Here is a 130,762-nt window from a genome sequence, read left to right as displayed (position 1 = left end):
TTTTGTGAGTGAGTCACTATATGCAAATGCAATAAAATCCATGAACATTGTAGAGACAAGTTGGATTTGTTTGGGAAGCAGCACATTGGTGATGTTCTCTGTGTTGTACAATGGACAAGCTTCACTCCTCACTCGGATTAAACAAAGAGACCTTTTGTGACCCTAGAGTCAGAGTATTCATTTATTTACTAAGCAACAGAAGTAGACACAACTGTAGGGAGTCAAAAAGTACAGAGTTTGAATATCAGATCCTTTATTCATCAGATGAATACAAAGAAGTGTTTACTCTATGGAAATTCAAAGACAAAGGTGTTTCGACAGACCTTTACATTATTTCCATATTGGAACATAGCGCGACCACATAAACTGAAACCCTCTGCCCCTGTAGTTTCTTCCTGCTCTTCCCTGGCCTGTGTTGTTGTTCAGTTTAGCGTTAGGTGTCCACTTGACAAAGTGCACTGGTCCACCACAGTCACGTCTGTAGTATGTGACCTCAGCAGACGTAGGTTAACCCCAAATGGCTGAGGGATTATTCCCTCACTGGTAATTCAGCATACCTCAGTGACTATACTTAACTGTATGTTTGCTACTGGAGAAGCTGGAGGATTGGTCGATGCAGAGTCAGAAAATTACAAAGCAGTTTACAGTTTAACTCAAATACTGATGTTTCCATTCGATAAGCAAAGAAATTGTAAAAAGTTAGCTGCAAACCCTAGTTTTAAACAATATATTGATGTATCCGTTCACTGACTGCCTGGTTACTTTGTGTATGATGTGTATTTGTAATTGTAAGAATACAAGCCATGCTGAACTAAGATAGTAAACATGCATTATATGGATGGAGGACTTTTTGTTTATTTTCTCTCCTCCCTATGCAGTAATGAACCTCCAAGAGGGACCTGTTATCTAGATGTCATTTTTTTCTGATTTTTTTGTGTTCCTTCGCCTGTGGTACTGTACCACAACAGACGCCAGCTGTAGCGGCTCCCTGTGTACTGAAGGCCTGTGTGCTGTGGATGGAGAAAGTAAAAAAACAACAACGTGTCCCAAGTTGACACTCCCGGGGCTGGTGCTTGCTGGCGAGGTTTGGAGTCTCTGTGGCTTGGCGCTAGCTCTCGTCCTCTCCATTCACTCACATCTGAGGTCAAGGAGTTGTGCTTGTTTGTGGGAAGCTTTTATACTGTCTTGTAATGAGTGCTCTCAGCAGGAAAACAAGGCCTTGTTTTTCCACAGTTCAGGGTCGGACGTGTCCACCGCTCTGATCCAACCACTATAAAATCCCTCCTATCCTGACAAATGAGTGATGACAGCTGCAACTCTGGACAGCATCCTAATCCCAAATTTAATATTCTCATAAAGCATACCTGACAACTCAGCTGTAGTAACTGACCACATACATGCCTTAGACTATTCACAACTACTTCAAGAAAAGCTTGTTGAAAAAAATCCCCACATTCCTATAAATGTGCAGGAAATATTCAGTATATATGCATTGAATTTGGATTTCACACCCAATGTATTTCACATATTTTAGTGTGTTATAACACTATGTTTGTTCTACTGCCAGTATCTCCCTCCCCTTCCGTTTTTAAGCTTTTTGGGGTTTGATGTTATGTGAAACTAAAGCGGTTGGGAGTGTAGGAATGGGATGAATTCTTATGAAGCAATTCAGGCTTGAACATCCTCGGGACATGGGAAACTAAGTCGCATCTATTGTCTGACAGTGGTTTATATCTCTGCCCCTCATCACAATTGCCCTAGCGAAAATCATAAAAAATTCAATGCCTAAAATCTAAAGTATGCTGTGAATGCTTTTTGTTCCTCGAGAGGAAAGCGAGTTGTGTCAACAGCTTTTCATCTCAGTTTACATCTTCTTCTTGCTCTTTCAGCTCAGTTTGAGAGCTAGATGCATGTTAAATGCTTTTCTCAACTTGTACTGATAGTAGAAAACTTTGGCAGAAATGAAAGTATTATTCAGGGAGTCAAACAAATAAAGCTATGTCTTGAACAGAGATGGAAGAACTCAGATCCTGTACATAAGTAAAAGTAGAAGTACCAGAGTATGGGAATACTCTGTTACAAGTAAAAGTCCTGCATTCAATATATCAATCAAGTAAAAGTACAAAAGTATTAGCATCAAAATATACTTATAGCACCAAAAGTAAAAGTCTTATTTAGTCTATATTTCAAAACATTCGTCCAAGTCCGCTAAACAGCTAAAGGTATACAATAAATGTGGTGGAGTAAAACTACACGATTGAACTTTGAATTGTAGTGGGGTAGAACTACAAAGTATCAGAAATGTGAATACTCAGGTAAAGTACAAGTACTTACTCAAGAACAGTACTCGAGTTAATCTACAAAGTACATTTTCACCACTGGCCTTTGATCTTGTTTTTTATTTTTCCTTTTGACACGACTTCGAGGTCAATCGTGCAGGTGTATTCAACTTGTCAGTGGGTGAAAGAAGGTAATGGGCTGGTTTGAGTCAAAACACTAAGTGAGCGTAGATCGCAGTTCAGTGATTCTCTGGTGATTGTCAGGAAAGAGTACAGCAGTCACAATCAGGCCAACAGTGCGTGCAGTGAGGACGGTGAAAAACAAATGGAATGAGCCAAAGCTCCTGTTGGGGAATGAAAAACCTCTTGATGACTTTGCTGCTTTAACGAGGTTGAAGGTTGTTAATGAAAGTGATTATACTGCAGGGTGTGTTTTTCTATCTGCTTGTGTTTATGAAATGAAGGTGATTTGAGGCTGAAAGGCAGTTTTATGTGACTTCATGCTTTGAAAAAACCCTCTCACATTAGTATTTCTGCACTTGTCTTGCAGGAGCAGCCCAGTATAGCTACAGTCCTCTGCTGTTGGCAGCTGGGCAGCTCCATTGGAACAGTTGTTTGGAGATGAGATGTTTGGTATGCAAAGATTTTGAGGAGTGTATCGACCATGATTGACTGTAATTCAAAACGTCAAGAAGATTTAGCATTGAAACACAGCAGTTCTTCAACTCTTTGTGAAGCATTGATCTGATCCGTTTTCTAGAAAAATAAGTTGGAGTGAAAGAGAAAAAGCAAGTACATAGAGCCTTGATGTTTTTCATTTTATTTCATTTGTTCGGACAGACAAATAATGGAGATGATGTATTAGAGGTCGAGAGAAGAGTTTATAGAAATATCTTGACATATAAATGGCATCATTTTCCAAATGTTCACCGATTCCTTGACTGACTGCGGAACAAGGTATTTTTCACACAAACTCATATTTTTCTCAAATAATGACAACCACAAAACCAATGTTCAATTTTTCCATGACCTTTGACACCAGTCCTCAATTTTACATGATCATATATTCGACCCTAAATGCTGGTTTGTGGGCCATTTCTGAGTGTTAACCTTTTTTATAGCTCCCTCTTGTGGTCATTTCTAACATTACAACTGTGTACCAACAGGAGAGCACCATTTTACCACAATCTAAAAGATGTTATTGTGAAAATTAAACTAATAGCATAACATGAAGTGTTGTCTTGCACCTGCCATCAATATCTCTACCTTCACAATGTAAACAAAGAAAATGCCACACCATTGTTGATCCACACCCTTCCTCCACCCTTACCCAAACTCGTAATGTCATGCATGTTTATTAAAGTCATGATATTTGGGCTTGAATAGAACAGTTAGGAACAATAATGCGTTTATTGCAGTGTTTTATACGTTCTGTTAATGTTCATTAATAATGTTGCTGCTGTTATTAACATCTATGATTCTCAACTAAAATGTAGTTTGTCCTCAAAACAAATAACTTAAATGTTTAAAAAGACAATTAAAATGAAAATGTACACCCAATACATATACATGAATTATATTTCAGTTTGATACATCGTACAGATAGATTCTGTATAAATAAACTGTGCTAAAATCAGTATTATATTTTATAAACTCTTTTTTGATAATCATCTGGAAATAGGGAAAGTTTACTAATGGTTTCAATATTTGAATGATAAGAAATGTTAGTTTAAGTATCACCCTATGTTTGATTCAGTGTATACACATGCAGTACTGACAACTTCCCAAAAGGGGGCAGAACATATCAAGTATCATATCTTCGATGTTTGTAATATCTTTCAAGCTTTTCCTCAGGTTTAAGGATTCTCTGACCTTTTCCTGCGCCTCAGATACATTTTGGTTAAAGCTTTGTAAATAGCAGCTAGTCCTTGTTAAGTATGCTTCTAGTCTCAAGTAAACCCAGGATTTTCCACTTGCTTATTACAAAAGCTTATGGATTGAAACATCATAGCTTTTCCATGGGAAATCCTGCTTTTCCTTTCTTCCTTCTGCAGTAAACGTCAAACATAGTCAGTTACAGATCCTACAGAAGACACAGCCAAATAAATCATCAACTCTCTCAATTACATTTAAACATGTGACATTGAACAGTAAACCCTTGTTTACCAAATTAGTTTGCACTACACCACTCTTAATGTCTTAGTCACATGTCCATTTGAAATGAATTATGTCTTCTAACTATGATCAGATGTAGACCCATCTCTCTCACAAAGAGTCTTGGCTGCGCAGAAACATGAAATATTTTGATTTTGATTTACCAGCTCTGATTTTATAGATATCTGTTGCTGATCAAACATGCCAGGCTTCTAGTGTTGATGTACAAATCTTTTGAATATTTATTGTAATACAATTGAAAAGGACATTTTCTCTTTGTAGATTTCCAGATTCCACCTCTCAGATCTCAAGCCATAGGGAGAGGACGGTTGTGGAGCATCAGAGATGGAAATTATCACGGATCAGTGGGATTGCTGACAGGACATCTCCAAAGGCTAGTCTTGAAAGAGCTGGAAGCCATTACACACAGAGGGAAGAGTCCAGTAGATCCTGCTGGCACTCACTGGCGACTCAGTTGGAGACTCCAGTGACCTCATGGACCCGAGACCTCCTCTTCACCCGGCTGATGACAGAACATCATAGGGAGGTTCCTGCAAGAATTATGTCATTGAAGTAGTGCGTTATAATGGAACTGGAAACACAACAAAGATTTAGATGTTTATCAATCAAACAATGTTTTCACATCCATTTTGAATAATAAATTCAGAGTTTAAAGGGTCATATCAGCCGAAGAAACTGTGAACTTTTGAAGGGGTTATTGCGTTGGATTTTGAGATCCCATTACAGGTCATTCGAGGTAAATGGAATTATAATTGAATCATGACAATTATTTATGGTCCTTGCAGTATTGAACAATTATATTTGAATAAACAGCAACGTTCCCAAAACATGCCCTTGTCATTTTTGATAATTCACAGCCCTTTCTTTTGGACATAATTTGATACATTTGAAAGGAAATACTTCCTTGTGAAAACTTTAGAGTGAGGTCTGGGGATTACCCTGAGGAAGCAATACATATTTCCGAAAAATTATGTTGCGGCTAAAATATTCAAGTTTACTTTGCTTGGCAAATCTGCATTTGGTGTGTTTTTTGAATCATCATAATTGAAATGATTGAGTTTTTATTCCACATTCCCTGTTTAAATACCTACTGATACATTCAAACACCACATAGAACTGTATCCTTAACTTTTATCACAATATATGTGACACATATTGCTGGTGACATGGAAAAAGTGTTTCATATGTTTTCAAATCTTTTTGTGTGTGTCTTTCTCAACTCACAGGTCCATAAACTCTTTGTGGAGCTTCAATGGCATCTTGTAGGTGATTATCTGCACTGATGCCACTTGGGCCAGGTCTATTATTTGATAAAGAGTGTGAGATATTAAAAAGGCAAGTATATTTGATCCTTACGATTATTTTCTCTGACAAACCATAAAGTGGTTGAAAGATCATTAATTAATTACATTTGGTGATAAACTTTATATGTCCTTCACTGATTATGGGTTTTGGTGCAGCGGTGGCACCATTATGTGTACATTTGGATCAGAGATTGAATGATTAAGTCAAGCAAACATGGACTTAGTGTTCCCTATTGACGTGATGCACTCCCTGGGGTCTGGCTAAACGGCCAAACTAAAGTAATGAAATCATTCAGTGTTAAGGATCTTGGCAAATCAAAGGGTACTCATATACTCCAAAGATTTACCATTCATTTCTCTTGGAAAACATGGGAGTGGGGAACAACAGAGTGAAAAAGAGAGAGTGGGAGGTGAGGGAGAGCTCCGTCCAATGGAGCCAGGGTAAGAATTTATGGTCAGGAAGAGCGATGAATGTGTAATTTACGGTGCATACTCTACCATTCCCCCTGCCCTCCCTTTTGGTAATGAGAAACGGCTGTTTTGTTGTAGGGCCGAGTCATGGTACCCCCTCCCTTCTGGCTATGACACACCATTAGTTTTTATTTCTGTCTCTGCTTTTACGACCCCTGCCCAGGCGCCAACATTTGGCCGGTGATCGGGACCATCACACCATCTAAGCTCTTCCACCTCCCAAGATGGACTCCTGTAGCCTAAGGAAGACCAAACTCAAACTACTGTGGACTCTCAACTGAAGACAGAAAGCATCGCAAAGCAGATATTTTATCAATTGTTTGGCGTTTTGATTGAGTTCAGGTCAGACAATAAGAGATGGATACTTCACAGTTTAAACTTTCCCCCATAAAAGGATAATGACAGAGGTAGTGTCAGAAATAGGTCACTAATTTGTCGAATTAGCCCTAAATGATTGACTTACCTTTATTGATTGTGTGCAACTCTTTAATATGAATAAATGCGTGCTGTTATAGTTTCATAAAGGATAATTCGTCTTTAATGCCATTTGGATTTTATCTTTATAGTTTGAGCCAATAGTCTATTAAATCACTCTGAGAACATTGTAAACAGTGGAATTGCTCCAGACAGGCTGTAAACAAGTTTACCCAAATTCTAGATCAATTTATTTGGAAGTAAACCCGCAGCAGGGCGCAAATAAAACTTTGACAATAATTCGTCATTGCACAAGAAAGTAGTTTGAACACTAACAGTTTTATTTTAATGCAACTTCTTGTCTGACCTGGGGTTTAAAACTGTTTGATTGTGTCCTTATGTTTCTTACACCATTAGACTTGTAGTCTTTCCAGACCTCTGCTCTTAACAATTTCAAAGTTATGATATACTATAAAATATATTGGCTGAGATGTAAAAATATAACCCAAATTGTTAAAGAAAATGATAAACACATAAAGAGTCTTTACACTAATTTCTTCTTACATGTGTGTAATCTGTTATTCATGAAAACAGTATGTGCGGCACATGTGAAGACTGTGAATACCAGAAAGCATATTGGATGAATAAATGGTTGGTCTGTTGCGTATGGAATCATGAAGGTCATTCAAAGCGTAAATCACACAAACAAATCAGCAAAATCAGTGTATGACTGAAGTTTCATCAGCTTCCTCTGAACTTTATTGAGGCTTTCACAGAATAAGCTATACATAATGACTCTAATACTTCTTATGTTTGATGATAAACACAATTGGACATATTCAGTATCACAATCCATAGTATGAATGAATAATGTAGCGTGTAACTTCTCCTGAAACTAATATTTTGTGTCAAGCAAACAGACTCTTGGAAAACAATGTAAGGGAAAGAATCCCTTTTTTCTGTATCTGACATTTTCTGAAGCTTTATGAGTATAAATGTGTAAAATGCTTTGATTGTATTGAGACTTGAGCAGTAGGAAACATTATAGTTGTGCAAAATCGTCAGACCCTGTTGCAAACAGAAATGATAACTGAGCAGCTGATGATTTGATGGCTTATATGATAATCAGTGGCTTGTAGTTACTGCATATTCGATATATCACTGTGCATTTACATTTCCTTCCTTTTGATTTCCAGAACCTGTTCCTTCAATCTATGAGACCAATATTAACACACATGTGCAAACGTAAACACACATGTACAAACGACAAAGTTCCATTGACAAACAACTTGATGACCGTGCAGAAATGCATACAAAGTACTCACACACACACACACACACACACACACACACACACACACACACACACACACACACACACACACACACACACACACACACACACACACACACACACACACACACACACACACACACACACACACACACACACACACACACACACACACACACACACGCACACGCAACCTTGTACACATGCAAATACTCAGGTTGTTATTCCTTGTTTTCTGTGCAGAGTTATTTTTTAGATACAAACACCAACATTTAATTATAAACAAACAACTAAGCTATCAAATGGAAAGAAGGTTGAGTCCAAAGAAGGATATGAGCCAGTAATCCTCCTTCATCTTAGGCTTGCTTTGTAATAAATTCCTCATTTAAAATAATATACTGTCTAGCATCTACCCTCAACAACCACAAATGATATCCAGTGCCTTTCTTTTTTGTTTCATCTCACAATGGGAAATAAAGGTACAAAGACTTAATACTATTCACTGTCTTTACATCATGTACAACGGCTTTTGAGAAAATCCATCTGCCACCTCTCAAAAAGATGAAAACAGATGAAAAACAGATTGTGATTAAAACCGGACTGGAACAAAATACATCATGGACCAGATGAGAGGGAAGAGAACCTTCATTCATTATCAGACTTCCAGCTTGAGTTCTGCATTTGAAACACAGGAATCTGTAGAGTGACATCGGTTTGGTTGATGACATGAATCGCAATCCTCAACATGGTTTAGCAGTCCAGCAGTGATCCCTCACAGTAGAAAGAAAATCAACAAGTCTTTCTGAACACCCCTTAGACACCAGTATCTTCCAGAAATGTTCATCTATTCACAAAGCTCAGAATACTCTTGTGTTGAAGCAATCCTCCAGTTCTCTTTGCATCTTACAATGCATAGCAGCATTAATTCATCACTTTGAACGTTGTCTATGGAGGGTGCTCTGTTTGTCTCTGTTTTTTCTCTCAGCCCCATCCAGTAGGTGATGGAGCTTAGCTGACGGAGCTGGTTGTGATGCTGGGAGCCGTAGTGGTCCTGCTCTGGCCTTTTCTCCGCTTCCCTCCACCACCTCCGCCTCCTCCTCCTCTGCTGCCGTCTTTGCCTTCCCGTACTCGTCCATTCTCCCTCCTGTTTGTATCATCTTGTCTGTCTCCCTTATTTTTCCTCTCTGAAATGAGAATGCATAGAACATATGATTATTATTTTATATGACTTCTCAAATAAACTCCTGTCAGATATCTGTCATCATCGGATGTTTTTGTATGCAGAAGGGCCTCCGCTTGCCCAAACAAAATTAAAAGCACACATTCCTGAGGGATGAGAGAGTGGATGATAAGGTATGTGCTGGATTAGGACTTGATGTTGTGGCTGTGTGGTTTTCAACACAGGCCAAACAAGTGTAAACCACAAACATACAGTCCATAATTATTCAGAAATGCCAACATAAGGCTATGTTTAGCCACACTGACAGGATAAGTAAAGAGGTGTCCCTTAGGAAATCCCCAAACATTTTTGAAACTTAATACGACAAAATATAAAACATTTGGGAGTTGTTGTTTTTTTCTCAGTGGGAAAATCTCTCTATTGATCTGGACTGAAAAATCTCACACACTGTTGGATCTATTACCATTCATTATTGCACATTCATTTCCTCATAGGTTGAATCCTAATCAGTATGTCGATCCACTGACTGCAGCACCAATATGATTTCCAAATGTTTAAATAAAGTAAAATACCTTGGAAACTATTTGATGGAACGCCTGGAAATTGTATACAGACATTCCTGTTCCCCACAGGATGAATTGTAATACCTTTAGTGATCCCATTCCCCTTTCTCTGAAGCCTTCATATTTAGGTCTCTATGTTAGATTTGACCATACTTTGTTTCAGAATAACTACCTGAAAGCCTAATGACATACCCATCTGCCCAAACTGCAGCCCGGAGATTTATATAAAGTGGACCCAAACGCAGAGACCAATGTTTTAAAGGTTCAAGTTTTGCTTAGCGGTCAGAGGGTCGAGCAAAGTCCAACCAAATGTTGAAGATTTTATTTTTAGGCTACCAAAATGTTCCAATAACTTTCATGGACTGAAAATAAACTGTGAAACGGCAAAGCTGTAAAACGAGAACACTGAAAGCACCGAGACCATGGTACTCAATAATTCTATATTTGAACTTACAACCAGAGGAGTCACAAATACTGGATACTTGAGGAAATGAAAATGCAAAGCGCATCTCCTCCCATCTCCTCTCTCATTCTGATTCACACCTGTCACATATGTAAGTGTATAATTGCTTTCTAAATACAAACATCCATCACGGTGTGGTTAATGTCCACATTCAGGGGAAAAAAGAGCTTTATTGTGCTCAAGTGACACAATTTTCTCTCACATAAATCACCTTAAAATTACTTCTGGTGTAATGAGTTAAACACTGTCAAGGGCCCAATAATGGCCCATCAGGACGTGAAGGGCTGCCACAAAGTGGAAATGGACATTGTGTCTGGTGTCAGATGTCTTTTGTTTAGGCAGCACACAAAAGTATTTGGTTTTGTATATCTGAGGGAGTGTAGTTAGGCTGGAGGTTGTTTGTTATGAACTTGTGCGTTGAGAGTCTCTGCATATCCTGGAAAATGAGTGAACACGTGCCAAGAGCTGGACAGTATTCACGACGCAGTTGACAACAGCAAGGCTTATGGCGCCATCGTGTTTGTCTACTGCTGTATAGTTATAACTGCGGGTCTGTGTTTATTTCCCTACCAGCATTTTTAAACTTGTTGTACAAACAGTTATGATTCTCTGGGTAAGGCTCAAAGAAGAAAAACAAAAAGTCCAAAGGTACAATGATTCTCAAATTTCGTTTTCCAGTGAAAATCATTACACCTTGATGGAGTAGATTTAGTGAAGCTGAATGTGGACAGACTTAACACGAAAACATTTACTCACCGCAGGCCCATGCAGAGTCACAATTATTTTTCTCAACTGAAAACAAGGCCCAGTCCCACACAGTAGGATTAACACATCATTATCAAGGCCCATTAGTGCCAAAACATGTGACATCATTTGGTTAGTTGACTCAAATCATTCAGGAAGATTTTACGTCCGGCATGATCATCAGTTATGTGCTGTCCTGAGATGATAAACATATTTTATGAGCTTTTATGACGCCGACAAGTACTTAATAGTTTCAATTTATATCACTGACGCACAATGACAGAGACTGAAGTGAACTAAATAGTCCTCACACACACTCCGCAGCATCTGAGCTGATGTGTAAGGACTTAATTACTCCTCGAACAAATCACTAATGGAGCCAAGAGTGGGGAACTCCATCAGTTTATGACAGCCCTGATTGTACTTCCTCTTCATCCAAGCTAAACAATTTTGCCTGACAAATGCAATAACACATCCAGAAAATTCTGTTTTCGCGTGAGACCCTTCTGTGGAGCTTCAGGAAAAGGGGAAAAAATGTGCAGCCAAATCAACACCAAGCGTGAGTTCTGCAGACCACTAAATCACTAATGTTATACAACGTCTGCCCCCTGTGTTTCATATAGCCAACCTGCCAGCCAACTCCCACAGATGAATCCACAGCTGTGCTCTTGTTTCGTCATAGAGTGAGTTTACCCACATGAACTGGTTCACCTGAGTCATGGTGCCATCAACCATGAATTACCTCACAGACGAAAATGAATTCATGTGCATTTTGGCAATATATTTCTATGCAGGAAAGAGGAAAAACAGGGCAAAAATTGTCTTTGGCCTCAACAATAGAGCTTTCACAACACAGAAAGCTTATCCACAAATTTCTGATTCATTATTTGGCACCTTGCCTTGTTAAAATTCACTACATTTGTACCAAACTTAGAATCTAGGCATTCTACTTAGCAGCTTTTATAGGAAGGTTTATAGTTGAGTTGATTACTTAAGTTAATATTTCAGTGTTAATTGCTCTTCTCAACCAAAAGCAAATATTCTTTCGAGGATTCGCAGGTGACAGACAGAGAAAATGTGCTTCTCGTTTCTCAACTTGTGCTGTCGCAGTCAATGAAGATCATTCTCCTAGCTGAGCAATTGCCAGCCACAACAGCCTCCGTCCCTTTAGACACTACCACAGATGCATATGGGACAACGTCAGATCATTAGCTGTTCTTTAGACTCACAGCTCTTTAGGAAATGTTCAACAGAAGAGTAGGGTGCTTGAATATGCAAGCCTCCAACATGTTTACTCACATATATGCAAGCATGTCCTCTGTTACATGTTGCAACATCAGTACCATTGCCAAGATATCATTACGCAATATGGTTGCAGTGCCTGAAATTTTGTAAGCATGGCATGCCACTGTCCCATAAAGGCTTTTAATGCTGCTCATTAACGTTCCTCTCTGTTTCCAACTTTGGTTAAAATTGGCACATGAGATGAATAACAGATTAGTATAAGGTTACTTTTAGAAACACATAAATGTTCTAATGACTCAACATTTGCAAAAATCCCTTTCTTGTTTAAGAGAACAAACCGAAAAACAACTCCCTTTTATTTCTGTGTTGTTTAACTGTATCATCCAAACACAACTGCAAGTGAATATTTTATCATTACTAAGGACATATTTCTAAAAAGAAGAAAGAAAAAAGAAATGGAGAGTGTAATTGTTGTTCTATTTTTCATCTAATAAGGTCCGGACTGTTTGGCCAGAACTCTCATTTATTAGCTGCGATTGAGGCCAAGAACGACTAATAAGCTGTTATGAAAGTAAATCACGACTGTTAACCTGATGGGGAGCAAGTTGCTGGGTGGATGATAAGCGCCCAAGCAAACATGTCATGGCCGTGTAAACCTCACGCTTCGATGGTCTTCAGAACAAATAGCTCTTTTTAGCTGTGATCCTTTTCCAGCTTTGCGATGCGTAATGCCCGCCCTTCATCTGCTTGGCTCATATACGGTGTTTATTGTTTACATGCTGAGAAGGCAAGATATTTTGTATCCTTCTCTGAGCTCGGCCAAACCAAACCCAATCAACATGTTGCAGGTCACAGACACGCTGGCGGGAATGCAGCCTTTGGATGTTGAGTAATGTTTAAATCAGTCATCATACTAACTGGTTGAGGCATTTCATAATGCACATGAACTTAATCGATGGTAAAATGACTACCCTCTCCTTGTTTTACCTAGTATACTTTCTAATTAGAAGTCCTTACAAAACATCCTTTCCTCCTGATGTATCTGGTTTCTGCACAAAATGTGTATTTACCTCTCACACAGGGCGTCTTGGTCACAATGCACTTCATTCTCTCCGTCTGTGAAGCACAGGTCTGTGAGGGTACAGAGGCCGGGGAGGTGTCTGGGCTGTGGATCTGCACAAGGGGCAAACGAACCCGGGACTGCGAGCCTTTCTTAAATCCACATGTTTTGTTCTTCTTCATACAGGAACTCCATGGGCTCCACTCGCCAAGTTCGCATTCTGGTGGACGCTGACCTGGTAAAAAAAAATTAGACTAAAGCAGTTAGGGGTTGTTCCACAGCTCCAACATCTCACATTTATTCGCAGACACGTCTGGGTGTTACAGCTCAGCAGTTTAAACTCAGAATAATGACTTGAAGTTATTTCCAAATCTGAAAGCAATCGGTGGGTCGAATTGGAGGGTTGCTGTGAACCTGAAAATGTACCAATAATGCGCTCTCAACAAAGGACAGTTTGTACGGTAACATTTCTAGTCTCGGTTGACCAGCAGGTTTAAGCTACAACAACAGCAACAGCTGGTAGTGTTAATGAGCCTCTTGACAGAATATGTCAACAAAAACAACAACAAAAAGGAAAGAAAATAGAACAGAAAGGAAAAATAAAGAGATGTTGTGTTATCGTTTTCAAAGGTTCACTTCCACTTTTCCAGGCAGGCGATTTGAAAATGCTGGCTGATGAAGTGATAATGAAGATGGAGTCAACATGTGGCTCACACCTGTGAACTGTTTCACTAGGTGAGAGAAAATTAGAAATGCTTTCTGGTTCACTAAAGGGGCATCGAAGTTTTGAACAGTGAAGCGTTGCCTTCATAAACACAGGAAGAGGAATCAAGATGTAAAACAGCAGCAAATAAAACACTTTTAAATTACAGATTAATAAATGTTAACATGAAAAGAATTAGGGAAAACCTGAGATATGCAAAAAATGTAGGAGTATATTTTACAGATTTAGTTATGGTTAAAGGTCAAAGGTCACTCACCCACACACTCCATGGTCTCATTGACCGGCTGCAGGCCTGTAGGGCAGCTGACAGAACATCGGCCACTGTGTGAATACAAGCCCTCCTTACATTTTGTGCAAAAATGTCGATTGAAACATGCTTCACAATTGTCTATTTTACATTCTGAAAGACAAAAAGAGAAGATCAAATCAGTTAAAATCACATTGTGTCTGGAAATGGTAAGAGTTAATTTCATTAGTTTTAGAGTATTTCTGTGGAAACACCAACACCAAACTATTGTTTGAGGGGAATATTTATTGCATTTTGGCATAAAGAGAAGCAGATGGTAAGTCAAGAGGATATTTTAATTTTAATTCCTTGCAGAGATTTATTAATGATTAATAACACTATTTAGGGGGGATAACACTCTGTAAAACACATGCACAACAGGCCTTGTTTTTTCAGAAAGTCGGTGTCAATACAGTAAGTACAGCCAGGATGGTGTCGCTTCAGTTGGTTTCTCAAGAGTTACTGCACCTAAGACTCATTATGATATCTAACTCTACAGTCTTCTTTCAACTTAAATAATTACAAGTACAAATCCTAATTCGCAATAAAAACAATGAAGAAGATGAGTGATCTGTCAATCCTATTCTATGTAGGTAATGTCTGTATTCATGTGTATACTTAAGAAGGTCTGATACAGGGACAGACATGATCTAACACTGAGTCTCTTGGCCTCCTGTTCCCAATTACTATTTTTAAGCCCTTGACAGCTACACATGACGGTACTGACGTTTGTGGCCCTATGATGATTTTCTCTGAGGAAATGAATTGGGTCAGATCATTGGATAATAACCCGGGGTGGCCACTGAGGGCCTCTTTTTACATTTTGTCATTTGCATTAATTAAACAAACCTCACGAAGAAAATAAGACACATTTCGGTATTGATTTTGCATGCTGTTGCATAATATACATGTTGTTTTCCTCTGAGTACAAGGTCTGTAATACACAGTACCATCATTATAGCGGGACCACTGGTGTATAAAATGACACCTTCTGTTTCTATAATTAATCTATGAAAATAAATTCACCCCATAGGCTGAGGCTGGGTTGTATCTGTTTAAGGTTGTGTAAATCTGATAGAAAATGCGATTGATGTGATGCAGGAATGGGTACCCCAAAAAATATATTAAAGATGAATAATCTGTCATTTCTTGTTATTGTAGCAGAAGACACCAGGCTGATTGGAGTTGCCCACCAAACAGCTACACTAACTTAAAGCCATGAACATCAATACACTTTGATCATTGGAGTAATAAGTGTGTAGCAGTGCAATAAATCAGGTTTTAGCCCCACCCACAGTAAAATGCCCCCTTAGATGCGTCAGAGAATATATAGCCTTTATGATACAGTAAGAGAGGGTTTCTCAAAACAAAATATGGACAGAAATGAAAGAATAACAAACATGGATTGAGGCCTGGCATGAACTTTGCACACGAAGGCCAAACTAAAAACATACTCTCAAAAATAGACAAACAACAATGCGTTTGAGATGTTTTTGTTCGGATTTTGTTCTTAATCTGTTTTCCGCTTACACGCACGGGTAAACACAACAGACTGAGGTGCTGGCACTCCTCTGCTTAAAGTACGGGATCGGTGCCACAAGAACCATCTGAGTAAGTTTGGTAAGCGCTGTGACTGTGACCACCCTTTCAGCCGCTTTCCAAATGTGGCAAACCATAATGAATACCAGTTCAATTAAAAATTCTACTGACTTTCCTCCAGTTCAGCAAATACTTTGCTGGATTTACTGGCTATTACGGTGCTTTATTCAAAGTTAGACAAAAAAGGGAGACAGCATGAAATAACCTTCAAATTGTAGTACTGCTCCTTTCAAATAGTAAACTTTAAAATGGTGTACTAACGTGAAAAACAAAACAAAAAAGATGCTAAATATCAAGAAATTAGCAGGGTATTCCTCTACTCCCACACATACCCCCATATTGAACACAAACAGGAGATGATGAGCCAAAGATAAACAGATTTCTGGACATTTCTGCAGGCGTGATTTGACCACAGCTGTGTGGAGTGGGCTGTATTTGGACATTTCCAGATGTGAAGCTAGAGTTATGTGGATTGAGGGTGATGGTTTGCCTGTTGTTGGTCAGGAGTCTCCAACACAAAGCAAAACTTACGAGTGCATCTGTTGTTGCCTTCTGGGTTTCTCATGCCAAAATATCCCATGGGGCAGGAGGCGAGGCACACGCCTATCTGTCGGATGTCATTGCGCTCCAGGAAGATGAAGAGCTTGGGCCTGCATTTGATGCAGCCGTTATACTCAGAGCATCGTTCGCAGCCTTTGGGGCAAGATGGTGGCCCCTCAGTACTAACTGTGGGAAGATAAGCAAGATAAACAGAGAGTAAAGAACAGTCAAGTTGAGGTAGGCAAAACAATAGCATGGGGTAGTACCTCGTAAAAAAATTAATAGTTTCCAGGAAGATATTAATTTTCCACAATGAAATAGAAGCCAATTTTCCCACATTATGCCAATGAGAATAACATTGTAATGTTTGTGGCGTCTCCCAAAATCTAGTCGTAAACCTGTAAGTGTTTTATCCCTCCAACAAGCTTGGGTTAATGCTCGCAGCTTGATCTAACTTGGCCAAACATCTTTGTTTGAACAGTTTCTCACTGTTTACCTCAAACTGCTTGCAGGGGGATCCTAAATATATTTGAATTTGGATAAATCAGGGTAATTGGGGCTGACAGCTAGACCATGCTAGGGTGCACTTGGTTCAGTCAGAAATGAACGTTTTTCTATAGCGATTCCAAACATCTAGTATGCCCCCTGCTTTAAGTCTGAAAATGCTCCAAAAGTCAACCTGTTTCAAAGTGCAAATCCTTTTTGTACGAGCCATTGCGAGACAGAGCCACTGTCTTCGGAGTTAATGAACATTCCTATACTGTATCAGCTCTTAATATACCCTCACACAGCAATCCATCTTCCTTCCTGCCTCCCTCAGATAAGTCGGACGGTAAAAGTTTTCTCCCATGAACAGATAACACCACGTTTAAGACTTGTTAACCTCAAATACAGCCAGGTTTTGTTGCTCATTATCATAAATAAAATAAACTAATAATGGCCCTGGGGAGTAATCTTTAACCACAGGGAGTGTATGAATTAGAGATTGTGGTTTGGTAGATTATATAAAACAGAGTTTGTGCTGTCTGAAGGCACCGGTTTCAGTTTGATCTATGCATGAAACTGTAACCATACAGGGAGAGAAATCTGATGACCTTAAAGATGTAAAAGCTGTACATCAAAAGTGTAAATTGCAGACAACTTCCATATCTGGAAGGGAGAAGCCTCGGCTGACTGTGACGCTGCACAGGGCGCTGTATATGGCGAGTGACCCAAATCCTTCTGTCCTCATTACAATGGCACATGACAAACTGCAACAGCATTTCAGGCTATATACCATGTAGGCTACGTGAGTGTTTGTACTGTAAAATATATTCAATCTATGTAAGAAAAATAACTGTTATTCCTTCCCAGTATGTGTGATCTAATTAAAACCACATCTGTTACTGCAGCCCGTCATGGTATCATATGAAATCTAGTTCACAGAAGTTAGGGTGAGCTTGACATTGGCTGAAAGCTCCTTGTGTGTAAAGGAAGAATTATTTTAAAGCCTACACTAACAACAGCACTGAGACTCTTAAGGCTAGAGACATACTAGTCGGGCTGAGCATCATCTTTGTGGTTGCATGAGGTCAGAAAAATGCTTACAACAACAGCGGCAGCACGGTCCAATTGAGGGCTTAGACCCGTCAGGTACTCATTCCATTATGTGCCCACAGAGCCAGACACAAAAAGAGCAATAGCTTTGAGAGTGAATCCATCAAAACCCTCTTTATAAACAGTCCTATTACCAATAAAAGCTGCACATAAACTGAGAGAGGCATAATCTTAAAAAGAGGAAGAAAGACGAGCCAACCACGCAATGAAAGACGAGCCAGCCACGCACTGAACCTAACATAACCCGTCTAGGAAAAACAAATAGGAATGATGAGAAAATAAACATAACGCTATCTTTACTTTGCTTGTTAAATGTTTACAAGACATTCACCACTGTGACTCAGAGCGCAGTAATGAAAGGCAGCAGAGGAAGTAAAAAGAGATGAAAACAAACTGAGAAAGAGCAAACTCACCCCGTCTATGCCGTCTCGCCTTGGAGAGCTTGAGAGCGTCGCTGTGACCCATGGAGCTGAGGAAGATCATTGCCAGCGCCACCAGTCCCAGCTGCATAGTCTCTGTTGCCTTAACGGCTACGCAGGGTCCCCCCCTGCGACCAGATGGATCAGGTGGGGGGGCCCCCTTCCTCTCTGGGACAGGTGGATCCCTCTGCTGTTGGGACAGATTATCCCCCCCTCTCTCCTCTGGTATTCCTCTCTTTCTGTCTGTCTCTCCTTTTCCTCCCCTCTGCCTCTCTTTTTCTTTCACTCTAGTAGCTGCTGTGTCTGCAAGTCTGTGTAGTGGAGGATGATGCTGCGGTTGCAAGTCCAAACAAGCCCTGGGCACAACAAGCCATCACGCCGGTGGTAGAACTGGCAAAGGGAGCAGACAGCGCGGGGTTGGGGGTTTGTGTGGAGGATGAACAGGAGGAGAGAGAGATTGTCGAACTGGTGGTTCAACCCATGAAGCTCTGGGAGGGCTGGCAAGGAGGCAGGGAACCCGCTGTGTGAGGAGGGTTTCTGTCAATAAGTGCCTGAGCTCACAAGCATGTGTCTTATTAAGATGTTCTAAGGAGGAAATAGAATATGAGCTCGCAGATTGAAAAAAGATGAATGCAGGTTCTTGACTTTGTGTGAAAACAGATCTGTTTGAACCACAACCTGTTGAGATAAAAGGAGGCAGAAGACAGAGAGATTAGGAGAAGGGTTGTTAAAGGTTAGTTGTTTAAATTTATATCTTCCCCTTTTTGATATTATGCTTATTTTGTTTCTTGATGAGAGTTAGATGATACCTCTGTCATGCCTGAAAGATATATCATCTAGCTACCCATTAGCTGATTTGAGCATAAGGTCTGCAGATGCGGTTTTACTTGGGGTTTAATCTCGAACCATGCCTATGACTAAACCCTGGACCTATGAAGATATCTTGATATAGCGTTGGAGATGGGCCCCTGTCAATTCCTATAAAAGTAACTCAGTGGCGCTTGAAGCAAAAACCGTTACCAAAGTGATAAAATAACCCGGATATTCCACAATAGGGCTTATAGATAAGCACTCTAGCGTTTCCTTTAACCCTGCCTTGGTTTGCCCCCGTGAATAGGGGGATACAATGATTTTAATCAAGGCTATTTAAGTGTTTGTGGTGGATTTATCATATCAAAGTATCTTTAGAAATGTTAGTCAATGACAGCGGAATTTTGAGATGAGCCAGGAGGTTGTAATTGCAAAGTTTGGCCTCTATGAAAACTGGATACGAAGTCTTTTTTTTTTCTTCTAGTTGTCCAATATCCACATCCACAATCGATAAACCTGGCCGAGAAACAATCCAAGAAACTAAAATTGCCTGTAGTTGTTTTTGCCCTTCGCCTTTTTGTTTATGGACAGAGCACGGCTAGTGTTTTCCCCTTTTTTCCCCAGTCTTAGTAGCTGCTGGCTCTCGCTTAATAAGGGTATCATTATTTTCACCAACTGTCAGCAAGAAAAACAATAATCCTTTTTCCAAAAGTGGAACGATTCTTTCAATATGTTTTTCCAATATGCTATCAACAAATTTCCATTCTCGAACCAGTGACATTTGTTTTTAAACCAATGAGAAGATATTGTTTTGTCTACAGTGCTTTCACTTTGAGTTCCTGGCATTTCAAGCTGTATTTGGACTTAAATGATAAATTGAGCATGTTTATTCTTTGAAAATACAGTGAAGTCAACTATCTCTGGGAAATGCAACCCACACTCAGACTAACGGCCTTTGTCATATTTGGTACTGAGATCTTTTTTAGATAGTGTCATACGCTGCCTGTATTTACAGCTCTTGTGTGAAGAGGACACACAGAACATGTTAGGATCCAAGCAATGGGAGGTCCTCCCTCGCAGCTCAATAAGGAAAAATAGGACCATATTTGGCTGTTGAGTTGGTTGTGGCTCTGAATCACACTAAGGACAATGCCATTTGGTGCGTCTAAACATTCCAGCAGGCAACATTATATTATTTGTTAAGTATAAATAGAAAGGCTCAAATTAATTTCCTATTTTTACCATTTTCCTTTAAAATGGAGTTATTAATAGCACCATTGCGTGTGATAATGATTTGACGGAGGAAAATAGAACCCCTAATAAACAACCACCTAACAAAAAACCTCATTATTGTTAAACATTATTACGACATAACTTCTTTTAAGAGCTAAATTAGGTTTAGTAGAGCCGCTTGTAAATGGGAGCATCTGTTGAAGCCTGAATGATTCACAGAGTACCAAATTTCTTGAACCTAGTGTCATATATTGAGAAAGAAAAGGTTTATTTTCCAATCATTATAGTACCATAGCATTGCTTTCCACCTAACAAAGGACACGGGTAAGTGTATCCTTTCCTATTTGGGAAACACTTCAGTCCCTCTTCCCCGCCAGTAGGTTTATTTACTTCTTAACACTTAATGACTCACAAATGTCACTGACACCTCTCGGCTGAAGTCATATTTACGGGAATGAGCCAAAAGAGTGGTGCAGCCAGTTTCTTCAGCACCTGTTCCTTGAGAGAGTGGAGAATGGGACATGCTAAGTCTCGGAATCACTCAGAACATAACCTTTCCAATACTGAGTAACTCAAGACATGTGCCAGAGACTCTTTCATAACCCACGACTCCCACGGCTCTGTGCAACCCGCCAGAAGCGCACCTCAGCCCATCCATATCTGCTCGCTCAAACCATGGAGATAAGAGACAGGACAAGGCTGTTAAATACAACTGAGGAAACAGATTGTTGTACTCTTAGCCCAACTTCATTGCAGTGCCTTTTTTTAAACCAGTCTTGAACGTCTCATCTCACCAGGCAACTGCGGTGCTTTTGTGGCACCTGTGTGTTTTGAAAGTTCCCTGTCTCTGCTCCCTCATCCATTAAACTGTGTGCTTTCCTCACCATCAGCCACATTCAGCTGAGCCCAATGAAACTAAGCCCCTCTCATCAAATAGTCAGGAGATTAAATTGCCTCCTTTGTAAGTCCAAAGTTTTATCCATCAATTATTCAAGCATTGAAAGGGAGCTCCCACACTGGGAATTTATTGAACTCGAGAAGGTGCCACAACTCTGAGCTCAGAGTTACAAATGCAACCTGTCGATGAACTATATATGACTGTAGCTACCGGCTGTGTGACACATATTTAAGAGCTGAATACAGATCATCAACACACACAACATAGTCCAAAAGGTTCGAAGGACACTTATAACAGCTTTTGCAATATGAAACAATGGACGCAAAAGCAAAGAACGGCACAAACTTCAGAGATTTTATCGTGCATCGTAATGTGTTGTTCCTCAAATAGGAATAACCGACCGTTGGAGCCAACACTTCCCTGTTCCCTGCAACCCACACTAACCTCAAAACATTCTTGTTTCTAAAATGGATTTATTTTTAAATTGCATCTGCTACTCTCAAAGTGGAGTAAGTGCTAAATTCAGTTTTTTTAAAAGCCACATTTTTTCAACTTGAATTTGGCTGCCCGTGTGTCCCGCAAACAAAGCTTCAGGACCTGAGGCTGATTTCAACATTCTCAATTTTTTTCTTGATTTTATTAAAATCCATGATTTTTACATCCAAGCTATAAACTCCAGCAGTGCTAGCCAAATTAACCCGCAATGAAAAACATTAAGAGTGGAAGAACATCAAGAGATGATGTAATAGTAAAGGGTGAATTGGGAATGAAGTGTTGACTGGGGTTTTATCCTTATGCAGGTTCCCATGCTCTCAACACCTTCTAATCTACATCTGTAGGTGATTAGCTTGTCCACCTCTGCAGAGTGTGGATAAACACCTGGCTGCACCAGCAGCAGCACCCACAGAAGCCTCAACCATTTTGGTAATCACTTCCTGGGCTCTGCAGCTTAAACAGTTCAGGCAGTGAAAGGTCAAATGAGCAGCAGTCGAAAAACACTCAGAGCACAGAAGAGCCTGTTCCTCCAACCCCACTAAACTTTCTCTTTTTGAGTTTTCATGTTGGAAAAAGCCCTGCACGGCTCCAGCAGTCAGAGGGTTGATCCTATACAGCTCAGTTAAGCACAGTTCAGCTTTGCCTGGAGGCTCACACACCATATACAGCGGTTTGCATTGCACTGCTTCTCAGAGAAAAAAAAACAAAAACATCAAGTGCAGATTCCCACCTGTCCCAAGTCCAGCATCTCTGTCTCTAGTTACTGTCCTGTTTCTAATTCTAACTTATCACTTCAGAGCTTTGGAGGATGAGGTAAGCATAAAAGAAGTTCCAAAGGATGACAAGGACCTGCTGTTACTTTGAGATAGGTTAAGATTTATAAGTTGTTTTTTTTTAAAGGAAAATCTGCAGCACATGATTATAGTCTCAAGTGTAAATCAGAAACATGGAAAATGTCAAATATGAAATTATGGTTGTCAACAGCATACATAGAATTGTGAAAGTTAATAGCTAAATAACGATAATAATGGTCAATGAACATGTTAAAATGAGAACGTGTTTAATGGTTCTGGTAATAACGTAACCAACTAAATTATCTCAAAGAAAATGATCCCAAATGTACAATTAGTATTCATAAAAAATAATGTTAATCATAGCCCCGGTTTATCCCAAAGTAAAATATGAAATAAGAATCCACCCACCTGTACAGCCTGGGCTCCGAATAACGCTGTTCATTGAGCAGTCCGGACTCAATTTCCTTTTTTATAAGGGAAAATCCGTTACTTGTTTGGTCACAAAGAACTCCTCCTACAGGATACCCCCATGCCACTTTTCTCTGGCATCCTTTAAAAAGACATATGATTTCATTTCTTTCACTTCTTTCACAATTTCGAGGTTACTTCCTTGCAGGCTGTGCAGAAGATGCACAAGACAGAGCATGTGAAATTCATTTAAAATTCCTACAGTAAAAGATTATACGCATGAAAAATATACACATATATTAATATATTCCGACGATTTTAGTCACTCAAAAGTTTTTATTTCGTCCTCTTAAGTTAGGCTGCGTGTTTGCAATGAAGCTCCAACGAGTTGCGCTTTTAAAATCCTTTTAGGAGTGACGAACTGCATCCAACTCAGACAAGTAGTTAGCGGTGATATTTACATCCAAACCCCAGCACTGCCAACGGGCATTACAGGCCCCACCCCTCAAATTCTCACTGAGAGATGAAAAACCTGCGGTGGACTTGTGTTTAGTGTTGCTTATATTGTGTGTAAATTCACATTTATTCCCTCGTTCAATGCGATTTAATAACTGTTGTTTATCTGTACTGGGCCTTCAGCCTGCAGGGAAAAGTTATATAAACACAAATAAAACCCCAAGTAAAGCCGATGCAAGTAGATGTTTTTAAATGTCGCATATAAAATACAGAAGAGCCTATAAATGTCCAATGGGTGACTTTAATTCAACCAGTTTTTTCCTCTGCTGATGCTGCATTATGCAGTTAGGAGTGTGGACCCGTTTTTATTTCATTTATATATGTATGTATACTACCTTCATTTAACCAGGCACGTCCCATTGAGCTTGGACATGGCAAAACAAAAGCATGTCAGAAATTAAAAAGTAAAAAAAAATCAGTTTGATGCAAAGTACAGAAAAGGGGCAGTCATCTGGTCATTCAATCAGTGGTTTACAAATGACTTTGAACATAAAACACAGTATTCCTGGATATGTTGTGTCAGAGTCATATAACTTCAGGCTTTTCTATGAATAAATCTGAGATGTAAAAAAATCAATCAAAGATCAAATGGTAAATTAAATAAAACATTACAAACCAATACAAACTAAATCCTGCTGGAACGTTGATCATGTTGACATATTGCCAGTAAATATTTACGTATATTAAATATTAAATATCTATAATCAATCCAATCAAAACTACCCATATCTTTGTTATCCAACAGGGGGCCATAAACAACAATAAGTGGAGATCATGCATTCTAGCATTATTTTTTTGAGTCTGTGACATTTATCATCAGTGTTACGATGAGAAGGACTACTGGATAAACACCAGCCACACACAGCTACGTTCATTGTGCTGAGAGATGTAGCCTGAGAATGATGGTACAGTGCTGGCTGCTTTTTTGCAGCATCAACAAGAAATAAATAGAGCCGTAACTTTAAAAAAAGAAGAAGACATCACCAATTTCTTTATGATGGCCTTTTAGTCAATTTGATGACTGAACATGCAGGCAATTTCTCACATTTAGGGGGTAAACGTGTACCTACATGACTTCACCAGCTAACTGATACATTCTCTCGTAAGTGTTAATACAGCTTTGAAAACCCCTTTTACCTTTGTTAAAAATTAAGGAACCTCTTATTGCAGCTACATAAATAAGTAAAATGACAAGTGGCTAGTTGGACTTTGTTCTTTAAGTACTTTTTAGTTACTTTGACAGCCCGTTCAGTCATGAGGACATCCATTGCGTGCCAAGAGACGTCCCAGAAGAGCCCTTAAACCGAGCCAGACAGACTTTTTGTATCATTTGCAAGATGCTTAGGCACGCAAATGTTGCAAAGTCAACTTTATTAAGGTCATAATTTCTGTCATAGCCTAAAAGCCAAGGGTAGTTATAAGTAATACCTCCAGGGCAGACTGCAGAGCAGCCAGTTTCAAGAGAGACCTGGGGTTTGATGATAGGTTTATGACTTCAACATTGTGACTGTGCAGAACAGTGCGAATGTCAGAAGAAATATCTAATATTCTTAATATCTATCACTGCACTGTTTGATAAATCGTGATTATTAAAATAAGCTGATTTTATGATACATTAACATTTATCAACATTTAAAATACATTATGCAGTATATTTTAACTGGACACACAATTTTGAGGATGTTCTTGATGTGTAATTTGCTTCTGAAATAATAATAATCTTTATAAGATCATCTCAAAACAATGGGATAATCCCTACTGAAACATGATGTCTGCAAGGATTTTCATCTTGATCACTCTTGCTTTCCATCAACGTGTTTTCAGCTCCATTTAAACTTTTTCGACAAGGGACGGCTGCAAACAACTTCATTTTAATTCCTACCCATTGCATAAATCTGTTTCATGGATACTTTTGGTGCGAAGATAATACCAGTTATTGTAATTCTATTGTCATTTAGAATAATGGGTCTGTGAAAATATGCAGAAAAACCAACGAAAAACCTAAACTAACCCTCCAGATAAAAATGTTCTGTCTTGTTTTCATTCTGTTTGTGTTGTGGTAAAATTGACTTTGTTCTCAAGGAATTAATTCCTTCCAAACTATTTTCATGCATTGTAAAAATAATTCCAGACTTGACATGCAGGCTGTACCGAACATAAATGGTTGAATCAAGCAGGGCTTTGCAAATTTTGTGTTTGTGCCATTATGTGCTGTAACGTGTCACAAACTCCTCATCCAGCAGCTCTTTACCACATTTGGTTCCCCCTTAATGTCTGACAAAACCACAGCAGGGGCTCGCTCCAAAGTCAATTATCTCTCCAGTCATCTGTGCAGAAATCTTCATGACCCCGGGCTATGAGGTCCAAAGTACACACAAACTGTAGCTCAGTTACAATATGCACGCTAGGCAGTGCTTAAATGGACTGTCATCAGATGCTTTTCGATGATAAGAAACTTATGTAATAAGGTATCCATTAGGACACACTAACCAGGAAAGAAACGGATTGCAGGGGAACTCTTAAATATGAAAGAACTGTGTGTACTTTCCAATATATTCAGTATCAAAGACAGCCTTTTATCACTGTTTCATCCTTTTTAACAGTCTATATCAAATGTGTTGTTATAGATGAATACATAGAACAACCAGTACCAACTGTTACTGGCTTCCTTAAGTCATTAAAATTATGGTCTGGGTGAAATCCAAACTTCACGAGGAAAAGTGTTTATTATTTTATAGATTGTTTTACTGGACAGGCCCGAGCCACCAGGCTTCCAATATAAAGTTTAATACAATACATTTGCTACATAAAACGAAATCAAAATGATCCTCAGCAAACACTTACACTGGTGGCCATGAATTTTTAGATGGCGAATATCTAAAATGTTGGTGCTTACATCAAGTCTGGAACCACAAAATTAGCTCTCGACATCTTTTGTCCTTGACACTCTTGTTGGCAGAGCCTAAAAGCACAAAGGCCATTCAGATAGAGCTTGGAGTAATTTGATTGAAGGTTAGGTGGCTGTAAAGAGCCTGCGAAAACAATAATGGGATTTAAAACAAAAGCACACAGCTTGACACAATACAATGTGGTCTAAGGAGCTGTAAGCTGTCTCTCCGCCTGTGTCTCCAGGCGAATATAAACACTTTACTGATCTGTCAGAAGAACTAAATCAATCCCATGAATCAGAATGACAGAAGACAGAGAACATTGAGTGAGGAATGTCATGATAAGAGGGATAGAAACTGCTACGCAACCCTACTGTAACTTCATAAGTAGTATAGAAAAATATTCTGAACTGTTGCCTGTAGTTTATTGTTTCTATAGTCTATACGAGTCAAGGCAAGGCAATTTTATTTATATAGCACCTTTCAACACAAGGCAATTCAAAGTGCTTTACAATAATGAAAACATTAAAATAGTGCAGCGGAAAAATATTAAAAAGCAAAGAGAATAAATTAAACAACAAAGCAGCGGCTAAAAGAGAAGTCTTCAGGCTGGATTTAAAAGAGGTAATAGTTGCAGCGGACCTGCGAGTTTCTGGGAGTTTGTTCAAGATATTTGGAGCATCATAACTGAACGCTGCTTCTCCATGTTTCGTTCTGACTCTGGGGACAGAAGTCAGGCCCGTCCCAGAAGACTTTAGAGTTCAGGGTGGTTCATTATTTAGCAGGATATCAGAAATATGTTTAGCTACAATGCTTCAAGATGGCCATTTATGGTAAAAACATTGTTCAATGGATGTAGACAAGTACCTGAAAATAATCAAAGCAACATTTAGACAAATAGTCCTGAAGTATTCACGGCTCATTTCGTATAAGAAAAGCAAAAGCTCTCAGTTCCTGCCCTAGTATTTTCAGAATTGGTGGTTATACTGGGCATCAATGTTTAGTATTTGTGATTGGCTCAATGCATGACTGCATTGTTTGTTTGGAGACAAAATGTTTACTTACCAAATCTTTAAACTCATGAGTGACCAAATCAAAATTGTATAAATAACTGTGTGTAGTATTTGTAAAAGGTAGTAGTTTGTGTATGGTAAGGGTTTTTGTTTCAAAAATATTTCTCCAGTTGAACTGTAACTGAGCTACTTCTGAAACCCTATAACAGCTATGTTTACTAAAAGAAAGGACTTCTTCCATTATTCAACTTGCAATACATTCACGGGTATCTGAATAGTCATAAACATTACACGCAACTTATCACACCAACGTATTTAACATCAACATAACGATTGAGAACTCTTAGATATAAGCCACAATGTGAATCAGAGATGTATGTGTAGCTCAGATGTTATGGGAAACCTTTTCTTTGAAACTCTTCCCATTACTTAAAAATAAAGATTGATCACATTTGAAACAACGTGCCCAGAAACATAGCAGCTGCCAACATGTGTTTGCCATATTGATGCTCAAATGCACAACCGGAACATCACCTTATTTTTGCGCACACAGGGCATGTGGTTTCTTTCAAAGGATGTGCAGTGCCAATCACTTCTCGGTCTTTACAATAGCGTAGAAAGTGCACATACCTTAATCAATTCTGAACGATTAAATCTACATCAAATTCCATCTGTACCTAAGTGAAGAAATATCACATAGGGTGGAGTTTCTATCACATTTCTAACATGTGTTTCACTTTGTTTAAACAGAGTGGGCAAAGTCTTTATGTAAACACTGCAATGCAATTGATGTTTAAACAAATAAGAAGTCTATAAAGTAACAACCCTTTTGTAGATGAAAAACATTCATTTATTTTAAATTACCCTTTGGGACGTTCTCCTGGATAACACATAAACATGTTGTGTTATCCTCAGACAATTTGAACCAGGTGAACTGCATGCTCTAAGGTTTCAACCGAGAGAAAAAGGCCCAACCTAAAAAAATGTGATTTACTCACTACAAAGGATTCTAAATACTCACCTGCAATTCAATCTTGATCCATATGATTTGAATTAGTAAAGATTTGTTTTAAGAGTATCATTAATGTTGGCTAAGACCAAGTGAAAGAGTTTCATGTCATGAAAATTTGAGACATAACATCATTGAGCCAGAGAGTGAAAGAGGCCTGCGAACGTACGAGACAAATAACTCGACTGCAACAGATGTTTGAACCGTCCAGATGTGAACCGTAGACATTGTAGTACTCTCTCAAACTCCTCTCAGCCCACAGTTTGTGTGGGTGCAGTGTAAACAGATATTCTTCTCATGTGGCATTTCTGACAGAGTAGCTTTGTAAAGAGTAACTTAACACCGGACTGAGAAGCTGTGTTTTACTGCCCTTTCTTACATTTGTGTTTCACCTCTGATAACACAGCATGGTCGAGTGTGGTCTGAAGAAAACACAAACACACCAAACAGTAATGTCACGATGCTCTAACCACACCCTTCACACACCTTCATGTCACTGCAGAGAATCACTGCATCTTTTCTCATCTATGGAGCTTTATAGCATCTTTTGGAGTTTTACCTTAGTTTTTTTTACCTACAAGTTCGTATATAAGTATGTTAAAGTACACCAAAGGGAAGACACACACTGCCAGTGACTTAGTGGTTAACATAACAAGACCATTTCTAAGGATTTAGGTGTGAAGATAAAAAATAACCTGAAAAGAAATAAAAACTTTGGACGGAAGGTGACAGAAACATGATTCACGTTGTTTTCTAATATTGCTGATGATATACGTAAATGTTGTGCTTACAGCTGGTTCTTCTGCCACTAACTTGCTAAAAACAATTTAAATGTATTCAATATTTATTAAATCTGATCGTTCTTTGTTTTTTTTGATACCTCATTGTTCATGTAACCAAGTGACCCCAAATACATACCAGATACTGGTACTAGACACTCTATTTTCTCTGAATATTTTCATGGACATTTAGCAGAGCTCCATTAAAAAGTTTCCATTTTTGTGACCCAGTCCTTCCAAATCCAATCAAAAGAGATGTGCCTTATTTGTTCTATGAAATTCTCCATTTACTTGGAGTCATTGGGTCACATGCTATGAAAACTATTAAATAAATCCAAGTGTTTTCAAACATAAAGTGCTGATTTATTCATAATATAAGGGGGACTAAAAAGCTTATAATTAGGCAGTCCGGTACTTAAACAAAAGGACATTTCTTAAAATTATTATTATTATAAGTCACCTGCTTCTAATAACAGAGAGGTACCGGGTGAAGTAGTCTAAGCTAGAAAGATTGAGTGCTCATTTATAACTGACACAACCAAGAAAGAAATTTCAAAGGTATTTTAAGTTGAGCATGGTCATTGAAGTCAATGCCATAAACCTGCTGTTGCGCTTTGGCAGGACAACGAAAAGATGGTAGCCAGTGAAACATAAAACATGTTCTCTTGGATGTTATTCAAAATTGATGAAGGTGCAGCTAATGGCAGGTCAAAGTTAATCCAATGATTGTAAAAAACCAGAGTGCTTGTCGGAATTGATACACATTTTTAGGTCTTATCAGAGTGGTATCATTTGTGTATGATGTTACATTTGATATGGTCAAATTAAATTAGATATGCGGTCTGCATGTAAGAAAGGACTGCCAAAACCAGATGCCAACATTTGGTGTTTTTTGAAAATCCTAACCATAAAAAGAAATATGTAAGATGAGCCTTTAATGATTATATTGGATGGGGTTTTAATAAATGTGTCAACCAGTGCTGTTTCAATCCCCATATGTCGTTGTGTTGTACTTTACAGGAGGATATCCCAGGTGTTTTAGAAGAAAGACTGGTTTGATCCAATAACCTTCAGATAGATGTTCTTTCAATTTGGTTACAGCTGTCCCCAGAAATTGCTTTACCCTTATCTGTGCCATCGACAACATGTGCTACTGATCAATGCAAAAAGAGATCCAAGGTTGGAAGTACTTATTGTCTGCATTAGATCATACAATTGGATGATTTGGAGCAGTAAATGCTTGAAATGATTATCTAGGTTTTTGAAATTGTCATTCTTTCACTCTGTACATTTTGAGTGTGATTCTCTACGACACTCGGACAGTCTGTTCTTAAGTTTAATGGTAGTCCACGTCTCAGTTTTGCCATGACAAGACCTGAAAATATTCACATTAAAATATGACTGGTATAACCATAATTTGTGGCCTGCCATTGTTTTGACAAAGTGCTGTCACAGCGGTTTTAACTACCGAATGCTGTGTACATTTAAAATCTGACACTAATTCCTTGCTATGTTGACACATAATCACCCATTGTTTAAGTTAGATTTAAAACGAATATTTTCCCGAAAAATAAACTGAATTAATTAGCTGTTTGAACTGGAATTTCACAATCTGGGATTAAGACTAGTCTCAGTAATGGCTGCAGTGTGCCGTGCAGCTGAGAAGGATTTGTATTGGAAAATATATCAATGTAATCGTTTCATTTAATCACATGAAAAAATTCATTATGTCTAAATTCCCTACTAATATGTTAAGTAGTGCACTCAAAAACAAACTTCAACAATTTAAGAGCCACTTGTGGGCACATTAGTAAATAATAAGGTTTATTTCTCAGTCCTTACAAATCTTCTATTCCCTTTTTCTACGTCTGCTCCTTCACTCTCTCTGCTGTTCTCTCTCATCCCCTTTCCCTGCATGGTGCATGGATTACACAGCTCCAGTCATGCTTCTTCTCTCTGACCGATATTGTTTATGTTTCACTCGACCATGATTCGCCTCCCACAGATGTTCTGGAACTGTCCAGGGTGTTAATCACAAGTAACGTCCTCTGTGGTGTAAAGGAGCTTGGCGGCATTTCAACCTTCCCCAAACGTCTCTATAAGGCGAGTGTGTTTTTCCCATCCAGAGGCTAATGAGTTCATTAACACTTGAAACTGAAAGGGGCCCCTTAAAGTATATAAACTGACTAGACAAAATACTTTAAGTGCAGGCATTACTCACTACTGTATAGCCTAGTGTTTTATGCAAAATCCTAAGTAAAAAAAAGGAAAGACTTGCCAGTGTATGCCTGGGATTTCTTTTAAGACGATCTATTCAGATCCCTTAATAATGTTAATAGTAGATTGTTTTGTTTTTTTCGTCACTCTTTGCCATTACATATATTAGGTAACAATAATGGTAAAGTAGTAAAGTAGTGGATTTCTTTTAACAATACCACAATGTCCCAAATCAAACCATTGCTCATAAAACATTTGAATAATGCAGATCGGATTAAAGTCACTTAAACGTGAGTTGTAACCATACTGAGTATCTTATTGCAAATCAGTTATACTTTGGAGTGAAAACAACACGTTAGATACAGAAAGATGCAGCAGTTGCTCTACTGTACTCCTCTTTGGAATACATATTTAAATAAAGAAGCAACTTACAATTAGAGAATTTGTTAACACCTTCAGTGCTATTAAACCACCTAATGGCTCTTTCATTACTTACTTACTACTTATTTATGTTATGCAGACAAGCTCTTGTAAAGACAAATTCAATTCATTTTAAATTCTAGAAAACCCATCTTTTCAGAAATACTAACTGTATGTACCTTCATTCTGGGTTTACAGTTCACAAGAACACAAAGTCTATGTCCCAGAGGTGATGTGAAGAAGGAAAAATGTAACAAAGTCTTGGTCAACATGTACTGTTTCAGTGTTGTGCTACTCAGAAGAAAATATTTGGCCTGTACTTCTGAGATTGAATCAAAAACATACAAAATAATAATGTTTCAATACTGAGAGTTCAATAATTGGTTGAGAGCTTAAGTAACAGCCGTCAGATTTGTGACAAACTGCAGTCAAGAAAGCAACCGAAACCCAACAGAAAGGTTTTAATTAAAATCCTTAATGGCATGGCCTGAGGATGTCAGAAGAAAGACATTTTATTGTTTTGCGTGACTTTACAAAATAGGCTTCAGTTATGTAAACTTCACCTCTGTTAGCTTGAACGACAACCAGAAGCCGCAGGTCTAGTCTTCACCGCGGTTGAGCTATGCACGGAAAGCTTTACGGGTTGAATTTTGATTCTGGGGGCAATGAGGACAGACGTCATGGCTGTTGGATTTGTGGTCAGACCCCCAGGCACTGTGTGGTTAACAGAAAGCTAAATGGATTTTCAGAGACATGCAGTTTGACAGACACTGCTGTAAAATCGATGTCCTTTCCTACAGTCTGCTCAACAGAAAGCTACTCTATACTTTTATTAGAACCAGATTTAAAAGGAATTGGGGTACATTACAGCTGTGATTATACTGCATTCAAGAGGAAATAAAGCAAAATTGTATTTGGACAATGATCTTGAGATGATATCAAAGGAATTGAAACAGTGCACAGACAGTTTTAAATGTTCAACATTTGCTTGTTGTGAACTTAAAATACTCTGGACGTGCAGGTTTTTATAAGACACTTTTGTTGAAATGTAAAATGAATTGTGCCATTTCACATCGATTACTGCTGTTTATTGCCCACAAGATAAATCATAGAGGGTGCGCATCTGTTTCAGCTGCAGTGCATGCACATTTCCACCCGTCATCAAATTGTAAAAACTGTTGACACTCAATCACTTTTTATAGGATAGCATCCAGATGGAACAAGTGCATCTGCTGCGATTCAAACGCTTCAATTTATAACATGCTGTTAATTTATTTATTGTGGTCAAATACGTCCAATAGCAACCTGCTGAGATAAAGTGCTGCACTGACCGACTCAGTGGAATTGTGTATCAACCATTGACTCATCAGTATCCTCATGTGCCCTCCATTTCCAGAATGATAGCCATACTGGACATGTCAGTACTAGTTCAGATGAAAGCAATAATATTAAGTTGAACCAAATATTTTTTATTTAAACTTAATATAATTGCTTTGAATTTGTTGATTTCAGATTTGGTTTTTTTTCTAGGAGAAGAGAGGCTTACGTACAAGGCCTTATGTACATGGCCACAGAATGAAAACAACACAACGTGACTCACATAGATAACCATAACATTAAAAGAAAATGGATAATATCGTCTTTCCAATTGTTTATTGAAGGTGACATGAGAAGATTCATGACTGAGTAGTTTTTGCCAGAACCAAATGTGTTCCATTGTCATCTGGTATTTAACAACTCTGTGGAAAAAAACATTTGGGTAGAAAAATCATGGGGCGTGGCTCTGGGGATGTTAGTGTACCAGTTTGTTGATCAGTCGTTACGACAAAAAACGTATTATTCACTATTTAATACGTTTTCATCCTAGATTTGTCTCGGAAACAGTAATATTTCTTTATTTTCAAACTGAACTGTTAATTATAGGAAGAATTTTCGATTCAAACGCTTTGTTGCTAATGTAGTGATAAGGAATGACTGATAGTGCTGTGGAAACGGCCCTGCTAATGGTGCAAAGCGCCCTGCACTTAGGGAAAGTTGTTATTCTGACTAATTATTTTCTCAGATACGGGGTAAGAACCTCAATTCCTGGTCCTTTATAGTTGTCAATTGTACCCTTTCTGTCTATTCCTTTGTTTCCTGCACAATGATCTTAACAGATAACAATATCACATGAAATTTCACAAATTTTCAATTTTTTTCGGAGAGTTTGAAATCAGTTTATTTGGATCGATCAGTCCTGCTTTGAATCACACTTCAAACTCTCTCAAAATGACACAGTTAAAATGATTCATACTGGGTAGTACAAATACCTTAAGAAATCGAACACTCTTTATACACAATTGTAGTGCATATGTTATGCTTGACATTGTAAGGCAAGGCAGGAGGCAGCACTTTGCAATTTACCTGCCTGTTGCATATACTTGACAACTTGTTAGGATTGGAAAGGCCATTGAAAACACACTCCAAAATAAACACATTTTTGTAAGTCCTTTTTTTTCTGTTTAGTCAGGAACAGATGTCCGATCTGGCTGATGAATCGGAACCACCTGAAACAACTATTTTAGCCTTGGTTCAATAAATATACCTTTCAACACATTCACACGAATAACATGTGGAGTCACACTACAGTCTTTAGCATCGTGGCAGCCTGTACTTGTAACTGCGGAGGTATCATCTCATTTTTAACAAGAACCCAATTTGGAGAGGTGTAATGGTGTTTAGTCAATGAAAAATGTTATATTTGAACCTACTGTCCCTCTTCACAGCTGTCCCTTTTCTCTGCACGCAGAACAGGTGTCAGACTTGTCAGTCATTTTTATTCACAGTGTATGTTCTGCATCGGTGACGTCAAGACAATGTTTTGAGAGCTAAAGCCATTATTGAAGCATATGACATCTACAGCCCCAGAGAGGAGTTACGGCACGTTAAGAGCCTGATTAATGAGTTTTATTATTATTTGTTCATAAGAAAACCATCTTAATAAAGCAAATAATTGTTCCCACATCTACAGGTCCACATCAACATGACACTTCAAAAGAAATGACTATGACCAGCTTGAACATGTATGTGTGTGTGTGTGTGTGTGTGTGTGTGTGTGTGTGTGTGTGTGTGTGTGTGTGTGTGTGTGTGTGTGTGTGTGTGTGTGTGTGTGTGTGTGTGTGTGTGTGTGTGTGTGTGTGTGTGTGTGTGTGTTTTGAGAACAAATAAATAATCCAATTGCTGCCGATTCCCTCTTTGAACATGCGCGTGTCTCCCTCTCTATGTTTGGTAGCAGAAGTCAATAAAGGGGCTTGTTTCCCATCTGTACAAGTAAACCAAAAGACGAGCTGCATGTTGGAAATCTCAATGTGCTTGCGATTTAGTTAGTCCCTCACACAATAAACACAATGATTCAAACCCCATGTGACCCCCCCAGCTGCTCAGAAATCAGAAAGGATCACACATCTAATGCGAACACTTTAACCCCCAATGGCCCTTAAATACACACGCATCATTTGTCCTAACAACTCCTAATTGTCCCTTGAAGAATGACTTTGATTTTCTTTGAATTCGAATTTGTAAGTACGAGAAAAATCTCTGACAATATTTGGTTTCTTCCGAACGGCTTGAGAGTCAGTTAAACTGTCTACCAATTGCTCACAGCCCAACAATTTAGCTTAAGTGCTGCAGTAGAAGAAAGACCTATAAGGAAGATCAAAGAACAAGGGTGATGGGGCCAGTGCAGATTTGTAAGGGAACCAAACAATCTGTTTTTGTTGGCACAGATTGGCAATTCCTTTTGGGTTTGGGAGAAGTACCATCGACATTGGCAATTGCAATGCCCTTGCTGTGGTTGCACAAACAGTTGCCCAACTTCTGTAAACAGATTGCCGTTTGCTTTTTTGGCACATAACTTATTGTCAGCTTTTTGATCAGAAATTAAGCCATTGAAAACCGCCGGGAAGATTCTCATGATTACAACACTGCACGATTGTTCACAGATTGAATTGTGCAACATAATGACAATTTTAAATAAAACAAAGACTGAAAGTGACGAGCATAGATTTATTTTGGTGAGTTTAAAATGTCCAATACTTTTGCAGATATGACTGAATTGCAAACAAATAACAATCAATGTAGACACCTCATAAAACGCAGAAGGACTGGGTCATCATGAAATCCCACACACGTACTCAACAACAAATAGGACACTGATCTCCAAAATTAATTCCAGCTGTTTTAAATGGAGCCACTATTTTGTTGCTAAAGACAACATTCAATATCCTGTAATGTGGATTTGATAAAGTGCAAAAGCATTCTTACACGTCACACATGGAGACCTTATAACCCTGGCTTCCTTTAGCACATACTGTATATGGATTGATAGTATCTGAAGGGTGGTCAGCATTGTGGAATTCACTTTTTACTCTGTTCACCTAAGTATAACTCTCTCTTTCAAAAGTTGGGCATTTATTATTTCCAATGTGGGGATAAGCATAACATGGCTGTGTTTGGTTGGGGAATAAAGGAATGAGGTGGAATGGACACATCAGATCCAGATATAGCAGGTGTGTGATTTTAACACCTTCTGACTCTATCATATTATACAGGATCAGTGAAATGGAACAAATCTGTGTTCATGGTTTATTGGAGGGAATTGAGACATAAACCTGACACTTAAAAAAAAAACAAAGGGGTGAGGTTTTGAGAAAATTGCCAATATTTGGTGGAAAATAAGAATAGGAAAAAACAAAGCATTTTCTTTCATTTTACCGCAATAATATTGTGAGTGTGTATTAAAGAACAAAACTGTAAAGGAGCACAAGGGCTGGAGGAGAGAAGCGGAAACTGGCGATGCATGTTCCACAGATTCTCCAGTTCCACATTCCTGCAGTGCAAGGAGGTGTAGTTCACACATCCTATCTGCTCGCTCAATTTAAATATTTTGCTCGGTTTTAAGTGCTTCTTAATTTTTCACGGTCTCCAGCCCTTCCAGCTGATCCCTTCCAGATGTGGTTCAAGTGGGGGTGATTGGGGAAGCAGGGGCAAGTACACTTTGCCCTATACACACACACACACACACACACACACACACACACACACACACACACACACACACACACACACACACACACACACACACACACACACACACACACACACCATACAGCTCTTTTCTAAGCTCATATTAAATAGCTTCACCCCTTTTTTATCTCTCTGTTTTAGATCGGATCAGAAAGATATGTAAAATACACAAAAGGAAAATCATATGCAAAGGTCGCGGTATAGGAGTCATTCCTCAAATGATGTGGAAATTACCCAAAAAAGACCAGTTTTCTAGGTAATCACATAAATTGAAGAGAGAAAAATGATCCATGCAGCAATTGAATTACCACAAACTCTGCTCAATGGCCGATCACTGTCACAATGAATGCCCACATGCCGTGTCTTGATCGAGAACTGCATTGAAACGTTTTAACTGCCGGGTCAAAAACATTTAGTTTCAAAAACTGAATTGTAGGATGTTTTTTGCTGCTACTTTTGTTTGGATTGACAGTTTATCATAGATGTGTCAGTTCTACTACAAGACACAACTGCAAATACAGTACTCAAGTGATGTATAAACTATAATATATTCTACTGCATAACTGCCTAACCATGCAACTGTAACGAGCTGTTTATAGACAAATAAAGTGAAACATGTTCGCTAAATAAATTTATTACCACTAATAAGTGTCTGCCAGCTGTTTTTTGACATTGTTCTGACTGTAATGAATTAAACCAACAGCCATAAGGATAATAAATAATAGAACAACATTAAAAAATATCTTTTGCTCTTTTAGAGTTGAGTCCTCGTCATTTGTTGGAATCAGTTTAAATAAACTAACAATATGGCCATTCAACTCCACTTAGTTGCAAACCCACACATTTTGTGATTAAACCATAATTTATCCAGTCATCATGAAGATACGTTTAATGTTGGGAAGACTCATCTGTTATCAAATCTCTCAGGAATACTTCCTCATCGGTCAGCTTGGGTTTTTTATTTTTCAACACATCAATAATCGGTTGGTACAATTATGTCAATTACGTTTAACCCATACATGTCAGTGTAATGCGTTTTCAAGCCTGGTCGTAAAGCTTCAAGGAAAGAGACAGATATTTGGAAAGTATGATGTAATATAACGGGTAGACTATGGGATTTGTGATCTACAGCTTGTCTTCTACCTTATATAATGCCTCTCCTGAAAATGCCATCATCTTTGTCCTGGTGTTCTTCCAAGATATACTATAAACGCAGTGGATGGACAGCTATATTGACCAGACACCGTCTCAAAACGTCTTCACCAAAGTTTTTGTTGATCTTATGTTTGCATGCGGACATACTGTGAGACCACAAAGAAGAAACGCAGTCACAAACGTGTCAAAATTGCATCCAAGATTGGGAGGCTGGAAAGCGTGATCTAAGAAATCTCACATCCATCTATACCAAACTAAATGGTGCACAAATGATGGAATGTTTTTAAAAGTAGGTGAGGCATGAAAGAACCCATAAATAGGATACCAGGCCCCGGATTTGGGAGAGCTTCAATGCAACATTACACTAGAGTAGAACAACAAAGAAACAAGCTGAGTGTCTTCATTTCTCCCCATCTTCCAGACAGACAAAGTTAAAGGAGAGGCAGACCGACCTCAGTAACACCAAACCTCAGTGCAAAATGTATGAGACCCTGCACAGCGAGACAGTCATTCGGTGCCAGATCAGCCGTTTTTGTCTGCCCAGTTAGAAAATATCATTAGATTTCTTTAGTCGATTCATCAAAAAAACAGGGACTTAGCGGGAGGTTGTCTAATTTACAGGGCCTCAGGTCCACCATGGAGAGTGTTGTGGTTGGCTAGGGATGCTTGAGCGCCAAAACTGCAGCCAATGGCAAAATGTTCTTTTCACTTCTAGTCAAAATCAGACAACCAGAGAAGAACGCCAATGCAGTAAAAGAACTGTGATCAAGTGTTCATGAAAAGTATGGCTCTAACAAGCATCTGCAGGCCACTGTCATGGAAACAGGCTTTTTTTTGCATCCTACCTACACAACAAACCAACACTACAAATGCTGAGTCATGTAGTTAATGGACATGAATCTTTTAATAGCAGAACCTAATTTTCTCAGCTCAACGGACCCAGGGAGTAGAGTTAGGCACAAAGACGAGTGTGGAAAAGGAAGAAGGGGGTGAGAGGGCATAGGGACTACATGGGAACTAATAATCCCCTCACAATAGTCTGTGCGTCTGGGTTCGGATCTGCACCACAGAAACTCTCTATGGTCTGGAACATTCCTTCAGATTCAGGTTTAGTTCCTCCTGGAGACAGACACAGGTTGGCTCTTTATCCTAACTCCCCATGTCGGAGCCAATATTTCAGATCTCATATAGCTCATGGCAGGGGGCCGGCATACTAACTTCTTATAATTTGCAGATTAAATTCCCGACCGCTATTATAAGAAGATAGGGTGACTAAAGCAGTCCATTAAAATGTGGGTGTAGTTTTCTTGCCATATGTAAGGCAGGAATTAAGCTTCCCCTTAGGACGTTCTCTTAAAAGACTGTCTTGCTAATCTGTCTGGTGCCAAATATGTTTCTGGCCTTAGGTACAGTATAAAGGCCTTGGCTGTACAAATCATTGTTTTGCATTTTTGTGGACAATTTTCTTAGCTCCAACCAAGAATGCCAAAAAAGTGTTTGTGATGTTTAAGTTTGCATGTCATTCCTGATTTATTCTGTGAAATTGAAGCCTCTGAAGACTGGGCGGAAAAGTGAAATCAAGAAGCCCAACAGCTCTAGTCCTATTTGGCACTTGCTATTCAAATTCCACTGCAGCAAAGTGTTTAATTAGTTGATTATTTCAACTGCATACATTTCTGGTGCATTCAAATGGCAGTGAACTCAGTTATCTCTCTTCTTAGAGAGGAACATTAAGCATTGTTAACCAAGCATGCATTGCCAAACATTGTTGAGTGATGGAAGGGAAACTCTTTTGTCTTTTTCTTTGGACTAACTTCACTGTACGCACAGAAGGCAACGCTTATTGACAGGCTTTAAAGTCCATAATCTTTAAGAATTTTTATGAAGTACAATTCTTCTATTTGTTATCCAGCCTCTCATAAAGTGATATGTGATCAGCAGACATTTGGCAAATGGACCAGGAGGTCACAGAGTACAAAGTAATTTTAGAGGTGCTACAGGAGAAACCCAATGAATCTTGTTATTTAATCAGCTAGAAGAAAGACTCGGACATCAGAACACAAAACTGTTTCTCTTCTCTTAGGTATAGTCTATTGGCCACACGTCTGCTCACAGCCCTGTGTAATTCTTACACCTTCTGTTTAGTTCAAATAACCTCCTTTGGCAAGATGAATTGGGTCTCTGTAGTAGCCGGAGAGGCAAAAATATGAACATGAACAATGTCATTTCTACATTATTTGATCATTAGTTAGTATTTTCTAAATGCACAATTTTTAATCAACGTTAGGTTACTCACCTGAGGATACACTGTTGTCTTCAACATCAATAGTCTCCATATTGCAAGTGTAGATAAATGGACTTGTTCCCCTCTTGACACAGAACTGTTTTAAAACACTTGTTGAAGGTCCGGTGATGACTGAATGTTTTTGACTGAGAGACAGCAACACTTTAGACCATTTAGTCATTTAGCTTGAACCATTTTAACCATATTTGTTGCTACAAGCTTGGCAACTACATACCATTAGCAAATATGGTAGCTGCTGCCATCAGAACAATTGTATTTAATGCAATTAACTAGCATTGCAGTTAGGATTTTATAACCAAACACCTCCGGTATTTAAAAGACACCAACATGAAGCTGGTACCAACTCAAACATCGTGCAAATGGATGATCATGGGTTCTCTTTTTTTCTCCTTGAAATCCAGAACAACAGCATCATAGATAGCAGAACCTAAACAGCTCTATGGTAAACATGTCGGACAGCTATGTAAAAGGGTGCCAATAAAGTCCTTCTGCTTTTTCTTGTCTTGTCTGGTGGCTGCAGGTTAGATACAAGAGAGGTAGGGTGGAAACTAACCCCGATGCTCTTTGTAAGCTGCTTTGTCCTTTAAAGGTAGCATATGAACCATGGTGACACTCTATTATTTGCCAAGGAAACATGGTTGGGAAACAATCACCTCTAATAATAACATGGGACACAGATCATTAAAAACCTTAGCTGGTGGAAACACACATCACATGTCTGTTTCCGTTGGTAACTTATGAGGATATTAAGCATTTACTTCCGCTGGCGTTCAGTAACACAAACCTTGTTCGCATCCACCTTAGATTTATGGATGAATGCAACGGCTACAGAAACAAAGGAAACCATGAGGTCTGAGAAATCTCACTTTCACAGTCTGTGTAGACTGTATAGATTATTGAACTTGACACAAGTTTTTTTTTATAGTCTTTGCACATAAAATGCTGAGCCCAAACGTCCTGCCTTCAAAGCAACAGACTAAGAAAACATCCCACCAGAAAGACATGCAATCAAAAATGTTGTTTGACAGTTCAGCATGACCTAAATAAAGCACACAAAATTGATTTTTCATGGTCATGTAAGGACTGTGTAAACCTCTGACATATGTACAAAACATTGCCTGTAAGAATGTAAAATCAATTTGTGTGTTGGAATATTTTCAGACCACTAAGAACTCTTTTTGTACTGATTGTTTTTTTTTCCAGTGTAAACTTGCATTTTAAGAGTTTTTGACCGTTTACTCAACCAACATTTCAAGAAGCAAATGTATTCTGTCTTTTCTCTTGCACTGAGTACACATTTGGGAATGTTTGTCATCGAGTAAAAAGAGAGTGATGTTTCCGCCAAACCACACTACTCGCCAATAGATAGGAATTTAGGTGTTAATTATTCCAACATTTTACATATTCTGGTTCATCCCTCTTTGATTTGAAGTATGTTTCCATATTTCTTCAACTTTCTCCAAATTTAATGCAAGTGATATAGATAAGGAGATATTGAAAATGCAATCATTCGCCCAAAAACTAATTATACTGTATGTACATTTTCAATGTTGTTACAACATTAGATATTTCTGAGCCCTGGGACATGGGTTTGATATGTGGCTGCAGTTTCTTTGACTTTGTTCTGCCGTTTCTGTGCCTGGTCCCAATTTGTTTATCCAGCTTCCACATAAGCCCAGGAAGACCTACCAGGGTGTTAAGACCACAGAGACCAATTGTTTAACTATGGCGACCCACCCGATTCAGGCTGAGTCTTCTTAGTTTGTACCAAAGTAAATGCAAGGTTATATTATATTTGATGTGACATTGAATGCTTTGGAAAAATCACATTGGAAGCATAGGAGGGCCCTCTCTCAAAGAGGCTGTGTTCTCACGAAGATCAGGATGGGAACCAGAGGCACTGGGCTTCTGCCTCTTTTCCCAGACCCTCTCATCCCTCTACAGGCCAAGACTACTGCCAAGATAAGTTGAAGGTGGTCTACCGGAGGCCTTTGATCGTCACCAACCAGGGTCCCTTGGACAGATCAGTCAGTGTAATCACTTGTGTTTCAGGGTGGTGAGGGGAAACAGTACTTCTCCATTTCCCTTTCATGGCATGACCTCAGTAGTGGCAACCATAGCCTTGAGGTGACACAGACCTCTGTCAAAATAGGCTTCTCTGTTGTCCCTATCTAATTGAAAGGGCAGCAGATAAACGTTAGAGACAAGCTGCCTTGGTGAGCCACACAAAAACAAGCAGAGAGAGGAGAGAGAGGAGAGAGGGGAGGTGGTGCCCGCCTCCGGTGAACACTATTTCGATTCAACTGGAGAAGATTGTTGGCAAGAAGCACTATGGCATACAGCCCACCTGAAACTTGCCATGCAACACCTATTTTTAGATGACCCTTCAAGTTGACATCATAGCCGCACCACGGTCCAGTTCCTGACACTCAAAGTGTAGTAGAGGTCCAAACCATGTTTGCACGAACACCCTATGTTGGCAAGGTGAAGCTTGTGCTGTGTACCAGATGCAGAGGCATGGTGCAAAGAGGGGCCTGAACTCCATGGCAGCTCATCTTTGGACTTTGGAGCGAGCGGGGTGTGTTTGTCTTGGTTGAACTAAAGACAGACCTGCTGCCAGGTTCTTTGAGCAAGTGCTTAAACAGCAACCAAGCTGGTATGGTACATCAAGATTGCAGGCAGGGAAGCATTCATGCTTTTCACTAAAGATTAGTGTTAAGTTTCTGAGAAATGCTTGACACATATTTACCTTATCGGAATGTAATTTCATTGTTTTGTTAAACACAGTGGGATTACTGGCCTTTCTTGGAGCATTGTATATGACATTTCCGCCTACAAGATTGTTTTAGGCACCAAGAGAAGGGAGAGGGAGAACTCTTAGTTGATGCTCTGTTGCGATGGGAACTATAAGATACAACCTTGTCTCTGCTAGGTCAGTCGTGCACTGTGGTTTACCGTAATAGAGGCCCTTAAAGTTGTTCCTTTAAAATCCCTTCAAATCCTGGTTATTTAGAACTTCCAGGCCTATTTCCCTGTAATTGTTCCCACATGTTTCTGAAAAGATATAAATCTTATCAGCCAAAATACTAAACTTGAGTGAAACATTTTTTTTCAGGTTACCAAACAATTTCTTGTTAAACCGTAAATGATCAAAAATCACATTAAATTATTACGTTCATCTCGAGGCAGTTCTTTTTACGGACATCCGAAGTGGCTCACAGTTGCATTTCAATGATGGATAAAGTTACTGTTCATGAATTTATACCAGAAATGTCCACCTTAAAAATTGCAAATGTTTTCCTACTTTTTACAATTTGGAAGTTCTCAGTGACATTAGAAAAATAGTAAATATTTTGGTTTCAAATTGATAGCACATCTCAAACTTAAGGTCACTGATTAAACAAGTGGAAACTGACCTGTGAGTCAAGTTCAGTGAGTGTACATATTGCAATGAACACACTTTAAAATCAATTTTCACCTTATTGCGGCTTATCTCTACCTAAAATGGTCGTTTACATGCCACAGATTAGAACTCATAAACACCATTCATTAGAGGTTTTAGAGAACGCCTCCCGAAGGTCCTTGCCAACAGATTATGCTATGATTTATGTGGTGTGAAACTTGAGGCCACGACAAGCTGTGAACTAAATACGTGGAAGTGAAATTGAAAATAAACACAGAGGATATTGCGCATTTGAGATACATATTCTGTTGAAAAACATCATATTCCATCCTTTCATCTCCAGCTGGGTTTTTCCCAGGAGAGGTTTTCATTTGTTTTATGATTCATGGTTCCCACTTCTCATCCTTGCCTCTTTTGCCACAATGTAATTTTTAATCTGTCTAATCGGCTCTTGAAACTGGCAATAGTATCTCCACAAATAAATGAGGTGCGGGTGCTATCTGAAGACAGGAGCTCCTGGCAAGAGTGCTTCAGTGCTTTGTGATGGCTGAAAGTTGCCTAAGAAACAAAAGGATCCATCATTTGTAATAATAAGGTTAGAATTTCCAAATGTCGTCATGGCCGGAATTTAGAGACATGCACATTTAATGTCTTGGCATTTACACTAGGATGCTGCGACAGTAAGAGGTTACTGTTTGCCATGATTTAATACTTAGTGGGACTTACTTCTGTGATTTCCTAAGTTCTCTTCTCGTGCCAAAATTAGGTAGACATTTTGGGGCTTTTATCTAGATGACCTGATCACAATTGGATGGACTGCTAAGAAATTGAACATTATAGTTGATTAACATCTGCATGATATAACAGTGATTTAAATACATGTTAGCAGGCTTGTGTTTGCCAAACGCTCTGATGTGGCTAATGTCTGAACTGCTAGCACTGCTGTAAACTGTTTTGTTTCCATCTAAAATGGAGATCTTATATGTTCAGCATCTTCAAACACTTTTAGCAGCAGTGACTCCTGTCTAGGTACAGAAGATCTTGATGAAATGGCTCATGACACAGCAGTGACCAGCCTTCTGAACTTCAGTAGCCCATCAGTAAAGCACTCACAGCAACAAATGAAGGCTTTCTTCTCCAACCTCCTAAACACTGAGGCTAGAAGGAGGAGCGACCTTCAGACCTTGGTCAATTTTTCTCTTTTTGTTTAGTCAGGCCGGCTGCAGGCTGCTCTCCGTCATCTAGCTGGTGTTCCAATTTTGATTCAAAACAGACACAGTGAGCCAGGCTGAGAAATTACGGTCAAACACACACAAATGCACACATTCACATGAACAGTTGTGTAGAGCTTCAACACACTGCCACTGACTTGTGAAACAGCCTTTGTCACAGTGTATACATTTTATTTATTCCTGTCTCACTGTAAATTGAAGATACCACCTTTTCCTTGAACTCTTTGATCCTTACTAACTGAAATTATTTTCATCTGGTACCATCTGGTCTTCTCTCAAGTGAATGGGGTATGTAGGGGTGGGCACCTTTTTTAAAGCCAACAACTTCTGCCACAGCAAAAAATAACCTTGCCAAGCAACAGCGGGAACTAGTTTAATTGGATTGTTTATGATGAAACAGTGTTCTTTTTGAGTGATGTAGTCGTTCAATACACAGTAAATGTGTATTTGTATGCTCGTTAGATTTTCAAGATTTTTCGCTTTAGGAAACATATTTTTGCCAGTTTTGTTTTATTTCAACTGAACAGGATCAAAGTGACCTTATAAATTGTAAAAATAGCCTGTTCTAGCAGGTGTTAGGCCTTTTCCCATCTTTGAATTTGAAACATCTCCTTTTCATTTATCAATCGCAAAGAATGGGTCAGTGTTGCAAACAATGGACATCTCACAAGATATTTGTTATCTTAAATAAACCTGAATATGTCAAATATGTAAGGCACATGCTGGGACTGCAGTATCAATCTGTGCCAGCTTCTGTCATCAACTTATCAAACACAGGCGGAGTGCTAACTGTTGACGCCACACTGTCCTACAGATTGGCTGACTGAATATCTACCTGAAAGATGAATGCTGTGACTTCAAAGGCCGGCTCTCCATGCAGTTAACAAACAAGCTCAACTTGCCATTTTCCACGCCAGAAGACCAAAGAGCGGAGGCAATTGGGGAAATTTTCACATCATCTGTTAAGTATTCTCACTTCTCACTCCAGCACCATGATGGAGGCCAAAGCACATCAAGCACTCCTTTTTTAATCCTATATTGGTCTATGAAAGCTGTGTGTGTGCTAAAACATTTCTGATCAAACATGTTTGTTTTATTGTAGTGAAGTAATATTGAGCTTCTTTTTATTTATGTGTATGTCAGGCACGAAAAGATGAATGCTGATGCACAAAGATATTTTTATATTTCCATTTTGTCTAGAACTTCCTGGCAAGCAAACTGGTTATATTTTATAATTTGTTTCAAGCTGCTTATGTACCCTGTCATGAATTTTGTTGTTTTAAAATGGCTTTAAGTCCCACTCAAGTTCGGTGTTTTTCCTACAGCTCAGGGCATTCATCATAAATTGTGGTCGGTCTGTCACCAATGGTTGATGCATGGTCCATCCTTGTTCTGTTGCATTCCTGCATGCAAATTCTGATTAATGCATGTCTAACCTATTCCTTTTTCTTTGTGGTGGCAGCGGCTTGCCTAACTATATCCTTTCATGCAAATTAAGGTAACATGAAGTTCAGCCAGCCTGTTGGTTCCGCAGCTGTAAAATGCTCAACCACGGAATACAGACGTGAGGACAGACAAAATATAACTTACATTATTTCTGATGAAAGAATGGCTAAGACCATACTGTAAACTGTGTTTAGTGCTTCTTCTGATTTAAGAGGGTATAACTGGTGGTGGATTTTTATGGGGGGAAACTACATTTCCTCACGCCAACAGGAAGACATCTTAATTTCAGTATTTTGCTACAAATGATTAAACCAATGTGGAGGTTTTTATAACAAAGTCTGGATTAGAAGTCACTTTATGTAGAGATGAGTGCTGAAAGTATTCAACAGGATGCATAAAAAAAGACACAAAAAGCCTAGTATATACAGACATGGCTGTACCACTTAACACAACACTTTTCAAGAAATAGAAAGGGATCCCGCCACGTGGAAAAAAGTTGTTTTTAAGGAAATATATTAAGAATGTTACATTTTATGGTAAATTCGGAAGGGTCCTCATTCTTTCTCGCAGTTGCAACCAAGAGAGTTTGGGTTTAATTGAAGTTGGCTTGAAATGAAAATAATTGGACAACATTTTTTTCTCCCCGGTCTGCATAAATACACTTTGCTAGATGGACTTTTCTATTATAAATGTAAGGAAAAAATGTTTAGATGGAGTGTAAACATTTCGTTTTGTTTTATTTCTGCTTGACTTTTCTTCAGCATAGATTTCAGCCTAAAGAGGAAAAAATCCTTTCAGATTTTTAAAAATAATTTATTGTAGCGAAATGCTGATGAGGTCAGTTCCAATTTCATATGTATGAAAATGAACAGAGAACATTCCTTGGTCTCCTTGCTGTATAAACTGAATACTGGATGGCGCCTCTCCAGACTGGAGTCTCTATGAACTGGCCTACCTTGGCTCTGAGCCACACTTGTGTAACATATCGTACACACTGTAAAGGCAGCATCATCACAACCAGACAAAACTTGGCCTTTCATACTTTCTGGTGTCGAACAGGCCTTCTGAAGGCCTGCATCAGTTCCGCGTTAATGAATATCATATTGTACGGTTAGGTTTCCTCTTAGCCTTCTGGAGTTTGCCTCCCAGCCAGGGTGACTCTTCAAACATTTTTCAAACTTAAAATAAAGCAAAAATAAGTTTAGAGTTTCTGTCCAATCAAAATGTACAATATTTATTTATAATTGTGATTTGACTACTTTTGGATTTCTTTAGGAGGACTGTAACCACCATAGAGGACACTGGGGGTCACATCTTTAAACTTTTTGGTCAACAGAATATAAAACTTATAATATTTTTCCTGAAATAGGGTAGTAAAATAGGCTTTGAATAAACATTTTCATCCTCATTTTGGCAAGAATAACAGAAAAATACTTTCAATTTGAATGTTATCTTTAAAAAAAGATGGTTTATGATTTAAAAATGCTTACTTGGCGAACAGGAGAAACTTGGACTCATGAATTTAGCATTGCAAAATCCCCTGCCATAGCCCTGCTAATAAAGCCAACACACGTTTATTTAACCAACCATCCTTTAATCATACAAAACACATTCACCTTTCCATGACTAATTATTCACTTCAAATTGCCAAAAGGCAGCCACACAGGTAGTGAAGTCAGCATTCCAGATTAGGTTTACAGCAGGGGATGCTGGCACATGATAATACCCTAATAGGTATTGTATTGCACCCTCTTCTGGATTTAAGATAGTATGGCAATAGGAAATCATAAAAGGGCAGTAACTGAGCTTGAGTTTTTGTTTCATTATCCTATTTCCCTCTAGAAACATTGACAGCACAGATTTGGTGCATTTTTGTGCAAGTACTTTTACAATCATTAACATCTACAATTACAGAACTGTAAATTAAATTCAGAACACGTCCTCATATTACATAGTAAACGTGAAGCCATTCATGTGAATTACTTTTAAGAAATTCACAAAAGGTTTTTTTATACATTATATCTACAGTTATAACATTGGAGCTATTGATAAAACATCAGTTTCAATCAGTTCAGAATACAATAGTACATAAATACATGTATTGTAAATTCAACACACAGGTAAATATACATTTAGAGATTAAAAATGAAATAAAAACCAAACAATGAAATGAAATAATATAGATTATAACAACAAAAAAACAGTCTGATTATTTTCCTTCGTTCTTATTATACATCCATGTTTTTTCCTCTGCTTGGTTGAGCCGTCGCTCTTTTGATGACGTTCTTCCTGCTTCACCGTAACAACACGTGTGTGGTGTGCAGTGTCGAGCTGCAGGGAATAACAGCAACTAAACATCAGCTTTCACACACCGTCGTGTTGTCTTTTCACTTTTTGTTCGGGGAAGGCTCTGCCGAGTAAACCGCCAACATGGTGAAGCCACAATTCAAGGGGAAAAGTTCGATAAACAAGTCGTCGTCCAGCAGCAACCCTGGTGAGTTTGTTTACAGCTAATGCTAACTGTTGCTAGCTGGGTGATATAATGTTCTTTAAAATACATTCACAGGTAGTGTCCTTTGTGAAAACTAGTCGCTGATATTTAGAGTACAATAAGTCAAATGTAATCGCATAATTCATGGTTACTGGCTACTGCTATTATAAAAAAGAGACACCAGTTAACCTGAGGCCTTTACAATTTGACACTGAATTATTTGACAAACTGGGGTTTGTGTCAAGTGGAGGTGTTGAGACTAATTGTTCCTAAAGACTTAAAAAAGCTGCCATTATTAATTGATTCATTATTAGTTTATTCCACTGATGGCAATTATTATAAAACAAAACGTCGACACTTTACGCTGCTTTTTGTAGCCCATGATAGAAAGGAGCAGGGAGAAGAACATCCTCTTTTACCTGTCCCTTATTAAAAATAAAAATGGATAGCTGTCAGTCACAGCTGCTTACAAATACTTACATAACCATGAATCTAAAATCACAATCAAATGTCAACAAAACAATCAACCATCAGCAAAACAGGTTACCGGAAAGCTTCATTCTGCCCAATTATTATTTCTTTATACATGTTTTAAACCTAAAGATGTTCATAAATACAGCCCTTTAAACCATATGGTAAATAATTCCACAGTTAAATGCCAACTCCAGAAATGCACATCTGCTTTAAAGTAGTCCCTGAAAGCTGATGCTTAAAGTTACTTTTCCTTCTATGTTGCTCATTAAATGGTCTAGCAATAACATTGTGTTCACGACAGAGGTGGGAAAGGTACTCAGATCTTGTACTAAATTAAAAGTAGAAGTACCAGTGTGTAGGAATACTGTGTGGCAAGTAAAAGTCCTGCAATCAAAATGTTACTCAAGTAAAAGTAGGGAAGTATCAGCATCAAAATCTGCTTAAAGCACCACAATTGTACAGATTGGCCCATTTCAGAATAATATATTATACATTTTGATTACAATTATTTATGCATTAATGTGTTATCAAAGCTGGTAACGGTGCAGCTAGTTTTAATTACTTTGTATACTGCAGGTGCAGCTGCTGAATTTACTCCAGGAGGAACCAAAGTATTTTTTAAAGGGTTGTTTTATTTTTCAACTCATTAATCCACATTTGCAAATGAACTCTAAAATAAATGCAGTGGAGTAAAAGTACACGATTTACCTCCAAATTGTAGTAGAGTAGAACTACAAAGTAGCAAGTATTGAAATGCTCAAGTAAAGTACACGTCTCTCAAACATTTTACTTGTGTACAATACTTGTAAAAGCGGGAGAAGATGGATGGATGGACAATACTTGTGTAAATGTAATGTAAACTCTGGCGTATATTATTTGATCAAAGGTTTTTGTTGTTGAATAGATGAAAGTCTCTCTAACCCTACATGTATTTCACAGATCGAGTCAAGGGGGCTGGAGGCAACAACATGAGGGACCGAGCCACTATCAAACGCCTGAATATGTACAGACAGAAGAAGAGATGGTAATCCCTTATGCATTATTATGAGATGTTTATTGGCATATTTTGGACGTGCCAGAGTCGTATAACAATAATATTCCCACTGACACTGAGGTTCTGTTCCCAGTAACGACCGTGGACAAGTCGTCAGACCTCTATCGTTCCAGTCCACAGTGGCTCCAGGGACTGTAGCCAGAGTGGAACCCAACATCAAATGGTTTAGTAAGTTCACTTGTACTGTCGGTCATATGTTACAGCAGTGTCTGCTTTGCTATTTGTTCATAAATAGTGTTTGCTGTGTGTCGCTTTGTGGAGGAGAACCACATAACTAAAAGTATCTTTTCGTTGACTTTCCATATTTTGACTTTGGCACCATATCATTCAATGTTTCTAGCAGTTATTAATAATTACATAAATGTCAGGGTAGTGAAGCTTCCAACTATTAGCTATAGCACTTTAAGCATGAGATCATTTTAAAGAAAGATGGAGAATCTACAGTTGATTTTGGTAGCATCTCCTCCATTGTAGTACCAGCTACATATTTTCAATTCCTCTTGGAGTGACAGCCAAACTAAAACATAGAGGTTGCTGTGACAGAGCCTACGTTCCTCTCCACCAGTCTTTTTGAGCTGGGCTTAGGCAGGTTCTTACCAACCTGACCAACTTTTATAACCCAGACCTAATTAACATTTAAATGTGATGTTCTTGCAATGGATCACTCATTTGAAAATGTGTGTTATCTTGAATTGTAGACAAACAACTTGTGCAAGATTTTCGTGATTTGCAAAAGCCCTTCAACTGATCCCTCACAAGGGTCCTGTACATTTATTACATGGGATTGTGAGCAAAATTCAGATCATTCTTTTCAAGTTGAAGGGTCTGAAGGTGGACATAAAAGCTGTCTTTTGATATGTTATTAGCAGCAAACACCTGCCATGTAATACTGCATATATAGAACAGGTCAGTACAGATGAAGTATTTGGTCTATGCCCACATAAAAGGGGCGGTTCAAACCTTGAATAAAAATGTGCGTGCGAAGAGAAAATTCAAACCTGCTTTCTTATTTCAGCAAATACCCGTGTGATCAAGCAGTCATCCCTCCAGAAGTTCCAAGAAGAGATGGGAGCAATACAGAAGGATCCATACCGTGTTGTGATGAGACAGAGCAAACTCCCCATGTCCCTCTTGCATGATAGAGTCAAAGCCCATGTGAGTATAAAGGGCAGAATGCTGTCCTGTGCAGTCTGTGTAACGCTATCCGTGCTCTAGGAAGGCTCTTGTGTGCATTTTGTGTGTGAATTGACACCTTTTTGTACATTTTATTGTACGCATACTGGCATTTAAATCTAAGAAAATAATCACATGGCCTACATTTTTTTTGTTGAAGACTTGTTCTACAAATGCATGGTCACAAATGAGGTGTGATGTACATGAACTCTAACTTTAATCCTAATTCAATTCTGACTCTGCTCCACTCTGACCCTGTGAGTGTTCTGGCACTGTGCTTGGCTCTGGAGAGTTACAGTTTGCCAGGTTTTTACTTTTCCATCCCATAAACAAACACATAATCTTGCTTTCTTTCCAACATATTGGGTCTGTTTCAGTCTTTTTTGTTTCTATATACACTGTAGCCCCTCATGGAGTTGAGCCCTTTCTGAGATTCTGATTTCTTTCTTTAATGATTGACTGACAAGTTGCCATAATAACACATCTTGTATATTGCTATCACCATCGAATCATTTGTTAAACACAGTTGTGTGTGTTTGTGTGTGTATAACACAGGTAAGTGGAAGCAATGTTTTTCAATCTGGATGTCGGACATTTGATTGGCCGATGGACAGATTTTTATTACAAAAACGCAGAGGAGTTTGTCTGTCGTTTGGGTTTGGGGAAATGTTTTTTAAATAACCGGAGAGCTATTAAATGGATCTTGGCCGATAGTGAGGCCAACCGAAACCTTTACCCCTAGTGTTTTGGACAAAACCGTTTGTCCCCTTTAACCCCTCATGGATGTGTTGCAATCAAGCCATGACTTCTGATCAAAATCATTGGAACACACAATCCGTCCTGGCAGCAGCTTGGCTGTTTCATTGGCTTAGTTGTTGCATACTTTGGTGTTGTGTTTACTTTACTTGCTTTTTAATACTGTTTGAATCCCATGGACCGAGTGCATAACTTTGACTGTGTCAAAAATCGGTTGTTTACCTTTCCTCCTCTTGCTAATGTGTTTATTATAACTTCACTGCATTGTATCAGGTATCACTTTTTGCAAACCGTAACTCATTAGCGGCCACATTTTCTTTTCATTCTGGCTGTAGATAACACAGGTTAACCAAACCCTCAAATCACAAAAGCTCCACAGTTGTTATCCGCCAAACTGAAGGACATTATAAAATATAAGACAGTCTATATGTTGGTAATGACAGAACTTTTAGTAATTCCCTTTAAACACATCATATCTGACTATACATTTGAATGTACTAAATATGCAGTGTAGCTGTATTAGTAAAAAAAAAATGATAAGAAAAACCATGAATAAAAGATCTCTGAAAATCCCTTTTCCTAATCTTTAACAAAACTATATGAACAGGGGATCTCTCTCGGCTTACTGTTTGATTAAAAGAAACAGTCGGAGCTGTAAATCTAATCTTTGTTTTTGTTTCTACCCCTGCAGAACTCCAAGGTGCACATTCTAGACACGGAGGGTTTTGAGACCACATTTGGGCCCAAGGCTCAGAGGAAGAGGCCCAGTCTGATGGTGGGGGATATGAAGGATCTCCTAGAAAAGGCCGAGTCCTCAGGCCTGACCTACAGTGCAGACAAGGACACAGACCTGGTGACTGAGGACACAGGGATCCGGTAACAGCCTCTGAAGATGCTATGAAAAACATGGCATGCAAAATAACAATTAGGTTCATTATAAATGAATCAGCCTGATCTAGGGTGATTGTTTGTCTATCAAATGTTAGATAATAATGACACATTTTTTAAAGGCTGAGGTAAATGTTGTCTTGTTTGTCCAACACCCAAAGATAAACATTTCTGAGTTATATTAAATGAGCATAACATTTTGAGAGACTGAAAACCAAATTTACTGCAATTTTCTATTTAGAAAAAGTATTTTTTCCATCAAAATAGTTGTTGATAATTTTCAGTTCCTTGCAGCTAATCATTAATTGACTACAGACTATAAGCATAGTTGTTGAATGTTTGTAGTTGAAATGCTTAATTTCCCCTTACGTTTGCAACAGGGAGGAAGTACGTGAGGAAATCTTCAAAAAGGGTCAGTCCAAGAGGATCTGGGGAGAACTTTATAAGGTATTGTTTCCATCCTCCGCTCAGCTCTTTGAATTGCTGTTAATAATGGGTCCCTAAACTGAAGGGTCATTCTGCATTCCTCACTGTTTTAGGTAATCGACTCTTCTGATGTTGTCATCCAAGTGCTGGACGCCAGAGATCCCATGGGAACACGCTCTAAAAGCATCGAGAATTACATGAAGAAAGAGAAGTCCTGGAAACATCTGATCTTTGTTCTAAACAAGTGTGACCTCATCCCTACCTGGGTCACGGTAAGAAATGTGCAAAAATGTTGGTTCCCATTTACTGTAAGTTGGAGTGATTTGTATTTTTTTTTACGTGTGTTTTGTCTCTCCACTCAATTTCAAACAGAAACGGTGGGTGGCTCTGTTATCCCAAGAGCACCCCACTCTGGCTTTCCATGCTAGCCTCACCAACTCGTTTGGTAAGGGCTCCCTGATCCAGCTGCTCCGGCAGTTTGGCAAGGTAAGCTCATGCCTGACTTTCAAAACATCAAAAAATAACTTTGATTTGTCAAGGGCAGAGAAATATTTACTGCTTCAACAACAACGCCAGATACAATTTATTGCTTTGGCTTTTTGTCCCTGAACTATGCTTTTTAAATATAAGATCTTGGATATTCAAAGTGTTGAATTTGATATACGGGTGTTTTATTTATTTACTGATTTATTTTGCTTGCTATTTTTTGTATGATAGTATTTGCGTTCTTCTCTGTAGTCCTTATTTTATTTTATTATAAAGTATTATGTCTCATTTCAATTCATCAGATCATTCAGAGCTCCTCAGTAAGGACATGTTTAAATTAAAGATGCTTTATTCTTTCCTCATAAACAACAATTGGGTTGAGCATTACGTTCATATGCGAAACAATGAAGAGTTGCCAACCAGTAGGAATCTGATATGTGTTCATCTGGAAGCTAGAAATTCTTATCCATGGCTGTATGAGGCCATGTGTGCAATGCTGAAATTCAATTAGCTGGAAGGGAAAATGTGCATCAACATCAGGACAAAGTGCTATGATGGTCACCTATTTAAATTCTGTAGTCAAATTACATTTCTTTATGATATATTTCTCACAAACTTACAAAACCCCCATTACATTCGAGTCCTTTGCTAACCCGATAATAATAATAAACCAACCTTCAATAACAGTTTTGGTGACCTGAACATGCAATGTGACGTAGTGGCTAGAACGGAACGTGTTTGTGAAAGTGGGGCTTAAAAGATCTCAAAGGTCAAGAAATAGAAAGGGTTTTATATTCAACAGGAATGTTCTTGTTAGATTTCGTTTTGTGATTTCAAGAGGCCATTATGAGATAACATACAGTGTACTCTGTTGGACCACATTCAACCAGAATTCGTGAGACAACAAGGTAAAGAGTCCGTTCCAAAACAGCATTTAGGGTTAACTCCTGGGACATTAACAAATATCCCTTGTTTTAAAAGGTTGCGTAATTGTTGTGTTTACATAAGAAAACCTTTTTAAGATGTCTTTTGTGTTTTGAACAAACGACATTGTAATTCTGGAGTTGGGACAAGTTCACTTGGTTTATTGCAAATGGCAACAGAGCCCTGTCTACAATTACTTCCATGGAAACACTACCTTCTGACTTTTTTTTGACTCCCACAGCTCCACACTGACAAGAAACAGATTAGCGTGGGTTTCATTGGCTACCCAAATGTGGGAAAGAGCTCGGTCATCAACACTCTGCGGTCTAAGAAAGTCTGCAATGTGGCACCCCTCGCTGGAGAAACCAAGGTTAGTGTCATCTCAGCCATGCAAGCCTCTGATATGCAACCATGCAAAGTTTTACCAAAAGTAAAAAGAAATAATAAAAAAAGAAAGTCATCATCAGAAGGTTTGAGTTGATACTCAACACAATGTAAGTACCTAGAATGTAGTATATGAAAGGAATACATTCACCCTGCTGATTACTGAAAAAGCTACTGGTGCAAAGAAGGCATGAGTGGTTTTGTGAGTGAACAGGTGAGACGAGCTTTGATTCCAAGGGAAGGTTATGTGAGGTGAAAGGATGTTTCTCCTCCACCTTGGTTATTTTTTATAGCTGCAACAAAAATAACGAGGGTGTGCAAACCAGTGTCTACAAAAGGAGAGGGGAGGGTTTTTTTTTAACACCCAGCCAATGAATCTGATGGACCTGTGGCCATCACTCCTTTATCCCTCACCTTGTCTTTGACTCGCACCACACACTCAACACTATTTAACAGGGGAAACAATCTGATGATCCGCAGCCCTGCTGTGACCCTCACGCTTTCTTTTGTTAAACTGGATGTGTATTTATGTTTCAGTAGTAAGTTTCATTGCCGTCCTTCTGATGGACCAATAGTGGAAAAAGGATATAGTTTGTATAACAAAAAGAAGCACCCCTTATATGAATAGCTATCTTTATCTTTTTCTATCATTAAATACCAAAGAAGGTACAGTTTCCCAAACTATTGAACATGGCATGTGAAGCTGAAGTATTTTGATTATACAGATAACATTCATCTCCTTCCTTTTTATAGGTGTGGCAGTACATCACTTTGATGAGGCGCATCTTCCTCATTGACTGTCCTGGTGTCGTCTATCCTTCAGAAGACAGTGAATCTGATATCGTCCTGAAGGGAGTTGTAAGTCTGTCCTTCATTTCTTATTTTGTGTACCAAAATCTTGTGATACGTTTGGTATTTCTGCCACCACCCCAATACCATGGAGGTGAATTCAATTGAATTTGCTTTCCTTATAACATGGAACAATTGTAACATCTGCTCAAAGCGACTTTTTTGACAGCTTGATTTTAATAAGCTTGCTTAGATAATGCTTTGTTCTTATCCTCCAGATTGTTTTTTCAGCTATTGGGTTTAACATGGAGGCGGTTTGATCTCTGTAAATGATGCAGGTCCGTATTTTGCACATCTTTTCATCTTTTCCCTCATCACAAAGGTTCAAGTTGAGAAGATCAAGAACCCAGAGGAGCACATTGCGGCAGTATTGGAGCGGGCTAAGCCAGAATACATCCAGAAGACGTACCGCATCCCCACCTGGACCTCTGCGGAAGACTTCCTGGAGAAGCTGGCATTCCGCTGCGGGAAACTTAAGAAGGTTTGCAGGTTCCTTTTCACTTACAGCTGTTTTACCACAAGTTTGAATTATTTTCACTTATTCCATATAAATGTGACAACTAACTGCTAACAAGCAGCGAATATGGTTACCATGTATGAATCATAAATTCAGTTAAATCATTAGTGGATATTCAACCAAATGTTTCCTATACCATGTGCTATATTAAAAAGTGTAAAAATATAAGTCAGCTTTAAGTCCTATAATAAATCAATGTTTTCTTGGTATTGTACAGGGCGGTGAGCCAGATCTCTCCACAGTCTCCAAAATGGTGTTGAATGATTGGCAGAGAGGACGTATCCCCTTCTTTGTAAAACCCCCCGGTGTTGAGGCGGAACAAGAGGTAAGACTGTACTGAATTCTCCACCTGTGCTATTCCAGTGAATAACATTGTCACTGTGCCTTATGTTGTTAACCTGTGTTTTGTGTTTCTGTATTTTTATAGGGCAAGGCACCATTGCCAGTTGAAGGACCTGCAGAGGCAGTAGAGGATGTGCAGAAGGAACAGACAGACAATCCTGCTGCCGTCTCAGAGGAACAGGACGAAAAGCAGCAGAGACAGAAGGAGCAGGTCCAGAAGATCCTCTCTAATGTTCGACAGAACTTCGGGAAGATCAATGTGGCGCCCGAGTTCACTGACGAAGACATGGTCCCTGTGGAAATGCCTGACCTGGGACTGTCTGACCTCTCAGGCTCAGAAGGGGAAGAAGAAGAGGAGGATGAGGAGGAAGGGGAAGAGATAGACCAAGACCCAACCAATGTGGAACCAGCCGATGGTGAGACTGTGGACCCAGAGCCCACAACCGCTCAGACAGACGCAAAGAAGAATCCACGTGAAGTGATCCGTCAGCTGGACGAGAAGATCTCCAAGTACAAGCATTTCCTGGACAGGGCCCAATCCAAACGCTTCTCAGCAATCCGGTAAGACTACACTCACTCAAAACACACTTTAATAATTTATTCATTTTGTGTTTTTGTATTTTCTTTTATTCACTAACATGAAGTTGCCAGGCTGAGAGATGCCATGCATAATTAGATGTCCGTTTTAACCATCCTTTAAGCCCCTGAGGTCTAACAGTCTCTACTTTTAATATTTTTTGCTCAACTTTGGCACACTAATATGTTATTTTATCTGCTGTTGAATTCCCGCCCACACACTGAATAACACAGTGCATAGACACTCTGCGCAAAATTTAAACACTCTGATTTTCACCAGATACCAACAAGAGTAAACTGTTTGCTCTCTTGGCTAACGATTCACTTTTTCCTTCTTCTTTTGCGCAGGATACCCAAGGCACTTTCCGACAAAGCATTCACAGACATCAAGGCACAACAAGCTGCAGCAAAGCATGCACAGATTAAAGGTATTCTATCCACATGTATGCCTTTGTATAGTGTTGATCTCATGTTTTTTATCAGAAGTTTCAGATTTGATTTGGATCCAAAGAAACATACATGTTTCCTCTAAACAAAATCTATATACATACCATCTTATTGGTGTGATAATGTATTTTCCAAAGTTTGACACAGAATTCTTAGAAGCCATACAAATTGCGTAGGTCAGGAGACATTGTGATCCATCCAGGCACTGACAGTAGGTTTGTAAATGTTTGTTTGAATTCAGCTGTAATCCAGAGAAGCAAGAAGAGGAGAGCTGAGGAGGAAGAGGCGTCTACCCGAACCCAAACCCAAAAACTGACGTCTAAACAGGTATGCAGTGTTTGTTCTCTCTGACGTCAAACAGAGCTCTCTGGGTCAGCGCTAGGTGAAGGATTTGTCTTACTGATGAAACAGGAATGGAGTTGAAAAGCTCATTTTTTCCCCTCTGTTCTCTTTATCCCTTTCTACAGAGAAGAGCGATTGACCGTGCTCAGAAGGGGAAGAAAATTGGCGTGCGCTATTACGAAACACACAATGTGAAAAACAAGAACAAGGACAGAAAGGCTCCAGCGTCTGCCACAGAAGGCCAAAAGGGCAAAAGAAGAAAGCACTAGACTGGCGTCGTGAAAAACACATTTGTAATGAATCTTTATTTAAACTAGCCAAAAGACAAGTTTTTTTTAAAGTATGGATTTGACAGAAGGTGGAATGCTAACTTAGCATTAAATGGTCTTTATCAACTGGTCACCTTTTGAACCTTCTTTTCCCCTTCAGTCTAGAACTGTTTTTGAATGACATTTCATTCATCATTTACAGGTGTATGCTCTCTTGATGTTCAAGAGAGCTGTACAGTCATTGTTTGAACTGTACTTGTCATGTCGTGCTGTAATAAAAATGTTCTTATTACACTCACTTCTTTTTAATTCAATTGGTCGTTTAGAAACAAGACAAAAGACACATTCGGTAACATTGTGTACTGGGAAATGGTTATTTAGTCCTTGTTTGGCGGAGTTACTTCTTTGGGGTAATGATCCCTTCCAGTTGGTTCTAAAAAAAAGAAGAAAAATGTTAAATACTGAAAACAGGCAACACAGCTACTATTAGTGTTAAATCAAAAATGCTGCTGTTGTATTACTAAACCATACCTTGAGCTGCTGGTTGGTTCTCTTCAGGAACTGAATCTCATCACTGTGCTTCTTTTCCTCCACCTGTCGCTTTTCATTTTCTCTCTTTTCAATGGATTCGCATTTAGCTTTCTCCTCATTCAGTTGCTTCTTTAACTCTTGTTTCTCATCTTCCAGTTCAGAAATCTAGGTACGTGAAAAGACACAATTATTTAGTTTCAATATCAGTTGTAAAGAGGCCTACAACCACCCTTATTTCACAATAACTCTTGAAGTGAAATGGTGCCCTCTGCTGGGTACTTTACGGAGCTATTCCTGTGGTTTGAGATGAGGGAGAATTCCAACTACTAAATCTCAGATTTGGGGGTCTTTCGTGCCCCTTATTGTCTTGGCAGTTGTAAATTGTAACAGATAATTAAATGTCCTTACTCTTTTCTCCATGTCGTCCTTGCCCTGCTCAGCCTGCAGTGCTTTCCTCATTCCAAAAGCCACGCTGCTCTCGTACAGTGTCTGGTATGACGCCATAGTCATTTGAATCTCATCTCTGACCCTCAACAGGAGCAGACCCCTCTCGGCGCAATTGATGGTCACCTGTCTAATTAGCTCATCTTAAAAAAGGATAACCACAGTTAAGTTAATGTTGATGTGAGTGAAAACTTCCTTAATGTGATTATAGGAACATTGTTCCACCAGAAGTAACTCTAAAAAGGATACAAATTCAGCGTTATATCAAAACCTAGCTAAAATACCTGGCCTTAAGCTCTCTGTGTGTGTAAGACATTGTATAAATTTATTATTGTAACCTCAGTGATCCCCGGCATTTCAGCTTCCTTCTTACCAAAGCACTGCGAGAAGAGCTCCCTGCGGACGGGGCAGATTCCTGTCTGCCTGGCCTGCCTTTGCTGCATCTTGATGTCCAGCAGTTCCTCTAGGTGAATAACATCTGCTCTTGTACAAGGTGCACTGGACACTTGCTGAACCCACAATTGGTTTCCCTCCATCCATTCCCTGCAATGGTAGAAGTTGGGATTAATGAAAGCATGGTTTTAACTTGTTAAGCATTACATTGTTGAAGGGAAAAGCAATACCTTGGTGGAAGGATGGCATTGAGGATCTCATCATTTTCCTGCTCGGCAGAGGCTGATTTTGGTTTTGGGGGTGGGGGAACAGGGCTTGAGTCAGCAGGCTGCTGAGGGCTAACTCTTAAAGGCCGTCCCTGTGGTGAAACATTTTAATTTGTTACACAATGTATATTTCATGCATTAAACGATAACTTTCCCAATTGCATAAAGTTTTTAAAATAGCAGATACAATTTGCTTAGTCATGTATTGAAAGCACAGTGATAACAGTAGTATGCTTGCAGATGTGCTGATGTTGCCATACGCAGAGACAAAAGAGAGGCTCTTGTAATGTGAATGAGTGATCAACATAATATCTGTCCTTTTTCAGACTTGAATCACCTTTAAATAAACAAAAAAATAGTCAAATATGAATACACACAGCAGATAGTAGACATCGCTTTTTGAGCCTAATTTAGACTACACCAAACACCTTCATCACTTCAATCCTCAATCCAAAATGTGTTTAGCCAGTAACGTTAACTAAACTTGGATTACTGGGTAAACTTACCTTTGGTGATTTTCTGTCTGTGCTTTTGCTGACCAAAACTGCATTCCCGTATTTCAGGAGAGACTCGGCTGGTGGAATCATTTTTGTTAACTATAAAATAATGAAGTTATTCATTAAATCATAAATGTCTTGCTTTGTGCTAGAAATATCGTTGTGCTGTTGCCGACAAAAAAGCTCCCTGTTTGTGTTGTCATGACAACAGCGTATCGGCGTTCCATTTTAATTTGTCCGTTTGGGATCAGCTTTTTTCGTCCCGAAACAAACTGTTCGTTCATGTGGGACTACATTTATTAGAAAAAAACAAAGACGAAACCTGAAGCGGTTTAGCTTGGTGTGACATAAATTATACGCCAGTGTTACGACTTGTATGTTGAAGGGAGTTTGCTGTTTTGAGGGAAACATTCGTCGTGAAATGTATATATTTTGTCCCCTCTCATTTGAAACAACATCCAGCGTTATTTAAGATACAGCGTAACCGTAACGTAAATGACAGACTGAGTCAGACGGAACCAAATTCCAACACTGTCAGTGATCACGTCGACGTAATTTATTGGTACACCACCGGAAACGGAAGTTTACAAATTGAGCATAATAGTCGAAGTTTGTAATCGCTACGTTTTGAGTTTGCTTTTGTTTTTTTACTTAGTGTTGAGCGAACGGTGATGTCTGATTAGTTACACAACGGTTGGATTCGTTTATATATATGAGAATGACCAAAGAAAAGCGACACAGGAGAAGGGAATCTCCCGAGCGGGAGACCAATGTTAAGATAAAGCAGGAGCAAGTGAGCCCTGTTAGGCCACAGAGAGCACGCCGCTCCCGGTCCAGATCCAGCGGCAACTCCAGTCCACAGAGGAGAAGAAACAGCAGGTATTTTCTATTTTAAGTCATTTTATCAACTTGACAAACAAAACATAAGCGTTCACCAGTGAGCTTAAAGACGTGTTGCCTGCCGAACAAGCGCAGCTAACGCTTTAGCACATATTAGCTACATCTGAACGGCACTCATTTGTTAGTTTGTAATGTAAACGTCTGTACAAAGTTAATGTAGGGCCTATTTATGTGTGTGTTTTCGTGTAGGTCTCCCGTCAGGACAAGAGACCGTTCACCAGTTAGAAGAGAGACTTCTCCAGTCAGACGAGGAAGCAGATCCCCCAGAAACAGAAGAAGTCGCACTCCTCCACATCGTGGTGCTGATGTCAAAATAAAGCGGGTGATTGGGTCCTTAATTATTATCAAAATGCCTTAGAGCTTTTAAATTGAACATTGGATATTTCTTGATTCAGGGGTTTAAGTTACACCATTCTTCTATACATGTTGAGGCTGCCAGCATTTATTTTATATTTGCTGCTGTGTTGGAATATACTACTAAGAGTATGTCAACTATGTTCCAATGACAGATACCACTTCTTGCTGGCTCGCTCATTTAGAGTCTATTATTAGAATGGCTGTTTTTAGTTTATAAAAACATACAAATACACACAAAAACAAAAAACAAATAAGCGTCTTTTGTAGTTCAAACTTGGCTCTGCTTGCTACATTGAGCCATAATTTGGCAAAATTGGACCTATAGCATAGCTAACACATGGCTATTTGCATATCAAGAACGCGTACTTGAGGTTATTGAAGGCAAGTATAGTCAACTCATGATAACCTGCTGTAACTGTCGATTTTAAAAATAATCTCACAGGAGCAGGATGAGCCACGAGCAAGTGGGGATGAACGGAGGAGAAGAATTGAGCAGCCAGAAGAGAGGCGGAGCAGGTGGGAAACAGACAGACCCCGGGAAACAGACAGACCACGGGAGAGAGACCGTGGCAGAGACAGACAGCGAGATCAAGAAGCACTTGGCTCTCAACAGGATGAGAGAAGGCAACATGATGAGCGGCGCAGAGAAAACCGCCAGCGGCGTGAAGAAAACCAAGAACAAGATTTTGGACAGTCTGAAGGAGGGATTGAAGACCCAAATGACCCGCCTCCTGACAAAGAGAAGCCCAACTTTGGACTGTCGGGGGCTCTAACGGAAGATACCAACACATTCCGGGGGGAGGTGATCAAGTACAATGAGCCACCTGAGGCTCGCATTCCCAAGCGCAGATGGCGACTGTACCCTTTCAAGAATGATGAACCCCTTCCAGTCATGTACATTCACAGACAGAGTGCCTATTTGTTGGGGCGGCAGAGAAAAATTGCTGATATCCCCATTGACCACCCTTCCTGTTCCAAGCAGCATGCAGTGTTCCAGTATAGGTAAGAGTAACAAGAATCAGCTGTGATATAAATCTCTTATTTCAACCTGTATAATTTCGATTGAACTCCCCTACATGCTGCATGGACAATTGTGTCGTTGCCTGATCTGAACAAGTCTTCCTTTCTGTCTGTTTTTCTGTAGGCTGATGCCTTTTACACGTGCAGATGGCACCAGTGGCCGCAGGGTGAGGCCTTACATCATTGACTTGGGTTCCGGCAATGGCACCTTCCTGAACAACCAGCGCATTGAAGGTCAGCGCTATTACGAGCTCAAAGAAAAAGACGTTATCAAGTTTGGCTTCAGCAGCCGCGAGTACGTCCTCCTGCACGAGTTCTCAGACACAACCGAGGTGGACACCAAGGAGGAAGAGGAAGATGATGAGGGCCTTGATGAGTAAATTGTTCTAATTTGGCCAGTTCATTAAGGGTAGATAACCTCTCCATTAATGTTGAGCAAATTGCTGTTTCTGCAGGGAATAGAACAATTAATGGAACTGGTAAATGTTGGACTTTATTTCAATAATGGAACAGGGCTGGTTTGTATATTCTGTAATTACTGAACTATTGCTTAAACCTGCCACAACTGTCTCAGAGAAGACTTCCTATTCTCAGGTTGTTTGTGTAATATCTGTGTAAGCGTCACTGATCTGACATCTGACAGTGCTCACTATACAAAGTGCTCGGTGCCAGATAAAGATTCTTGCTAAATAAAAAAAGTTTATATTTTTGGATCATAGCACTCGTACAAAGTTTAGCAGAAGACTAATCTCTTGTCTTTTGTCCAGGCTGTATATATCAATGTACGATACGTGGAATGTGTACTCTATATTCATGTTAAATAAGCATTGCTTATTGTCAGAGTAAAAACATTACAGGCATTCTTGTAATGATATTGCCTTTTTTTGCTTTGTATCGCAGGGAACATTTAGTTGATACCTTTTGTTTCCTTGCACCATTACTGTGTGGATTTACAGACTCCCTCTTTTTATCTTTTTTTTTTTTTGAAACACACAGCATTCATAGTAAATTTCGATCAATGTACTTTGAATAAAGACAGTGAAAATGTGATTGTCTGGAGAGTTTTAATGTTAATCCCTCAGAGAGATTTCTATTTTTTATGTCAACATTTTTAATGTAAGATTACCAAACATTAAAACTAAGCATTTGTAAATTTGTGACTAACTACTTTTTGTTTCGCGTAGCTGGGGTGGTTTGGAACTGGAAATCTAAGCTTTCCTTATAGAAGTAAATATTTAAGAATGTCCCCAGGTTCAACCCTTGTTGAGCTATAACGTTAAATCCTCACTGACGGCTGAATGCTCTCTCTTAGTTTGTTATTGTTTCATTTAAAGGGAAATACATGAAGAAAAAACCGACATGTCAACCGATGAGGAAGCAAGAGAAGTACGACAAAATAACATGTCCACCCCCACCCCACCCCCCCAAACCCAGCCTACCCACATGTCTATTTGCATCTCGGACTTGATTTTTTTTTTTTTAAGGATCAAACACAGGTTTGTTTCCTCCTTTATATGCAATAAGACATAATTAGAACGAAATAAATAATGTTCTTTCAAATGTTGCATTATGGTTAGGACACCATCCCATCAGTGTTCACCTGTAACTATCGGAATTGTATAACAGCTTTTCACAGCAGAGGTCATGCGAGAGTCGAGGCAGTGTGGCGTTCAGTGACATTCTGAAAATGTCAACGGGCGGAGCTGAGGGGGAGAGGGCGGGTCCTGTGGGGAAGAGTCCGGGAATGGTAGTGGATATGTGTAGTGAGCGGGGGCAGAGACACACCTGGGGAATTACAAGAACAAGAAACCGTGTTGATAGATTTCTAATGGAAGTTGTCACTAGAAAGGAAAGGCATTGAGTTCCAGTTTTGGAATAAGTGACAACATGTACACCTCGGAGCGCAGGCGAATGAGCCTGCACGAGCTGAAGAGGAAAGATCCAGTGTGGGTGTCAGCTGGAAGTTTGTGGCAGGACTCTCTGGCAATAGAGCTGACTGCCAGCGGCTCGGTTAGACCGATCGTTTCCCCACGCAGTCGGACCAGGGCTGTCTCCGTGGCATACATTGTGAACGAGGACGCGTCCATGCCGCAGACTGAGGAGAATTTATCCCTGAAATGTCTGAAGGAAGCCTGCGCGGACGCACAGGCAGTTTTCAAAACAATCCCATTTGAGAGAATATCCCTGGGCACTACGGACATCCTGGAAAGTTTCTACAACGCAGGCAAGTGCAGGCATGCTGACTGCTGGGTGAAGTACTACGCCAACCACGCTGACTAACCCGCTCTATTTAATCCCCAACGCAGATGTAGCAGTGGTGGAGATGAGTGACACTTTCTGCCAAACCTCCCTGTTCTATCACCTGGGAGTGAGAGAAAGTTTCAGCATGAACAATAACATAATACTGTATTGTTACAAGCAAGATAGTGATCTACCGGCTGTAAAGGTACCTTAAAAGCAACACATGCTTCTCTTTTTGTTCTGAATATGTGATGATTGCACTAGGGTTTTAGCAATGTATTACACACTGCACTGTCAACCAAAATCTGTGTAAAATAGTTTTACAATTTTGATAATTGATCATTGGAATATAATTGAAAATGTGTGGCATTCTAGGCACCACTTAAAGAGGAGCTTAAGTCCTGCATTATGAGTTAATGAGAGTGAGATAATGGAGCCAACAGAGACATACAATTGATTTTTGCAACTGCTGCTGATTCTCCCTTTTTGACTAATGGATTGATGGTTTTGTCTGTAAAATGTAAAAAAAATAACACCTTACCATAACTATTTAAAATGAAGGCACCTGTTTATTTTGAGGCCAGTGGCACAAAATCACAGTTATGTAAAAAAACAGGCAATACCTCTAAATGAAATCATGTATTTTGTGAAATGTTATAGATAAAAAGTGATTTGATAGAGCAATACTGTGTTGATGATTGAGGCCAAAGACCATTTGAAAATCACTACCAAATCAATTCTATTCACGGTGTTAAATGAAACGATACATAGCATTTAAAGCAAAAACACATCAGCTAGTCAATGATACCTTAGCGCTTCCATGGTCTCCCATTGCGTATTGAACCCTGTATGATTGTGTATTTTGTTCCATTAGGAGCAGTGTGGAAGCTACACGTTCCTCCCTTACGTGGTGTCCCCTCAGGGCAAAGTGTTTGCCTGTGATGCTGCGATGATGAACGGTATCAGTGAGTTGATGCAGCCTACTTTCCAGCTGGAGCCCCTGCTGACCCCGCTGGTGGACAGACTGGTGCATCTGCTGAACAATGTACATATTCAGTCCAGGTCAGACACACACACAGCAGTGCTTTGTTTACCATCGTATGCTTTAACATCTCAGATTGCACATGCATTTGCTGATTTCTAAACAGGCATTGAAATGTTTTGACTCCTCTTGTGCTGACAGTGAGTACTTCCGGGAGTCGATCAGGCATGAGATTCATATGGCACGGGAGCGATTCAGCGGCCCAGCCCTGAGTGAGGAGCTGAGCCGCATTCAGAAACGCTTGGACAGTGTAGAGTTGCTCACCCCTGATATAGTCACCAACCTGCTGTTGTCCTACAGAGACAATCAGGTGTGTATTTATGTCATACTGTAGACTGCATGGTTTACATGGGCAGATTAGTATATCTATGACATGGTGTGTAAAAGGTCATGGTTTTAAGTTCAGAGCCCAAAATGTCATATTACAATTGTTAACATTGTTTGAGAAAAATAACAAATATCCTAATATAAAAGATTCATTTTATAGAAAAACTACAAACCTTCACGTAATCAGACCATAAAATGTTGGATTTTTAATAAGATTCACAAAACACCTATAGATCATTAGCTGGTTAATTGACTACGTTAAAGGAACATTTGCTTGGAACACAATAAAAGCCAGTGATTTCTTGTGAAAATATTAATGTATTAATGCTATGATTGAGATGAACCCTCTATACATGCACATTAACTACCCACATTGCAACATGAACAAAGTACAAATCTGGTTGAAATTTCTTTTCAGTAAACAGATATGACCGAAACCCATGGTCAGATTGCATGTCAGGTGTCAAGTGTAACATAGAAATGTAGACCATGAGGTTTAAATGATTATTGTTGATAAATCTAGTAGTCATGTAAATTATTAACTGTAATTACATCCAAGCATGTTCAATAATGCATTGTAATTCTGCACCCTTTCAGGACTACGATGCCATAATCAAACTGGTGGAGACTCTGAACGACCTGCCCATGTGTCTGGTAGCAAGACATCAGAATATCAAGTTTAACTACATCTTTGCTCTGAACAGGTACCCGTAAAGCCTCCATTGCATGTATAGTTAGTTTATAAGTCAACACAATTTAATCAAAGCTCATCAATGCCAATTTGATCAAATATTTCAGGAGGAATCGCCCCGGGGATCGCGCTAAGGCTTTAGAAGCGATTCTACCCATCGTGGATTCGGGGGTGAATGTGGCCTCAGACATCTACTGCCTGTGTGGAAGGATCTACAAAGACATGTTCATGAGCTCTGGGTTCACTGATGAGCGCAGCAGAGACCAGGCCTGCTATTGGTACAACCACTTTGTCTTTTGTCTGTCTTTTATACTTCATTACAGACTCCACAATTACATTGTTAAGGTTGTTGTCGCTCGTTATACTTTTATGTTGCATACCTTTTGTTGATGCCCTCTATCTTGCAGTGTTCTATCATTATCCATTATTGCTCTTTTTATATCATTTGTCAGGTATGGAAAAGCTTTTGAGACGGAGCCAACTCTTCACTCGGCCATCAACAACGTGGTCCTCCTGATGGCAGCTGGACATGAATTTGACACTTCTATTGAACTGCGCAAAATAGGTGCTTACTCCTCTCTTTATCAGAAAGAATCAATGACAAATACTGGCTTTGATAAAAAAATATGGCAAGGAATAAAAGTTTATGGTCTTATTGTGTCATTAAGTTTATACAACTTGTACATTACACTCTATGCTGTAGGTGTATTAACCTTATTCTTAGTTATGATGCAATCCATTATTTGAATGTGAGAGTTGAAAATTCAGGCTAGATTTGAAATAGATTTAAGATACACTGCAATATGGAGACAACCAATCATTGCAAAGCTTATTTCATGTCAATTTCACGTCATGAATTAATTCATTAAATTGTTCACGTATGCATTACATTGTCTGTGGGTTAAATCACCATCCCTTCTTGGTTTTTTTTACACCTGCTTGTCATGCCAAGGAGTGACTGAGCTTATCATTGGACAGAGGGCCATTGTCTGTCGTTAAACCAAAAAAACTAATATTAGTCTGTAAATATACATGTAATTTAATATGAATTTTTTAATGAATTGTTTTGCTCTGTGTTGGTGTTCAGGTGTGACTCTAAGCACTCTGCTCGGTAGAAAGGGCAGTTTGGAGAAGATGAAGGATTACTGGGATGTTGGCTTCTACCTTGGGGCAAACATCCTCGCTAATGAACATCGGAAAGTGATCATGGCCTCAGATAAACTTTACAAACTCAATGCTCCTGTATGGTGAGGCTTCAATACTTGAATAGTGGTAATCATGTACATTGTTTGGAGTAAAAAATCAGAAACCCCTGTGTGAGTAAGAAACCATTCAGAGGGATTTTGGTCTTATATCCATGTTCATCTTTTGTGGATTAATGAGGTTAATACTTCTTTCAGGTATGTTGCATCCATTATGGAGACTTATATCCTGTACCGTCAGTTTGCGAAGCTCCCTGAAGTGAAATCTCCAAAACAGGAAACTTTGGACTTCTGGATGGAGCTGCTTTTGCAAACCTGTAAACCCACTGACTCCACAGGCCGCTGCCCAGTAAGATCACACGGATAACGTTGACCCTTACTGTAACAATAAACATTCGCCCTCCATCCTATGTCCATTTTATTCTTAAGGTCAACACACACTACTGTAATGCATGAATACATATATTTGTTCAGGATTTTTTAAAGAAAAACCTCTAATGAGAAATAAAGGATAAGCTTGTGGTTGTTTCAAAATATCAGTAATATAATCAGAATGTTCTGCTTTTCAGGTACTCATTCTGGAGCCAAGTAAATTCCTCCAACCAGCAATTGTGTGTGTGAGCGAGGAGGATGAAAGTAGCACTGTCCAGTTGAAACACGTAACTCCCTTAAAGGTATGTCGACCCCTGCTCTGTAAGAACCACACTCTTATCTGAATACATATTTCCTGCAATACATACAGATTGCAAAATAAATTGCATTGTGAAAGTCTCACACTGATTTATGACCCAGTGAATGTTTAATAGGATGATTGTGTGGGTGGGTTCTATGAAAACGTCACTATGTGGGAAAAAATGACCTACTTTCATACCTCAGGACTGTTTACTTTCCCTCTCTTGTATTTCTCATGCATGCAAATAAAGGCTGCATGTGTAATGCAGTGTGTTTCAGCAGTCAACAATCTTTATCCTTCCTCCTTGATTCTACAGAAAGGCTTACACCAGTGGACTTTCCCAGCCTCTGAAATTCGGGGAGTGAGGTTGGTGCTTTACAGCATGTGCTAACAACTCAAAATATCTACTCTGAGTTCTGGGTGTGTTCAAGCCTGCAGCGAAGTGCAACACACAAAGGTTGTCTGGGAAACCTTGGCCAGACAGCCAGATCCTGTTCTGTTAATATAGTGTCAGGCTTTGACTCTTTATTGTCATGTAGTCTGTTGCTTTCTCTCTTGCTACTGATCACTTTTACTGTGTACTTTGGCCTTATATTGTCTGCCGATTTGCCACTTGGGCTGTTGTCAGCAAATACCCAAAACCGTCAGCTGCTCAGTCACTAAAGGAGACCAAACAAACAACTTTATCAGATTGTAAATGTTTGGGAAAAGACGTAAAAAACATATTTTCTTTTGTGAAGGGCCTTACTCATCAGCTTTTACCGAATGAATCAATTCCCCCCAACTGTTTACTCAAAACCCTCTGTATTGCAAACATTAGCTGCTTAATCCCTGAACAGAAAATGGGTTGAGTCTGTTTCAATCGGTTATGGTTAGCACAAATCTATTTACAGTTCTTGACAATGCAATGCATACCCTAAACAATTCAATTCGGGATTATAAATGTTTCAAATCCTTGTTTGCTTTTTCCCCTCCTAAGTGTTTCAACGATTGATGAGCGGAGCTGCTTCCTGTATGTCCACTACAACTCAGACGACTTCCAGCTCTGCTTCCCCTCTGAGCTTCACTGCAAAGGGTGAGTAACTAATACATTGGCAAAGAAACAGCGAATCAGAATGTGTGAAGTGACGCAATGCGATTTACTTGCTCACCAACCAATTGACTGGCTGAATAGAGAGAAGCAGCCCATCATTACAGGGTACGGGAACATAATCAGACGTCACGCAAATACGTCAACCACCTTTGCAGACTAAGGTTTAGTAGGTTTCGTAACGTAACGAGTTCAATACAATCTGATTGAACTAGTCTTCTTTCCTTTATTTTCTTGGAAATCCCCTTTTACATATTTTTCTGTCCAACTTAAAGAATCAAAAGCAATTTAAAAATACATTTTCTACTAAACTCTTCTGTCCTCTGCTGATAGATTCAGTTTTGGGCGACCCACCGCTAAAACTTTAGCTGCCACATTAATATAATGGAGTGACCTCAAAGAACTCCTTTATCCTCATACATTATCCTGAATAATTTAAGACTGTAGATAATTTCCTTTGGAAGCCCCTACCAAAAAATGCAAGTAAAACTGAAGCTTTCTGCATAGCTGAATGGTATTTCCTTTTTGGAGATTTTGGTCAACTGATCCCTTAAAAATGCCCCAAGGTATGTGGTAAACAAGACTTGTGTTTACATTCAGTGCTTCTCACTAATATGCATTGTGGGTTTACTTTTTTAGTAAATTTCCTTCCTCATTTTACATCTGCAAAGCCAACTGTAAAAAGTCTTTTACATTTTGCATTGTATAGGTTCATGCTTTGTTGCTAGCTGTTTTTTTCACTGCCATTGCAACCACCATAGACTGAATACACAAAGATTGCCACCTGCATCTGTTGATCAGGACAATCGTCAGTACAAAGCACCAGGACTGCCTATATTGTCGCCCACAGGCTCGCACACGTGCATGTATGCTTTTGTGTACTATGTAAACAAAATTGGGAGACGCTCATAAAAACGTTGCACTGTGGTCAAAGCCTCCAAAGTCAGATCTATTCAGAAAGTTGAATGTTTTCTTCCACATATCAGGTGTTAATCTCATTGGTAACTTCTTTGAAATGTTGTTGGTATTCTCTTTCCTTATAACTGGAATTTCACAACAACGTTATTTTAAGACACACATTCTCATCTACATAAATATCTCCCTACGATCTTCCTCCACTAGTTTCTGCGAGCTGGTGAACTCTCTGCTGCAGCAGGCTGACGACAACGCCCAGGACCTGAACCATGTAGCAGAGGGAGTACTAGAGGTCAGTCACAGTCCTCAATTCCTCTTAGGCAGAGTCCTCTCTATTTTAGGTCTCAGTTGCCTCAACATGTCAGGAAAATAGCAGAACTCCCTGAATGAAACGTCTGTTCTCTTCACATTTCTCTATCATACTTCCTAATTCATGCTGTTTTCACTCCTGTCCACAGTTTGTCTATGAGACCAATGAGAATGGCGACAAGGTGGTTCTGGGTAAAGGGACGTACGGTGTGGTGTATGCTGGGAGAGACCTGAGCAACCAAGTGCGCATCGCCATCAAGGAAATCCCTGAGAAGGACAGCATGTATGAGAAACCAACACTTTTTACTAATTTTCCTCTAGAGTCAGCCCATACTGGGAGACGCTAAGCTGCACGTTTTTCTCACAAGAATGTTTTGTTCCATTGTGGCCTTAAAGGGAAATGTTTTGGCAAAGAAACTCCTCAGTAGCATGCTATGGATCCCCAGTGCTTTTTAGGAATCTAAGGGGAGATTTTTGAGTTTTCAGACTATTCATTCTTTGTTTGTTCCTCTTTAAGCTTCACAAATAGCTCTGCGGTGTCTTATGGAAATAATGAGAGGAAATGTGATATTTAAATTCCTTTGTAAGCATTTGCATTTGTATCCAAGACACGGCACAATATTATGTTTGTATTTATAAAGCTGTGAAACATTGTGTTACACGAGTAGGGGCAGTAGTTGTTATCCAGATTTGGAGTGTTGGTTTATACCGATATCGACAGATCCATGACAATTAAAAGGGAAATAATGCACACTCTCCGCATCTTTACACTCCTATTTAAGTGTTATGTATTTGCCAAAAAGACAAAAACACACACACTAAAGAAAGTTAATTTTCTACAGATATTGGGATAAAATCATTATCCTGAATGTGAACGCTTTAGTTAGAGGAGTAGAAATGCTCTATACTACCTCTCTGTTCCACTTATTATGCTTTGTTTTTTCCCCAGGTACTCCCAGCCCCTCCACGAGGAGATAGCTCTGCACAAGAGGCTAAAACACAGAAATATCGTCCAGTACCTGGGCTCTGTCAGTCAGGACGGTTTCATCAAGATCTTCATGGACGAAGTACCTGGAGGTATGAATCCTGATTTGTACACTCTTGGCTTCAAAGAGCAGTAGAGGGTAACTTGTCTATTACTGTATACCATTGGCAAAATACACTGGCTATAAAAACATATAAAATAAGGTGTTTAAAACGAAAGTATTGTATCTAAAAACAGGAAGTTACTGAAACTGACTGAGGCTGTCTTAAGCTAATATTTGGCTACATTCAAGCATTGAAAACCTGAAGACCAACTTTACACATGTGATCATTTAATCAAATTCTGTGTTATTTTTATGCGTTCACTTCTACAATTACTCGTGGATTTTTACTTTTTTCACTTTCCACTTTTCTCAAAGAGCGAATCAAACATCAGTGTTGAACTGTTTTCATTTTAACACAAACTAATAGTTCTACAGAAGTACATTTGTATTTATGTAAGTCACTGGAGGATCAATGATCTTTAAAACTTCATTTGAATGAAAATAGACTTGGAAAGAAGTCATGCCGTTTTTCCTTTGAAGTCCCAACTAAAGGAAGCCCAGCCCCCTTCTCACAACTTTGAATTTTCCTAGTATCTGTCTGCCTCTGTAACAGGATGATGCCTTTATTACAATAAGTCTTAAGGAAGTTGAGTGTCTATCTTGTGTTCAGTGGAGTTGTGATTGTGTAATATAAACTGGAAGTCAGTTTTAAGAAAATGGGCGGTTTCACACATCCTACTCATTGAAGAAAAATCTGTGCAGACTCTGACGTGATTGTAAAAAAACAACATTTGAAGATGTGGGAGGAATTCCAATTCCCTAGCTTGGTTTGATATTGCCACATGATGCTGAGTAATTTCTTATTCAACAAAAACAGTATTGCATTTTCCAACGCAGCACAAACAGAATAAATCATGTTTATTCTCATCACTGCCTTCATGTAGATGCGAGAAAGTAGGAATCGGCTTAATTAATATGATATTTACTGCTTGTAGGAAGTTTGTCATCTCTTCTCCGCTCCAAATGGGGTCCCCTGAAAGACAATGAAGCCACCATCATCTTCTACACCAAACAGATCCTAGAGGGGCTCAAATACCTTCATGACAATCAGATAGTCCACAGAGACATAAAGGTGAGCAGAGCATCATTGGACTTCTGGAGACAAATGGCAGATAATTCAACAACAACTTCACTTTATTGTCTCAGATAGTAATATTTGTGGAACATCACGTGGGCTTTTTGTGTTTGCTGCAGGGTGACAATGTATTGATCAACACTTACAGTGGAGTGTTAAAGATCTCTGACTTTGGAACCTCCAAACGGTTAGCAGGGATTAACCCCTGCACTGAGACCTTTACTGGTGAGATGCTCTCTGCTTTTAACTCAATCACAAGGACATACTGTCATTTTATCTGCCTGCTGATTACAGTGGGTGCATTTTGATCACCTTTTTGATTTTTTTCAATAGGAACTCTTCAGTACATGGCCCCAGAGATTATAGACCAGGGTCCTCGGGGTTATGGGAAGCCGGCTGATATCTGGTCCCTAGGATGCACTATTATAGAAATGGCAACGGGCAAACCACCCTTTCATGAGCTGGGAAGTCCGCAAGCAGCCATGTTCAAGGTAAATAAGGGAAAGTTGTATTTTAGGTAGATGTTTATACATACATATAGCTCTACATGCTAGCAAGGGTTTCAGTAAAAAGGCAAATTCCCAATCAAAACTAAGACTTATTTGTTGAAGTGTGCTTTTTACAAGTAGGATTCATTTTATTTACTTACAGAGCACATCAACAACTGACATAATTGTATGGTCAAACTCTGTCAGTAACGTGTACATTATCCCATCAAGGTGGGCATGTTTAAGATCCACCCCAAGGTGCCCGAGTGCATGTCAGACGAGGCGAAGGCCTTCATCATGAAATGTTTCTTACCGGACCCCGACGACAGAGCCACGGCCACAGAGCTGCTGAAGGACACTTTCCTCAGGTCGTCCCCCAGGAAGAAGACCAGGACCCCGCAGGAATCGGAACCTAAAGAAGGCCTCTCTGCTGGTGAGACACTCCAAACTCACGTACTGCTTTACTTTCTCACATATATTGTCAGTTCTTCATCAGCCAGTTTATCTAGCTTTCTTTGTTCCAATTACAAAATGCTTTGTCAGTTGTTATTTCTATACCTGTTTGTTTTACAACTGATGACACTTGTGTTGTAACCTGGTTAATGTCCTATTTTTTAACCACAGTCTTGTCTGGTTTCACAGCTGACTACCAGCGCAGCCTGTCTGTACCTATCTCCATCTTTGTGGAGGACACAGATTCGTACACAGGTTCAATCGACCTGTCCTGTTCCCTTGACCTCAGAAGGCACCAGCTCCCCCTCGTAGTAAATGAAATGTCTGAAAGCACCCCCAGTACCAACAGCTACCTGTTGTAAGTTACATTATTGCTCAACAGAAGATAGAAAATGTACAATCTCTACATCAGCTATTGTTTTGCAGGATCTTAGATCAGGGGCAAACCACATCAAGGTTACAGTCATATAGTCTTGTGAGGCTACATCCTGTGTAGGCACCCAAAGAGTGTAATGCCACTGTATTAAATGCTACGGTCTACAAAAGACCATTTATTACTTGCATCATAAATCCTCAATGTCTTATCTTCCTTTCTTTTTAGTATAGCTTCTATTTGAGTAGATACATTACTATGTCGATCTGTTTATCTGGTGTGATTGATCTCTTTATTGCCCCCTTCCATCCAGAATACCAGAGGACTCTCCATTAGAAATGGGCAGTCCAGCCACCACAGAGGAAAACGTTGGTCTTTTTATGCTAAGAAAGGACAGCGAAAGGAGAGCCACACTGCACCGAGTCCTCACTGACTACATCAGCCATGTCGTCTCTCATATACAGGAATCTGTGCCTCAGGTGGGTAAAGAAAAAGTCACAACAACAAAAGACAAAATATTGTAAAATGTATTAACTGTGTGGCTCCTACATAACATAAACAATACATAGGATTTCCTTTAAATGATTGGGCATCTAACTAAAGCAAATATTCAGCCCCTGTTTCTGTTTCAGATCCTCATTATTGGTCCACGAATAATTCATGTCCTATCTAGTAGGCAATTACATTCTTGTGTAAATGAAATAAACACATGATTCCCTGAATCTCTGGATATGATCTGAAATGGATATTACACAAATTGTCCAGACTTGTTGTTGCAATATTTGCATAGCCAAAATCCCCCAAAATACGAAACCTTGGTGTGATACATCGATTCAGGTTAGTATGATGTGAGTTAATAATCTTGAGCCTAAGGGCATTTCTGCCTTTTTATTTAACATTAGGAGTGGCATTTGTTTTCCACTACTCCAAAGCTGTTATGTCCCCCACAAGAAACACAGCAAGAACATTGTAAGCTTTGGCGGTTTCTGTCATATTTATTTTATGTCAAAGAGTAACCTTAAATGCTCTGTTTTTCTTTGACTGGTGCAAGCTTTATGTCACTTAAAGAGATAATAGCTGATGTATAATATTGATTGAAATCATATCATACTGATAAAAAGGTTAACATCTGGGGTGTGTGCACTTATTTCTGATAACCTATTGAGCAACGAGTAAAATATCCATAAAAACATGAAAATAATCATAATTGTAATATTGTCATTGATTTTACATCCAAGTTTCAATTTGTCCTTACTGGAAAAAAAGACATCTTATATCCAAAAAAGATATTATTATTCCTGAGATAAATTAGTCCTTTAGTTGTTTCAGAAAGATAACTGTACGGTACAGTTCTGTCTTCAGAAAAATAAAAACATATTTGTCCCCAAGTTAAATATTTGATGCAATGTTAATGGTGTGCTCTGCTAATTCTGTTTTACTGTATTTAAGGGAAAGCACACGGGTGGTATGTTATTGTGACATGAAGAATTTGTGTTTCTTATGTTTAAAAACTTTATTTCTGTTTCAAGTATGGCGAGGGATCATCGCTGACTGCAGATCACATCACTGTGCTCATCAACTCCCTGGGAGACAACATCCGCTCCCCGGACAGGAAGCAGCTGACTAGCAGCCTGCTGCCCCTTAAAGCCACCCTGCTCGCTGCTGCGGTATCTCTGAATGGCCTGCAGGCGGTGCTGTTCAGCTTCCAAGATGCAGTAAGTTCCTTCAGACTCAACAGTGGTGATTATACTCCTGTGAGCTGTAGACTAAGTAAGTTAGTTACTAATGTTAAACTTTCTGCTCTGTATCCAGGTGAAGAAGGTGTTGAGGCAACAGCAAGTGAAGCCTCATTGGATGTTTGCTCTGGACAATTTGCTGAGACAGGCCGTGCAGGACGCCATCACTGTGCTCCTACCAGGTAATCCTTCAGCTTATACTGTGTGAGTTTAGTATTTTTATTTATTCATCATCTGTGCCTCATCCTTTCCTCCCACCTCTCCCGTCTCAGAGCTGAAACTCCAGCTGCAGTCCTCCTTTGAAACTGAAGACAGCACTCCTGACGAGCAGCCTGCTGACCCAGATACTCCTGTAGTCATTGTCCCGGACCAGGTGTGGGTACCACCAGACCTGCAGCAGACAACATCCACACATGAGATTCTGCCTACTGCAAGCCCCAGCTCCCCTACAGACCTGGTCCTCAACAGCAACTCTCCCCTCAGTGAGAAACTGAGAGACATGCGGATAGAGACCGGCAGGTAGCATTCAGGGTTTTTTAAATGTATAAAATGTTATGTTCGTGTTACATGCTGCAATCATTTTTGTTGGTTTGGGAAATGTTGGATGAATAGCAGCTTGTCTTATCGTCATGTAAAGTTGTAGTATTTAGGGCTACATAAACTGATATTTGGATTGTAAATGTATTTGTTTTGCTGTGGAAATATACAATGTGCCGCATTGTCTCAGGAGTGGTCATCTACCAATCAGAAGCTTGGTGGGTAGATCAAAAGCCCCTGCAGGCAGATTGTCAAGGTGTCCTTGGGCAAGATACTTTTTCCCACATTTTTCTTGGTGACATTGTCTACAGTACACAGTATGTGTGTGTGTGTTCATTTGTTAGTCTCCCTTGAGCACGTGGCTACCTGTATGGCAGCCTCTGCTTCTGTATGAATGCGTGTGAATGTTGACTTGTAAGAGTGCGTTGAGGGGACTGAAAAAGTGCTTTATAAATGCAGTCGATTTGCCATTTAAAAACACCACCAACACTGGCATCTCTATTAAGCGAAACACAGTGATTATTGCTGTTTTTTGGCTGGCACTGCTTTCTGCTGAGTAATGATGGATGTTTTTGTTTCAGACTGCTGAGTCAGCTGCATGAGAAGGAGAGTGAATATCAGGAGCTACTGAGGAATTCTGTCAGGAGGAAGCAGGAACAGATAGATGCACTGATGAAGGAAGCAGCCAGTGAAGGTAAAGTTTTTGTTATGCATGTTGAGACTGCTATGGCTAAAGGAGGAGATGGCACCACTACAGTACATTGAAAAAAATACACATTCTGTTAAAAAAGTATATTTGTGAAAGCTAATTTGTTGTTTGAAATGGCAAAATCAAGTCTGTATCTTTGTTCTGATGTTCACATGTCGGTTTATTGCTGGTGCTTTCTCCTGACAATGTGCCTTACAGGACCTGTAAAAAAAAACACTCTAAATGGACACACAAATGTTGACTGAAAGAGGGCAGTTTTGCAATACACACACTCGTATAAGTATCTTATATTAAAATAGGCTTGAACCTCTTATCCAATCTATGTAATGGTTGTGACATAATCTTCTGACAATAGCTTTGACTTGCGTTAGTCCAAACACACCAATCAAGTACATCACGTTCTCAAAAAACATTCACGAATAATTGTGTATTTGATCAGAGAACCATATCAAACATCTTAATCCAGCTAAAGTCAGTCTGTTTGTTATGGTTCCCCTGCTTGTAATTTTTGGTTAAATTTGAAACAACACTAATCAACACGGAGGAAATTTAAAAAAGTCGATGAGTCATTTTGCTGTTTCCTGTCTCTTAAGTTGTTGGCCAATAATGTATAAACGTGCACGCTGAAGCATGACCAGTATTGCATCAGGGGTCCAAGCCCTCTTTGGATTATCAATACAGTCAGTGATTCCCATTATTGTTTCTTAACACTTGTACCAGTTAATCCCTTCCACGCCTCAGCTTCAGGCTCTGGATTTCTGCCTGACTGGTTCTTGTCGGAGGCGTAGACCCTCAGATCGACAGCTAATGTGCTCAAACTTGACATGGCAGTTTGGATAATGATTTTAGAGTATGCATGCGTAAACACAACAAGTGCTTTTGTAGTGTGTAACATTAACACCATGAGATATTGTAATTGGCACCAGCCTGTCTGAATGGTTGTCTTCTGTGAACATTATAGGCGGTGGATTGGCTACACAGAAAGGCTCAAATCCAGAAGTAAGGGCTTTGGTGCGCTGGCTCGAGTCTGTCCCTGTAGATAAAGATACTATAAATAAGGTAAACTCAACTTAAAATAAGCACTTTTCTTTGCTCCTTAAGCTACTAGGTGTTAGTCATTTACAAATCCAAACCTGTGTGATCCTGTTTTTTCCAGCTGCTCTCTCATGAGTTCACCTTGGACTGTCTCCTTTACATGGCCTCCAGGGATGACTTGATGTACTGTGGAATAAGGTGAGCTGCCGCCACACATCACACTCACTCTTATCTTTCCATGCAGAAATGTAAGAGGGGAGTGATGGTGTCGTAGAGAAAATGCAGTCTACCTCGTTAGTTTGAGTTTCATCAAAAAGCCCCGGTGGTGTTAGAGGTGGCACGCTTGTAACACTGTATTTCATTCTGTCCAAAATTACTTTTTCAGAGGTGGCATGCTGTGTCGAATCTGGGCAGCCATCAGAGCTCGGAGGAAGACACAGCTCAGCACACACAATGAGGACAGTGAGGACACTCTTCTTTAATGGCTGCTGATGTTGATCATCAAAGGACAGATTTATTGACGGGCTGGTCCTGTGTCATCTGGAGGAAGTGAGGCAATGGTGAACATGCATGGGAGTGATGTAAAGCAGGATAGATTCTAGTTATCTTGTTGAACTGAATGTCATTTTGTCAAACAGAAACTGACCAATTCTTGCAGTTTTAGTACATTTAAGATATTTCCAGTATTTCATATTTTTGTAGGACTTTGAAAAGTGGGATTTTATTATGCCTTTTTTTAAAAGCTTCCTTGTAGAGTATTTATTTATCTGCAAAAAATATCATTAATATATCTTAACGGTTCCTTCTGATGATCCTGTTTTACTGTGTGTTACAGAAAACTCTGACTTAAGATTCTAATTGCATACTTTATATCAGATAAATGTCTGGGCAAAAAACTGATTGTTTGTACATCCTGTTAGTACTCATGCGCATAATAAACAGGAACTTAAAATGTCTTAGACTAGCTTATTATCCACATTTGTTTCAGTGTGGGCAGTTTTTTCAGAGTGTCATGAAGGTTGGGAGAAGTGACGAAGCGTCGAGCAGTCTTAAAACTCCCCACATGTTTCGTCATCTGTTTTCACAATGTTTACATCTCCTTAGAAACATCGTCAGAGGCTTTGCTTGTCTGACTGTGTCTATTACATGGTTCATGTGTGTTTTATTGTCTAGCTGTGCTACTATGTAGGGCTACTGTTCGAGCCGCAGACTTATTTTTTTACTCATAAATCCTCTTTTAGTAATCTCCACTTCCTCAGGGTAAAAGTGTTGAATTAAGGCTTGGGAGTCAGGCTTAAGTAATACAACAAATGTTAATATAAGAGGAGGGAAAGGTCAGGATCAAACTGTTGGGTGATTGAGCTGTCGGCAAACACATTTCACACCTTTTTTTTTTTAAACACACATGATTTTTCCTGTGTGTCCTTATTGCCTAATCTCAGTGGTCCTGTGTGAGATCAGTTGATGTTCATTATTTTGATAAGCTCAACCAAGGTTTGTTATGCATGTCAGCACTAGTGCTTTGTCAATAGGACAAGACATGACTTCATTGAAAAACAGGTCCTGGCTTCAAATCACAATTTAGTCACTTAAGGTATGTTTAATGTCTTATTCATCATTTTCGGGTGTAACATTTTTTTAATGGGTGTATTTACATGTGTTTTATACAACCTGTGTGCTTATATGAATGGTAATGTAAGTTATATGTATATATGTTTGATAACCTACATGCTGCCAAGGAAATTATTAAAATGCAAACTGTATACAACATCAGCTCCAACTATAATTTAAAACAGCCATTTCCATTTGCTGTGTCAACTAATTCATGACATTATTCATTCATTTAGCATCAGGTCCAAAAACATTTTGGAATAAATGCTGATCATGACTCTCACATTTAAGATGACAATCCTAAATTACCTCTGAAATAATCTAGAACACTGAACAAATCAGAAGGTAGAGCCAATAAATCATGCGAGACATCCTCCTCCTCTGTCCTTGGAAGGTGTCAGACAGGAAATTAATGCTCTGATATTATCAACTAAATTCAATTTGGCATTATCCTGTCTCTTCACTCCACTACCCTGCCTCCCAGTTATTTGTGTTATAAATTAATCTTGGGATGAATACTCCAAGAAATATTCTCTGGATGCATGACATTAGAAAGATTGTTCTAGTTTATGCTGTACATGCTAATGGTTAGCATTTTGGCAAAACAATATGGTTGGTTTCTCTAAAAACAACAACCGATATTGTAACTTCTGATACCTTGTACTCTGGTTAAAACTAAATTAGATATTCTTCGGCTAGAATTAAAACCTGTATCCACATGGCTCTCTTCTGTGGTCATGTTTAGCATGCTAACGTGCTACGTTAAGTGTGAGTCACAGTGCCTTAGAGCTACAATACAAGCAGCAGCTGACACTTCAAACTCATTTCCTAATTCAGATAATTGAATGTAATGCAACCCCCTGAGTCCCCCTTTTTCTAATGAGCTTTATAACACAATAGCATTAGAATTGTCCGGATAATAGGATGCAAACTTTTAGCTTTGATTAGCCATAATGGTGCACGGCCACCGCACCATTATGGCAGGAGTCACTTTCAACGTGGCTCATGTAGGAAAACTGATCTATTTATAATAGTGAGAGGACTGTCACTGGTTATTGTTCATACTAGCAATGGAAAAGTTATCCTAAAGCTCCCATTTATTTTATTATCATAATGCTTTTTTTTTTTAACTTCTCAGGGACATTACATTCTCTAGTTTTCTTCATATCGCTGGGGGATTTATATATCTCTATATAAGGAATGTATGTTTGTGTTATCCTTATTGTTTCTCTGTTCTTACTCTCTTGTATTCTACAGTAAATCCCTCTCTGTTCTGTCTGGGGGTGAGGCTAAGTCGCTGATAGGCAAATAACGAGGGCTGCTGTCGGGGGGATTTTGGCAGGCTCTTGGGGGGATTGAGGACGCCACACAGGGAGGCCCAGAACCCCGGGGATTACTGAGCTCATCCTCTCTTCCTTGCCAGCTCCCATTGGACTGGTCACCCCAGTGTCCTGGTCTCAACTTGCGGCAACATGAATAGCCATTTCTTGCTTGATTTTATGAATAATGCAGAGGTGAGGTTGCAGATTGAATCAGACATTCATTTCAGCTCTGAAGCAGACAGTTGTGGCTCTGGTCTTGAGTGCACCACCACTTCAAGAGCTTGTTAATTAAAAGTGTTTTGTCTGTTTCATAATGTATAATCACAACTACTTAACCAAAAAAAAAAGCATTTCTGAGTATTCCTGATTCTAACAAGCTGGTTGCTGTGTTTCTAATACTGAGGTCAGTATGTAGTGTGCACTCACATGCGTAAATGCCTGCAGGTAATGACGTAAATTACATATCAGGTCAACGCCATTCTCCTCATTATTTTCTTGCTAAATTGGTACATCCTTGTCCCTGCCGTACATTTTTTTGACACTACAGTACAAGTGTGCAACATGATCACACAGCAGATATTGAGCATATTCTTTACATTGCTGTAACTCCCCTGAGTGTTGATGACACTGATACTGTGTTGGAATTTCGACACGTACATAAATAGTATGAATTAGTGTTGGATTGACATACAGAAACTTGAGACAGGTCAGGATTTGTTTACATACGGTAGTGGTCATTCACAGATTTGTTTCAGGTAATGTTTTACCAAGTACATGGCTGCAGTATTATGTCCCTCAGGAGACAGAGGAATTCTGTTACTTTATCACCCTCAGGGGGAGGAAGGAATTATTTTTGAAAGAGATAAACTGCAAGCCAGTAATGTCATGTTATCTCTTTTGTTCCAATACACTTTTGAAAATAACAGCCTATAAATAGCAGCCAAAGGCGACACACGGCTGACACAATTGATGGACAGCTTTAATGGTCACAGCTGGACATAAATATTCCCTTACAAGTGCTGAGGCATATAGCATTAATCCTGGCTGTAATCCAGGGAGGTGAATTAAACAACTAATCTTATGTGTGTGTGCATGTGTAAAGAGCATGTGTGTGTGTGTGTGTGTGTGTGTGTGTGTGTGTGTGTGTGTGTGTGTGTGTGTGTGTGTGTGTGTGTGTGTGTGTGTGTGTGTGTGTGCGTGCGTGTGTGCGTGTGTACGTGTGTGCGTGTGTGTGTGTGTGTGACAAAGCCTCACTGTGCAGTGTGACCTCCAGACCTTTCACCCTTTGTTTATCTCTGTTGTGTTTCTGACACTCGGAAGGCAACCCATCCATTTGACACTGAATCAATGATTTCTATCACAGAAAGCTGAACTTTGACATTTTTTTTGCGTTATTGAGATTTTTAAAAAAGTAACAAACTAAAATGTATGAATTTGCACCCATTTATTGGAGGTGGAACGTATATTGCATTATATGATTTATGTATTTTATGGTTTGTCTTTGTCTCCTCTTCCAATTTGTTCCAGACCAACATACCTCAACAACTGGGTGATTGCCATAAAAAGGAGAGTAGACATTCATGAATTTGATATTCCTATCAGTTACCTCCAGTGATTTTTTATTCAAATATTAGAACAACTATTGGATGGTTGGTTGTCAAGTGAGTGACAGATATCTATGGCGCCCATGATTTCTGACTTTGGTGGTCTAATGACTGTTCCTCTAGCACCGCAAGTAGGTCCAACTCTTGATCCATCCAGAAAAATTGCTTAACATTTACTTAAAGCGTTGGATAAAAGTGATTCTCAGACAATACAATTACTTTAGCAACTCCTGATTTTTTCCTGAAGTGACATAAGCAGGTTGAAATGTATAGCGTTGAGTGACATTGGGTGGATATTCACTGACATTTTGTACAGAAACATCCCAATTGCGGTGTGTTGTGATGACTTCAACAATCTATTAGCTTCTCTTTTTATCCCATCATCTGATCAAATTGTATTTGATTAATAACTTTGGTTTATGATATAATATAAGCTGTGAGTTATGCTTAGTGCAAATGAGCCCATGTTAGTATGCTAATATGTTAAATAAGATCCTAGTTAACGTTATACATAATTTTAGAAGATTGGCATTGTCACTGTTGGCATGTAAGCATGCTAACACAAGCCTTTGGCTGGTTTAATTCAACAAGCTTAAGTTAAAAAAAAGTTATAAAGTATCTCTGAGAAAGCCTCACTTAGCTGCTAGCGTGGCTACAGACTTGAAGTTGTTTTCCTGCCTCTTTTCTTTCCTTTTTCCTGCCTGTAAAGCACTTTGATACGTTTTGAGCTCTATATATTGTTAAGTTAACTTGCTTGCTCAAGAGCATTGTGCCTCATGATGTCTGAGCAGTGCTGCTGCTGGTGCTCTCTTGTTTGGCCAGTTTAACCTCACTGAAACCTAGCCTGTTGTAGTGAAGGTTTCCCTCCTTACAAATGGCAGCAGAGGTCAAGGGAAGGCACTCCTTCCCTCTCATTCACATTTTTTTCTACCTCTGCTATTTCCCTCCCCTCTCTCTCTCTCACTCTCTCTCTCTCTCTCTCTCTCTCTCCCTCTCTCTCTCCTCTCTCTCTCTCTCTCTCTCTCTCTCTCTCGCTCGCTCTATCCTCATTGTGAGTTGTCATGGAAATGAAAGCACAGGGAGGGGGGACTTCTATTATTGAAGCAGTTGTGGGATTGGTAGTGGGCTGGGAGTTGGGTATAGTGAAATGGAGCGATTCATGCACTCATAAACAGAGAGTGCGATGGAGCAGAAGGGAGGTGGAGGGGCTGGGGGTGCGGGAGAGAGACGAGAAAAAGGAGAATAGAGAGGGGCCCTGGGGGTGAGCGGAGAGAGGAGCCAACTCCACGTGTTTTGGCCCTGCTTCTAACTGATAGCACGTTTTTAGACCATTACGTCATGGTCTGCCAGGCTCTCCGCTGTTTGAGACATACTGCTGCAGAATCACATTCCTCATACAAGACGGTGAAATAAGCCCCTGGTAATGCCACCTGTTGTTAGGGAGGCCAGGATGAAGATCAGTGCAAGAGGCGTTTATGAGCAGCGGTGGGCAGTGTTAATTACTGTCTGCATTGTATGCCTTATGGAGAGCTGTTTAAAGTAATTAACCTTAAAATAAGACCTGACATATCCACGAACAGACTCAGTTACGTAATCGCTTGACCTTGGATGCAGCAAAGGCTTTCTGCTGTTTAATCTACACTCTTTGAATCGTCAGTTCCCTTGGATAGATAATATTTAGCATGTGAGAACAATGTAATAGCTCATTTGGCTTTACTAAGAACTCTACAAAGTTTGAAAAATAACCCAAATTATTTCCTCATGGATGGATGATGTAATGGATGCATGGATATAAAAGAACATTGGGGGGCTTGATTCATAATGACCCTCTGCTGCTTCAGTTTTGACCATTATTTTCAATTTGTCCTCCATGTTTTTCAGAATATAGTACAAAGCTGACGAAGTTTTTGGTTAATTATCTTTTACTTCTGTTTTTTGATGGATGAAACATGATGGACAAGAGTAGAATGAAAGATACTTAATCAGACACATACAAATATAATACAATGAAGTCTCCACATTCAACACTTTATCTACAGTAAAACATGTTACAAGGCTCTTTGATGTTGCACTTACAATACATCAATACCTCCCTGCTCAAGACAAAATCCAGTCCACAATGAGAGGCGCTCTAAATTCATATGATTCAGACTAAACCCTGCTCTTTTTCCCAGCACCCTAGAGAGAAACACAAAGAAACAGTGAACGCTCCCACACTCTATCTTTCCCTACTTCTGTCTGTGCTTACACACACACTTTTCTAATGTGACATGTGATTTAATCACACTACAGGAAACAAAAAGGCATGACAATCGTTAATTATATGACTCTGAAGCCTCCCTACAGGTGCAGTTGACCTTTGACCTCTGCTGAGTTGAGACACTGACGTAACCAAAATAGTGTTTTGCTTTCTGAAACCAGACAAACTGAACCAGCAACTGTCCTGTAACACACTCTAGTGATGACATCACTCAAATGTTATGTGCAAAGCCGTCTTTGCTGAGTGTCTTGGCGAGAATAGATTAAGCAAGTGCAAACAATCATATTCCTGCAGTAAATCCATCAGAGTTAATTAGTCTTGTATCCACCCTTCCCTAATGCTACACCACCCCTGCTGCCTCACTGCTACCATTTGCTAAAGGCAGTGATAGTGTATTCAGAAGTCTATAACATAGGCTGGGTCTATGTTCTCTAGGGACATTCGGAACATTCCTGCTATTGTTGTTTCCTTAGCAGGCTGAGGGTTACCCTTGCCATTCACAGTGGCTGACCTCTAGACTCACTGGCAGTGCTGGTGATGGCCGTGATCCTTGGAATAGTCTCACAGGAACAGTTTCTTTTATATAGTGCAAAATGTTCTGGTAGCTGTAGAACAATGATAGAAAGTCTTATTAGTGCAAAGAAGTTGCTAGTTCTTGTTTTATGGGTCACGGTCAGAATTGTTTTTGAAACTACGCATTCCTCTTTAATAAGGCGGAGCTCCAACATTGTAGCCAATGGCTGGAGCGCACTTGCAAAGGCTTTTCCTAGTGGAAGTGGATGAAGCTGTGGCTGTGGATGGTTTGACGGCTGCATTTGTGATTGAATCTTTGATGCTATGGATATAGCTACGATAGCTGTTCTGAGACTTATCTTTACTGAACCAATTAACATTAGTCAAGAAAGCATTGTTAGGCCACATGGCCGGATTGTGGAATAACTTTAAATTAAAACAAAAAAAAGATGATTAAAATGACTTTGATCATCAGCATGTTAGCATTCTCATTGTGAGCACAATGACATGCTAGTGTTAGCATTTAGTTACAGGATATTGCAATGCTCTTTCCTCTCCCGAAACTTGGTTCCTGCTCAAACAGCTCAGTACCCATGAGATGCAAAAGAAAGAGACACATCAGGCTTGAGGATAATATCTTTACACAGATAAACCCTCAGCGGCACCTCTCTGTACTGCGGTATCCGTTGTCTGGATCCAAACTCCCTTTTCCTTTTCCTTGGGGCTTTCTTCCTCTGCTTTCTTATCTCTCCAGTCAGTTCCCCTTGTTTTGGGGATGTGTATTTACTGATGCAATCACATCCTCTTAGTAGTAATGACTTTTGTTTGCTCTTTTATTCCCAGCTTCTCTATTAACTGCTTTTTTTTTCAAAGAATGAGCTGCTTACGGCGATCAGTTGCAATTTAATAAGATGAATGTGTGTGTGTGTGTGTGTGTGTGTGTGTGTGTGTGTGTGTGTGTGTGTGTGTGTGTGTGTGTGTGTGTGTGTGTGTGTGTGTGTGTGTGTGTGTGTGTGTGTGTGTGTGTGTGTGTGTGTGTGTGTGTGTGTGTGTGTGTGTGAGTGAGTGTGAGGAGTGCAGCTGCAGCTTAAAAATCGAGTCCTTTCTTGAGCACTGAGGGATGGGTAAAAGAGGAGCCTCTACTTCCTGTGTGCAGTGAGGTCACACAGGTGGTTTACAACTGGAGATGGCGTTGGGTCACAGGTTGGGAAGCCTTAATGTGTATCTTTATCATGAACCGTTTCATTCTGCAGAACTCATGCACCATTTCATCTAATGCTGCTTATGGTGGATGACTGTGTTATTGTCTCCTATTTGAATCCACCTTACCTTGAAGGGCTCATTAGCCCAGCAAGCCTCAGTGATGTTCAATACTTTGAGGCATGCTTTTATCTAGAGCCATTTCATTTTCCTATCAGACTTCTGGCTCAAGCACCTGGTCTACTGTCTAGTGTGCTTTGTTGAATAGTAATGCCTTATGTAACACGTTCACATGTATTTGAAAAGGGCAAGGTTATTGTCTTTGTGGTAAGATATCAATTATGAAGAAACTAATGAGTCATATAGATGTTTAATTTTGTATTTGTCATAACCGTGCAATCATATTATATCCGTTCCATTTTCAAATGACAGTTTTGAAAGATCAAACTATGGTTGTTTATAGTGTAAGCTCAGTATAACTGGTCAAAGAAATAATATAAAAGTCGTTAACATTTTTCGTTATGCATGTTAATATGAATCATTAATAATGTTGCTATGAATTTCATTGTGCAAATGTGTTGCATTTCTTATATTTTGCAGAAAGTAAATGGAGTTGTTTCTGTCCCATATCATTTTGGACCTAAGTTCACAACATTAGTATGAAATATGCTGTTGATTCATAATAGTTTTTTTAATGGATGTGTACACAGGTGTTCATGTTCAAGTGTGTGCACGTGCTGGCTCAAGAGCTGGGTATAGAGATGAGTCTAAAAAGGGTGAAAGGATGGGCGGGGGGGGGGGGGGGTTTCAATGCCTTTGCTTAAGATGCAGAACACAAGATCTGAAAACATGCGTCTGCAGACCACTTGAAAGGTTAAGGAGATGTTAATGACTTCTGCATTTTGTGCATTTACATGAAATGTGTGCAACATTTTTAATGAAAAAGCTATAGAAGCATTTCTAAGACAATAAAGTTTTATCTATCTTAATTAAAGTTGTTTAGGATGTATTGCATTCAATAAGAACTGACTCCAGTGAGATGTACATCACTGTTTACCACATTTTAGACAATGGCAACCAATGTATGTATTTGTCCAACACATTCTACCTTGTGTTGTTCAATTGTTGCATTAGCTGTATTATTAAATAACATGTGCTAGGCTCAATAATCTGTCGATAATAGGTCGTATTGTTGTTGTTAACAAAACACAACAAAATAAAAATAAAATGGCTTCTTTTGTCTTTAACTAAACACTTGTATGTTCTTGAGTTTTCGATAAGATATGAAGCCATTGATCTTTTGTTTGCAGTCAAAGACACTTCCTTCTCCCCTTTTCTGGGCTTGAAAGGAATGGAAATGTACTCTTAAATGCTATTTAGACCATGCTGGACTGTGATTCAATTACAGATAGTTCTTGAATCAACAGCCCATAATTATTTTAGTGGGACAGTGATCTGTGATAAAGAATTCATTTGAGTCATGGTGTGAATTGATCAAGGACAATTAAGAAGAATGGGATAACAAGCCTAAGTAGACTTTGAGACATGCACATTAAACAATCACTCTTTCGGATTTTGCCAAAAACTTTCAACCACACACTCCAGCATACACCCAACCCCCACCTCCTTCAACACCCCCCACTTTCCAGTTGCAGTGACAGGTGGCTCTTGGGGGTTTCGGAGAACACGACTCAACAGCTGCACAAAAGAGCCCCACTGGGGTCCTTTTAAGAGTGTCCCCTCTCAAGCGTGCCGATCAGCCCCTGACCCAGCCCCCACCTTGGCAGATGCTCTAAGAAATCTACAGGTGGTAGACGAGAAGATACTCTGCAATACTTAAAACTAATATATGCCAAAGAACCTTTTTTAAGTTGGTTGAGTTGTCTCAAAAATCTAAATTGATGACTCAATGGTAACTATATCTTGGGTGGAGTAACTTATTTAACACATCCATGATACAAAAGATAAAACCTGGCTGACAGGATAATCTAGTGTTCTTGTTAGACTGAAATAAGATCCAAGTACAAATCAGTAACAGTACATAGTGAGTATCAGTTGTAGAAAGTGGAAAACTCAATCTGAAAGCTTTTCGACATACACACAGCAGACATAAATTGCATGCATGCCTGTAGGCTAAAGGGTAATACTATTGACACACTTTTACAAAATACTTTTTGAATGCTAAACGTTCAACAAATGTAGGCAGAAGGCATGAGTCTTTCAGATCCTAAGATCTCAACTTCTTCCCTTGGAAAATAAAACTGAAGAGAACAGCTTGGTGCAGGATATGCTGGACCAACGTCTACTTAATGCAAATTTAGACTATTCTACTACTATGTTAATGCATGTTTTTGGGAAAGGGAAGATTTATATTGAATGTGAACTCTGAACTGGCTGGGTGTGAGAGCATTGTAGTTTTGTGTAGGTGTGGAGGAACTCATTAAAACAGAGGGGAACGACTTTATTTATTTTCAAATAAAATATCAGTTTATGTTCATGCAAATTTCCATAATATAATAATGTAAGCAGGTTAATGTTAGGGGGCAACTTTAAAGTTCTTCAACGATGTTTAGTTTGGCTAAAATGAACAGTTAATGCTAAAGTTATGTCCCGCTCCCCCCTATTGATAATGGTACAATCCGACTCTGAGGCCAGTGAGGGACCATACGTGCGATCAGAGCATCAGCTGTGGTGTGTCGGAGAGTGAGAAACTTCCCTCACTTCTCCTCCCCTGCTTTCTTTCTCCTAAATTCCCCTCGACACCTTTTTATGTAACTCCTCTCAGCGGCAGGCAAAGCCACCAGTGCCTCCATTAACAGGCGGGTACTGGTTGTGTTTTAGTTTTTTGTGTGTCGTATCTCTGGTCTATCCGACGCTTTGGAGAGGTTTCCTGCTGGTTCGTTCAGGACTTCGGGTGCAGCTGGAGTGACTCCACCAAGTTTCCCCCCCCATTCTGCCTGAGGAATGATAGGACTGCTGGAGAGGAAGAGCCGAAACTCGCATGTTTGATTGAACAAAAGAACAGAAAGCATGGATATTGCCGCCGAAATGGAGGAACATACCCTACCAGGAGCAACATGTAAGTCTTTTTTTCACTGTAGTTCAATTTACCAATAGTTGAATCTGAGAAAAAAGGACGAGTGCATTGTTATTCATATCCTTTGTCACGTTGTAACAAAAACCTTGTCTTACTTATGTTAACTTCCACGGTTGCCTGGCTCATTGAGAGGTTGTTAACACTGTTGCGGTAAAGATAAATGAAGAGTGTGTCCCGGAATGAATTTGTCTCATGCATTATGAATAATCCATTAGGAGGTGCGGATGCAGACAATCCACACACCATAAAGCTAATGCAACCTAGTTGTTGTCCACAAGCTTAACACCAAAACCTCAAACCAGCTTTTAATCTGAGTGACAATGAAATATTAAAGATGAAGACCAGTTTGCAGACCTTTTTTGACAAGGAAATCAAACACCGGTATGATCATGAAGTGATCACTGATGGCTGTCTCTTATAGAATATGTTGCCATTTCTTTGCACTGAGCTCAGCCTTCAGGGTTATAACAACACAATTTGCGCTAGATGAGGTAATCTGACTTGTACCACCCCATCCCCCTCCGTATGTTATGTTTAGCTCACTACTAACGTGATGCAGTTATAGGCGGTCTTGCATCCCTTCCACTCTCCTCTTTGCTGCTACTTTACCAGAGGCTGTTTTTCCAAATGCAGTGACCGGTTGTAGGCACAGGTGCAGTCATCTGCAGCTGGTGCAGAGATGCATCAAAACAAAGTTGGGGGTGATGCTCAGCTCAGGACCAAAGTGCAGCATAAAACTCACTCTCCGGCCACATCTGGTTAAGTTACTGTTTTATATGTGCAATCACAATAATGTGATCCTGTGATCTTTCAATTCAAGGCCAATGCCATGTCTGCTTCACCCAGTAACAACAAATGTCTCAGTTTGAGACTAAATGAAAAACCCAACGGTGGAAACCTGCCAAGGTGTTCCTACACCCAACATTGGTTCAGAAGTTCGAATCTCCATGAAAGCATTGTGTAATGACAAGCATCTAGAAATAGAAGAGGACACACAATGTGACCTCCTCCTTTTGACAACACCAAACTTCCTTCCTGCTGACAGGGGGGCTTTGTGGAGGGAGGTCAGCTTGTTTTGGCTCTGCATCAAGCAGCAGGCGAGACCTTCTCCACCCTTTTCGTGGGAATCTTGACCAGTAGACTGCAATGTCTTTAAAAAAAAACCACATGTTCTAAATAACATAAAGTATGTATGACCATAGAGCGGGGAGGGGCTTTCAGTGTGCGACTCATGGCAGACTCACCTTGTTTCATGTCATGTGGAGTATGTCACAGTTGTCCTTCTAAAGTTTACAGAAAATTGTCCAACGGTGTTTTTTATCAGTGATCAAATCGTCATCAGAGCTCCAATTCTCCTTGTGTGTACCTCAGGGTTCCACATTTGTCTCCTGCTTGGTGTTCCCCCCAGCTGTACCATATTATAAGGACAATCTGAATACCATCTCATTATTTGGGAAGACGATTTCCTTTTCAAGATACGTGGGCATTATGCTCATTTATGAAGGGGAAGGAGGTGTGCATTCGATGGCTTCAAACCTCTGCTTAAAGACATGTTTTCTTTTCAGTTCTTCTCCTTTTGATGACATTTCAGGCATTGAAGGAAGCTTTCTTGATCTGTCCCACTTGAAAAAAAAACTAGCCCTTTGACTGGAGCTGCTGAAAGCCAGGCCCAGCATCGTGGAGAATCTGCTGTCAGGATGTCTGGAGACGATCTTCTAATCCCTCTTTTCTTAATGCAGGCTTGCTTCTGTCAGTGCTTTCCACTCTTTGGCAGTCGGCTCTGTCCCCCTCTTTAATCTCCGTACCTGAACAGATAAGCTGTGACCAGCTGAGAGGAATAGAAACTTTCCTTTTTAAGATATGCCTTTTCTAACGTAATGAGACACCCCTTGGCGTACAACACCACTTTCTGTATTTCTCAAAGGAGGAGCAGGATGTGTAGAAGGGACTGAGGCTATCTTCTGAATTGTTAATGTTCCATTATGCAAACTTTATTTTTCAGCAATAAAAGGACACTTCGCATCAACACAGCCATATTGTGGATATAAATGAAAACACATCATAGTGTAGGTTGTTTATTGTGTGGGATATGGGTGAATCCAGCAGCTTTTTTTTTCTAGCTTTCACTGTAATGAACGGAAACAGCAACATATCTTCAGCTGCAGGATTTGTTATGTAATCTGGCACATACATGCAACCGCGTCCCATTTTTGGAGAGAGCGCTGTGTGTCTTTTGTAAATTAGCAGTGGGCAGGATCCCACGGGTCCTCCTAGATTCACTGCCTAATAATGAAGCCTGATAACGGCAACATCTGACATTGTATTTGCTCAGCATTAATTGTGTGCAATGCAGCGGTTAAGTGTTGGCCGAGAGTTTAATACAGAGATATAATTTGTACAAATTAGCGACGTATGAAACCACTCATGTTTGAAATGTTAAATCAAAAATCTGATTGAATGTGAGCAGAATTATTTACTTCAATGGAGTGCAGAATTGTTGCACACCTTCAGTAACTCTATAGAATCTTGGTTATGCCAACAAGATGTACTGTTCTTTGGGCTGGAAAATTTGAAGCTTCGAGACATTTATGCAGTGACATTTAACATTGAATATCTCAAATGGAAGAAATTCACTGAACTTAAATGCATCCCACTGTTCCTGCGGTTTTTTAAGTCACATTTGTATAACTGTGTTGTGAACACAGAGGGGGGGACCGACCAATACGTGGGCTCCTTCCTGCATAATCCATTTAATTCAGTGTTTGTTGCTGCAATCAGAACTTACTTTGTCAGTCAAATGGCTTTTCATGGCAAGCATGGCTAAAAGCATTAAAGTAGCAAATTAAAAATCCAGTTACCACACCCTTTCAACTTTTCTTTTTACTGTATAGATTAATGATTATTCCTGTTAAGCCATTTCAGGCAGTGTTGTTGGTATATGAGACTGGGGCCTTCCCAGTTCCTGCATGTTCAGATGTGTTCAAAGCCCACATTTTATAGAAGGGACTTGCCTTGTCCCTTGGAGAAAGAAGGGAAAAGAAACATCTGAGGCGCAAAGAATCGTCTGAAGTCCTGCCATCACTCCTGTGTTGTGGTGTGCTTGAAACTACAGTGCAGTTTTTAGACCGTGTCACATTTTTCAGTCGCTTTGGCTCCTCTGTGATACAGCTCGTTAGATTAAAATAAAACACTGACCTGGTTTGAAGAGCATTCAGGGTGTTCATATCAGATTGAATAGTGTTTTAATCATACTCTTCTTTTTGTTTTAGACATTTGAAAAGCCCAGTATGACAGTGATAGAACGGCAGTCCCTTTAACAATCCCTCAGTATTTTATATTTGGGAATTAAACTGCATTGTTACTTTTCTATTCAAATATTTTGTCATTCAGACCCAAAACTCATGTCACTGTCCATTACTGAAAGCAGGCAAATGATATAGAAGGATGTTCACATCGTGTGCTTATGAGGTTAAATTCTGTATAGATAAGAATGTATTGGATTATCCACATATTTGCAAGCATTTCTTTATGTTTATCTAACATAATCATGATTTAAATCCTATAGTGAGGATCCTACTTTCCCGTTCAGACCCAGGAAATATGAAAAGAGAGAAGCTGAAGCTATACACTAAAGACAGACGAACACCAGAAGAAGGTGACCTGCTGTAATGGGAAAAAAGTTGAATAAAAATGATTGAACTGCCCTCTCCATATTCCATCTCCCCACATAAAGGAGGCATCACGTCATGCCGCCCCACTTTGTAGCACCCAGATGGTGTAAATCACACCGCCCAGACACTGACCCCTGATGAGGTAGACTAGATCTCTAAACCAGCACTCTGAAAAGGCAAATAATGCAGAGCGCCTCCCCATTAACCAGCACTCAATGTGTGCAAACTCTCAAGCATGATGCTACCAGGAAATGGCTACTGTGAGTGGTCGATGTGTGCATGCATCTTCTGGAACGACGTGTGTGAGGCCCTTTAACAACTACAGTGTTTACTCTGAAAACATGGATTAAGTTAGGATTAGAGTTGAATTTGCCTACCCTTGAACCACCACTGACCAACTCAAACCGCATGGTAGCTCGGACAAATGGTGTATGCTAGGTTTTGTCTCATGTCACTCAAATGCTGATGAATGATTTCTACAATCCCATGTTCTCTATGAGTTGTGCATTATGCATTGTGATGATGACTGCAGTCATTCACTCACTTTCTAAAGACCCATTACACGTGTAATTAGTCACAGTGAAAATGACTGGGGGCTGCAGTAGCCTCTCAAATAGGCCAAACACATTTGTAACTTCAGATTTTTTTATAACAAGACCATTTGATATTTAATACAGTTGATCATTCAGAAAGCCATGACTTGTCAAGGACCACCTGTGGTGACTTTTATACGTGTGTTATCAGATGTGTTTGCTCCAAGACATATTACCTCCAGATACTGTTACCTTTGAGACCAAAGCTAGCTAGCTGTTTCTGCCTGTTTCAAGTCTTCATGCCAAGCTTAGTTTACTTGCTTCTCAATAAACTCCTAACAAGCGAGCGAGTAAACATAATCCCTAAGTGACAAACTATTCCGTTAATAATTAAAATGGCCAGATTCCTTCAGACAAAATCAAACAGATCAATGCATTGACTGCACTAGAACATACTGAAGCCAGAAAGATGTGGAGGTTGCTCAAATTATTGGAACATGGAAAGGAACGGCAAGCTTATTTTGTTCACAATAAATAACAGAGATTGAAACAGTAGGATAATAGTTAAAAGGGTAGAATCAAAGCAATTGGTCCAAGATGCTGCACAGCTGCAGCAGCTGGGAAATGATATAGTCACTGAATGCCAGAGAAACATGCCGTTCTTACTTCTAATCCCTGCTCTTTCTTACAAAACATGAGAAGCCTATGAAATCTTCACGTGCTATTTGGGAGGAATTCGTTTTTCTTTACCCCTTCCTGCCTTTAGTCTGGACGGTGTCACACAGAAGGGAGGCCAGTGATGCAGTGTTGTAGCCTAAATATACTCAGTCAGCTGTACTGCCCTTCTCCCTGGGACATTAGAGGAAGGACAACAGGAGGGAAGTCTGGATTTGGACCATGTCGCTTGTTCCTTCCACCTCCACCAAGTCTGGAAATATCCCAGTCTGGCTGCTCTGCGTTACAGTTACAGTCACCAGACCTTTCGGCTAATATTAGACCAGTCCCTGTTCAGCTAAAGGGCATGTGTTAACACCGTAAACACACTTTGATCTCACTACACATTCCCTGGCAGGTGGACCATAGACCTGTGTCTGTAGCTATTGTGTGACTAAGAAATATTAAGATCATTGCATTAGTTGTTGATGGATTTGAACTCAGGGAGTGCGGTTGAGCATTTGGCATCGTCCTAGTTACCTATGAAACCTATGATTGGACCCTGTAGCCAGCAGAACATTTTATGGGTTTGTGTGTGGGGAGACACAAATCCAGGTAATGATAACTGTTGGCTGTAATTGTATGTTGAACAGACACACAATTACAGCATGGGCCTGATTTTTTTTTTTACGAAAACAACCATATCGAGTCAAAATGACAACAGCTATGTTAGGGACCACAGACAACACACACTCAGTCATTGCCATTTAAGAAATATTCCCAGTTGTATTACCTATTTTTCCTAATTAATCCCAGTCATGCAGTGAAGGATCACTCCACTCCTTTGCACCACATTTATCGTCATTTTTGCAACATAGTGTTAAATCATGTAGTCCTGTTCAACAAAGGAAATGAAAGTAGGTTAATAGGGGATTAGTGATACTCTGCAGTGGCATTGATGGGCATCCATCATTGTGAGTGCTTACCTGGCCAATTAAAGGCCATTGAAACCCATCGTGTGTATGCAGAATATCTAAGTTGATCATGTTGCTTTTAAACATCTGTGAAGCATTGCTGTTTCGGTCTGATGAGGTTGGCCTATTATGAGGGGCAAACTATATAGCACTACATTTAAATCAAATGGTTCACATCTTATTCTGACAACAATTGCTCTTTGATAATGCCCAGAAAACCCCGCCATTGTGACCACTGAAAATTAGATCATGCTGCCACTTCCCAACCCCCAAAGGGGATATGAAAAAGGTTGCCAGGAGCGACTGTCTGGTATGTCTGTATCCTCATTCCAGTTATGAATGGCAACTTGTGCGGCCCAGACATCCCTCTTCGTCCTGTGATGTCATTGAGAAAAGCTTGAATGTGTCAGTCCTGGACACAGCCACTGGCCCGGCTGTCGAGGACACTTAGAGTATGCATTTATGTTGGAGTATGTTTCGGGGGCAGCAGCAGCAGATGCAGGGTCCCCCGGGGAGCCGCTGCTAGGTCAGATAAGCGAAGCCTTTCATCGGTGCGGGCCAGGCATTGTTTTCAGACCAGGTGATGGCATGAAAGCTGAAGCCGTCACTGACTGAGACATCAGTATTCGTCGGCCGATTGGCATGCAGTGGAGGAATGCAGTCTTTCTTAGCGGTTTAAACTATTTTGTTTGTTGTGCAGAAGTGCTGTTGACATTATGAGTAAGCTGTAGCCCGATGAGACGCTTCATCAGTCTGACTCAGATATCCTCGACCCGTTCTTAATTCATCCGGCCTGCAATCGATTAGTCTTTTGGAAAACAATTATGTGCAACTATTTAAAGAGCTGATAAGTGGTTCAAGTCATTTTCCAAACAACCCAATCCAAGTTGTTGTGAAATGTGATGCTAAATTGAAAAACTTTTGGTTGTCGGACATTTGGTCAAGCTAAAAAAAAAAAGCTTGATGTATTCTTCAATTCTGGGAAGCTGTTGTAGACGTTCTTGGAAATATTAATATTGTTGAATCAAGTAAATAAGTAGACAATGGCTTTAAAATGAAGAGTTTTGATTAGCAATGAAACATTTTAATTATTACAGCACTTCTGATTTGTGAGGGATACCTTTCTGTTGTGTATGAAGCTGTTCAATTTGAACTGTTACATTTCTCTGATGATCAGTAAAACATTTTCTACATGAAAAGTACTACTTTTAAACATATTAACGTATAATTAAAGGGATCATGAGTAGTTCAAAGTAGTTCAAAGTAGCTCGGTGGTACTTAATTTAATGATGTTTATCTCGGTACCCCTGTAAAGTTGTAGTCCTCAGTGGTTATCGCATCTAATGAAAACTTTGCTCTTTAAACACACACGCGGGGCCTGGTTTGGCATGGAGTCAGTGCTTGTTGTTTACACTGCGCTTCCTGTGTGTCTGGGCCCCCTTGCCCTCTTACATCATCCCATTGGGTGCAGGAGGGACACAACAGGGTGAAGGGGCGACGGGTTGGAGGGGTAAGCGATGAGGTAGTTCATTAGTCCTCTGGCCCATCCCAAATGAGATGCAGATCCATTCTGTGCGTTTCCCCAGTTCCTCTTTTCCTTTTACGGGTTGCCGCCCTTTTCCCTTTCCACTCTTTTGATTTCCCATTCTGGGTCCCCTCACTGTTTCCTCGCCTCTTGTTTGCCTCATTTCCATTTTCCAAGAGAATGTGCTGCATGTCCTCCCGGCTCACCGAGATTGTTTAGTAAGATTAGGCCGACTTAGATTTTGTATTTAGCATGGATGATTGTGTTAAACCTTTATTTATGCCTGTTGGATGTCTGCATTCAATACTTAGCATCTTCTCGTGTGTTTGGAAGGAGATAGAGAAGGTTGTGCTTAAGAGAGAAGCTTCATAAATATTCAATGTCATGCCCTATATTTCGTTCTCTGCGCCGCATCTTGGCGAGGCATTGGCAGTCCTCTGGATGTTGCATTGGGAATGAGCAGCAGTGTATCCATTATGACAGATTACTATCTCACCATCAAGATCATTTAAAATCCTCTTTGTATTTACTTCACACTGAGATGCTTGTATTTGTGTCAAGCGGTTTCACAGTGATATAACCTTTTTTTCTGGAGCTCCTCTCTCCCGAAAGTATCCTCTCTGAGCTGTGCACACACCATCATAAGAATGTGCTGTCATAGTTAGCTGATTCTGTCACACAGTGAGTCATATGTTTTGCTGTGCTGTGGCAGACACAAGCTTTTCTTACCCGGCCTCCTGTGAGGTTGGAGGATCTGCAGAAAAAATAGCAGTGTGGTATATTGTCTGATCCTTCAGCCTGCATAGCTGTGTGACGATATGAGTGCTTCCTATAATTGTACCACATGCTGTTCCAAGGACATATCCTCCCAGATCTATGCTTCCATATGCATTCTTTAAAGAAATATATGTTTTATTTTGTGGACATAAATATTCATACCCTACGTAAGATAATTAGCAGCAAAGGCTCTGGTGCCCTGCCTTTTGGGAGGTGACTTTAAAAGAGGCACTGAGGCCGCAGTGTCGCTATTTATAACTGACTCTAACAAAATAATATGCTGTGAAATTGGATTTCAGCTAAATCACATTTTGTGTGGCAGAATTACCAGTTGTCCCAGTTTTAACGTTGCTCTTTACTCAGTGTCGTCAGCCTTACTGTAAAGTACCAAATCCCTTTATGCTTGCACTCTGGAAGTGAATGTGCATGGAGCTTTGCAGAGCCTGGGCTACATTTTTTTCAAGCCAACATTTGAATTTGCACACCATTTCTAACCTGACATGCTTCTCACTCTGAAATGTGCTCTGAATGTGTGCTAATTACCTGCTGATTCTCAACCTGCCATTCTGCTCCCACACTGTGCTCATGCATGCATGCATACACCCACTCCAGCAGGGGCTCTTTTACCATTTCTGCTTACTTTTACATATATATCTTATTCCATTGTATCACTTTAGCATTTAAACAGGGCTCAACTGGGTGCCTGAGGCTTTGTTTAAAACCTGCAGCCAGAGGGGCCCCATAAAGAGACATTATGGGGTTAACCAAGCAGTGGTGCAAGGTGACAGTGTGATGTTCAATCAATGATCAGGCACAGCATGGGAAGATTCCTGAACCTCCTCTGACCCACTTTGAGAGGGCTCAAAGCTGTCACATAACCTTCTGATGTTTTCTATAGGAAGATAAAACGCAGCAACTGTGCGATGACATCACTGCGTGACGCGGCTCTACATGTTGATTTACTAAGAACCGATTTATTACAAAGTGGACAATAAGGATGTCCAAGTAAAAGGCCACGTCTGGTTTGTAGATTAAGTAACTTACTTTCCCAATCGGGTATTTTTTTAATATATCTTTTTGAAAACACATCGCTTTCCCAAAGCTGGCGATGGCAGTAGCCAAGGTTCCAAGTTCCTCTAAATAAATTCCAGCTTTTGAAACGCTGACCACCGTTTGCCTTCTAACAATACTCTCCAGCAAAGTGTTTTTCCATGTTCAGGCTTGATGGAGACTCAAGCGTCTCAGGGGAAGCAAGTATGCATTGGATTCTGAATATGAATAATGTAAGTGATGCTACAAAGCGTGGCCTAATGGCTTTTGGCCGGAGTCGTCCCCTGGGTATATTGACTCTGGGAGGCTGGAGTGTAAATATGGAAAGAAGGTGATACAAGTGTTACACTGATAGACCCCTCTGCCATAGGGTTGAATAAATATAGTAATGGAATTAGGCTGATGTCCCTGTTCCTGCAATGATTTCAGAAATAAACACACCACATACTTCATTACAAACTAGATTATGTTATTGAGTATTCCTCGTCTTGTTTTTCTCCTGAGTGCTGAACAGCTTTCGTCATTGCATTCAGTAAATCTGTGCAAATATTACTTAAGCATTCTCCTCAAAGTCCCACATGACAATGTCCCAATCTTGTTTGCTGTAAGAGGTCACTGTGTGAACCTGATTCTGTAATCAGTTTTCCAGATACACTTGTTCCCATCACTGTGTCAGCCCGGGACAGGCCCTGAATCAGAGCCACTAAACTTAGCAAACTGCTTCGTTCTTTTTATGCTGAAGTAGCTCCTTGGAGGTTTCATGCAAACAAAGAAGTAATGTTTACATTCAGTGTTCCTCATCTTGTAATCTTTGAGGTCTGAAATAAGTGTTGAATCTATACATTTTCCAGGGAACAATAACCCATATTTCTCTTTCAAATTGTGCCCATGTTTTCTGGCTTCAGTGTTCTTACTCACTGCTGTTGCTGCCAAAATGTTGGTGCCACTTCACAGGGTACCTTTAAGTTCAAACTGAGGTTGCAACTAATTCTGGAATGATTTCTTAAATGTTTAATTAATTATGTAATCGAAAGAAAAACTGTACAATAATGGTTAAATGTTATTTATCAAGCAAAAATGCCAGATATACACAGGTTCCTGAATCTGGTGATAATTTGTTGCGTTTGTATCAAAGCAGTTTAATTTTCTTTAGATGTTGGACTGAAGGATGAATTATTAGGCTACTGTACTGTCTTTTTGCAGTTTATTTAGCTCAGATTCTACAATTTTTATCCATTAACTTTCCTTCATGTATCGTACACTCTGTTCTCCCAGTGGTCTCATAGCCCAGACAGTCGGAGGGCTGCATCAATCAGCCCTTGTTTGGGTCCCTTGCTACGCAGCAGCAGTCCTCTCCCTCAGCTCCCATCCCATCTCCCTCCAGAGAGCTTCAGGTTCCATTGGTATTCATAGGCAGTGCCAACATACCGGAGTATGTTACGTTCCCATTCTCTCCCTCATTGACAGTATGGATCACAGTGATTGTCTGACCAGTCGCCGACAGTGCTGACAGCCAGCTCATTCTCTGTGGCTCGACTTCTCAGGTGCATGAGGAACTATTACAGAATGTGAAGCGCAACAAAACTCCTCCTTCAGAACAGCACTTTCTCCTATCTCATCTAGTAGCCTGGTTGTCATATCTGCCCTAAGGGATTTGAAAAAATGGTGTAAGAAGATACTTTCAGAGCCAAGAGTTGTATGAAGCTTCACCTAGGCAGTAGCACTAAGGATGGATTTCCTCAGTAAGATGGAAGAATGGAGGAAGATATGACAGCAGCCTGCAATTTAACAGGATTTACTCAGCTTTTAAAAAGAGTTAGCTGCAAACCCTGGGTGCTGCGTTGCATTTTTGTAAACAATTTTAATTTAAATGTAATCCCTGAATACATTACCGGCTCCTGCTCTCACTCCCCACAAAGTCCCTTTACAGAATTGCACCTCCTCTGCTTTCAGTTTATCTCACTACATTCCCCCTCCTCCCTCCCCCACGCCTCTCGCTGTCATTGCAGTGTTTTGGCCGCCGTCCCGTTGCCATGAAGAGACCACAACAATGCCCCCTCTCTGTCAAAGCACATCTCTGCCCGAGGAATGCTTGTTTAATAGTGGCATGCTTCGGCAGGGGAAACACAATGTCTTGTCTCCCAGCTGCACTCGTTTATAGACTCGTACTGCCGTCCTCTCTGATCATCAAGCTGCGTTCAACTCATCAGTAGCCATTTGTCTTTGCCATGAGCCCTGATATCACACTGAATGCCACTAAGCATTGTTGTTGTCAAAGCGAGATGTAGACCTGTTTATTTGGCTTCAGCATATCTTGTCCAGCTTTTGTTTTTCTCTCAAGAGCATTCAAGAAGATGTTTACAGCTTAACACCCTGTACAGTTGCATACTCTATAGAAAGCTATAATCAATTGTCTTTTAAGTTGCACAGCATTGGTCTCGCTGCTCATTGGTTCTCTTCTGTGCAGACTGTTGAATAGCGCCGCATTTGTAGAGTAAATCTTCTGTGCATTCACTGCCTCAGTGTGACAGCCCCCTACTGTCTGTGTTGTTTTTAGACAAAGTCTGAATAATTTACAGCGTGTTGCCCCAGTGTTTACCTTCAGGGACTATGCAGAAGAAGCCGTACTCCAACATGGTCGTACAGGGAGCGCAGGGGTACAGTGCTGAGTGGACAAAGCCAAGAGACCCTCCCATGAGGGTCTTTGTCTGGCCGTCAAAGCCTGGGCAAACTAATGTTTGAGTAGGAGATTCAAGTTTAGCAGCGTGCCAAATGTGAGTCATGGTGCTGTGAGTGAAGCTGCTGTCCCAACAAACTAGCCCAGCTTTTTCTTTTATTAAAAAAACCTCTGCAAAATCTCACAGTGCAGATAACTCATAGGCATGAACAGACTCCTATCAAGTAGTTTTTATCAAAAAGGAGTGGGGAGATGATCACGTGAACAATTCATTTCATCCCAATAAAATCACTAGGATGCCAAAAAGCAATTACTGTGCTTTGTTTTGCCACGGAGTCAGGCCATTTGCTCAGGCCAGCCTTTCGATAAATCAGCCGCATCAAGGACAAAATGGTATTAGGCGTAGAGTTTGGGAGGCCAACTTAAGGCTTATTATCTTGTGCTTCTGAGCAAATGATGTAATCCCTGCAGCAGATAATGTTGCTTAACAACTGAAAGAAACATTTTACAGAAACACAGGAGCGTAGACAGTTTCTGTTTCATTATGTGTGCTAATGTGAGTTAGTCAAATCTCTCAAAGAAAACTGTATCCACCTAGTAGCCATGGACTACACCTAGCACACTTGATACATCGATGAAGTTTACGTCACCCACACAAAAACACCTCACAGGCCTTGTTGTGAAAGGAATGAAGACTGACTGGGTTGGCTTCTGTCTCTGTGCTTGTCTTACCTTTTACCCTGACTCACTTGTTTTTGTTCTGTGTCTTGCTCTTCCAACAGCTCCCCACTCCGATCTCAACACAAACCCAACAAGGCCTGACCCGGAGGGCGAGAGCAGCCCTCCGATGATGGACACAGAGAGAATGGAGTCTCCTGTTAAGAAAGAAACAGACCGTAGATTGACTACCCCGACCAAATCTGACGTCATCCCCCGAACACCTGGGTCGCCTGCATCTCCTATTTCCAGGTTGAAAAGTCCTAAAGGTAAATAGAAATGTCTTTTTGACTCGTATACAGATCAGTTGCTTAAAGTTTAAATTTGGCCTGACAAAAAGCAGTGCTCTTAAAACGATGCATGTGATTGAGTTAGGTCAGCTCTCTCGAGGCAAAGTAGTGCTTCAGGATCTGAGTTACAGTGACCACATGCTTTCAGACTCGAAGCCAAATCCAATAGAGTTGCTGCAGTTGTTGGAAAAAGCAGGGATCAGAAGCTGTTACTTGAGAACATCTCTGCTTTGGGCTCCAAGTCTTTAATTTAGAATATACAATTAGTTTATGGCCAAAGGAGCTTTCTCTGATCGCTAATACTGATCAATGCTACACAGTGGTCCGAAATTAAAGGTGGGCCTAATGACTAGGAATCCTATTAAAGGGGGCGATGCCAAGTGTGCATTCAGTTTGACCCGTGTGTTGCACCCTAGCCTTTCCGAAATGCCACCACTTGAAATCCTTGCAAATTCTAAGGAGCATGTTTGAGGGTTTTTGGAGTTTAAGCCTCTTTTCTCTCTCCCCTTTATTCTTTATCCATTAATCCATTCAGAGTGGTCATGGTCTTTATTCCCTTAGAGAGAGGTGGTGCTGATAAATAACTCCCGATACTTTCAGTTGGATGGTTTGTTTCAAGACTTTAATGATATACTGTTGTATTTGTCTGGTCTAATTAAGAGAGATATGCAATTAAGTCCTGATTCCAAAAACCTACATTTCCCTTTTTGTCCTTCCAGGTTCATCTTCCAATGATTATGTAAAGCGCTTTACTTGTGAGGTTTTGCACAGCCCAGTGGAGTAAAATAAAGATGAAAAGCACTTTGTTGCTCCTAATTAGTAAAAAATGTAATAGCTGAGGCGTGTAATCAGCTGGGAGCTGCTTCTAGGAAAGATCTGCTTGGGTATTTTGTCACATTTCACACAATGCTTTGTGGCAGCAGAGATGCGTTTGACTGAGTGTGTTGAGCGAGCTTTTGCCTCAGAGAAAATTAAAGAAATCTTGTCCTTTCTTATTTCTTATCTGTGTCTATTAAATTTGCACATGAGAGTTATACAGTACACCCTGCACTGCTCCTATTGTGCTGCAATTTAGAGGAATTACACAGAGCTGTCATTTTGAGTGTGTGCACAGTCTGGAGCCCAAACACTGCCCCCTCACAGTGTTTTCTGGGCCCGTCTGGTTTGGTCCCGAAAGCTTTGTGCATGTGACGTTATGATTAACATGGTGGTGAGTTACAAACAGGAGCACATCACACCCACCGACACCGTGCACATGGACCGCGGTCCTATAAATATCAAATGGGTCAGAGGTTGTTCTTGGGGGGGGGGGGGGGGGGGAGCTGCGTGGCAGATTGTTTTTCGTGTTTGTGAATCACAGTCCTGCTTTAAGACATTGCTGAAGGATGACTTCCTTTGTTTGATGTTGAACATCTGGTCAGAGAAGATTGAGGGGGATGATGAAGCATGAAGGCTCAAGAAAGATCAAGCCTGAGCCAGTGTTTCCCGGTGTTATGTGTCGTAGTACACACTACACTGTATATACTATACGGTTTAATGCTAGATGTTGTTTAAGGTATCCTGTTTCAAACTCTTTTTTTAGGGCTGCCGAAATTAGTTGAAATAAGTTACAAGACTTGCATAAAAAGGGAAATACTGTTATAAAATCATGCTTTGGTTTGGGAAAAAAGTGTGACGTTGCTATTTTGTTACCCTGACACAGGTTATAATCAGTATTGAAAGCATCATTTTATTTGCTGTGATAACATTTGTGTTATAAACGGGACTTCAATTGCCGATCATATTTATTTTGGGTTAATTTACCCACATATTTTAAACGCTTGAAACTGTAACCAATGCATTTTCTCTAATTCTGATTTTTTTTTAAGTCTTGTGATGATTCAGCAATCTTCAAAACAGTTGAAAGTAGATGATTTGGATTCTACTTTTTGATGAATTGAACAATTGGGTCAACTCTAGTAGTAAAATATTTCTTTTTATATATTCTTTGGAAGTTAAACAAGAAAAAATGCACCTTTAAGTCAAAAGGACAGTATTTTCCACAGGGAGTTAAACCTGTTATAACCCAAGGTTGCATTTAGAGTTCTTGGAGTGGTACAGTTCAGTGTTTGCTGCTCCCTGCTTCTCTGCACTGGATCCACTGGGGCAGGAATGGTATGTCTGAGCACACATCAGGGATGTCACAGAGGGAATAGATATATGTAAGTGCCCCCCTGTAGTCATAACATATCACATTCAAACATACACCCACATACATATGGCATAGGAGATGCTGTATAGGGAGCCTGCCACACGCTGCAGCTTTTATTTATTTATCGTCTTTCATAGCGATTTTTTTCCCCCAAGCATTTGTTCTTTGTGCTTTTTTCCTCTATCAGCAAATAAAGCACACATCAGCTTCATCCTCAGTGGTGAAATGTTGACACTGCCAGTTTCCCGTCATTGTCTTGTGGCATGCATTTCCTTGTGGTGACATTTAAAAGTTAAAAGCTTCTGTCCTGCTGATTTTGCAGCAGTGAAGAAAAAATCGACTCTTATATGGGAAGGAATCACTCCGGCATCAGTTCAGTTTTGAGTTGAAGGCGATTGGAAAGGCACAACATATAGTATATACGTTTTTTAAATCATATTTTAGTTGCTTTTTGGGATTTATGTATAGAAGTCGAATGCGTGTATGTATTCTCATGCCCCTGAAATGAATTGATTCTACATTTTGTTCCAAAAAATTGATATACCATTTGTGAAACTTAGAATGCTATTACTTTTCACTCCGTAGTGGTTATGTAGCTTTGTGGTAACCTACTAACTTTGATATTTTCTGCATAACACAAGTCATCCTCAAGGACTGATTCCATTTAGGGTGAGCGTAACTAACCTGCTTTAATTTAGTTCTCAGTAAGAGCTTTTTAATCTTCTTAATTGCTCATTTATATGGTAGTATGTCATGAATCTAAGTCGGTGAGGCAAAAACATTCTCAGATATTGAATTTCTCTCAGGATGGGTTTTTTGTTGGAGATCAAACAATATTGGGCTTAACTAGTTTAAATGAAAGGCTGTGACTGTGATCTGATGTGGCTAAATGGATTTGACCTGATGTAAGTTTACAGTATGACTCTTACACATCCTCTTCCTATTTTCCCTTCCCCATCCATCTCTTCCCAGACCTCATGAAGTCAGAAGACAGGCAGAAGCTTGCCAAGGAGCGGAGAGAGGAAAAGGCCAAATATCTTGGTAAGTGGAAACATGGGGTGGAAAGAGAAGCATGTTTAGAAGGAGAGCTCCCCCTAGTGTTGGGGTAAAGGTGGTTGTTTTAGATCTGCAGTTATATTTCCACTGTGCTGACTCAGGGCATGCACACGAAGCACAAAGAGAATTCAATAATAGTTTGGGCTTTTGTACAAAAAAAAACTGAAATCAGAAAAAGCCAAACTACTATTTTATAGAAGAGGAGCAAGCTTTCAATTCCTGCATGCATGCTGAATTTCAATAAGCTGTGTCGAAATCTTTGCTTATTGTACGATTGTCTGACACGTAGTTGCAGTATCCTGAATTATTCGTCCTCACATTGTCAAAAAGGACATTATTTTATCCAGTTCCCTTAATAAAGCTAACCATTTTTCAACGTTTTGCTGTGTGATTTGCTATGACTTATGACCAGCAAAGCACATTAAATCCAAACGTGAATTGATGTAGTTATATCAGTTGGTGCAAGCCTTCCTTCAGTGCCTTTCCCTTTTGCATCAGATGATATTGCATCTTTCTGCCCAAGTCTTTATTTTCTGTTGTACACACGGCTGTCACGTTGTCACCTGGCTACATGGTTGCGCACTGCTTTGCATGTCTGACAGCTGCCTCTGTCTTCTCTCTCACACCTTTCCCTCCTGCAGAAGAGCTCAGCATGTTACAAGGTAAGCCACTCACCTATATGTATGTGGTGGTGGTGGTGGTGGTGGTGGTGGTGACCCATTTCAATACATTTGGATGTCTGAGTTTGATTAAGTTTAGTAGTTTTTACTAGAGTTGGGCAATAAACTGAAGAAAATACTCCTAATACTGACATTAGGATCATTAAACAACCTAGCTTATGTCAGTCATTTTGATTAAATGTCTTCCCATAATTGCTTTAAGATGCATCTGCTTTAGCCCCCTCTTTCCTTCATTCCACTTTTTTTTTTATAGCAAAGCAGCAGATAAAATAATGAGCACTGATGCTAATGCTTCATTAGTTGGGCAAAGTTGTATCTTATTTATAATATGAGCTTAGAGAATAGATATATCGCATACTTGCTGTAATCAGTGAGCCCCAATAGAAGGCCAGAACACATTGTCATTTCTATCTTTATTCAGTAAAAACTACATAAAATGAGTTATGTTGATATTGCCCAGCTCTAGGTGTCATTCATTTAATCCCCTTGGTGTTCCTTCTTTCAAATTCATGAAAATCATGGTTGTTTTTTTCTTCTTTATCATAGAAATCTCAACTAATTGCAACCGTCTCTCTCTCTTAACATCATTAAAGTGTCTGTCAGACAAATCATGTGAAGAAACACTGATGACGTATCTTATCATTTGTCTGTAAACAAATGTTAATGTATGTTCTTCAGCTTATGGGACTTAATGTATCTCAGAAAGAAGAGACGTGTGCCCCGAGAATGAACTTTGAATGTTTCAACTTCATCCACATGTTCGCTCATGCAGACGCCACAGAACTCCTTGGATTTTGTGTTTAAAGATAACACGTTCGAACCACATGCCGCAAAACCTACTATGATTACTATCTCACTGAAGAAATTGGACGTTTCGCAGACATGTGCATCTAGTTTTATCCTGGCTGCGAATATACATCTAAACCTCTTTATATTGCCAAACAGTAAATCACAAAGTTCAGAATGTTCTGAAATGAAAAAAACAAAGTGTTAATTATCGTTCACTTGTTAAGACACAGAGCTGAAGTATTTTGCACATATGTTTCTACTCTGCATCTGTGGTAGTCTCACAGAATATCGCCAGCTGTTTACGTTAAATTACGTTATAGATTAGATTCAAATAGATTTGTAAAGTTATCTTTTGCCTCAGAGCTTGTGTACAAACACGCTATATATGCCGTTTCAGTGGGTTTACTCAAAGTGATATGAACATTTTTAGAGACACTTAAGCTCACATTATCACATTTCTGCATAAAACTGAATTAACTCATCATAATGGCATTCAGTATATCCTCACATGACACTGATATATTTAGACTTGATCTATCAGCAATGCCTCGTTGCCTAAGCCAGCGTTGTACTCGACAGCAGCGAGATGAGTTTGATACACTTCAGCATGGATCAGTCTAATTGGGTGATCACTGGGGCATGCCAGATGGCAGGGGTCTGATCTGATACACTCAGTCAGACCAGGATAGAAGATGAGATCCTGCCAAAGCCCAAAGCTTGTGTTTACAATATCAGCTTTAAAAAAAATCCTGGTCAGTAAGACTTGGCTTATCAACTTTCACCGGTGGTATAAATAGTTGAGTTGGTAAAGGGGGTAAAATTAGAAAAATCCTAGCTTTTATCTACCTTTTGTGTGATGCTTTAGAGGACATGTATCAGTGACTTCAGCAGCTTCTCTCCTGCCACCAGTCTCTGGTGGGAGGATATAAATACTTAATGTACCCGGGACAGAGCAGTTCTCTGCCTATGATTATTTAATGGTCTTACTATAGTTGGTCTCGATGCTTCTTGTCAGCACTGATCACCGGTCTGAGAAACTTGAGGGCTGAATATTTGAAGCAATGCTAGGTTAAGATATTCATGATTAGACATCTGTTTATCAATGAATGCCCTGGTATAGATGAGTAAATGACTCATGATACACTGAAAATTGCTTAAATCATGAGCTGAAATTATTTAGACTTCATCTCTTAAGTCCCAAAGCATCCAGACAATTTCAACCTCATTTTCCTCCCTTTAACCAGCACCAAGGAAACAATTTCCAGGCAGTTCAGTTGATCGAGTCCAGTTCAAAATATTCAATCAGCGAGTGTCAAAATGCTGTGGATGTTGACAGAAACAGAAACCCTTCTGAGCATGCATTTAACATTGCATTTGTCTGCAGTGTAAGCAGTTTCCTCCTCCCTCTGTTCTCATACCACATGCTAATAATGAAGCAATTTCCACTGCCCTCTACTTGCAGAACCAGGATTTGTATCACTGGAAGGTAAAGATGAGGCGTCTCTCAAATTCAGGCCATTGTGCTGCAATGAGCTAAGATGCGCACTGCAGCAGATATATTTCTTTGCCACAAGGTGCTGGCAGGCAGTTCCTTAGTAAAACTCAGCCTTTCTCCCCTTCTCAGATGAAAGCGCTAGCCTCCAGCATCTCTGCAATGATCTGCCACCGTAATCTGAAATCCACAACCAGTTGCTTTTGTAGCGTCAAGTGCTTAAGAGAAATAAGCTGCGCCTCCTTGCAGAGGTCGATTCTTCATGGAGGTTTTGCTTTGTAGTTTAAAGAAATATGGTGAGTTGTGTACACAGAGAGGCAGCTGCAGAAAGCTCCTTTTACTCCCTCTTTGAATGGCTCAGGGACAACAAGAGCATTTCCATATCAAAGTGTTTGGTTTATTGAAACTGACATGGAGACTTGATGCGATTAGTGATGTATAAAAGTGTCACTTCAGAAGTGCTGTATCCGTCACACTTGGCTTTATGCAGCTTTCTGTGGAGAAGTCGAGTAATTGAATTTATTTTTTCCAAACACAGCGTGAGATTCAGGTGAAGGGAGACATGTTTTATAAAGAGCTTTTAGAGGAAAAGTAAACTTCAGAAACACTCGACTCTTTGGGTTGACTGGATTGTCCTTAAAAACCCCTCAACCTATCAAAAGATGCTTTCAACAGATTTCACACCTCTCTTCTAAGTAAAAACTGTTGCAAACCTTTCAAAGAGAATGTGTATTATACACCTACAGTATTCTGAAAAGACATGGAAGAGAGACAGACGGCGCTCTTTTGACAAAGTGTTACTCTCCTGACCACCTTTTCTGCTCCATCTTAGCTGCTAAAAAGAACCAGTGGCTGGAGAAGGAGGAGAAGGCCCGGCAGCTGAGGGATCAGCAGCTGGAGGAGCGCCGCAGGAAGCTGGAGGAACAGCGGATCAAGGCGGAAAAACGAAGAGCCGCCCTGGAGGAGAGACAGAAACAGAAACTGGAGAAGAATAAAGTAAGTTTGGATGAGATGTTAAAAATAATCCATTCATTCTGTGATGTTGTTGTATTAATGACTGTCACACAAACACATTTTGACTAATAGATACCCAGAGGTGTCAGTTCAATGCTATCCCTCACTGGAATGGGTGCGGATCGGGGTCAGTAGCAGATGAGGGGATTTAGTCTCAAGGACACCTAAGCCAAGCTGGGTGCTTGAATCCAGGCTTTAATAAGATAAAGGATCAACTATTCCTCCCAGTTCTTGCCTTTGATCCTTAAGATATTTCAAATAAATGATATCTCTCCCTGTTTCTTTTCCAGGAGCGCTATGAAGCGGCCATCCACAGGTCAACCAAGAAGACGTGGGCAGAAATCCGCCAGCAGAGATGGTCCTGGGCCGGAGCGCTGAGCCAGAACTCCAGCCAGAAAGAGAGTGAGTAAAAAATACCTGGGGGACTCACTCACTTGCAGCTGATGGAAGTTATCCTTCTGGTATCGGTGCAATGTAGGACTCTTTTATGGAAATAGATTATATCTGTTGGAGTTATATTTGTCTTTATTTGCTCTCGAGTGTCATTTATATTTGAAGTCCATTACAAGAACTTTTTTTAGCTTTATTCCTGCAGCTGTTTTTACTGATGAAACTTATTTTTGACATTATTTAAATAGACTTAGATATGTACAAATCAAAAACCTGATGTCACTAAATTATCTTTAAGAAATGTACCTTCTACTAATAGCCTTTCTTTGCAATGTTATTTTCTTAAAGGGTGATTAAGCCTTCCCATATGCTTGTATATTAGATCAATTTAAAGATTTTTTAAAATGACTTAGTTTGTAAAATGTCATAAAGAGGCTGACGTCTGTAAATGTTTATCAGAATAGATTTTGATTAATATCCTGATATTTTTCACAGCTGAACCTTTTCGGTAGACTTTGTGCATTGTTGTCTTGTTAAGGTGAATTATACCAGCATTTATTTAGTTTACTGTTTTTTCTCCTAACAGCATAAATGGTGCACAGCAGTTAATGCTTACTGATGGTTAGCATATTATGTTGGCAGACGCACAGTCAGGAAAACTGCTCAAAAACAGGTTTGGACAGCACCCACGGTTTTATTTTAATGTGATGTCTGATGTGCCTTTACTGCACCAGTCACGCTCCTCTGCCTTAAGACACCACGTCTCTTTCCTAGACAGCAAGTGGCCTCTTGACTATTGATCGCACAAAGTGAAAAATGTATTGAGCTGCTTTATTGCATCAGTAAGCAGGGTTGTTGCAGCAAATTGAATATGTTGTCTAATAATTCAGTGACTGCAGAGGTTAAGTAATCCTGATGGATGCTTCTGCACTTCGTGCCATCCCCCAGGACTTGAAGCGCTCAGTCTGAAGAATCCTGACTCCTATCTTATGTCACGCAATCTCCTCTGCCATATGACGGGGGAATTATTGACAGTCTAATCAAACTCTGCCTCTCTCACCAGCAGGCCATCTGTGGGATAATGAAAGTAAACAGAGTGATGAAATGGTTTTAGACCTCTGGATGTTTTTCAGGAAATACTTGGTTTCCTGAAAAGAGCATACTGCCCTATTGTCTGTTTGAATGGAGACATGGAAAAAGAGAATAGAAAACCTCCATTACAGTGATTCAGAATCATGTCTGACGACATTTGGGAAGTGAGGAGTTTTCATTTGATTGCAGAGTATTAAAGGGTTGTATAATTGGGATAGATGAAAGTATAGCACAAGGATGTTCTCGAGGGTTCAAGGATTTGCCAGCTCACGTCACCAAACATTAAATGAGTTTCATTTTCCGATGACTGGTTTGGTTGTTATGGTAATTTTGATCTGTCTTTTCCTTACTGCTTGTGTTAGTAGTTTTAAAAACGCCCTGTCTAGGGTGGATATGCTTTTTGGAATAGGTGTTGTTGTGAAGTACGTATAAGTCTTACTTACTTTGTCGATGATACTTTCACGTGGGAGCAACACATTTAAGGGTAATTTCACTCAAGTCACAAAAAGACTATTATAAAAAACATATTTTGTCATGTACCTCAACTGAGTTAAATTAAATTAAATTTGGTGTGCTCAGAGCTCTAAATTTAACAATTAGCTAATTGTTTTTCATGAAAAGTTGCCTGTGATACTCCTGATAGTCAACATGTATTTAAATTCCCTCCAAAAACCTAATAAAATATACCCCAGTTCTATTTAAGCTGTGATGAAAAACCGGAAAGAAAATACCTTGTTTATATTGTCTTTGTTATTGTTGAATATTCTATATAGATTAAAGTATATCATTTATTCTGTAAATATCAAAAAGCGGTAAGCGATAATGTGCGTGGTTTTTTTTGGATGAACTGTCTCCGTAGCAAAACCGCCTTTGAGGCATTTAGCAACATTAGAAATAATATTTCACACGTTTCATGTCATAGATGCCTGACTTCCCCTTGAGGCTAACTGCAGTGAACATATGGTGTAACGTGTGTGCGTGTCCCGTGGAAGTTATTACACACACAGTGGGCACACAGGAATCTGCTTCAATGGGGGTTGCTCTGTAAAGCTCACATTACAAAGACTGTTGCCTGTACAGTGTGGGGTGGGGGGGGGGGGGGGGGTTGTGTGTTTGTAGAGGCATCATTGGAGCGTAACACATGACACCACAGAAGTCCCTCCCTTTTCCTCTCAACCACGTGTGAACATCTGTGTGGCGCTCTCTTGGCTTCTTAGGCAGATGCTCACTGTCAACGGTCAACCTGCCCAAACACGTGGACTCTGTTATAAACAAGCGACTGTCCAAGTCCTCCGCCACGCTCTGGAACTCGCCCAGCAGAAGTAAGGCAACATCTGGAACGCCCATCCCTCCCGTTTAATGTGTCCATCACTCCGCCACCGCCAACACCTCCGAACCCGTCCATCATTGTCCTCTTATTTATTTGTATTTTTTCAGTTCTTCCCCTTTTTCTAGTTTCACTTCCTCTCCTGTGCTTGATGGTTGACAGCTGACCCATTTTCATCTTCCCAAACCTCTATGAGTTCTTGTCTTTTTTGGGTCCGGTTGGTTTTGTTATGCATGGTCATTATGGGTTATGTGCAATTTTTGTATTTTGTCCTGCTTTTTTTTTTTTACTATCCTTTGGTTGGTTCATTATGTGGTTATGGTCATTTCATGTGTTTGTGTAATCAAATGGATTCTTTTGTGCTCATTTTCATCAAACAAACTGGTTATGGCATGTCTTTTACATTGTCTCGAATGCTCTACTGATTGATGTTATGGAGGTGGATGAGATTCCTAGTTGACACATTTCTTTGATTCAATTTTGCCTCCCTCAATCCACCTTATTTTTCATGCTACAGATAAAGACTTTTATAGCTCTTAAGTTATCCAGGTCACAGTGTACTCCTGCAAAGAAGGAGAAACTTGGGGGCTTGAAAAAGTCAGTGAGTGAGTCAGCATTTTTCAGCAGATAATGTATTCTAAAAAAAACTCCCCGGAGGAGGTACTGTTCCTCAGTGCTGCTGGAGAAATATAGATGGACAAATAATATTACCCTCTTGTCGCTCCACTCTCTACCCAAATTAAATTGCACACCATGTCATTGCAGCATCACCCTTATTCTACACCCTAAAGCCAAAGAGGGTTGTTTCTCCCCCAAAGAAACACTGATGAGTCTCCACTGCTCTGGCTGTCTGCTTGTACTCTCCAGGCTGTGGTTATAAATAACTGACTCAGTGTCTAGACAAGCATGTCAAATAAGTCTCTCTCTTGGGTGGTAACAATACTTTATAGAAGACAAATTCACTGCACTCACTTTCTCCCTCCTATATTCTGTTTGGGTGGCTCTGAGGTTTTTTTTTTGTAATTGATTGGGTCGTTATGGCTTGTAGAAATACTGCTGCATCAGCCATAACTGAGATTAACCATTTCTTTTCACTTCATTTTGATGATATTATTTTAAGACTTAATCACGGTGTCTGGGTAATGGAGATACTTCTGGTTTGACCACTGTTTGGGGTTGATACTGGCAGCAGAATTTCTGGTTCAGAACAGAGGACTTCAATTTAAGAGATGTGTTAAAAAAAAACATGCATTCATCAATCTTGTTTTCTATCTGCAGCACGCAGCCTCGCACTGAGTCCCTGGGAGAGCAGTATAGTGGACCGGCTGATGACGCCAACGCTGTCTTTCCTCGCCAGGAGCCGCAGCGCTGCCAGTGTCCTCACTAATGGCAAAGATGGTCGTAAGTTGAAAAAATATCTCTCTTACATAGCTCTCGTATATGAAGGGCAGCAAGCTTTAATTATACATCCTTTTTCTCCACAGACTCTCCTCTTTGCCCTCGTTCTGCCTCCGCCAGTCCCCTCACGTTGTGCGCCCACCAGCCCCACCACCGCTGCTCCGACCGCTGGAGAGTGACGTCCAGCACACCCGACATCACCCAGCGCCAACACAGACGCAGCTCCACACCTGTACGTTTTACTATCTAGCTTTTGACCTTCTGACAGTCAAGTGTTTTCCCAGTACTTATAAGAGTGCTGTTCTCTATCAAGAGACTCGAGTTAGCCATAACATTTATTACAACACGTTATGGTTCCAGTGGTTTTACTATTCACCTGGATCTGACTGGAAATTGGATTGATGTTAACAAGCAAATGCCAATCGGATCAAACTTCTTCTTTTCCTGTACTCAATGTATAACAACCTAACGTGTACACTATCTTATCTCAATTCTTTATAATCATTTAATGGATTTTTGTAAACGCACATCTTAACATTGAAACTTGTTAACCCTTTTTTTCGGCCCTTTTGTCACACAGATGGATAAAAACAAGAAAGCAAAGAAAGACAAGGAACGGGAGAATGAGAAGGAGAAAAGCGCTCTCAGTAAAGTGCTTAAAAAGAGACAGTCTCTACCAAGCATGAGACACAGACCTGATCCGAGGTAAACATACAGTTTATTTCTACTAAAATTCATCTTTGCTTGTAGTTCATTTCAGTTTGAAATCTGGCTATTATCCATATCACAATTTACTGTATGTACAGTAGGCTACATCAATTCCATGATCAATTACAAAATATTTAAAACATTAGTTGCAGTCTCCACTAAAAACACATGAAATACTTCTCTGTTTTAATATTCCATACAGACACGGTCAGTAAAAAGGTTGTAAACAAGGTTAACCTGACATCCCCCTGACCCACAGCTTGTTTGTGTCCAACAGCTGGGTCAGCCAGAGAGGCCGTGTTTACGTCTGCATTGTAATGACTTCACATTTCATGCCCTGTTTGAGCAGAGGCATTGAGGGAAGGATCCCAAGACGAGTGGTCACTTCCTCTCATACCCCCAAGGCACTGAAATAAATGACATCAATGACAGAAGGGATGGCAGAGGAGAGAAAAGTTATTTTGATTCAACAAAGAGCTTGGTCGAGCTGTCAATGGCCTCGGTGCCACAGGGCTAGAGGACAAAAAGCTGTTCTTCAGCGTAAGGGACATTTTTCCCTCCAAGTGTTGCATTGTCAGCCTATAGCCGGGTTACTGACTCATGCACTTAAAGGACGATGACGCAATGTTTGAGAGCTTTGCCGCTAATAACAAGTGGGCTGATGTCATGTTTCTACAGGACATGCGTCAAACAAACACTTCAGCCCAAGTGTAGAAGACTTCCAACCCGGTGTCAATCCATTAGAGAATAACTGTTGATCTCCCATCAGTCTTATCTTTTAACTCTCTTTCTTACAGTCCCAGTCCTTTATCAAGACAAAGGCCATCATCCCCAGCCACGCCTAAGGACAGAGCTGGTTCTCCCAGCCCGGCTGCCTCCCCAAAACCTCCCTCAACACGTGGAAGCCCGTCCACTCCTAAAGGTCGGCCCAAAAGAGCCAGGACCCCTGCCAGGATAGACCACCGCACCTCTTCCCCCGCCCCCCTGGAAAGAGTGAGGGAGCCTCGCAGGCCGTCTACTCCTGAACAGAGAAAGAGTGAGTACAAATGATGGTTATTTTACAGATTTTAGAGTAAATTAAAAAGCTCTTTTTAGCTGTTCATGCACAGGAACTAAACCTGTGTTTGGATTTCATTTGTTTGATAGTTTTAGGTTTGTTTTGCACGGTGACATCAATCATGATTGGATTTTTTCCTAGCAACAGCAGTACAGTATAGTAGTAGTATAGTAGTTTGACAAGAAAAATCCTAATTAAAGAATCAGATAATAGCTAGACTTTAAAAAAAAGTGTTTTTCCTTTTCGGAAGCTTCCCTGAGTACTGCATTTGTGTCGTTGCTGTTGCACCCCTTTCTGTGACTGGCCAGATGAATGAATCCAATGGAAAAAGTGAACAATCTTCGAGAAAATCTATATTTCTTTGAAGAAGCATGAGGAAAAAATGACAATCAAGCAATAAGCTATGAGTAGAGAGAGGATATAACGAGTGAGCCACACACAGCTCCATGGTCTGTGTCTTCTCACACACGGCTGAACTAATCAGCTTTATGATGTAATTACCAAGGCTGAAGCTGTGGCTGTTTACAATTTCCAGTTGCTGGAGGTTTCACGCTGCATGCGAAGAGAGAAGGCTGTGGTTGCATGTTTTGTTTATAATGATATTTATTTTTTAAGTCATTAATTGTAGGGAAGCATAAATAATGGGATCAAAGTTACACATCATTAAACCTGTGTATAACAATGATTTCCCCCTGGTTTAGGCTCCCCTGTGGTTCCTGCGATCACAGTAGCCTCCGCCGCTGTCTCTCCCCATGTGTCTGGCACGCCAGTTACAACCACAGCAGCCTCCCCGTCACCGGAGCCACTCCATTCAGTCTCTACATCATCCCCTTCACCCTCTCCATCACCCAAGCCCATGGCAGGCACCAACGACGCAGAGGAGGCGGGTCGCATCCTGGCAGAGAAACGCAGAGAGGCCAGGAAGCAGAGGGAGAGGGAGGAGCAGGAGCGCCGCGAGCAAGAGGAGAAGGAGAGGTCAGAGGGTTTAAATGTGCCTCCAATCTGAAACACAGTGTTGAATCTGCATAGTCAAGGTCTTTCGCTTTGCAAGAGATAAATTCAATTTTATGGCCATGATTCACTTTAATTCCAGAGTTCCCACTCATGGTTTTGGTCTCTTAACAACCCTCTACTTTCTTCTTGTGAGTCAGTTCTGAGAAACTAACTAAATAACCATTATTAAAATGCACAGTTGCAATCCTCAAATGTAGGGCTTTTAGGCGAATGCTGAAGTTTTAGTTGGTATGTTCGTTTCTAAAGAGATTTATTGGGGTAGACTATCCTGCTAAACAAACCTCACTGAGAACATATGAATACTTCCCATGTGAAAATGAAAACATGTGTGCCAAACTAAACAGGAAGGCTCCTTCCACAAGACAGCACACGTATGTCAGTACTGGCTGTGATGTGTGAGAGCATGAAGAATTGGATAGCCTGTTGGCTGATTCTAACCACAGCTAGTCCCTATTTACAGCTTGAGAACTGATGCGATCTGTCGTTGGCGCTCATACTTCCAATTGTTTCCATCCCTTGAAATAGTTTGGTCTCTGTTGGCTTCTGCTTCAATGCCAACTTAGCAGGGATGTAAACTAAAGAGGAAACGTCCCGTCAATGGGATCATTTACATTTTCAGATTGTTTACCCCATTCAAAGCGTTTGGCACATGATCTAGTGGAAAATATATTTACCCTTAGCTTTATGCCCGAATTCCTGCAGGATCTTGAGAGAGGAGAGAATAGCGAGGGAGGCAGAGGAGAATCGAGTCAGGGAGGAGGAGGCCCGCGCCATGGCCGAGGAGCAGCGGAAGAGGGACGAAGCTCAGCAACTGCAGGACGAGAAGGACGCTCAGGAGAGGGCCAAAGCCGAGCAGGAGGAGAACCTGCGCCTGCAAAAACAGGTATATTGTTGACTGTCAACACCGAGCATGCAGGGTGAGTGTTAGCGAGGTGTGAACTTGTTACAGTTAGTCACATGAGAAAGGAGAACGCAAGTACTTAAAGCCCATACTTAAAGAGCCAAGCACCATTAAACACTACTGTGGCATTTATTACCGCCTTTTGAATAAAGGTCAACACTCCTATGCATTCGCCTCTACAGCATCATTACAAGGCACTTTGCCCGTCACACCGCAGAATGATACGCTCTGCTATCTTTGGCAAACAAAAGTTTGTGGTGTTTTTAAGTCTCACTTGTTTACCGTTTCAGCTCAGCTGCTCAACTCACTCTGACCTTTTTTAGAACAGGCCGGTCCTGTCCAGTATTGTCTACGTCAGTGGATGTTGTTGTCCTTTAAGGGCAAATATTACTCAGAACTGGTGAGCAGGTAGCTACAAAGAAAGGGCCCTTTTGTATTGCTCTGTTTGCCATTATAAACAATATTGACTCTTGTTGATGTTGCCGGGGAGAAGCAGATTAAGATTGATGCTTAATTAGTAGAAACGGATATCCACTGAGAATGGAAATGTGGCCATTCATCACAGTATTTGTTTATCCTGTTACATGATCAGCGCTGGCACGGTCTTATCTCTGTGGTATCTACCCTTTACCACCCCCTTGTGGTCTTTCACAGTGATAGCATTTGTGGGTAAACATGATCCGATGTATTTATGCAAAGTCTCAAGTATTGTGTTTCTCTTTGAATTGTCCTCACCAGGCTGTAAATGTTGAAAATAGATCTTTCTTGGCTCAAAGGTACCCGGAAAATATCCCTCTTGCGGTTGTAAACAATAATTGCAGAGAGCAACCACACCCTTGTTATGTTAAAGGCATGTTATTTTGGCTGAGTTTTTTTCCCCCTCCTGTCGGCATTAAAATTGTGGTTGGAATCTCGCTTGTGTGCTTCAGAAAGAAGAGGCTGAAGCTAAAGCCCGGGAGGAGGCGGAGAAGCAGCGTCTGGAGAGGGAGAAACACTTCCAGAAGGAGGAGCAGGAGAGGCTGGAGAGGAAAAAGGTAGGGCAACACATCTGTCCTGCCATCATTGTCTATCTGCAAGGTTTTAAAGTCAACCACGGGGGGAAAAAAGCCAATTTTCCAAACATATTAACCTAGATTCTTTTGGGAAAATCCGTACTTTTAAAATCCCCACTTCAGAGTAACACACCATTAATTATGTAATCCATTTTCAATAAGCTCTCTTTCTTCAGTAGAGGCATTATATTCTGGGGTATGTTCATTCTGTGGTCTGCCTTTCAACATGACAAAAGCCGTCTTGAAATGCGATTCCCTGAAACCAAGATGAATGATGTTTTTGGCTTATCCTGGATTGGTCGACTGCATGCCATGATTTAATAGAGCTGAGACTGTGTGTCGAGCGTGGAGCTAAATATAAACACTAATAACAATGAAGAACCCCGTGTGCCAGTCATCTGGGTGTGGATGATATGCGTGCGTACTGTGACCATGACCATCTACATTTAAGTATGCCACCCACATCTCCAGAAGGCCTCTGTATGCGGGCTAAGCCTTTCTTTCCCCCCCTCCTCATCTTCTCTTCATGTGAGAGCGGCTCTTATCGAGGCGTGCCAGATCAAGCTCAGCAAACCCGAGCCTGGCTCTGAGCTGGAATAAACCCACAGGAACAGCATGTCCTCTGCCCCAAAAGACTCACTGCTTTGAGGCACTGTACCACACTCTGTGACAGACTAAAACGGACTAGCCCACTCCTATTATCGCACATGTGGTTTAAAGTATCCTGAGAGGCAACTCGGCACATTTTTTGACAAAGAAGAACCGTTTAGCTCTCAGTTTTGCAGCCCAACTAGATACCAAAGCCATGAATGTGATTTGACCATGAATCTTGGATCTAAAAAATGTTTCACTTTTATGAGTGGCAGCTGCAGTCATGGTGTCCCAAGCTCAATGTGTCCTCAGATGAAGGTCTCACTTCTGCGTTCTGTGAATACAAATGATCTCCACAGTGGTTTTTATAAAAGCACAGTGCAGCCAACTTCCTCTATACTATTCTCTGCTGGACCTTCATGCTGCTGTTCCAGCTGAATACACACATCTGCTTCATCATGATTGACTCAGCCCTCCACCTACACCACAGCCACGGTGCATTAAATTCAAGGAAAAAATTAATAGAAGCAAAATGTAAAACAAGGTGTGTGTGCTCAGTCTAGTCCACTTATCCTAAAATAAAACCATTTGTAACTACTTAAAATGTTTTCCCAAATATAAGTACACATCTGTCCTGATCCCTCTGTGTAGCGAGTCCCCAGGACAATTTTTTTTTAGGAAATCCACAAAAATACAAAACAGTTCTGTTACTGGCTGTCATGTGGCATGTGCCTGAGACTTATTCCTTCCTTTTCTTTTTATCAGCGTCTGGACGAGATCATGAAGAGGACACGCAAGACAGATGGAGGCGAGAAGGTACATTAGTGGTTCTTTAAAAAAAAAAAGGAAACAACATTCCAAAACTGGACTGGACAATAAAAACTGATATGATCCCCCATCTTCACAGAAAGAGACAAAGTCATCGCCTCCCACAAACGTCAATGACAAAGAGGCAGAGAGCAGCAAAGGTAAGCAGAGCATCTGTCCGAAACCAATCTACCCTCTTAACAATCCTCAAGTCATGGAGGAAAATCATTACCGTCTACAAGCCTTTTATCTGCAGCAATCGCCTTAACGGATTTCCCATTAATGTGTAGATGGACTCAGAAGTGCATTTCTAAAAGTTGAACTCTTACATCATAGATCATAACAATTACTGTAGGTGGACATTGTTCTTATCCCACGTATAAGATAGTTCTTCTCCACGCCTGGTTTATATCTTCCCTATATTAAGATACACAAAATCACAGGTACTTTTATTGTACTTTCTTTCTCATTTCCCATGAATCATCCACCCATCTGAACTTTTTGTAGAGCAAAAAGTTATTTGGTTATATCACTGCCTCATATCCTGCACAGCTGCACTTTAAGTTCTTTTTCTATGCACAACAGGACCCATGTGTTGTCCGAGCAGCGGCACTGAGGGAGTAAGAGAGATGAGTGGGATCATGACAACAGCCTGCTGCAGTTATCAGACAATTACTTTGGACACAAGTATTAATACAGGGGAGCCGAGGCATAATTCCTACAACCACCAGTAATGGCACAGATTAGTTTTTCTTAACAAGCATTGATCTTGCACATCATCTTTTTGTTACCATGTCATACAGACAGAAGATGAGTAAGATGAAGGGAATTTATGTGGTCTGGGGTATATGCTGTTTGTGGCAAATATCCTCAATGCAGGAAGACATTAGCCGGCCACTGATGTGGTCGGAGGCCTGGCAGGAGTGCTTTAGTCGAGTCAGGGGTGTAGAAACTCTCCCAACCACAGCCATGTCCTCAGTAGAGCAGAGTTAAGAGGGATCTGGGACACAGGAAGGATACCCCAGCATCCCTTTCCTGCCTTTTAACATCAGCCTGACACAGTTGAGGCTTAATCCTGGAGGGTATTGTCGGATGCTTAACGGCTGTCTTACTCTGTTTCCCTCTAGCATCTGCTGAGTATCAGCCAAAGCCAGAGGTCAACCTTCCCAATAACAAGACAGAAAATGGACAGACCAACATCAAAGAAAGGTAAACTATTGATGTGGATTAAAAGTTCCTTTGTGCTCAAGTTGATGCAAGACCACCCTGAACAGTATAAAACTTGAGTGCCAGAAGAATCCCCAATCAAGTCTGCAGGACTTTTGCTGTAAACTTCAAGGTAACACACAAGTAGCCAGGTTCAGAGCACAGTAAACAGTTTTAACACCGGGAGATATTCGGTTTCTTCAAGTGTTTACGCTTTGTGTTTTAATGACGCAACTTATGGTAGCTTCCAGGGCTCCCGCGATGGGACGGTGGTGGAATGAGTCATTTGTTGCATGAGTCACTCTGACCCATCATAACCAAAACCATATTCTGCTTTGTGTCTCCCCTCTCCAGCAGCCCCTCAGTGCAAGTGGTCAATGGGGTCCAGCCTTCGAGACATGAAAATGGGCTGTCCTCTAAAGGAGACTCGGCCCATTATGGAGATATCATCCATCTCGCAAATCACGGCAACTCCACCAACGGAGCTCGGGATAACTCTGAGACCAGCATGGCCCCCGAGCAGATCCTCACGTTTGATAGTGAGGAGTCATTCATGAAGAAGGCCGGCCCCATGAAGCCTCAGCATGTTGCAGGTACATACTGCTACACAGGACAGGGCACAATACAAACATGATGTCACGGTCATAAAGACACAGCTTTTTTGTTTACGTTATGTTTTTCCACGGTTCTTGGTTTAAAAGTAACATCTTTATTATTTTAATTTATAGTTGCTTGCCCAGTGTATTTTGTTACCTCTGGTTAGAGAATGGAAAGCTGTTTACAGTGTTTATGCAAAGTTAAGCGGCTTTAAACTTGAAAGTGGTTTTGATCTTATCCCCTTATTTTGTTAAAAAGTATAATTTACCAAACAAAGCACTTGAAAAAAACCCTCTAGTATAGTTTTCTTAAGAGGAGGAGATAAACATAAGCTGAGCTTTAATGGCATTCTTTTACTAGTCTCAAAAGGGAATAAAGGCATAGCTTTTTCAAGGTTGATATATCTCAGAAAGGGTCCGACTTCGTCCCTGGTTTTAGAAAACAGGAATCAGAATCAGAAATACTTTATTCATCCCAAACTGGGAAATGTTTTCGTTGCAGCAGGCGAAATACAAAATGAAGCAAAACAAATAATTAGAAATAAAAATAACAAATATGCAGATGTACAAGTATTGCAATTAAATGGAATATTAAATCAGATAAAATAATTACAATGGAATTTGCTTTATTGATCTACAGAGGGGGAAATGAAAAAAACATGATTAAAATTCCCACAAAGACTTGATGACATTGTGAAACCTATTCATATGTAAATATTGTTAATGTGTCTGTGTATGCACCATATATACCAAAGCAAAAACCTGCTTGCTAATAAAACCGGTTCTGATTCTGAACAGCCACGTTTTGATTCGAAGGATCTCGTTGCAGTGAGCAAAGAGAGCCAATGTACGCATTAAGTTAAAAGCAGCAGCAGATGAAGCCACAGTTTAATTTGAAATAAGCGTGTGAGAGGATTTTAATGCTTGGCCAAGTTCACATTTCCTAATAAAGACTGCGGGACAAGGCACCATACCAGGTGCGGTTGTCTTTGGCACAACAAACCTGGACTTGTACTGCATGGACGTGCAGGTCGTCTCCCCAGAGAGAGGGGGCATGCCCTGGTGTGGCATGGACACTCCATTTACACTCCAGTGGGGTGGAGATGAGATACGGTAGAAATAGTGCAGGGAAGGGTGAGGAGAAGCGGGGTATCTTTATACTGGTGACAGCTTTTACTCAGCGGCCCCACTGACTTTGGCCTGAACCCAGTGAGGAATTCCTAGAATAGCCGAGACGATGAGGAGACCCTATCCACAAGTGCTACACTAGTAGGGGTTAGAAACAGGACCCCTTGGCAATTAAGCAGCGGATCACTCCTCACTCAACCCCCTCTCAGGGACCACGTCAGCAGCAACCCCCCCCCCCCTCCTGTACATCTTAACCTTCACCTGTTGGCCTGAACACTAGCCAGCAGCCATTAATACTACCTAAAGCAAACAGAGGACGATTACCTTTCCTAGCCCTCTGACGTCTGTCCTCCACATTTCCATGTATCTTCCTAGATCTTACTACGTCTCTCGCATTAAGGCGAACTCTTCCATAAAAAGAGTTCCGGCTTCTCATTTTCGCTCTTGTAAATGTGGATACATGAGACGCCTTTGACCCGGGGGGGACATTTATGATGAGGGTTTATTGATATGCGAGACTGATTTAATGCAATTCCTAGGGTTTATTTGAACGTTCAGACTGAAGAGGATGGCCCCGCTCACCTCACATTTGGCGTTGTCAGTCAAATAAATCCCTGCTACAATTAGCGTCATCACATCAGCTACATTAGACTCAACAATTTAAGGTCTTTCCATTACCAGCATGTCAACAGTTCATGTAGCATGTTACACATCCTTTCACATTTCGTATTGTCACCAGGTCTGACGTTTACAGATTTAATCGTATCAAATACTGAGACTCTATTACCATGTGTTGATAAATCCTCATATAATGCTGACTCCAACCCTTTCCTCTGTGTCCCCATCAGAGGTCCTGTGACATGTTCCAGTGTGGAAGTGCTCGTCGCCTTAGGCCGCTGACCTTTCCGCTGCCCTGCCAACGCTGTCCCGGGGAGCCCTGCGACCTGTGCCAAACCTTTTTTTAAAGCCCCCAAAACAAACACATTCTCTCTGAAGACGAAGAGGGCCACGGAAGACGAAGACCAAGCGTTAGGGCGCAAAAGCAGAAGACTAAATGGGATGAAAGGAGTTGCAACACATCGTTAACATTTGCAAAAGATCTAATGTGGCACCGAACAGTATCATCCGTTGTACAAAGCACAGCTGAGTAATGATTACAATAGGCTGAAGTGTTTTTTTTTTTCTTTAGTTATTTAACTGAAAGAGACATATAAAAGACTGGGTACATTCTTGTGAATAATGTAAATTAACTTTGTGTGATGGACTAAGGAGGGACCCGTCTGTAGGTTAAAGTCATATGAAAGGGAGTCATTTTAATGCTACTCTGCAAGTGAAACCCAGGCATGATGCTTCCTGGTCTGTATAAAGCCACCTGTAACAGTTTTTGTAAAGTTAAAATGCAAGTTCACGTGCAACAGCTTCTTACTATGTGTGGTGATACTGTCTGTGCAAACCTCAGCTATGATTGATTGTACACACAACTGGATGTAAAAATGTGTACAACACTCACTATTAAGTAACCAGAAGTCATTTAAGGTCAAATCCCTATGAATTTACTCCACTCTTAAAACAGTTCAATCTGTTTTCTTTCTCATGTACAAAAATGACATCGTCTTCTCTCATTCTACAGTGAGATTTCATGGAGTCATGTGTATTTGAAATGCTGGTGCGTGTATATGCGATAATTATTTTGATGTGCGTTACAAGGTCAGTGGGAGCTCTTTAAGTCTCATTAAAGACAAACTGTCCAGTCTGCAGTCTCTCTTTTTGTTTTGAATAACATCTGATTGATAAACAGATTATTTGTGGTATAAGAAAAACAGGATACAGATGTTCTGAATTCAGTTTCATATCTCACTATTAACGATATCCTGTCATCTAAAACAGGGATGGGAATTGGTCATCATTTGTTATTAATTTGTGGGAATGTTTTGTACTACATTTTGCTTTGATTTCTCTCAAGGCTCAATATTAATCAGACTTTTCAAGGTGAAAAAACTCTCTTGGACGGTGTTGTGGATGCTAAACGCAGGAAAACCGATTTAGAGATGGTACCGGCAGGCCTTTCAGTTAATGTAAAAGGCATGTGAGTTGGCTCAGATGTCCATTTCACTTTGGGTCTCCTTTTACAGACTCTACAGGGGGTAGATGTTTCTCTAACTGCTGACCCCTTTCACTATATACCAGTTTGCCAGAAGGAGTCCTGGCATACAGTTTCAAGCCTTCTAGGCAGCTCAAGTGCATTCCAAACACCACAATTTATGTCATGCCACAATGATCATCATGTAGAAATTATGTGATTGAAGTGACTTATAGCTGCTTGTAAAATTTAACAGTTATGGAGTCCAACAGGATGAGGAGACTACAGTTCGTTACCTAAGAGCTGCGATGTACACACAGACTCCCAATAGGCTACATAAGATTGAATCACCTTGCAGTGAAAAGCTCTGAGCGATGCATGCAAACTGTGTTTTAGCTAACTAGCTTTGAGTAGAAATGCTGTCAACAGAATGAAACAGAGACCCAATGAAAGGAAAAGCAGGACATGCTAAGCCTCATTAATGAGGAGACTTGGTAAGTGTGTGAGAACTTTTTAAAGTAAGTGAGAACTGCATTTCTTTACTTATTAACATCTTCTTTATTTCTACAGTGCTATTGCTCCTACCAATTATCCTTCAACTGGCCAAATGCTGGAGAGGGTTTTCCTGAAGTACCAGACTTATTTTCCAGACTGCCTTACTGGTAAATGTGTAAAATATTGGGGTATTATGACCATAAGATTTACAAATACTCCAACTTAGCGCACAGTTTGAAGCAGCAACAGCCAAATGGTTTTCAAAGCTGCCATGAGAACGATGTTAACCCCCGCTGACACATTTGCAATTTTCCACCACTTGATCTCAGTGCTACTTTGCTACTACACATGTACACATGCCGTTGAAAGCTGTATTCATAAACCCCACCAGAGGGTGCAGCACTGCAGGGTGCTGGTGATAGACATATTACATATACCTGGATACATGCCTACTTTGTAGTTTGATACAGGTGTGTCAATGCAGACAATGCTCACAGGAAAATGTAAAGGCCTAAATAAACAAAAAAAAAACTAAAGATGGATTTAAGATTCATATTCTCTGTAGATTTGGATGCTGTTGATGTGCTAGTCGAGCCTTGGTAATGTGTGGTACTTCTCCGATGGGACTTGAAGATTAGTGGGCACTATTTTTAGGGAGGTGTCGGCCAGGCAGTGCACAGTTACAGGCACAGTATCGCCAAGAGTCTGAGAGAAAAAAAAAATCACATGGAAAAAAAGGATTGGAAAAAAAAGGAAGGAGTTCAATTTGTGGTTGGGAATGGTGATCCCAAAGCTGCTACTGATCAGTCATCAGTCCAGTAAATGTTACTGGTGGGAGTCCTGGGGTAGCCTAGTTAGCTTACATAGAAGTGCCCCCACTCCTGTTTTCCTGCCTCTTTGATTGCTAGAGTATTATCTCGTCTGTTTGCAAGTGTGCTGATGTGACATTGGAGGTGTCACTATCCATGACTATTCTTACTCCCCTCTTCACCGGGTAAAGGTGAATAACTTCTTGTTAAGGGTCATATGAAAATGAAAACGAGAGAGAACTAACCACATCCTGTTGAGGGTAGTGGGCACGCTGTCAAACCATTGTGTTAATGTAATGCAGCCAGCCTGCTCACTGTTGTTTCAGGCGTAAATCTCATCACTCGAGGACTGCGAGGAATGTTTCAGAATGGCAAGTGCGCCCGCTCCACCTCCTTTTAAAGATATGGGAGGTCAAAACTGGGTCACACTTCGGAGTCCCATACCAGATAAGACCACCACTGCTACAGTTATACATACACTACCACCATCAAAGCGCAAACTCTGCTCAGTGTTTATGCTCACACACACCCCCCCCACCCCCCTCTCACATTGAGCCATCTTTATCTGCTCGGCAACAGGCTCACTTCACACAGCTGCTCTCGAACATTAATGAAAGGCCACGTAACAAACCCACAGCGAGCCTGTTTCTTGTTCCCCCCCGGAGCTGTCAAAGCAAGGCAACCTCACAGCTATTCCGACGCGGGATGACAAGATTTAGGAGCGACCCCCATCAAAATAAGGGCCTTGATGCCACAGCGCTGCCCTCAGAGGTTGCACAGAGAACCCAAGGCCTCACATCCCATCAGGGTGGTCGCTGGGGACGGGGAGCAGCTGAGTCTAAAGAGGCAGCTGTTGGATCATTGTCACAACCACTCTGGTGTGGTTGCTCTTTGATGAGGTCCTTCCCCAGTGTATGTATGATATTCCACCGAACCTCAAGTAGCTTATTTAACGAGTCTGGCCCTAGTCCACTTTATCGTTAGCTGAAGGCATGCCGTGTTTCCTTTGGGTGCATGTGAATAAAATCACGTTCAGAGAAAATGGGAACACATTTATTGGGAAAGCCAGCATGTACTTTATGGGTGCATGTGCTTGGCGGTTGGTAGGTATTATGATTGTTTTGCTAACAGCTATTACAAAATGAAGTCGTAAATAACTCTGTTGCTATGTGACATGGGAATGAAGCAGTATGTTAAATGCTAACTGTTAAAAGTGAAAGTATTTAAATGATGCAGATGATTAACATACATATTGTATAAAATGATCAAAATATTATATTTATTTTAAACTGTTGAAGAAACTGACTAAGAATCAGTAATATGTTAATGTCAGATCAAATGTTCTACAACATTTTTGACATCCTATACATGAACTCTTTTCAGACATACTGTGACTTACTCTGATATTTGTGACATACTTTGACTGAACATATTCTAGTAGGATTTTCTTCATGATATTTTTAGCATACTATACTATGACTGTCTTTCTATATTTTGTGTCAAACTATATTATGACATGACTAAAATGACTTGTTTTTTTTCTCACACATTTTTCCATGATAGTTTCGAAATGTTCCGACATAATATAGTATGACTTTTTATCTCATATATTTTTACATACTTCACCATGACTTTGTTCATTTTCTACAAACTATACTGTGACATCATTTAATGGATTTTGAGATTCTATACTATGAGATTTCTTCGACATACTACAGTTTACTTTGACATACTTTACTATGAATCATATTTTTCTACATATTAGACCATGATGTTTATTTTTGATATCTTACTATACTATTCATTTTTAGCATCTACGTATTAAACTACTTTTATCATGATATTTGCCACAAACTATATAATTAATCTGAAACATATTGTATGGACCTTTAAATTATGTTTGGGGATATGCTGTGTCTTTTAATGTTCACATTTTATAATTTCATAGTTTTTGACATAATATACGCAGAATCTATTTTCCATTTTTGACACATTTTACAATTTGGCTTACAAAATACGATACTATCATTTTTTATCGACATACATACTCAACAAATACACACTTATCGTGCAAAGGTATATATGTATATAAAACGTAAGAAAAAAATGTCGTCAAAATGTCACTGTATGCTCATTCAATTTCATGGTTTAGTTTGCCATGAAAAGTCATAAAAATGTCATAGCATAAAAGAAAATATATCATAAGAAACTAAGTGTAGAGAGTATCACAGAAATGTAATAAAAACAAGTCACAGTATAAAAAAAATCATAGTATTAATTCTGAGGCAAACATGTATAATTCACTGGATAAATAAAAAGCGTTATCTGCTGGAGGTGTTATAAAAAATCAGGAAGAAATAAAAGTGAAGAGGATTCAACTTCTGCACAAAACTCCATCCAATCCATTCAATAGTTGTGTAAATATTTAACTTAAAAACACAAATGTAGACCTCATGGTCGTGCTAACGGTACATTCAGGTGATCTCCAGGTCCAGTAGTCCTCATCCTTTCGGGACCATGATCAGGGCAATCTGATCAATAGTGGTGACAACATTTCAGATCAAACTGTTGTACCAACTGACCGACAAACTGACTAACCGACCAACCAACATTACTTCCGAAGATCAGCGCCATTACTTCGGCTAGTGGCTAAAAAGCCGAATAACAGACTACACCCAAGAGGTTTCACATTTAGACCACGACGCAGTTTCAATTTCACAGATCTGTTGTCTCTTCATCTTGCAGCTGACAGCTTTACAGCATCACTGCCAATCAGCACACGGAGGACAAGCGGCTTCAATTTTGCCAGCTTGCACTCTTGGTTATTTTCAGTTCATGGGATAACTAAGAATTAATCCCTGTTACACGCTAGCTGCCAGTAAGTTCCTTTGGATTGCTCAATTTTCTTTTTGTTCCATTTGGAAAAGAAAACCCCTTAAAAAACAGGGGTGGGCTCATAACGAATAAGGAGCCAAATATATGTAAAGCAGTAAGGAGATCCTCTCTGGCCCGTGTTAGTATTGGCGCAGTAGAGTAGAACTATATGATTTCTGTCACTGCTGGACTGGCACCACCTGTAGTGTCTAATGTCTCTGTGAAGTATATCCTCTCTGATGTGTTGTGCCTTGGTTGCTGTGACACTGTGGAACATCACAGCTACAGGAGTCGGCCGCACAGATTTTA

At 40.0% G+C, this 130,762-nt stretch overlaps 6 protein-coding genes across 10 annotated transcripts; 4 read left to right on the top strand and 2 right to left on the bottom strand.

Annotated features, from left to right (window-relative positions):
- Nucleotides 1-7,368: 7,368 nt before the first annotated feature.
- rspo1 (R-spondin 1) lies at nt 7,369-23,416 on the bottom strand. Its single transcript, XM_063878420.1, has 6 exons — nt 22,995-23,416; nt 18,351-19,034; nt 16,333-16,527; nt 14,173-14,316; nt 13,203-13,427; nt 7,369-9,121 (listed from the first exon to the last, which is right to left on the bottom strand). The coding sequence occupies exons 2-6, from the start codon at nt 18,445-18,447 to the stop codon at nt 8,946-8,948; spliced, it is 837 nt and encodes a 278-aa protein (XP_063734490.1). The 5' UTR covers nt 18,448-19,034; nt 22,995-23,416; the 3' UTR covers nt 7,369-8,945.
- A 25,300-nt stretch (nt 23,417-48,716) lies between these two features.
- Nucleotides 48,717-59,137, top strand: gnl2 (G protein nucleolar 2). Its single transcript, XM_063879145.1, has 16 exons — nt 48,717-48,935; nt 50,346-50,430; nt 50,534-50,628; nt 51,476-51,615; nt 53,081-53,265; nt 53,658-53,724; nt 53,817-53,975; nt 54,076-54,189; nt 55,355-55,483; nt 56,251-56,355; nt 56,669-56,827; nt 57,081-57,188; nt 57,291-57,766; nt 58,130-58,209; nt 58,470-58,555; nt 58,696-59,137. Exons 1-16 carry the CDS (start codon nt 48,872-48,874, stop codon nt 58,837-58,839), a joined length of 2,196 nt encoding a protein of 731 aa, XP_063735215.1. The 5' UTR covers nt 48,717-48,871; the 3' UTR covers nt 58,840-59,137.
- Nucleotides 58,918-61,362, bottom strand: dnali1 (dynein, axonemal, light intermediate chain 1). Its single transcript, XM_063879147.1, has 6 exons — nt 60,980-61,362; nt 60,438-60,565; nt 60,188-60,357; nt 59,779-59,957; nt 59,371-59,535; nt 58,918-59,272 (listed from the first exon to the last, which is right to left on the bottom strand). Exons 1-6 carry the CDS (start codon nt 61,058-61,060, stop codon nt 59,237-59,239), a joined length of 759 nt encoding a protein of 252 aa, XP_063735217.1. The 5' UTR covers nt 61,061-61,362; the 3' UTR covers nt 58,918-59,236.
- Nucleotides 61,363-61,498: 136 nt separating this feature from the next.
- On the top strand, nt 61,499-64,295 carry snip1 (Smad nuclear interacting protein). The gene is made up of 4 exons (XM_063879146.1): nt 61,499-61,849; nt 62,060-62,192; nt 62,670-63,229; nt 63,372-64,295. Exons 1-4 carry the CDS (start codon nt 61,683-61,685, stop codon nt 63,625-63,627), a joined length of 1,116 nt encoding a protein of 371 aa, XP_063735216.1. The 5' UTR covers nt 61,499-61,682; the 3' UTR covers nt 63,628-64,295.
- A 697-nt stretch (nt 64,296-64,992) lies between these two features.
- si:ch211-1i11.3 (mitogen-activated protein kinase kinase kinase 5) lies at nt 64,993-81,125 on the top strand. Its single transcript, XM_063879973.1, has 28 exons — nt 64,993-65,471; nt 65,554-65,693; nt 66,363-66,550; nt 66,672-66,840; nt 67,455-67,561; nt 67,656-67,826; nt 68,001-68,113; nt 68,636-68,795; nt 68,949-69,099; nt 69,320-69,424; nt 69,740-69,789; nt 70,403-70,498; nt 71,636-71,720; nt 71,887-72,020; nt 72,687-72,814; nt 73,761-73,897; nt 74,020-74,125; nt 74,234-74,391; nt 74,620-74,821; nt 75,031-75,199; nt 75,528-75,693; nt 76,744-76,929; nt 77,027-77,132; nt 77,223-77,469; nt 78,069-78,181; nt 79,158-79,255; nt 79,353-79,429; nt 79,617-81,125. Exons 1-28 carry the CDS (start codon nt 65,135-65,137, stop codon nt 79,711-79,713), a joined length of 3,996 nt encoding a protein of 1,331 aa, XP_063736043.1. The 5' UTR covers nt 64,993-65,134; the 3' UTR covers nt 79,714-81,125.
- A 9,305-nt stretch (nt 81,126-90,430) lies between these two features.
- On the top strand, nt 90,431-125,948 carry map7d1a (MAP7 domain containing 1a). 5 transcript variants are annotated; one of them, XM_063879902.1, is made up of 19 exons: nt 90,431-90,820; nt 103,482-103,685; nt 106,870-106,938; nt 107,595-107,615; nt 110,747-110,910; nt 111,219-111,330; nt 113,628-113,732; nt 115,016-115,138; nt 115,222-115,367; nt 115,716-115,840; nt 116,641-116,879; nt 117,602-117,875; nt 118,617-118,797; nt 119,745-119,849; nt 121,224-121,274; nt 121,366-121,426; nt 122,393-122,474; nt 122,829-123,064; nt 125,044-125,948. In XM_063879902.1, the coding sequence occupies exons 1-19, from the start codon at nt 90,772-90,774 to the stop codon at nt 125,052-125,054; spliced, it is 2,358 nt and encodes a 785-aa protein (XP_063735972.1). In that variant the 5' UTR covers nt 90,431-90,771; the 3' UTR covers nt 125,055-125,948. The 5 variants fall into 5 exon arrangements, with proteins under 5 accessions (XP_063735972.1, XP_063735971.1, XP_063735973.1 ...); XM_063879901.1 differs by having other exon boundaries at nt 122,826-123,064; XM_063879903.1 differs by lacking the exon at nt 107,595-107,615 and having other exon boundaries at nt 122,826-123,064.
- Nucleotides 125,949-130,762: the final 4,814 nt, after the last annotated feature.

Source organism: Eleginops maclovinus, chromosome 3 (genome assembly GCF_036324505.1).
Source record: "Eleginops maclovinus isolate JMC-PN-2008 ecotype Puerto Natales chromosome 3, JC_Emac_rtc_rv5, whole genome shotgun sequence".
NCBI lineage: Eukaryota > Metazoa > Chordata > Actinopteri > Perciformes > Eleginopidae > Eleginops > Eleginops maclovinus.
This window is presented reverse-complemented; position numbering and strand designations above follow the sequence as displayed.

What these genes read in the sequence shown, in the direction of transcription:
- rspo1 (XM_063878420.1), bottom strand. Translation starts at nt 18,447, where the DNA reads ATGCAGCTGGGACTGGTGGCGCTGGCAATGATCTTCCTCAGCTCCATG. An exon ending in GGCGAGACGGCATAGACGGG is followed by an intron (nt 16,528 to 18,350) that starts GTGAGTTTGCTC and finishes ATCTTCCCACAG; the next exon opens with TTAGTACTGAGGGGCCACCA. An exon ending in TGAGACCATGGAGTGTGTGG is followed by an intron (nt 13,428 to 14,172) that starts GTGAGTGACCTT and finishes TTTTTTTACCAG; the next exon opens with GTCAGCGTCCACCAGAATGC.
- gnl2 (XM_063879145.1), top strand. Translation starts at nt 48,872, where the DNA reads ATGGTGAAGCCACAATTCAAGGGGAAAAGTTCGATAAACAAGTCGTCG. An exon ending in ACCCAACATCAAATGGTTTA is followed by an intron (nt 50,629 to 51,475) that starts GTAAGTTCACTT and finishes TTCTTATTTCAG; the next exon opens with CAAATACCCGTGTGATCAAG. An exon ending in ACTGAGGACACAGGGATCCG is followed by an intron (nt 53,266 to 53,657) that starts GTAACAGCCTCT and finishes CGTTTGCAACAG; the next exon opens with GGAGGAAGTACGTGAGGAAA.
- dnali1 (XM_063879147.1), bottom strand. Translation starts at nt 61,060, where the DNA reads ATGATTCCACCAGCCGAGTCTCTCCTGAAATACGGGAATGCAGTTTTG. An exon ending in AATGCCATCCTTCCACCAAG is followed by an intron (nt 60,358 to 60,437) that starts GTATTGCTTTTC and finishes CTACCATTGCAG; the next exon opens with GGAATGGATGGAGGGAAACC. An exon ending in GCTCTTCTCGCAGTGCTTTG is followed by an intron (nt 59,958 to 60,187) that starts GTAAGAAGGAAG and finishes TCCTTTTTTAAG; the next exon opens with ATGAGCTAATTAGACAGGTG.
- snip1 (XM_063879146.1), top strand. Translation starts at nt 61,683, where the DNA reads ATGAGAATGACCAAAGAAAAGCGACACAGGAGAAGGGAATCTCCCGAG. An exon ending in CAGAGGAGAAGAAACAGCAG is followed by an intron (nt 61,850 to 62,059) that starts GTATTTTCTATT and finishes GTTTTCGTGTAG; the next exon opens with GTCTCCCGTCAGGACAAGAG. An exon ending in CTGATGTCAAAATAAAGCGG is followed by an intron (nt 62,193 to 62,669) that starts GTGATTGGGTCC and finishes ATAATCTCACAG; the next exon opens with GAGCAGGATGAGCCACGAGC.
- si:ch211-1i11.3 (XM_063879973.1), top strand. Translation starts at nt 65,135, where the DNA reads ATGTACACCTCGGAGCGCAGGCGAATGAGCCTGCACGAGCTGAAGAGG. An exon ending in AACACGTAACTCCCTTAAAG is followed by an intron (nt 69,425 to 69,739) that starts GTATGTCGACCC and finishes TTGATTCTACAG; the next exon opens with AAAGGCTTACACCAGTGGAC. An exon ending in ATAAAGATACTATAAATAAG is followed by an intron (nt 79,256 to 79,352) that starts GTAAACTCAACT and finishes TGTTTTTTCCAG; the next exon opens with CTGCTCTCTCATGAGTTCAC.
- map7d1a (XM_063879901.1), top strand. Translation starts at nt 90,772, where the DNA reads ATGGATATTGCCGCCGAAATGGAGGAACATACCCTACCAGGAGCAACA. An exon ending in AGACAGATGGAGGCGAGAAG is followed by an intron (nt 121,275 to 121,365) that starts GTACATTAGTGG and finishes CCATCTTCACAG; the next exon opens with AAAGAGACAAAGTCATCGCC. An exon ending in AGAGGCAGAGAGCAGCAAAG is followed by an intron (nt 121,427 to 122,392) that starts GTAAGCAGAGCA and finishes GTTTCCCTCTAG; the next exon opens with CATCTGCTGAGTATCAGCCA.